General features: G+C 34.0%; 7 protein-coding genes and 4 pseudogenes across 7 annotated transcripts; all 11 read right to left on the reverse strand.

The window, feature by feature from the left end:
• Positions 1-3,941: 3,941 nt before the first annotated feature.
• Positions 3,942-4,997, reverse strand: LOC100932804 (trace amine-associated receptor 6-like). Its single transcript, XM_003769457.1, has one exon. It carries the CDS (start codon positions 4,995-4,997, stop codon positions 3,942-3,944), a length of 1,056 nt encoding a protein of 351 aa, XP_003769505.1.
• A 16,260-nt stretch (positions 4,998-21,257) lies between these two features.
• Positions 21,258-22,427, reverse strand: LOC100932541 (annotated as a pseudogene).
• A 9,344-nt stretch (positions 22,428-31,771) lies between these two features.
• Positions 31,772-32,815, reverse strand: LOC116423590 (trace amine-associated receptor 9-like). The gene has a single exon (XM_031968590.1). The coding sequence runs from the start codon at positions 32,813-32,815 to the stop codon at positions 31,772-31,774; it is 1,044 nt and encodes a 347-aa protein (XP_031824450.1).
• A 9,090-nt stretch (positions 32,816-41,905) lies between these two features.
• LOC116423591 lies at positions 41,906-46,084 on the reverse strand (annotated as a pseudogene).
• Positions 46,085-49,017: 2,933 nt separating this feature from the next.
• LOC100932283 lies at positions 49,018-50,082 on the reverse strand (annotated as a pseudogene).
• A 14,906-nt stretch (positions 50,083-64,988) lies between these two features.
• On the reverse strand, positions 64,989-66,041 carry LOC116423563 (trace amine-associated receptor 9-like). The gene has a single exon (XM_031968543.1). The coding sequence runs from the start codon at positions 66,039-66,041 to the stop codon at positions 64,989-64,991; it is 1,053 nt and encodes a 350-aa protein (XP_031824403.1).
• A 15,043-nt stretch (positions 66,042-81,084) lies between these two features.
• LOC116423592 (trace amine-associated receptor 7a-like) lies at positions 81,085-86,758 on the reverse strand. The gene is made up of 2 exons (XM_031968591.1): positions 86,708-86,758; positions 81,085-82,137 (listed from the first exon to the last, which is right to left on the reverse strand). Exon 2 carries the CDS (start codon positions 82,126-82,128, stop codon positions 81,085-81,087), a length of 1,044 nt encoding a protein of 347 aa, XP_031824451.1. The 5' UTR covers positions 82,129-82,137; positions 86,708-86,758.
• A 10,492-nt stretch (positions 86,759-97,250) lies between these two features.
• Positions 97,251-98,390, reverse strand: LOC116423593 (trace amine-associated receptor 6-like). The gene has a single exon (XM_031968592.1). The coding sequence runs from the start codon at positions 98,388-98,390 to the stop codon at positions 97,251-97,253; it is 1,140 nt and encodes a 379-aa protein (XP_031824452.1).
• Positions 98,391-106,153: 7,763 nt separating this feature from the next.
• LOC100931504 (trace amine-associated receptor 9-like) lies at positions 106,154-107,193 on the reverse strand. The gene is given in 2 exon segments (XM_003769453.2): positions 106,154-106,174; positions 106,177-107,193. Coding segments are annotated over 2 exon segments (1,038 nt in total).
• A 10,974-nt stretch (positions 107,194-118,167) lies between these two features.
• On the reverse strand, positions 118,168-119,608 carry LOC100931241 (annotated as a pseudogene).
• A 9,107-nt stretch (positions 119,609-128,715) lies between these two features.
• LOC100930974 (trace amine-associated receptor 6-like) lies at positions 128,716-129,759 on the reverse strand. Its single transcript, XM_003769452.1, has one exon. It carries the CDS (start codon positions 129,757-129,759, stop codon positions 128,716-128,718), a length of 1,044 nt encoding a protein of 347 aa, XP_003769500.1.
• Positions 129,760-144,179: the final 14,420 nt, after the last annotated feature.

Genomic DNA, 144,179 nt, shown 5'->3' on the forward strand with positions numbered 1-144,179 from the left:
GAGGTATGTTATTGAACCAGTTTTTATTGCCAATTTATGATTTCATTCTGTATAACTGACAGCTCAATACTTGGCATTAAAACTGAATAGAATTAAAGGTTATCAGGCAGCATTAGACTTGGAGTCAGGAATATCTGACTTCAGATCCTATCTCAGAAACATACTAGCTGTGTGACCTGGGAAAATCAGTTTAACCTTCCTTTCTATAGCCTCCTCATCTGTAAAATGGGGATAATAACAACATGTAAACTGCCAGGGTAGTTGTGAGGATCGAGTGACCTAATGTATATAAAGTGCTTTACAAATCTTAAAATACTATTTGAATGATAGCTATTATTCTAATTTTCTCTTCAAAATAGTTTTATTAAAAGCAAGATGTATGTATTGTATTCTGAGGTAGAGATTTGAGGTGGGGTGGGGATTATTCTGTAACAAAAAGGCCACCATATGAAAAAGGGATTCAATTTCTTCTGCTTGGATTCAGAGTTAAATATTAGAAACAATGGGTAAAAATTCAGAGACACGTTTTGTTTCAATACTAGGGTAAGATTAGGTGGTGCAATAGATAGAAAATTAGACTTGGAGCTAGAAAGACCTGAATTCAAATGTAGCCCTGGACAAATCACTTACCCTCAGTTTCCAAATCACTTAGCCTCAGTTTCCAAATCACTTAGCCTCAGTTTCCTTATCTATAAAATGACAATAAAAATAACAATTACACTCTAAGCATGTTGGGAAGGTAAAATGAAATAATCTATGTAAAGCACTTTATGAAGCTTAAAGTACTACATAAAAGCTAGCTAGAGTAGAGAAGAATACTAGTTCTGGAGCTAAGGAGACCTGAGTTCAAATCCAGATTCAGATACTTACTAGTTGTATGACCCTAGGCAAATCACTTACTTTCCTTTTCAGACTTTCCAAGTTTCCTCTTCTCTAAAAAATACTTTCTAAGGTTGCTATAAGTATTAAATAAGATAGTATTTGTAAAGAACTTTGCAAACTTTGAAGCAATACATGCTTTCTAACTATCAGAACTATCCAAAGTGAACTTGGTTACCTCCAGAAAATTTCTGGATGCAGAGGATGTAATATGGTGAAATAATTAATAACTTTGGCATTAGAAAATCTGGATTCATCCCTAGATCTACCATTTTCACCCATTTGGTTTTGGAGAAATTACTTGTTATTGCTACATCTTTAAGTTGTTTATTACTGTCTCTTGTGAGAGTCTTTGATCCTCAGAAGCTCTAAGCAGAGGCTGATGGAGGTATCAGATAGGATTTTAGTTGAAACTGAAATGAAAGTTGGGAAGGGAAAGGAAAAAAAAATATCCTAAACAAAAGAAAAGATTGAGTAAACCTGAAGATATAGAAATACATATGATGTTTCGGGAACATATTAGAAGTTTAGTTTGATGATAGAAGTTTATTTAGGGGAATAGTTGAAAATATGAAGATATAGGTAATGTCTAGATTGTGGAGGGACTTAAATGCCTATCTTATATACTAGTCATGTAATAATTTTTCTGTTAAATTTTTCACAAGTGCATTTTGCTCTTTTTAACAATGAGGCAATTTGAGGCAAATTCCAATATACTTGTGATAGAAAACCATCTGTATCCAGAAAGAGAATTATGGTAATTGTATGTGGATCAAAGTATAGCATTTTCACCTTTTAATTGTTTATTTGCTTGCTTGCTTTTTCTTTCTCATTCCCCTTTGATATGATTTTTCTCTCTTTTTTTTGGTAGGTTTCTTTTTCTTTTTTTTTTCTGAGGTAATTGGAGTTAAATGACTTGCCTAGGGTCACACATCAGGAAATGTTAAATGTTTGAAGCTAGATTTGAACTCAGGTCCTCCTTACTTCAGGGCTGGTACTCTATGCACTGAGCCATCTAGCTGCCCCCAATATAATTTTTCTTTATGCAGCATGACAAATATGGAAATATGTTTAGAAGAATTGCACATGTTTAAACTATATTGGATTGTTTGCTGTCTTGGAGACTGGGAAAGGGAGAGCATGGAAGAAAAATTTGGAACACAAGGTTTTGCAAAGGTGAATGTTAAAAACTATCTTTGCATATATTTGGAAAAATAAAATACTAGTAACAAAGGAAAAAAATCACAACATCATAGATTTAAAGTTGAAAGTGATCTTAGATGTCACCTAGCTCTATTCTGTATTTTACAGATGAAGGAAATGTGGCTCAGAAAAGGTTAAATGATTTATTCAAATTAATGAAGATAGCAAATCACAGAGCCAGGAATCACACTGAGGTCTGCTCTCTCTATGTTTAGGTCTCCTACTGTTCCTTGTTTCTTCCTTTTTATTGACATTTACTTTATACATTTTCTGAGAAGACAATTCCTTATAATTATATGTATCTTCTATTGTGCTATTATTTAACCCAGGAATGCCTACTATTTGTTACCTGAATTTTTTGAATGCTTTATAATTACTATTTAAAACAATAAAAATGATGTCAAATGTTAAATGAACAAACATCTCAGAATACAGTTGGATATTCTTTTTATTATATGAAAAGGGAAGACTATAGAAACATATTTAAAGGCAATTTTTACAAAATAAACTAGTAAAAAGGATCAAGGACTCATCAAAAACAGATATGTCAAATAATGGATAATTCACATTTAAATGCCAGGAGATAAGAAAATATTTACTTACTGGATGATTGAAATGACAAAACAAAGTGCATATCTTCAAAATGTCTCATAGTAATCCATACTTATCTCTGTCTCAGATTTATATATATTTTTTATTTTGCCCATCTCACCCAAATAGCTGTTATTACTTGTACTGAAGACAAATATTGAATCATTTTATTCTGAAAAGAGATGCTAAACAGATCACATAAGAAGGATGACAGACAATAGACTGATGTGACCAATAGCCAGGAGTCTGCGTGTAGTTGATATGAAGGCTAAAAATCTGGTTGGACTATGGTTCAATTGTTCTGATAGAAACTGACCCAGAGCAAGTGAAAGCTAACCCCCAAAAGACTGAGCCTGAGAGAGAGAAGACAATGCTAAAATAGTTCACAAAAACAGGGGATGAGAAAGAAAACTTAGAAGAAGAGTAAAGGATGCTAGGGTGGATAAAATGGAAAATAGCTTAGGGTTTCACTGTAGAAAAAGAATCATTTAATCAGTAGGTACCATCTACACACCAAGTATGTTAAGTATATAAGTACAAAATCAAAAAAATTTTGTCCTTTTGTTATTCTATTCTAGGGAGAGGTAAAGATGGTAGTGGTAATGATAGGATACAAAATATTCAAAGATAAATTAATATAAGATGTATGCACACATATATATGCATAGATATTATATATGAATATAATACAATTATGTATAGATGTGTGTGTGTGTATGTGTGTGTGTGTGTGTGTGTGTGTGTGTGTGATATAAAATAATGGGACTGGACTGGCATTTACAACTTGGAGATTCAATAAAGTTGTAGTGTGGTAGTTAAGCTGATGTTTTGAAGGGTGATGGTAAGGATTCCAAGGTACAGAGCTAAGAAGGAAAACCATTAAAGGCATAGATAGGCAGTGCATTCAAAGACACAAAAGGCAAGAGAAGGATTTTTGTGTAAGGGAAACAATAAGTAGTTCAGCTTGACTGGACAGACTATGAGAAACAAAATGTCAGTAGTCTGAGGGAAGAAAATGAGCAATCCTCAAGGTAAATTTCATAGAGAATATGAGGGTCTTAGTTAATCTTCTATAACATAAGTAGCAATGATCAGGAAATACACATATTCTTAGGCTCTAACTCTTATGATTTGGTCTAGTATAAAATGATTTCTTTTTTCCTCTTTTGAGTGATTATTTCTTTCTTATATCTTTCTCTCTGTAATTATATAGCAATTGTCCATACATTTGAGAATCAGGAACACATAAGAATATATTATAACATTCCTTATTCTAATCCTTTGCCTTGCTCAGAAAATAAATTTATGGTTGAAGAGCTATCTTGTAAGATTTTCCCAGTAACAATCAATTTTATTGCTTTTCTAAACCATGGGTAAAAGAAAGCATAAATCAAGGGGTTCATGGCTGAGTTATAATAAGCAAACCAACAAAGGATTTCATAAATATAGGCAGGGGTGATGAAGCCTAAGAATGCATCAATCAATGCATCAATAGAATAGGGTAACCATGAAATCAGAAATGCAATTACTGCAATACCCAGGGTTTTGGCTGCTTTTCTTTCCCTCTTAGACACTCTGGCTTTGTAACTCTCTGAGGATGAAGATTCTCTTTTGCTGCTTGTATTTTCAATCTTTCTAGCTTGGAATTTAGCTACAAGAAAAATCTTAGAGTAAAGTATGATTATAACTAGGGTAGGAATGAAGAACAACAAAAAATCTACCAGCACCCAATTTTGATTCACATAAACCTGACAAATCCCTACACAGGTGAGAGCACTTATTAATTCCTCCAATCCATCATCATTGGCACCTGTGTAGAAAACAGAACCACTATAAGTAATGGGGATGATCGAGGAGAGAACAATGCACAGCCCAGAAATGTTCACTGTGAACTTGGTTGGATAGATCAGAGGATCAGTGACAGCAAAATATCTATCAATGGAGATGAAACATAAATGAAAGAGGGAAGCATAGGAAAATGCTGTATCACCACAGCTATGAAATGTACAGAAAGTTTCTCCAAAATACCAGCAACTCTCCACTGACCTCACCATGCTGAAGGGCATCACAGTGGCTCCCACTAAAAAGTCAGCACAAGACAAGGAGGCAATGAGAAAATTGGCTGGAGAATGCAGTTGCTTGAAATGAAAGATAGAAATCATTACCAGGAGGTTTCCAAATACTGCAAGCACAACTCCAGCGCCAAACACAACATAGAGGATCATCCGAGGTCCTTGGGAATAGGGATTTTTAATACAGGACCCATTTACATTTTCAAAGCAGAGCTGTATAGCTGCTGGCTGAGACTCAGAGCTGCTATTCATGATTCTTCTTTTAGAAACCTGGAGAATCTATGTTCTTGATGACCATACAATTCTCATTTCTACAAAAAGACACATTACATTTAAGTTTAAATGAAATTTATCAGTTATTTATTAATTTTTTAAATTAAATTAAATTTTACCAGCTTTATTAAATTTAAATTAAATGTATAACCAAAACAATTTCCCCTATTACCTTACCCACATGCATTGTGATCTTTTTCTGTTCAACTCCAAATTTTTATATTTAATCACAAGAAGAACCTTTAATTATATTTTCTTTGTTTTCAGCAAATAAATGAGAATAAAATATATAGTTAACTTGAGCAAACCATTTTGGATGTGCATAAGTAGAAGAAATGCCATACCTGCTCCTATGATAGCATTTCTTCTTATCTTCTAGTTCTGTACCTTGAACAGCTTCTCTTTGTCAAAGAGCTAAGAGATATGACATGATCATGCTGCTGCTGAATCACCTTTTATCAGAGTTGCCTCTTTTATGTTGTCAGATTCTATTAATGCCCAAAGCACATTTTACTTTCACAAACTTTGTTAAAGACATCTCATCCACTGAAAACCCTTAAGATAGAATCCCTGTAGTGTAAGGTGTGAACTGAGAAGAAAAACTTTTTTTTTAGAAATCATTATCTAGAAAGTTTTCCTATAAAGTTATAGTTTATATTGCAGTAAATCATACACACATGCATATATAGATCTATACATTGATATACCTATATATGTCAATACAATTTACATATATTATGATACAAATGTGTCTATGTATGTACATGCATGTTTATATACATTATATACAAGTTACTACATAATATATACATTGCATACACATGTATCCATTTCATGGATAGTTTAAGCCAAAATAATAGTTACCAGGTTGCTGTGCACTTTATGGATCCCAACATATTAATAATTCTACAAATTTATGTATGTTATATAAATACATAAATAAATAAAATGTGTTAAACACATATTCTATAAGTACATGCAGTATAAACATGTATGTGTATATATGTTTGTATGCATATATGCCTAAGCACATCTGTTGCACAATATGTATATGCACATATGCATGCATATGTTTGTATGCATGTACATATCTGTGCATGCATATTATGTTCATATGTAGGAATAGTATTCTAGAGGATAGGAAACTAGACTCAGACTCAAGAAGATCAGAATTCATAGCTACTATATGACCCCTGTTGTCCCTTCATTTAGTACCCCAACAACTTTCTAAAATTCTAAGTTGTAGAGCAGGTACTGATCTACATTGGGAGATAGAAATTGCTAATGTTAAGGAAATCACAGGTCTGGTCAAAGAAAAAGACAGATAAAAAACCACACTACCAACAACCCATATATACCTGTATTAATAATTCTTATGTTAATATTTATGTATAACCACAAATCCAAGCAAAGATTTGCAAAGTTTCTGCCTAACATTTAGGACTTAGCATAGTGCCTGGAGTTTAATAAATGCTTATTGACTAACTGCCAACAATAGGGACTCAATAAATTGCTCGTTAGAAAGGAACCTAGCTGGAACTTGTCAGTGGTTCTCAATGATTCTCTCCTTATACTTCTTGCTCATTTACATTAACTAAATAAGACAAGATAATCTTTTCAGTTTTCTGGGCTTAAGCTTCTTAATCTCCAATGAAATGAAATCAGTAATATGAGTTAAAAATGTATCTTCAGTATGTAGCCTTAGTTTGAAAAATATAAAATGAAGGGGCAGCTAGTTGGTGCAGTGCATAGAGCACCAGCCCTGAAGTCAGGAGAACCTAAGTTTAAATCTGGTCTCAGACTTGTAACACTTCCTAGCTGCGTGACTCTGGGCAAGTCACTTAACCCCAATTACCTCAGGAAAAAAAATAGTAAAATAGGACTACCCCAAGGTGGTTGTGAGACTCAAATGAGATATTTGTAAAGCACTTAGAATAATTCCTAGAACATGGTAGAAGATTAATAAATACTAATTTCCTTCTTTTCTCCCCTTCCCTTTCTTTTTTTGTTCTTAATTGCTCATTGATAAGTTGAGACAATATAATAAAAATAACAATACTAATTTGCTTAAATTAATTTATATTGTGCCTTATCAAAGTACTAAGAAATTACTTTATGGAGCCAGAAAAATAATTTTAAAAATTCATTTAGAAGAACAAAAGTCAAAAATATCAAAGAAATCTTTTTTTAAAGAAAAGAAAGAATACCTAGCAATATTTCATATCAAGCAAAATGCCAGATCTACAAAGTTGTAATTGTCAAAACAATTTGGTACTGGCTAAGAAACAGAGAAGTCTATCAGTGGAATGGAATAGATACATATTATCATTTCATTCCACATTCCCCCTTATTTGTCATTCCTCTGGGATGATAATTTTGTTGGCATCTTATTTCAAATTTCATTTATATACCCAGTGAATATATTCCGATTATATAATGTGTTTATACATATGTATGTACATATATATATATATATATATATATATTTACATATTCATTTTGGTACCCAAATAAAACAATTAATTAATTCAATATTTCAAGTAGCCACTTGCCTTTATTTTATATTTTAGTCAAAAGGCATCAAGATTAAACCAAGTAATTTCATTTTTTCTTTTTCTTCTCCCTCAAGAATGTTTGAAAAATCAGTGACACTGGAACCTTCTCATATGGATGAAGAATTTTAAAGCCCCAGATATCCGGAAGGAAACTTTGTTTTTTTTTTTTTTTAATTAATTAATTTATTTTTTTTATTTAAATTTTTTATTTAATAGCCTTTTATTTACAGGATATATACATGGGTAACTTTACAGCATTAACAATTGCCAAACCTCTTGTTCCAATTTTTCACCTCTTACCCCCCCACCCCCTCCCCTAAATGGCAGGATGACCAGTAGATGTTAAATATATTAAAATATAACTTAGATACAACAATAAGTATACATGACCAAAACATTATTTTGCTGTACAAAAAGAATCAGACTCTGAATTATTGTACAATTAGCTTGTGAAGGAAATCAAAAATGCAGGTGTGCATAAATATAGGGATTGGGAATTCAATGTAATGGTTTTTAGTCATCTCCCAGAGTTCTTTTTCTGGGTATAGCTAGTTCAGTTCATTACTGCTCCATTAGAAATGATTTGGTTGATCTCGTTGCTGAGGATGGCCTGATCCATCAGAACTGGTCATCATCTAGTATTGTTGTTGAAGTATATAATGATCTCCTGGTCCTGCTCATTTCACTCAGCATCAGTTCGTGTAAGTCTCTCCAGGCCTTTCTGAAATCATCCTGTTGGTCATTTCTTACAGAACAGTAATATTCCATAATTTTCATATACCACAATTTATTCAGCCATTCTCCAACTGATGGACATCCATTCAGTTTCCAGTTTCTAGCCACTACAAAAAGGGCTGCCACAAACATTCGTGCACATACAGGTCCCTTTCCCTTCTTTATAATCTCTTTGGGATATAATCCCAGTAGTAACACTGCTGGATCAAAGGGTATGCACAGTTTGATAACTTTTTGAGCATAGTTCCAAACTACTCTCCAAAATGGTTGGATTCGTTCACAACTCCACCAACAATGCATCAATGTCCCAGTTTTCCCGCATCCCCTCCAACAATCATCATTATTTTTTCCTGTCATCTTAGCCAATCTGACAGGTGTGTAGTGGTATCTTAGAGTTGTCTTAATTTGCATTTCTCTGATTAATAATGACTTGGAGCATCTTTTCATATGACTAGAAATAGTTTCAATTTCTTCATCTGAGAATTGTCTGTTCATATCCTTTGACCATTTTTCAATTGGAGAATGGCTTGATTTTTTATAAATTAGAGTTAATTCTCTATATATTTTGGAAATGAGGCCTTTATCAGAACCTTTGACTGTAAAAATATTTTCCCAGTTTATTGCTTCCCTTCTAATCTTGTCTGCATTAGTTTTGTTTGTACAAAAACTTTTCAGTTTGGTATAATCGAAATTTTCTATTTTGTGATCAGTAATGATCTCTAGTTCTGCTTTGGTCATAAAGACCTTCCCCTTCCACAGGTCTGAGAGGTAAACTATCCTATGTTCCTCTAATTTATTAATAATTTCATTCTTTATGCCTAGGTCATGAACCCATTTTGACCTTATCTTGGTGTACGGCGTTAAGTATGGATCAATGCCTAGTTTCTGCCATATTAGTTTCCAATTTTCCCAGCAATTTTTATCAAACAGTAAGTTCTTATCCCAACAGCTGGGATCTTTGGGTTTGTCAAAGACTAGGTTGCTATATTTGTTGACTGTTTTATCCCTTGAACCTAATCTATTCCACTGATCAACTAATCTATTCCTTAGCCAATACCAAATAGTTTTGGTAACTGCTGCTCTATAATATAATTTTAGATCTGGTACAGCTAAGCCACCATCATTTGATTTTTTTTTCATTAATTCCCTTGAAATTCTTGACCTTTTGTTTTTCCATATGAACTTTGTTGTTATTTTTTCTAGGTCATTAAAATAGTTTTTTGGGAGTCTGATTGGTATAGCGCTAAATAAATAGATTAGTTTAGGTAATATTGTCATCTTTATTATATTCTCGCCCTATCCAAGAGCATTTAATATTTTTCCAATTGGTTAGATCAGACTTAATTTGTGTGAAAAGTGGTCTGTAATTTTGCTCATAAAGTTTCTGATTTTCCCTTGGCAGATAGATTCCTAAATATTTTATATTATCAGTAGTTACTTTAAATGGAATTTCTCTTTGTAACTCTGACTGTTGGATTTTGTTAGTGATATATAAGAATGCTGATGACTTATGTGGGTTTATTTTATAACCAGCAACTTTGCTAAAGTTGTGGATTATTTCTAATAACTTTTTAGCAGAATCTCTGGGGTTTTCTAAGTATACCATCATGTCATCGGCAAAGAGTGATAATTTGGCTGGGAAGGAAACTTTGTAGGGTACCAGATATTAAGTGCTTTGATCAGTTTTTCACCACTGTACCCTTCTAATGTAGATATCTGTCGGTGACTATTGTGGGCAGTTCCTCATCTGGAGTGGAAATTATGAAGTGAATAGTCCATCAGTCAAATATTAATTAAGCTTCCACTTTGTGGATGGTATTGTACTAAATCCTGAAACTATAAAGACATGACAGTCCTTGCCCTCAAAGAGATCACAGTTTAATAGAGGAGATAACACATAAATATTCATGTACAAATTAGCTATATATGACATAAATTTGAAATAATCCACAGAGGGAAGATATTAGAATTAAGGGGTCTGGGAAAGGCTTCCTGTAGTAGGTTAAATGTTTTTTGGAACTTAAAGCTAGGTAATCCAAAAATAGGAATGAGGAGAGAGAGAATTCCAGGCATGTTAAATTATCAATAAAAGTCACCAGAATGAGGAGAAATAGCAAAGAGATTATGGGATTGAAGAATTTATGAAGGTTTAGAAGGATAAAATATGAGAAGACTGAAAAAATAAGGGGAAGGAAAAAAAAAGTATGGGGAGGAAAGGTTATAAAGGGCATTGAATGCCTAAAAGCAGGTTTTGTATTTAATCCTGGAAAGAATTGGGAGTCTCTAGAATTTATTGAGTAGAGGAGGCAACATGGTTAGACTTTTGCTTTAGGACAATCACTGGCAAATGAGAAAATGATGGACTGAAGTGGAAAAATACCTTTGCAGGGAGACCAAACCATTGAGGATGATGTACATCTTGAAACCCTAAAGTGAATTGCTCTGAATAAGCAGCAATCACACATTTTAGATTGTAACATTATGACAATAACTCCTAATAATTAATAATCTTACAATTCTCATACATGATAGCCAAATTGTCTTAGTTATAACTTTCTCTAAACTTGCAAGGAAAGTCATTTCCTTAAGTATTCACTTCCCTAAATTTAATTAGCAAATTATCAGTTTATAACATTCAAGTTGCTGGATGATAAGCCAAATTTGGATTTTATCATCTCAGAAAGAACTTATAATTCATTAATATTTACTTATCATTCAGTAGTGGACCCAACTGGGGATTTTTTCCTTTTCTCTATTACTATATAGATCTGGTAGTACTCAAGAGGGCTTGAGCTTCCCTCTTCTGTTTTCTTAATTAACTTTCCCTTTTGTCTAGGAAGAAAACAAGACAATTAAGAAATTACAAACAATAAAAAAAAAATAGCATCTGTGTAATATTTCCCTTTGCTAATATGGCAAAATATTATTGAAATTGTCTAGATGTGAGGTAATGGGGATCTCTATCAGGCTGGTAGAAGTACCAGAGAGAAAGGGAGAGATGTTAAAATTATAAAATTGACAGACCTTAGCAAAGATTGAATATAGAAGGTGAGAGAGAATGAAGAGTGGAAGATAACACTTAAAGATTTTCAGTCCAGTTGACTGGGAGGAAGGTGGTACTTTTATAGTAACAAGAGATATTAGGAAGAGGGTAGAGTTTTTTGAGGAAAGATAATGAGTTTAGTTTTAGATGTGTAGAATTTAAGATTTTTATAGGACATCTAATTTGAGCTATTGGAAACATGAGGTTGGAGGTGAGTGGAGAGATTAGGGAAGGGTAAGCATATTTGAGAATATTCAGCATGAAGTTACAATTGAATTCATAGGTTCTGATAAGATTGAATTAAATGGTAGAAAGTGAGAAGAAGGTAGAACAGATATTCACAGATAACCTAGATGAAGATCTGGCAAAGAATAAGAAAGAGTAATTCTCTACTTAAAGAGAACCAGGAGAAAGCACAGAGAGAAAACAGAAAAGACTCAAAAAGAGGGTGATACTGTCAAATGCTGCAGAGATGTCTGTGAGATTTATTGTTCAAAGAGTTAGGAGTGTAAATATGACCAAAAAACATGTGTTGGTACTAAAGAAAATTATTCTAATGGAAAAAAGATAAAGGAATATTGCAAAGGGAGGGGAGGTATGAAAGGCTGAAGAGACTGCAGGAAGTTTTGTGGAAGTTTGATTTATAAGAGATCTTAAAAGAGAGCTAGAACAAAAATGGAGAAAGAAAAGAGACACTCTGCAAGAGAGTATGGAAAAGACATGTTATTCATTTAAAGAAAAATTTGATAAAGTGGAAAAAGAAAACAATTTCCTGAAATGTGAATTGGAAAAGGTAAAGAACTCCCAGGGATACAGAATTAGTGAATTGGAAAAGATAAAGAACTCAAAGGAAAGTAGGATTTGTGAATTGGAAAAAGAAAATAACTCAATTAAAAAAAAAAGAAATTAGTGAAATGGAAAAAAAATCATTTAAAAGCTCAATTGGACATATACAAAAAAAAGTAAACCAAAAAATTTTTTTTAAAAATGTTAAATATCTACTTGGAAAAACAACAGACCTGGAAAATAGATCTAGGAGAGATAATCTGAGGATTATTGAGTTCTTGAAAATTATAATAAAAAATGATCCTAGACACTATTATACAAGAAATCATCAAAGAAAACTGCTCAGATGTAATAGAATCAGAAGGTAAAATAGGCATTGAAAGAATTCATTGAACACCTTCTGAAAGAGACCCTAAAATAAAAACTCCAAGGAATATTGTGGCTGAATTTCAGAACTATGAGACTAAGGAAAAATATTATAAGCAGCCAGAAAAAAACAATTCAAATACCAAGGAGTCACAATAAGGAGCATTCAGGATCTAGCTGCTTCCACATTAAAAGATCAAAGAGCCTGGAATCTGATAATGCCAAAAGGCAAAAGAACTTGGAATGCAGCCAAGAATAAACTACCCAGCTAAGCTGAGCATTTTCTTCCAAGGAAACAGATGGACATTTAATGAAAAAAGTGAATTCTATTTGTTTCTAATTAAAAAAACCAGAGCTAAACAAAAAATTTTACCTTCAACTATAGAACTCAAAAGAAGCAGAAAAAGGTAAAAATGAACTCTTGAGAACTGTATTTCTGTTATGGACATACATAGAGTACAGATATAATTAGATTTTACTGATATAATATTAAAAAGAAGTAGAAATGGAAAGGGGATAGTAATCAGAAAAAGGGAAAAGGAGAGATAAAAGGAGGGAAACTACATCCCACGAAGAGGCAAAGGAAAGCTTTCATATCTGAGGGAATTTAGAGAGGGGGAGGAACACTGTGTGAATCTTACTCTCATCAGAGTTGGCTCAAAGAGAAAATAATTCACATATTTGGTTTACAGAGAAATTTCTCTCACCTCATTAAAAAGTGGGAGAGAAAAAGGGAAAAGGAAAACTATAATAAGGGAAAGGTATAAGAAAGGGGAAGGGATTCAAAGGGGGTAGGAGGGATTCTAAAGAGGGAGAGCTGCATGAGGCAAGTGGTGCCCATAAGTATAATAATAAATATAATAAGTGGTGTCCATAAGGGGGAGGGGAATAGGGGTGTAAGAAAAAGAAAAGCATAATCTGGGGATAATAAGATGGCAGGAAAAACAGAATTAGTAATTTTAACTGTAAATGTGAATGGGATGAACTCTCCCATAAAGCGGAGGCGGATAGCAGACTGGATCAAAAGCCAGAATCCCTACAATATGTTGTTTACAGGAAACACATTTAATATAGGAAGATACATACAGAGTAAAGATAAAAGGCTGGAGCAGAATCTATTATGCTTCAGGTGAAGTCAAAAAAGCAGGGATAGCCATCCTGATCTCAGATCAAGCAAAAGCAAAAGTTGATCTAATTAAAAGAGATATGGAAGGAAATTATATTTTGCTAAAGGATAACATAGACAATGAAGCAATAGCAATACTAAACATATATGCACCAATTGATATAGAATCTAACTTCCTAAAGGAGAAGTTAAGGGAGTTGCAAGAAGAAATAGACATCAAAACTATAATTGTGCGAGATTTCAACTTTGCACTCTCAGAATAATATAAATCAAACCACAAAACAAATAAGAAAGAAGTCAAAGAGGTAAATAGAATATTAGAAAAGTTAGGTATGGTAGATCTTTGGAGAAAACTGAATGGAGATAGAAAGAAGACACTTTCTTCTCAGAGTTCATGGAACATATACAAAAGATGACCATGCATTAGGACATAAAGACCTCAAAATTAAATGCAGAAAAGCAGAAATAGTAAATATTTTCTTTTCAGATCACGATGCAATAAAAACTACATTCAACAAAAAGCTAGTAGTAACTAGAACAAAAAGTAATTGGAAACTAATAATCTCATCCTAAAGAATGATTGGGTAAAACAGCAAATTATAGACACAACTAATAATTTCACCCAAAAGAATGACAGCAATGAGACAACATACCAAAATTTGTAGGATACAGCCAAAGTGGTAATAAGGGGAAATTTTATATCTTTAGAGACTTACTTGAATAAAATAGAGAAAGAGAAGACGAATGAATTGGGCTTGCAACTTAAAACGCTAGAAAAAGAACAAATTAAACAAATATCAATCAAATACTAAACTTGAAATTCTAAAATTAAAAGGACAAATTGATAAAATTGAAAGTAAAAAAACCTATTGAATTAATAAATAAAATTAAGAGTTGGTTTTATGAAAAAAAAACAAAAAATAGATAAACTTTTGGTAATTCTGATTAGAAAAAGGAAAGAGGAAAATAAAATTGTTAGGCTTAAAAATGAAAAGGGAGAACTTTCCCCCAATGAAAAGGAAATTAGAATAACAACTAGAAGTTACTTTGCCCAACTTCATGCCAATAAATTTGATAACCTAAGTGAAATGGATGACTACCTTCAAAAATTCCCAGATTAACAGAGGAGGAAGTAAATTGCTTAACTAGTCCCATTTTAGAAAAAGAAATAGAGCAAGCTATTAATCAGTTCCCTAAGAAAAATCCCAAGGACCAGATGTGAATTCTACCAAACATTTATCGAACAATTAACTCCAATGTTATATAAACTATTTGAAAAAATATAGAATGAAGGACTCCTACCAAATACCTTTTATGACATAGACATGGTACTGATACCTAAACCAGGTAGGTTGAAAACAGAGAAAGAAAAATATAGACCAATCTCCCTAATGAATATTAATACTAAAATCTTAAATAAAATATTAGCAAAAAAAGATTACAGAAAATAATCTCCAGGATAATACACCATGACCAAGTAGGATTTATACCAGGAATTCGGGGCTGGTTCAATATTAGGAAAACTATTAGCATAACTGACTATATCAATAATCAAATTAACAAAAACCATATGATCATCTCAATAAATGCAGAAAAAGCATTTGATAAAATCCAACACCTATTCCTTTTAAAAAACACTTGAGAGTATAGGAATAAATGCACTTTTCCTTAAAATAATCAGTAGTCTCTATTTAAAATCATCAGTAAGCATCATATATAATGGGGATAAACTGGAACCATTTCCAATAAAATAGACATGAAACAAGGTTGCCCACTATTACCATTACTATTCAATATTGTATTAAAAATGTTAGCTTTGGCAATAAGAGTTGAGAAAGAGATTAAAGGAATTAGAGTAGGTAATGAGGAAACCAAATTATCACTCTTTGCAGATGATATGATGGTATACTTACAGAACACCAGAGATTCTACTAAAAACCTATTAGAAATAATCCACACCTTTAGCAAAGGTGCAGGATACAAAATAAATCCACATAAGTCATCAGCATTCTTATATATCACTAACAAAATCCAGCAGTTAGAATTACAAAGAGAAATTCCATTTAAAGTAACTGCCAATAGTATAAAATATTTGGGAATCTATCTGCCAAGGGAAAGTTAGGAACTATTTGAGCAAAAGTATAAAACACTTTCCACATAAATAAAGTCAGATCTAACCAATTGGAAAAATATTAAGTGCTCTTGGATAGGGTGAGCAAATATAATAAAGATGACAATGCTATCCAAACTAACCTATTTATTTAGTGCTATACCAATCAGACTCCCAAGAAACTATTTTAATGGCCTGGAAAAATAACAAAATTCATCTGGAAGAACAAAAGGTCAAGACTTTCAAGGAACTAGTGAAAAAAAAATCAAATGAAGGTGCCTACCTGTACCAGATCTAAAACTGTATTATAAAGTAGCGGTTACCAAAATTATTTGTTATTGGTTAAGAAATAGATTAGTTGATCAGTGGAATAGGCTAGGTTCAAAGGACAAAATAGTCAATAACTTTAATAATCTAGTGTTTGACAAACTCAAAGACCCCAGCTTTTGGGATAAGAATTCACTGTTTGACAAAAACTGCTGGGAAAATTGGAAAGTAGTATGGCAGAAACTAGGCATTGACCCACACTTAACACCATATACCAAGATAAGGTCAAAATGGGTTCATGATCTAGGCATAAAGAATGAGATTATAAATACATTTGAAGAACATAGGATAATTTACCTCTCAGACCTGTGGAGGAGGAAAGAATTTGTGACCTAAGAAGAACTGGAGATCATTATTGATCACAAAATAGAAAATTTTAATTATATCAAATTGAAAACTTTTGTACAAATAAAACTAATGCAGACAAGATTAGAAGGGAAGCAATAGACTGGGAAAACATTTTTACAGTCAAAGGTTCTGATAAAGGCCTCATTTCCAAAACATTTAGATAATTAACTCTAATTTGTAAGAAATCAAGCCATTCTCCAATTGATAAATGGTCAAAGGATATGAACAGACAATTTTCACATGAAGAAATTAAAACTATTTCTAGACATATGAAAAGATGCTCCAAGTCATTATAAATCAGAGAAATGCAAATTAAGACAACTCTGAGATAACCCTACACACCTCTCATATTGGCTAGGATGACAGGAAAAGGTAATGCTGAATGTTGGAGGGGATGTGGGAAAACTGGGCTACTGATAAATTGTTGGTGGAATTGTGAATACATCCAGCCATTCTGGAGAGTGATTTGGAACTATGCTCAAAAATTTATCAAACTGTGTATACCCTTTGATCCAGCAGTGTTACTACTGGGCTTATATCCTAAAGACATCTTAAAGAAAGGAAAGGGACCTGTATGTGCAAAAATGTTTGTGGCAACCTTCTTTATAGTGGCCAGAAATTGGAAACTGAGTGGATGCCCATCAACTGGAGAATGGCTGAATAAATTGTGGTATATGAATGTTATGGACTATTACTGTTCTAATTACTGTACTAATATTACATTTTAGAAATGACCAGCAGGATGATTTCAGAAAGGCCTGAAGAGACTTTCATGAACTGATGTTGGGTGAAATGAGCTGGACCAGGAGATCATTATATATTTCAACAACAATACTATATGATGATCAATTCTGATGAACATGGCTCTCTTCAACAATGAGATGAACCAAATCAGTTCCATTTGTTCAATAATGAATAGAACCAGCTACACTGAGAGAAAGAACTCTGGGAAATGAGTGTGTACCACTATATAGCATTTCCAATCCCTCTGTTTTTGTCCACCTGCATTTTTGATTTCCTTCACAGGTTAACTGTACATTATTTCAAAACCCAACTCTTGTTGTGCAGCAAAATAACAGTGTGGATATGTATACATATAGTGTATTTAACATATATTTAACATATTTAACATGTATTAGTCTACCTGCCATCTGGGAGAGGGGGTGGAGGAAAGGAGGGGAAAAATTGGAACAAATGGTTTTGCAATTGTCAATGCTGAAAAATTACCCATGCATATATCTTGTAAATAAAAAGCTATAATAATAAAAAAAGTCTTAAAAAACAGAAATAAGAAGTTATCTAAGAGATGGAATGGCTAACAGTATGAAGAGCAGCAGAGAAGTAAAGTGCGTGATGACTGAAAAATGACCATTGGAGGTTGGCAAATGAAATTGGTAACCTTGGAATGAATAGTAAAAGTCTAATGACAAGATCAGAAGCCAAAATGTAAAGGATCTAAACTTGAGAAAAAGAAGAGGAAATGGAAATAAGGAATGTAGAAAGGCTTTTGAGGAGTTTTGCTATAGTGTATAGGGCAATAGCTTGAGAGAATAGCAGAGTAAAGTGATTTTTTTAAAGGATAGCAAAGTCTAATCATGTTTGTTAACATCAATGAATTACCCTAACAGAAAATCAAGATTAGAATTCATGCATTCACTTGAAGAGTAAATATCTCCAGGAGATAGTATGACAGAGTCCCCAAGAACAACCAAGAATGACAAGGGTGCAAGGGAGAAAGGATAACCAGATTTTAATAGTGAAAAGTGGTCAAAATAAGGACAGCAGATATGATCAGCCCTCATACTTTGGTACATATTTTAACTCCAGTAACAGGATACCATTTCTACTTTTGGTTGCTTCTTTCATAAATTAATATTTCTAAATTTGAGGCAAAGTCAAAAATAGATAAAATAAATTTCTAAAAGAGACACACATACAGAAACATAAAAATGTAATAGAGTAAGGAACCAAAATTTTAAATGTTAGAAGCACTTAAAAACATCATAGGATCATAAATAGTTGGAAGAGACCTAATCTAAGTCCCTTCATTTGCAGCTAAGAAAACTGAAGCCCAGGGAAGTTAAGCATCTTTTACAAGGTTACATAAGTAGTTAATTATGAGAAACTGGTTTTGAACCCATGACCTTTGATTGTAGAGCTTGTACTCTTTCCATTGGTTCTCTCTCTCTCTCTCTCTCTCTCTCTCTCTCTCTCTCTCTCTCTTTCTCTCTTTCTCTCCTTCCCTCCCTCCTTCCCTTTCTCTCTCTGTCTCTGTCTCTGTCTCTCTCTCTCCCCTCCCCATTCCCTTTGAGGGTAATATGGCCATTCCCATGACTCTCTTCTCTGTCTCTCTTTTTTCTCTGTTTCTCTATCTCTCTGTCTCTCTTTTTCTGTTTCTGTTTCTTTCTGTGTGTCTCTGTGTCTCTCTCTTCTTAACTTTATTACTGTAAATTGTGTCATTTTAATCTTATTTATCAGAGTCAACTACACACAAGGCAATGGAACAATGTCATATCTGAGGTTCATTACTTTTCAGAAATTTAATGTTATGCAGTAACTAAATGAGTAAACTTTAAGGAAGTTAAGCAATGCAAATCAAGAATGAGGGGAAGAAAAACAGAAAAGGGGAAAGGAAAGCCCAATTTAGTTTCAATTCAAATTAACCAGATAGTGTTCAGATAATCTCAACATCATTTAGAAATAACTTTCCTAACTTTTGCCATGTCAATTAGAATTAAATATCTACATTATTTATCTGTAAAGAGCCACAGACAGTGAGGGAACTCTGGATGAGGTATAAGACCCTTCAGCTCAGAGAACCTGCTAACAATGTCTGGTTCATCATCCCATCTCCCCTAAGGGCTCTTGGCCTTCCTCAGAAGTCAGGGGGGCGATGACAACCTGTATTGTGATTGAAGCAGAATGATACCCCAGGTGGAAGAGTGATACCAGGTGGCAAACTACATACAACAGCAAGTTGTTTATGCAGTCCCATATGTGCAGTATTTACTTAGTGCTTGCACAGTATTGCTTTGGTTATATAAGGGTATGAAGGTATATATAGGGGAAAGACCTTGGAATAAACAGACTCTATGTTTCCACTATCTTCAGGAGTCCTGCCTCATCACTTCTCCACTAAGATGTTATATTTTAACCACCCTAGCATGTGGGCTCTAGAAAGCATGGTATGTTTTGTCACCTCAACTTGAGAGCTCTAGAAAGTAGGACACAATATTTATCAATTTATTTATTCACTTATTCATTATTTTGTCTCTCTCTCTTTACCTACCTACCTCTCTATCTAGAAAATATTTTAAATTAAGGAATTTAATTCCCTATTAAGGACTAGGGGAGAAACTAGGCTGACATACATTTGTATCAAATTACAAGCAAGACAAAATTTATCTTACATGTTCACATACATATTCATTAGGTTCATTTCCACAAGTCACAGCCAAAAAGAATCAGGTTTCCTAAGATGACTATCATACTCAGAAATAAACAAAAAAGTAGGAAAATTTTTCAGTGTTTTAACATCTTTAATGGAGTCTTTCCTAAAAAGAAATCCACAACTTGTTTTCATTTAATTTTTACTTGGAAAAGTAGAATATCTTGAAATTTCCATAATATATGAGATAGTACAAAGCATATCATTCTCAGTGACTTGATAGCATGTTTTTTTGCACAGAAGCTTAATAATGTTTTATATCCTTATTGTCATAGTAAACAAATTATGTGCAGAATTTTTGTCTATTTTATTTTGAATTTAAGAAAATTTAAGAAATTTTTATAACATAATAGAATAGGAACAAAAAAAGATGGTAGTTCTGTGGTTGAAGAGGAAAAAGGAACACAAAAAGAAAAGAAGTTTTATGATATTAAAGCCATTATCTGTAAGAGTGATTTTTTAAAAACCAGTTTAGAAATGAATCAATAAAGATTTTATTATGTACCTACTATGTTCTAAGGACTGTGTTAAGGACTGGATATACAAATGCAAAAATGAGATAGTTCCTGAGGCCAAAGAGCTTGTCTTCTCTTGAGAGATGTAGCATGTCCTTATATAAATAATTACAAAATTTATACAAAATGAATATAAAGTAATATGGAGGTTGGAGGGTGGCTAACAACTGGAGGAATTGGGAGAGGACTGTGGAATGGGGTGGCACTTGAAGTGAGTTCTAAAATGATTTGGGGGTGATAGGAAAGAAAGGTAAAGAGAGAAAGATTAAAGGCACAGGAGACAGCCTTGCAAAGGTGACAATATGCTTTTATTATTCAGTCTTTAAAACAATAGGGAAAAAATATCAAGTGGAGCTGATATTGAATGGGCTGGAGAAAATGAAAGGGAGATGGAGACTGGCCACCAGGGAGAGAGAGTGAAGGAAAGGGAAAGGAAGGGGAGAAAGTCACAGAGACAGACAGAAATAGAGAGACAAAGAAAAAGACTAGTTAGATACATCACAGATAAATTTTTAAAAAACAAAGAATCTTGGGCAAGGTTTTTGAAAAAATGTGAATAGTGTGAATAAGTGATTTTTCTACTTCATTTCAAATATTAACCCAAGAAAGGATATAGAATGGAAAATGCTATGAAGTAAGAGGAAAAAAAGAACCAAGAGAACCCAGAACAAAAAAACAGAAGCAGATACCAAATGAGTAGAGACAGGAACTTATGGGAAGTTATGAAACCTTGTGATATTACTTAGCAAATGAATTTTGACCAAATGTTGTTTATTAGGACTGAAATTGGAGAGTTGTATCATATGTAGAGTAGCAAAATTTTTACATATTAATAATTCCTTAATCATAGGTTTTTCCACTCCTTGATAATAAGTTCCATTCAAATGAATTTTAATTTCTTCTGCCTTAAGCTTTTACTATATTTAGTAAACATATCTATTCTTGAACAGTGACCTCTGAAGACTTTCTCAGTGACAATCAGTTTAACTGCTGGAAACCAAAGGTAAAAGAAAACATAAATCAGTGGGTTCATGACTGAGTTATAATAAGCAAACCTAACTAAAATTACATAAATATATTTTGGGGTGATGAACCCTAAGAAAGAATCAATTATTGTTTCAATAAAAGAGGGAAGCCATCAAATTACAAATGCAATCACAACAAAACCCAGTGTTTTTTTTCTGCTTTTTTCTCCCTCTTGGAGAATCTGACTTTATAACTCTCTGAGGATAAAGATTCCGCTTTACTATTTATATTTTCAATCTTTCTAGCCTGTTTAGTTACTAGAAAAATCTCATAGTAAAAAATGACCATAACCATAGTGGGAGTGAAGAATAACAGAAAGTTTGTCAATATCTAAATTTGGCACTATCCAGGTTAGGACACTTATTAATTCCTCCAGTCCATCATCGTTGGCAGCAATACAAAAAAGTAAAAGGATGTAAGTAATGGTAATAGTAAGTAGCCATGAGTATGGTAATGAAGACCAAGCAAACATTTAGAGGGAACTTCATTAGGTAGACAAGAGAATTAGTGATAGCCATGTACCTCTCAATGGAGATGAAACACAAATGAAAAATAGAAGAATAATAAGATGATCTATCAAACTAAGAGTGTAATTTACAGTAACTCTTCCCAAAGTACCAACAACTCTTCAATAACCTTACCATGCTGAAGTGCATCACAGTTGCTCCCACCAAAAACCAGCCTAAGCCAAGGAGGCAATGATAAAATTGTTTGGATAGTGCAGATGCTTGAAGTGAAGGATTGAAATCATGATCAAAAGATTTCCCAAGATAGCTAGCCCAACTCCAGAGCCATGGATGGCAGCAATTAATCTAAAGGTTTTTTTGCTTCTTAATTCCTGCATTGCTAGGTAGTGGTTGACTCTGGGTCTTGGATAGTAGAGAATCTGAATGCAGGACCCATTGATGTTTTCATAGTACAGCTATACAGCTGTAGGCTGGGGCTCATTGCTGCTGCTGATAATCATTCTCTCTGAACATGGAAGAATTTTCATTAGCTTATGTATTTTTGGTGTTGTTGACATCTCTAATTTTCTCCTTAAAGTAAAAGATGCATTGAATTAATGCCTTAAGAAATCTATCAATTACTATCTTTAATTGATATTACATCTTTCCATTGATACTATGAACTACCAATTCTTTTATACATATTCAGAAGATACTCATCTAACTTGGAAACACTTTTGCAACTGATCTTCAAGGCAATTCAATAAACAGACTCAGAAAATCTACTAAAGATTTCTATGAACATGTATAAACACCTTAGCTACTTATCTAAGAAAATTTCCCTATGATCCTTTACTTCTTTACTTCTGAGAAAGTTCTCTTTGTCAAGCAGTGAGATGTGATGTGATTACCCAAATCAAAGTTCAGCTTTTATTACAGGGTCCTTTCCCACGGTATCAATTAACAGTTAATATCGAAGGCACTCTATAAGCATTAGGAAGTCAGCCAAAGAAATCCTATCCCCTCAGAACTGGCCAAGATTGATTCCCTACAGTATGAGGTGTGAACTGAGGAAAGAAACTTTTTTTCTCCAATCATTATCAGAGGAAAAAAAAACTGCTGCTTAATCAATAGGAAATCTCTTATCTATTCAATTTTGCAACATATTTACTTCTATTCACATGTATTTTGTTTCATGTATTTTGTTATTTGATGGGGAATGACATGTATATATATGTGTGTATATATATATTTATATATATGTGTGTGTGTGTACATTTAAATAATAATGATGAGCATTTACATGTCACTTTCAGGTTTGCTAAGAATTTTATACTTGCTATCTCAGTCCTCACAATACTATGAAATAGATGCTATACCTCTATTTTACAGATGGAGAAACTGAGACTGAGAGGTTAAATTACTTGCCCATGGTGACATACTTTGAAAGTGCATGAATGGCAGCAATTAATCTCAACTTTTTTTGCTTCTTAATTCCTGCATTGCTCACTGATCCACCTAGATGCTTTTTTATTAATTTTCCAAACAATAGAAAAATTCTATACAAATCTTTGGTCTCACAAAAATTTTCCACAAAGTCTATGGATTTATGAAGCATAAAATGAGCCCTGAAAATGAGAGAACCCTAACTCTTTTTTACTTAGGTCAGAGAGAAAAACTGTGGAATAGACACCTATATATATATATATATATGTGTATATATATATATATATTTACACCCACATACTCATATGTATATATCTATACACACATACATATGCTTACATGCATACATATATATAATACCCATCCATATTTATATATATACCCGTTTACATATACATAAATATGGATCTAAAACAATATTAATATGGCTGACATATAATGTAGATTTCTTTCTTGATTGAATCTCTAAGTTTGGTTTTGTCCAATATCAATGATTATGGTATTTGTATATAGCTCTTTCCTATGCCTACTAACTCTTCTACTTTAGTTCTATTCCTGAACTTGCCCTGCTATTATTTAGCTTCCACAGTAGAGAATAAAAGTTCTCTACAGTATGTATCAGACTGAATTTGAACTCGGGTCTTCCTGATTTAAAGTTTATGTCTTTTCTAATTTAGCAGCAAACATGAGAGTTGTGATCAGCACCATTCAGAAGCAACAGAAGGGAGTCTTACTTTCTTCTCTTATTTTTCCAGTTTAGTTTGTCTAAATCATGGAGTATATGCCCTTCCCCTATTTTTTTTCAAGGAATAGGACTATAGGTGATTGTATTTGTCTACAACTACGGGAAGATAAGGGGGAAAAATGATATGAATTCTAGGAGTTATCTAGTTGCCAATATCTTTGGTAATGATTGTTAGAGACTTTTCAGTTTAAGTCCCATAATGTACATAGATATGGCATGCTAAGTTCTGATTTGGCAAATAAAATTAAAAGTGATTTGATAGTGAAGAATCTAAACAGAGTGAAAGAACTGAGCTCGGTAGAGAACAGATTTAATATTTTAAGCATAGTGCATTTTCTCCTCTCAAATAATCTTATACCTGGGTAACAAGAGATTAATAAAAGCTGTTTAGGGAGATTTTCATTTGATCTTGGCAGAAGGGAAATGGGTATGGGCTACAAGTCTATTGATGGTCTGAGAGGATACTGTAGCTTTCTCATGACTATACCACAAATCAAAGTAGGTAATCTTTTGACTTATTTCTAGTTAGCCTTAATCACTGAATAGACATTGCCTCAGACAAATTGAGACTAGGAAAAGGCCTTAGCTTAAAAAGGCTAATGTCTCACATTGCATTCAGGGCCAACACCAGTGAACCTAATATATGTCTTGCCACAGGAATATTGTGACTCTAAAGGGACTTTGCACAGTCCTGTCTCACTTAAATCCAATTCACTTGCAAATCAAAATATTACTAAAAGCTTTAGGAATACACGTCCCATAATGCAGATATTACATTATTTTGCTATCTTACTATGAAGACAAGGGAGATAAAAACGCATGTTCAGAAGAAGAAAGCACAGTCAAAATTCTTTCCTCCAAAGCCTGAAAGAAAAATATGAACTGGTCTCAGACCATGGAAGACCTCAAAAAGTATTTTAAAAATCAAATAAGAGGGGTAGAGTAAAAATTGGGAAGACAAATGAGAGTGATGCAAGAAAATCATGAAAAACAAACAACAGCTCGGGAAAGGAGACATAAAAATACTGAAGAAAATAACATCTTAAAAAACAAATTAGACAAAATGTTAAAGGAATTACAAAAAAACCAACAAGGAGAATGCCTTATAAAGAATTGGCCAAATGGACAAAGAGGAACAAACATTTACTCAAGAAAAATTTCTTAAAAGGAGAACTAGTCAAAAACTATGTATGACTTGGCTATTCTAAGGTATAGAATGATCCAAGACAACTCTAGATGAGAAATGCTTTCTACACAGAGAAAGAGCTAATGGTATCTGAATACAGATTAAGCCTACATTTTTTTAAAGCTCAACTAGTTTTTCTTTTAGTAGAGATAATATTAATTATTGCCAACAAGCATCAAAGTCAGAAGGGCAAAGACAGCTTCCTTCAATCTCCATCTCAAAATATGAATGTTTTGATTAAATAGGAAAAGCTCTAATGAAGTATTAAAAAGACTATTTTATAGTCAGTTCTTTTCAGGAATAAAATGGATCTAGGATTAGGTTTTCTACATAAAATGTATTTATCATTTAAGGTTCATTAATTAGGGGCAGACCTAAATACCAACAGGTTCTAGAGAATTTCTTCTCTTGAGGACTTCTGTTGAAAGGAATAATGTTTTATGTGGAAAAGAGGGGTGCATTACTTTTAATACATGTTAAAATATATGTTAAATCCAATATGCATAAACATATTTATCAATTCTCTTGCTGCACAAGAAAAATCAGATAAAAAAGGAAAGAAAATGATTAAAAAAACAAAATGCAAGTGAAGAACATCAAATAGAGTGAGAATATTATGTTGTGATCCACATTCAGTTCCCACAGTCCTCTCTCTGGGTGTAGATGGCTCTCTTCATCACAAGATCACTGGAGCTGGCATCAATCATCTCATTGTTGGAAAGAGTCACATTCATCAGAATTGATCATTGTATAATATTGATGTTGCTGTGTACAATGATCTTCTGGTTCTGCTTATTTCACTTAGCATCAGTTCATGTAAGTCTCTTCAGGCCTCTCTAAAATCCTCCTCCTGATCGTTTCTTTTTGAACAATAATATTCCATAATATTCATATACCATAACTTATTCAGCCATTCTCCAACTGATGGGAATCCACTCAGTTTTCAGTTTCTTGCCACTATGAAACTTGCCACTACCACAAACATTTTAAGAATACTTATTTTTTTTTCTTGAGGGATTTTTAAAAAATTTATGTTTTCTTTTACAGCATGACTATTAGGAAAATGTTTTGCATGACTGTATATGTATAACCTACATCAAATTGCTTTCTTCTCAATGAGGATCTTGTGAAAAGGATCTTGTGAAAGATGGGATTTGAGATGAGTCTTGAAGGAATTAAAAAGTCTAATGTTGGAAAGAGAGTATTCCATATGTGAAAAACAGTCACAAGTAAAAAGGTCCAGCCAAGAGATGGAGTGTCATGGGTAAGAAATAACAAGAAAACCAGCATCATTAGATTATACAAGTGAGGACATGAAGGTAAAATATCTGGAGTAAAAAGGTATGAAAGTTCCAGATTACAAAAAGCTTAAAGCTCAAACAGAGGATTGTATACTTGATACTGGAGATAATAAAGAACCATTGCTTTGTATTACTGTGGTCAAATCTGTGGTTTAAAAATCACTTTAGCAGCATAGTGGAGAATAGATTGGAGTGGAGAGAGACTTGATATAGGGAAATCACTCAAACAATAGTAATAATCCAAAAGTGAAGTGAAGAAAACTTCATAAAAGTGACAGCTGTGTGTGTTGAGAAAGTGATATATATAAACACACACACACACATACACACATACACACACACACACACACACACACACACACATATATGAGGTTGTGAAGATACAAAGATAGAAAGCATACTGTCACATGAGTGAACAAACCAGCATCTCAGGCTGGGAGCTATGCTTATTAGAAAGATGGTAATGCCTTTTATAGTAACAGGAATATTTGGAGGTAGGGAGTGGTTGAAGGATAATAGGCACATATTTTTGGATACAGTGACTTTAAGATGCTTATAAGATACAATACTATTAGATGTAGAACTATATTCTATATATTCTATAGGAATAGAAAGTGTCTAGAGATGATTATTAAACTGAGGGGAACTGAAAAAAAAATCATTACATGAGATAATTCAAAAGTCTCCCTAGAGGACTTAATCTGCATTCTATGAACTATTTAATCTAACATATTTTGTTAAATATTTTCATAAAATTAGTTTTTATCTACAGGTAGCTAGGTGGCACAGTGGATATAGCACTAGGCTATATAGGATATTGTGAAGTCCAGATTAGCACCCTGGATGCCTTAGAATCAGCTGGAGTCAGGATAAGCAAAAGTCCTTGGTCTTTATTCTTGGTCTTTGGGGTAGAAGTGAAGGGAATGGACACAAGCTCTTCACAACCTCCCTTCTCCTTGTCCACTGCCAAAGTGACTCTGGCTTGTCTTACTCCACCCCCTAATCCCTCCTACAATTCTCTGTATACACCAAAAGATCGAGCCAACACAGAATAGTGGGAAGGGCCATTTTTCAAGCATATGGTAATAGAGTATTGTCCAATAAGTAATTAGCCTTAAGTGCTTGGTTATCTGATTCCAGTGCACCTACTCAGAGTTTCATCCCTTTGCAGGATATAGCACATGGAGTAAATTTATATTTATATCTAGTATTAGAGACACACAATTCCTGCCAAGTCACCTAATGATCTTCTAGTGTTTTTGTTGAGAAGATCTAATCAGTTAATATTTTTAAGGCACTTAATTCATTATCTGGCATATAGTAAACATTTAATAAGAATATCCTTCCTACTTCCTCTCTTCCTTTCTTCATCACTTCCTCCCTTCCTTCCCCCTTCTTTCCCTCCCTTCCTCTCTTCCTCCCTTCTCCATTTCTCCCTTCCTCCCTTCCTTCCTTCTTTATCTCTCTGCTTTATTCTCTCAAGCTACAATGTTGGAAGATGTTGGTAACTTCTTTCCCCCTTCCAATGAGATATTGCTATTTAGAGAGAGAACTTGTATTCTTCTCTCCTCTGGGGCCATGAAAGATCCAGTCTGTACACACAAAATATTCCCTAAATATTATTATAAATGTAATATAAAATATAGGGACAACTTGCTATTTTCTTACTGAATTAAAAATAAATTGTAAAATGTGATATATAACAATATAATCTATTTAATATCATGATTTTTTTGATTCCTCAAATAGAATGTAAGCTATTGAAGAGCAAAGGCTACTCTTCATTTCTCCAGTAACTAGCACTGTGTACTATCCTTGGGATATTATAAGTTTTAATGGGACAAAACTCTGGAGAAATATACTTGAGGCAAACATTCTTACAACAAGGTGTTTAACTCTGTGGAATTGATAAGACAATGATTATCTAGTTTAGCATGGGGATTAATAGTTCTCTAGTTCAGTATGATTGATCTAATCTTACAGCAAATAATAGTTCTCTATTGATATAATGATTGGCTTATACTTAGTATGATGAATGGATTTTATTGTAACAGGGTATTTAAGAAGTCAGAGTCAGACCTAGAAGAGAACTCAAGAGACTTGAGAGCCTCTCCTTCAGTTCTCCGCTGAGACCAAGGCCCATCTGAACGTCCTCTAGAAAGTTAGCCCAGCCCCAGGTGAAGGAGATAATAAAGACTTTGGACTTTATTCCTGACTATTTTTGTAGTGGTTATTCTGCTGAAACCAAGGCCCATTTGGAGGACCTCCAGAAAGCTAGCCCAGAATGTTTCAATAAGTAGACGTGTTTTAAACATAATTATTCATGAATTGATCTGTCATTATATAATTTCCCTCTGGTATCTGTTCATATAATGATTGCAGTGTGTATTATTACCAATATTCATTCATATTTTCCATGATTTCATGATTATATTTCTGAAGTCCAGGATGTTTGAATGAAAATCATGCTAACCCTATTGTTGGAGAGTACTTCGCTTGAAGAAATGTTTTCAAAGCAATACATGGTTGTTGCAAGAGATGAGTCCACTCTCCAGACATTGGAGCTGTCTGATGACAGCTAAGTGACAAAGTGTATAGAATTCTGGATGTGGAATTTGGAAGGCTTGAGTTCAAAACCTTCCTTAGCTGTGTGACTCTGGACCAGTCATTTAACCTCACTAAACCTCAGTTTTCTCATCTTTAGAATGAGGGACTTAGATTTGATGGCCTCAAAGTCTCTTCCAACACCAAATCTATCATCATCCATATCCTATTTTAATTTCATTGTTTTACTCCATTTCCCCTGTACCTGACTTTAGTGAGACTATATATAGTCTGCATAATTATATTGGGCTTTCTCTTTATCAAAAATATGGATTGTCTCAGGTTTCTCAATAGAAGCTGGAGAGAATAAGAAATAGCATACCTCACAGATGCACCCATTACTCATTATAACTTCATTGAACTAGATGATCTCTTTTAAGGCAAATAAATGTCAGTTAGAAATGTGTTGTGACAAATTAAAATGTAAAATCTTTCTCTATCCACTATCTATTCCAAATGGGGTATATAATGAATCTATACCTCTTTTATATAACCAAATAAGTACAAAGGAGACTGAAGCTATTTTCTGATAATTTACTAAACTATACTCATATATTGACAACAACAGGTGACAAACCTTCCAATTTACTAAACTATACTCATATATTGACCAACAACAAGTGACAAACCTAAACCACAGACAAGCCTTTTTATTAAAAAAAAAAAAAAATCTGTGCTCTAGTGGAAGCCCAGGTCTATAAGCCGTAGCATCTGGTTTCCACCAGGGAGACCCAAAAGTGATTCAAGACAAATTATTCAATTATAAAGAAGAAATAGTTTATTTAACATTTTAATATTCATTTTACAAAAACCATAACACAAAGAGAATTATTTTTCTAACAGGTTTGCTATGCATTGAAATACACAAAAATTATTAAAACATTTCATCATTTTTCCTTTACAGCTCTAATTTAGTTCCTAAAGATTTACAATTTGTTGTACTTTTTACTCCAAAAGAAAGGAAACTACATTCCATAAATTTGATGAGTATACATTAAATAGTAACAAAAAGTTATTATTATTTACATATTCTTGTACATATCTTGTTCATCAAGTGAGAGAAGAAGAGATGAGAGGAAAGAGAAGAAAGGAAATAAGCTGTATTGGACAACTGGCCAATACCAGTTTGGTCCTCACTGGGGTAGCTTCTTTTTCTACTAACAGATATTTTTGTTTGTCCTTCATTTTTAAAAAAGACCATGATATCATGAAGGAAATGCCATGACATGCAAATGAATTGGCTTTAAGTGAGGGAGGTCTATGCAATGTCATCATGTAATCCAAAAAGTATAACATATAGTTGCCCCATATTTGATAACATGTGGTGGGCAATAGCATTATATACCACCCCTATCCACAGGTCAAAATTGGAGGAATTCATCTGGGATGACTTTTTTCTTTGAAACTGGAAGCCATACTTGCTTTTTGGGGGAATAGAGTGGAGAGGGATAGTTACTGGAGGGATAATTACTCTGCCTTTTGCAACCAATTAACTAAGAATACCAATGTACAGATGGAGATAGAGACAGAGACAAACAGACAGACAGAAAGACAAGTGGGGAGGGAGAGAGAGAGAGAGAGAGAGAGAGAGAGAGAGAGAGAGAGAGAGAGAGAGAGAGACAGAGAAAGAGAGGGAGAAAGGGGCTAGGGAGGATAGAGAGAAATTAAAAAAAAAGAGTGACAATAATTACAAGCTAAAATGGGAGTAGCTAGATAGTACAGTGGATGGAATACTGGTTCCAAATTCAAAAATCTGGTCTCAGACACAACTATGTGTGTGACTCTGGGCAAGTCTTCTAACCTTGTAATAATAATAAATGTTCCCCTGGGTTGTTGTGAAAAACAAATGAGAAAAAATTTGTAAAGCACTTTGCATAATACCTGTTATGTAGAATATATAAATAGTTGATATTATTGATGAAGTAATTGCATAAAAATAATGATAAAGTGCACTGATACTTCTAAAAACATGTAAATTTGATTAGGTAGTTCTCTCGTTGATTAGGATATAAAGAAAGCCAAGGACTTTGAGGGCAGAAAACCATTGTGATTGTATGAATTCCTTTCACACAGAGAAAATTTGATTATTGGCTGCAGGAGAGATTGATCTCTCCCTTTCATTTCTTTAAAAAAATAAAAGAAAAAGATAAAATAAACCACAAAATTATATAATCCAGAATAGAAATGAAAACATCAGTGTTACTGATTCAAATGAATACAATTGTTAACTACAGAACAGAAAATTATTCCAATTTTTTACATGTGAAAAAAATTTTTAAATCTTTAAAAGGAAGAAAAGATAGAGATGTTCTTGGAAAAAAGCATGAGACAATATATGTGGCTTACCTATTATAAGTAAAAGGATAATAGAGGGAAGGCTTTAGATAAGATTATAAAATATTGATTATACTTTTTGGTACAAGGGAAGAATAATGAACAAAAGCAAATGTCAAATAAGAAAAGACAGGAGTGCAACTTTGAAGATAGCTTGAAGACAGGACTACTCACACGTAATTTGTCATGATAAAATTTTTTAAACACGAATCCTGAAATTGGAATTTAGATTGAGTGAAAAAACATACTTTCATCTCATAATATTTCACCTGTTCCATTTTTAACTTTGTTCTTGAATCGAAAACCTTAATTTTTTTCAGAAAACAAATTTACTGTTGAAGAGTGACCTCTGAAGACTTTCCCAGTGACAATCCATTTGATTGCTCTTCGAAACCAAGGATAAAAGAAAGCATAAATCAGAGGATTCATGGCTGAGTTATAATAGGTAAACCAAATGAAAATTTCATACATATATGCTGGAGTGATGAACCCTACAAATGCATCAATTATTGAATCAATAAAATATGGGAACCATGAAATCAGAAATGCAATCATTGCAATGCCCAAGGTTTTAGCTGCTTTTCTCTCCCTCTTGGACACTCTGGCTTTGTAACTCTCTGAGGATGACTCAGTTTGGTTGCTCATACTTTCAATCTTTCTAGCCTGTTGTTTAGCTACTAGAAAAATCTTACAATAAAGAATGACCATAACCAGAGTGGGAATAAAGAACAACAGAAAGTCTACCAGTACCCAGTCTTGATTCATAGCAATCTGACAACCTCCCACACAGGTGAGAGCACTTACTAATTCTTCTAGTCCATCATCATTGGCACCTGTGTAAAAAAGTGAAAAACTAAATGTAATAGCAAGGAACCAAGAGAACAGGATGCAGATGGCTGAAATTGACAGAGTGAATTTGGTTGGATAGACAAGAGGGTCAGTCACAGCAATGTATCTATCAATGGAGATGAAGCACAAGTGAAAAATAGAACAATAACAAAATGAACCATCAAAAGATGAGTGAAATTTACAGTAACTCTCCCCAAAGTACCAACAACTCTCCACAGACCTCACCATGCTGAAGGGCATCACAGTGGCTCCCACCAAAAAGTCAGCACAAGCCAAGGAGGCAATGAGAAAATTGGCTGGAGAGTGCAGCTGTTTGAAGTGAAGAATTGAAATCATGACCAGAAGATTTCCCAAGACAGCCAGCACAATCCCAGAGCCAAGAGCCAGGTAGAGGATAACTCGGAGTCCAGGGGAGTAAGAGACTTTAATGCAAGACCCATTGATGTTCTCATAGCAGAGGTGTAAAGCTGAAGTTTGGGAACCATTGCTACTGCTTATCATTCTTCTCTTTCAATGTATCTTTGACTTTCTTAGTAATCACAGAAAAAAATTATTATTGATATTTTCAATAATCCTAAAAAAAGATAAATGTATATATGTGCAAAGTTCAATACTATCTTTCATATATTATGGCCCATTTCACTGAGATAATATTTGTAAGACACTTAACACATTGCATGGCACAGTAGGCATTATATACATGTTTAATCCTTTCTCCCTCTCCTATAAACAATGAAGCCCTAATTCTCAGTCATACTCAGTATATATCCATTTAATTCAGTAGGATGCTTCCCCTAATCTAAAAACTTCTAGGTAAATACCTTTGAATAAGTCTCCTAAGGATCAGCATCAAAACAGTCACTGCTTATCTACTTGGCAATATTTTCCTGTCATTCTCTGATTCTTTACCTCTGTCAAACTCCTCTGAAAAGTTCAGTGACATACTAAAGGATTTCTCACTTCAAGGGTCACCTTTTATTTGTCCTTCTTAATGTTGTCAATTCTGAGTTAATGCCCAAAGTACTCCAACCTTTTGGGACCTCAACCAGAGAAGTGGCAGAAAACCTGTAAGATAACAATCCCTATGGCATTAGGTGTGAATTAGGGGAAGAAACTTTTTTTTCTAATAACCATTAGTAAGAAATTTATTCTTCTACACTACTGTTTACTCTCTTGGAACATAAATCTTCTATTTAATTTTGTCACATTTGCACATTTTCTATTTGTTTCTTGTTGTTCTATGTGTTTTGTTTGTGTTGTATGTTCTATGATTTATCTATGTTCTATATTTTTTGATGGTTGAAATAATTCAGAATGTACTGCTATCTTGTGTGTGTTCATGTGTGTATTTATATATGTATACATATGAAGTGCAGGTATATACATACTGCTATACACATATAGCTGTATGTGTGCATGTTTGTGCATATAATTATGAAAGCTGAAAATTTAACTGTCTCTTAAGAGACTGCCTATATTTATATATACACATATATGAATATACGTGTATACACATATGTACCTATATTTCAAAGTTTCTCCTGCTCATTAAATGATTTCTAGTTTTTTTAGGTATTAGCTCACACTTTAGAGAGCTTATCTCCTTAATAACATTTTAGATATTTTTTCATTGCTAGCTGCTCCACAGATTGCAAATGTACTAGTAATTTTTTCTTTCATAATTCAAGTCTTTTTAGCTTTCATATGCCTAAATAGATTTTGGATTCATTGAAAGAATCTTAGAGAACTGTTGGTCATTTCCATATGATAATAAAACATCAGAGAAGGATTTTATTGAAAACTCTGAATATATATTATATTTACATATATGGCATATATATACATATATTTCATCAATGTGAGAAACTTCCACTCAAGACATATCTTTATATAAAGTAAATTGGCAGCTACTATATAACTTGTAGTCTTAACAGAATTCCTGGGGGAAGAATTGGAGAAGATACTGAGAGGTTAAAAGACTTTTTTTCAGGAACCAGTATGTGGCAGAACTCAAGTCTTCATAATTGCAAAGCAAGCCTTCCTTTTACTATTCAATTCTGCCCATCCACATATAATTGTCACAAAAGTATTTGGGCAATTTTAAACTTTAATAGCTTAAGACAACACTAAGACTTTATTAGCTTAAAATTGCAATAAAACTATATATACAAATTATACATACACATGTCCATTTATACACACATAAAACATCTATATTGAATGTATGCATGCATATAATATGCACGTATAACTTGTACACATACACATATTTATACATATACTTGTGTGCATTATATAGATAATAGCAGAATAAGATGTTAGAATTAAGTAATACCTTGAAATCCAAATCAACAGTTGACCTTGGTGAGTTTCTGTGTGGCATAAAGAATTCCAGAACTTGTCTATAAAATGTGAAACAAACTCTAATAATATTTCACAGTGCTGTCTGCCTTTAAATTGTATTCTCTCATGATAGATCTATTCAATAACTGCAATTGGTTGAGGTTGGGGTGGATTGTACCTATTTATTCTTATTTGTCCTTCATTTTTGAAGAGAATCAATGACATCAAGGGATGATGTCTTGATTCATGGGTGAATTGGATTAAATGAATCATATTTGCAGAGTCAGCAGCCTTTATTCTCTCTTTCAGAGTTATCCAAGTCCGGTGGCAGGACAAAAGTCAGACTGGCAATTACCTGGAATATATCTTGATGCCTTCAGTACCTACCAAACTCTAAGCACTCCACAGCACCTGCTTCACTTGCCTTCATATCCATTGGAACAAGTTGTTTTCATGCTCCCATTGCATAGGGCTGGGGAGTAAGTATGGGGAGTCTTTACATGCTTGAGGTGGACATACTAACTTATCTAGGGGTTTGAGAACTATCAATAATCCTCAGTTTGATTAGTCTCTTTGCCAAGACAATTTCACCCAGATTTGGCTGCTGTGCATGCTACTGCTTCTTAGAACTACAGGTGAGAATTGAGTGGCAGGTGGAAATCGAAGGTGCATGAGAAGCCCTGAAAAGGGCTTGTTCCAGACATTCTATTCTTGTGACACCCCATATTGTACCTACCTGTCATTTCATCGCTGTGAGGAACTGATGGTATGGAAACTCCTTCCACTAATGACAGCTGATATCTCTTTTAGAATCCTTGCAAGCTGGCTGCAGACATTGAGCAGGCATGCAACTTGCCCTTTTTCAGAGAGGTGAGAGAATATCACAAGACCCCAAGTCAAGATTCTGACAAGACCAAACCTCTCTCTGTATTAATTATAAATAAGGAGATTGTGCTACTCTAGGTATGCAGTAACTTATTAGGAATAGGAAGATAGCCCCTGTTTGTGTGGATAAAATTCTGGGCCTGGAGTCAGGAAGATTAATTTTCCTGAATTCAAATCTGACCTCAGATATTTCCTAGCTATATGACTTTGGACAGGTCACTTAACCCTGTTTGCTTCAGTTCCTCACTTGTCAAATGAGCTGAAGAAATGAATGGCAAACCACTCCAGTATCTTTGCCAGGAAAGCTTCAAATGGAATTATAAAGAGTCAGATATGAGTGAAATGCCTGTAACAATAAGTCCTGATTAAAATGAGCAAGTTTCTAACAAATACAGATCTTTCTCAGATTCACTAGAAGGAAAGTCAACTGTTCTTCATAGCTGTATCACTGTGGGTGCATCTAGAATGGCATAGCCCAAACTGACTGGGAAGTTAGGAGTGCCTCTGAGGATATAATATTGAATTATATCTCATTTTCCTTTGTTCTAATGCCCAGTAGAAGCATGAATTGTCCTGTTCAGCCTATTTTTATTTCAAATACCAAGCAATGACATTGGAGTGGTGTATCCAGGCTACTGGAGCCACTCTGGACTTTTAGTCAGACCTTTTCAGGTCCCTCCCAGCCTCGGCAATATTCTAACCCTTATCATCTCTTGCCTGGATCATTGTAATAGGCTCCAAATTGCTCTTCCTGACTCAAGACTTTCCTTTCTCTAATTAATATTCCTTTTAGCTACTAAATTGATTTTCCTAAAGCACAGGGCTGACCATGTCATTTCCTAATTGCCATTGCTTCTGAAGATAAATAGCAACACTGAGTTTGTATTTTAAATCCTATTTACAACCTGACTCCAAGTTACCTTTCAAGCATAATATTCTGTGGTTTAACCAAAAGAGCTAGTTTGTTGTTCTGTTACACTGTTTATTATATATCTCCTGTCTCTTTGCCTTTGCATTAGCTGTCCTCCATGCTTAAAGGCAATCTTTCCTTACCTCTGTCTCTAAGAATGTCCTACTTTCCTTTCAAAGTTAAGTATCACTATCAACATAAAGATTTTCCTAATGGCCCTCAGCTGTGAAGATTCTCCCCTCCAAATTACCTTGTAGTTATTTGTCATTTGCTTTTTTATGTGCATGTTGTGTCTCTTGAGATAATATAACCTTCCTGAGTGCAAAGACTCTTTCATTTCATCTTTGTATCAATGGTACATTGAATTATTACCTAGAAAGTGGTTTTTAATAAATCCTTGTGGGTTGATGACAATCTTAGTCTTTATCATCATCATACTTCTAAAATCCTTTGGAAGGGGAAGGGGAAGATTATGGAATAGTATTGCTCAATTAAGACAGCAAAAAGCAGGGGAGGGAATAAATTTACAGAAAGTTTTACAAGTGGCTTAGCTTAGCCAGATCATTCTAAGAGTATTAACAAATGAACTGAGAAGGGTGCAAAAAAGAAACACAAGAAAAGAGATGTCAAGATTTAGACAGGCTTCTAAGTGCAGAGCCACCATATTTGTCTTTTAACATCACAATCTTTGATTGGATTTTTTTTGATAAGGATATTTTAAAAAGGCAATTAAAGAAATGAAAGATGGGAAGAGCATTCAGATTAAACTAGCTATTAAGCCAGGAAATTATTGCTGGGTGACCATAATGTCTAGGGTTTGGAAGACTTAAAATAAATCAGACCCCATTACTTAAAAATGAGATCCAGAAAAAATCAATAACTTCTGATTTTTTTTGGTTGGGTTTGTTTTCTTGGCATGATCAGTAGTATGAGGAAAAAACAAAAAGAAATGAAAAATAAATCCCTCTTTCCACATTATGCACTGTGAAGGGGAAATCGCCATTATGAAGGGGGGAAAAGAAAAAAATATCAGTGTATGAGGACAAAAGCTAGAAATCTCTCCATTCAGAAGGACCATATTTTAGATCTCAACAATCTGATTCATGTACATGTGAGATATTTTCAGTATATAGTGAATTTCCTTCTGCAAGGTGGTAATAATGAGCTGTAGCAGAACAATGAGTATCAGGACCACAGGAAAGATCATGACACTTCCTGGACTATCAACAATTTTTGATAATACAGAGGGATCTTAGCCACTTAGTACAGTGGCTAAGAAGAATTAGATTCTTGCATTTGGTCTGTCCAAGATAGCACTTGATACCAACACTTTCCCCATATAACTACTCACTCAGAATTCCCTCTCTAACCTACAAACACCAACCAGAGACCCTTGTCAGAAGAATAATACAAATATTTACCCACTTGGAGATCTCTAAGGAAAAGCTGCCCCATTCTTTCATGGGAGCTAAATAAGAACTTTCCCACACAGTTGTCCAGAGATGGGTTTCTTCCAACTAAGTATAAATCATTATAGTTATCTAGTAAAATTTCACTTTCCTCAATCTTCTCACAGGATTGCTCCTAGTTTACTCAAGCCCTTTTGGGGAAGAAGTTGTATAAATCATCCCCCAGAAAAGGAAATGGCCAAGCAGGACAGCCCTGAGCTATTTTTCTAAGTTGTATAGAGGTTGTGCAAGGACCTGGAGACCAAGGCAACCCTGCACTAGAGAAGAATAAGGAAAGAGTGGAGAAGGTGAGCTAGAACCGTGTCCAAAGAAGAGTCATTTTTAACGAGCAAGTTCTCCTAGAGAGTGGATCAGAGAATTCACTGTACCAGAGATCTCTTCTTATAGTGTGATTGATTTGTAACAGACATGGCTTCTGGGAGAAGGTACTTGATATTATAAGTCAGGAGATAATGTGATGCAGCTGTTGATTAGGAAGTATATTCTGAATTGAGAGAGTCCCATTTTTTCTAGTGAAGGACTGGTTTAGTCACGAAGTGGATGCTTCTACTGACACATAAAACTCACTTTGGCAGATACCTAGGGTTAAGTACTTTTATCTTTTTTACAAAAGAGATACAAGGGGAAAAGAAATCAACAAATGCAAGAAGATTTGATGGAAAAGAATTGATGATCATAATTATGAATGTGAATAAGATCAATTTGTCTATGAGAAGGAAAAGGAAAACAACTTACATAGAAATCAGAATCCAATATGTTGTTTGGAAGAAACATATTTGAAGCAGAAAGATTCATACAGAATTAAATTAATGAGTTAGAATAAAATTGTTTATGCTGCAGGTGAACTAAAAAAAAGTGTGAGGTAGTTATCTTTGATTTTCATGATCTTCATGCGCGCACACACACACATACACACACACAAACACACACACACACACACACATATATATATATATATACATGTGCATCTATATTTATTCATGTGTACACAAGTCTACCTCTATCTCTCTATCTGTCTTCACATGATTATTGTCCTTTGTTCTCAAAGAGGAACAACATTATATCACTACATTAGAATCAAGTTACATTGTGTCCCAGTGTAGCTGATCAGATCAGTAAGAGCTCAGAATGCACTACCCAGGCTGGGTACAAATAGTCCATGTGAACATTTGGGGTGGATTATTTCAATTTTCACATCTCACATTTCTTTTGAACTAATTCATTCTGTTTTGCCCACAGTGCATAACACCTTTTCTGATAAGAGCACATTATGCTGAGATGTCCTGTGCCGATGTCTCCCATATTACCTAAGTAATTCAAATATTCTTAAAGGAGATTTTGAGTATCTTTGTATTACTTTCTCTGACCACCATGTGAGTGCTTGCCCTTTGTGAGTTCTCTCTAAAATAGTCTTTTTGTCAAGAATATGTTTGGTATTCAAATAACAGAGTCAATCCAACAGAACTGTGTGTTCTCTATGGAAAAGTTAGAATTCTTGGCAGTTTAGTTCAAGAAAGGACTTGTGTCTGCTATCTAATTCTGCCAAGTGATCCCCAGAATCTTCCTTAAGATAATTCAAAAGACAGTAATTCAGTTTCCTGGACATGATGCTAGTATATTCTTCAGATTTCACAGGCAGACAAACATGTACTTTCTAGAAATATATACATTAATAATGTGGTTAACGCATGCATTGCCAGAACCAGTTCAATGTTTGGGAGGGTCTAAAGAAAATATTGGACTCATGGTCTACAGAGTCATTGTGCTGACCTCATTGTAAATCCAAAGATACCAAATGACAGAGCCCTTGTTATGAAAAGTTAAAAAGGATGAGTTTCTTCAAACTCTCTTCTATTCATTCTAATATAAAGCAAATTAAATAGTCAGGTATAAAATTCAAGGTACTTTGTTTTTGTTGTAACTGAATACTGCAGTTGAAAATCAAAAGGAATTTCCATTCTGACACCCTATCTTCCTATTCAGTCACTTATTTATAAAATGTTTATTTGTACCATGAGTCTTTATACCACAAGCATTTCAGGTAAGCCCAGACCTCTTCCCCTATGTATTCACATTTGAACTATTCCTATTAACAAAGAAAAACGGTTAAGTAACAACACAGCCAAAACAATATTTCATTTAATATATCTAGATTCACTGGATGCTAACATGAAGGATCCACTTCCAAAGAGGCATCAGAAAATGTCCAACATATCTAAACAAGATTTAGTTTTAATGTATCTTTGAGTTCATGCCATATAATTTTCATATTATATGTGGAAAAAAGCCCTGAGACTCATAAAGGTTAAATTTTGTCATATAGGTATTAAGTTGGGCTTCTGGACATTTGAATTAATGTGTGACATTTTAATGAAGGGAGAATGGAGTGAATGTTGTGCATATCAGTGTTATAGGAGGAGATAGACATGCTTCAGAATATGAAATAATGTATTACCAGGAAATGTTGTAATTTGAGTACATGGCTATTAGCCAGATATCAGTGGCCCCAATAAAGTGCTTTTTTTAAAAAATATTTTTTAAAATTTATTTACAAAGCATATGTATGAGTAATTTTTCCAGCACTGACCCTTGCAAAACCTTTTGTTCCAAATTTTCTCCACCTTCCCCCCACCTCCTCTCCTAGGTGGCAGGTAGTCCAATATATGTTACATATGTTGAAATACATGTTAACTCCAATATATATTTACATATTTATGCAGTTATCTTACTGTGCAAGGAAAATCAGACCAAGAAGCAAGGAAAAGAAAAACTGAGAAAGAAAACAAAATGCAAGCAAATAATAACAGAGTGAGAATGCTATGTTGTGTTCCATATTCTGTTCCCACGGTTCTCTCTCTAGGTATAGATGGCTCTCTTCATCATTGAACAGGTGTAACCGGTGTAAATCCTCTCCTAATAAAATGCTTCAAAAAAAATCTTAACTCTTTATATTACTTCTGGCCAAAGAAAGTCAAGATGCGGGAAGGACTGGGGAGCAACATAATGATTGAATGGCCCAGAAAATAAGCATTTTGGATTTTCTTTTCATGAAAAAGAGATATAAGCTAAGCACTTTACCTCCAATAAAAATGCAGTGGACTTCTCCACATTAGTGTTATCAGCCAGGAAATCAACCCAACAGAGTAGAGTATAATCAATTTGAAAGGTAGAAACATTATTTTGGAAATGACTTCTTAGTAATCTGGAACTGCTCTCCAGATAGTGGAGCCATTAGAAAGCTGGATGTGAACCATGGAAGACTTGATTTCAAACCCTGCCTTAGACTCTGGATACCTCACTTAATCTCTCTGATTAACAAATCATAACACAAAGAGACTCATATCTTCTAACATGTCTGATCGACATTGAAATACACAAAGCATGTTAAAACATATATTATTGTATGAATTCCTTTCACAAGAAGATAGTTTTATAACTGAATATAGATAAGATTGATAATACACTTTCCTAAAAAAAAAAGAAAGAGAAAGAAAAAACAATTAAATACTATGATCCAGAATAGAGCTAAAAACTTTTAATTTTTAATTTTTAAAATTTGCTGACTTTAAAAAATGTAATTGTTAACTACAGAATAGAAAATTATTCAGATTTATTATATGTGAAAAATTTAAAGGAACTTTTTTTAAAAAGAAGAAAAGATATCAGAGATATTCTTAGAAGGAGAGGCAAAATAGGTGCATTATCTACTAAAAATGAAAGGTTAACAGGAGAAATCAAATAAGAGTATAAGATATTCATTAGAGGGAGAAAATTCCCTTTACCCACTATTCTAAGAGGAATAATAATAAAAGAAAACAACTTTGAAGACAGCTTGTAAACACTGTTCCCATATAATTTGGCATGGAAAACAAATTTAATTAAACATGAGCCTGCGACTGGACTTGAATTAAATGGAGAGAGTATACTTTTATGTCATAATAATTTACCTATTCATTTTAAACTTTGTTCCATATTTTAAATTCTTCAATTTAAACCCTTAATTTGTTCAGAAAACAAATCTATTGTCGAAGAGAGACCTCTGAAGACTTCCTCACTGATAATCAGTTTAATTGCTCTTCAAAATCAATGGTAAAAGAAAGCATAAATCAGAAGGTTCATGGCTGAATTATAATAAGTAAACCAAGTTAAAATTTCATAAATATATACTGGGGTGATAAAGGCTACAAATAGATCAATTATTAAGTCAATAAAGTATGGGGACCATGAAATCAGAAATGCAATCACTGCAATGCCCAGAGTTTTATCTGCTTCTCTCTCTCTCTCTCTTTCTCTCTCTCTCTCTTTCTCTCTCTCTCATGCTCTAGCTTTGTAATCTTCTGTCTATTCATACTTTCAATCTTTCTAGCCTGTTGTTCAGCTACTAGAAAAATCTTACAATAAAGAATGACCATAACTAGAGTGGGAATAAAGAACAACAGAAAGTCTATCACATTACTCAGGTTTGATTCACAGCAAACTGACAATCTCCCACATAGGTGAGGGCACTTACTAATTTCTCCAGTCCATCATTATTGAAATCTATATATAGAATTGAAAAACTAAATGAAATGGCAAGGAACCAGGAGAATGGGATACAGATTCCTGAAACTGACAGAGTGAATTTGGTTTGATAGATCAGAAGATCAGTGACAGCAATATATCTATTAATAGAGATAAAGCACAAATAAAAAATGGAACAATAACACAATGATACATCAAAACTTGAGTGAAGTTTATAGTAACTTTCCCCAAAATACCAACAAATTTCCATAGACCTCATCATGCTGAAGGGCATTACAGTGGCTCCCACTAAAAAGTCAGCACAAGCCAATGCAGCAGCTTGAAGTGAAGGATTGAAATCATGACAATTTATTAAGCATTTATTGTTTCTCTAATTTTTTCTTTTACTCATCAGTCCTTTAAGGATGAAGTTATTTATCCTTCAACTAATTTTATACATTTTAGTGGCTTCTAAATGAACATAAATTTTATTTCATTGTCATAATTAAATGTGTTTAACTTTTCTGCATTTATTAATGAAGTTTATGCCCTAATACAATTTCATTTTTTTGTAAATAAACTATGGATGAATAGCTAATTAATATCTATATTCCTTTCCATTACTGTCCAATAATCACCAGACACCTATCATCTTTAGCTGTTATAAAAATTTCCTTCAAATTTCTAACTTGTTCCTGGTTTTTGTTTTTGTTTTCGTTTTTTGCTTTACAAGTCTAAAAGGGATACCTAAAAGAGATATGTTATAGTTTTACTATTTCTTCCTTTACCTCATTCAACATTTCTTTTAAATATTTAGGTGTTATTCATCCTACCAAATACTAATTTATTGTCTTTGGTGCCTTTCAGCATAATGAAGGTGCTTTGTTTATTTTAATCAAGCCTATTTTTTTCTATTATCATATAAAATCATAGTTGCTACTCCTACCTTTTTTTACTTCAACAAAATCCTAATAGATTTTGCTTTCATTCTTTAATTTTAACTATGTACTAATCTTTTTATTTCAACCACGTTCTTTTTAAACAACATATTGTTGGATTCTTTCTAATCCATTTTGTTATCCTCTACTACTTTATAGATCAGTTTTTATTCACATTTTGTGATCATTAATTGCATATTGCTTTCCATTCAATTTTCTTATTTTTCCTCCCCTATCTTCACAAAGAAGTTGGTGAGAAGTGGAAAATATACTAAGCACCAATCCTCTGTGTTAAATTAAATCTGTTGCTATTTCTCTGCCTCTCTTTTCCTCTTACTTTAATACGACATACAACTTCTTACATTTCTCTCTTTTCAAACCTCTTTTCATAATCATTGCTTCATGATTAGATTTATTTTTCTTATGATTCATATCTTCCTGAATATATTCCTGAACATACCTTCCCTCTAATACCCTTGTTTCTTCGCCCTATTTAATCTTAATTTCTGGTTGAGTAAAAATGCTTTCTGCACTAACCTTTGAGTTGGCATGAATTCCATGCTACTTTGAATATTTGAAATAAAAATGAGGTTCCAATGATACCTAGATGAAAAAAAAAACTATATGAAGGACAGATGAAACGAGGTAATGTCTCCAGGCAAGGTGAATACACAGGAAGCTTTTATTGGCGGGTTTAAGGTTTGTACTCTTATCTCAAAGAACCGGAGTTCAAAGAAACAATAAATAGTGGAGAATAGATAATTCCTTATTATTATGGGAGATTTCCTTTCCATTGCTGAAGTTACCTTGTTAAGTTGAGAAGCATTTAAATACCTACTATGTGTCAGATTTTGTGCTGGATGCTGGGGATTCAAAGAAAGGCAAAAAACAATTCCTTATCAGCTATCCACAATGAAAGGATATGCTCTTTGCTTTAAGGGTGTGCTTTCTATAGAAAAGAATTGAATAAAATGGTTTTGTTTTTAGTTCTAAGAACCTCAGAATGAGGATAGCCTAAATCTTCTAGAACATTTCCATTCTGAATGTCCAGCAGATAAATAAAAGTCAGATTTTCTGATTATTATTTTTCAGAAAGATCATATGGTCATAAATTTAGAACATGATTCAAAGCTAAAAGTGATCTTAGTAGTCATTGAATCCAACCCCCTCATTTTCTCATTTTACAGATGCAGAAAATGAAACTGATGAAGGTTAAATAATTTGCCTAATGTCACATAGTTAATATGTATTTTAGGTAGGATTTCAATTCAGGTCTTCCTAAATTTAAACAAACACTGTATCTACTAAGAAACCCAACTGTCTATGGTTCAACTTCACTTTTTATTAATCATGCAGAATTTTATCATTCACTGCAACTTGCAAAAAATCAAGAAAAAAAATCCATGTATCTATCAGTAATCTCAGTTACTTCAGTAGAAACTTCTAAAGATTTTAATTTTAGCTACTAAAACTTTGCCAGAGCTTTTAGTATTATTCCCCCAGCAGCAAATGTAAAATGTTTATACTCAGGCCCAGGTTTTTAATCCATTAAGTCACAATATTTGTACCTGAGAAGTCTCAGATGACCTTTTGTACCTGAAGGCTTGTATGTCTTCCCTAAGAGGCTGTCAGTAGGGATTCTATTTAAGACTTTATACCCAGCTGTTCATTACTTTCATGATCATGTTTTCAATGTAACTTCAAACAATGTATCTATTTAAGGGAAATAAATGAACAAGCCAAGGATTTAGTGGGGATGATGAGTATTCTTTTTTTTTAAATTTATTTAATAGCCTTTTATTTACAGGTTATATGCATGGGTAACTTTACAGCATTAACAATTGCCAAACCTCTTGTTCCAATTTTTCATCTCTTACCCCCCCCCACCCCCTCCCCCAGATGGCAGGATGACCAGTAGATGTTAAATATATTAAAATATAAATTAGATACACAATAAGTATACATGACCAAACCGTTATTTTGCTGTACAAAAAGAATCAGACTCTGAAATATTGTACAATTAGCTTGTGAAGGAAATAAAAAATGCAGGTGGGCATAAATATAGGGATTGGGAGTTCAATGTAATGGTTTTCAGTCATCACCCAGAGTTCTTTCTCTGGGTGTAGCTGGTTCAGTTCATAATAGGTCTATTTTTGACCTAGGTGGCAGAATCCTGCTGTTGTCTTGACCTCAGACACTTAATACTTCCTAGCTGTGTGACCTTAGGCAAGTCACTTAACCCCAATTGCCTCAGTGTAAAAAAAAAAAAAAAAAAGCCAAGGAGACAGTTAAAATTATAACCTTTTGTCTTCTACCCAGAAACTATTTGTGAAGAGCTTTACATGCCCAAAGAGATTATATTCAATCCTAGAAACAATGGAGAACTGTTGGAATATATTGCATTGGGAAAAGTTCCCTGACATAATCAGACCTGTTTTTTAAGGAATACAATATTTGAAGCTATGTGAAAGATAAACTGGAGTAGGGAGTGGTTTTAAACAAGAAGATCATGTGGGAAATGTTTGCAGTAATCTGGGTGATGATTTATGAGAGCCTGAATTGTAGTCATGGTAGTTTGAACGATAGGGAAACGTGAGATTTTTGGAAGCATCTTTCTCATGTCTCTCCTTCACTCAGTGGCTTCCCCTAGGTTACCATACAAATTCCAGAGTCTTATATTGAAGGGCCTCAACAGTCTGACACCAATAGACATTTCCATCCTCATCTCCTACCACTCCCCTTTTCACAGTTTATTCTAGGTAAACTTCAGTATTAAATATAAAATCAGAAATTTAAGGCTGGATAGGACTTTGGGTTTTATCAATTTCTAGTTGAGGAAAACAATAATTTATTCAAGGTCACCCAGCTCATGATGAAGGCAATGTTTGAATCTAGATCCTCTGAATCCTACTGCAAAATTCTTTATCAATGGAGCACACTGCTTCTAAACAATTATTGTCTCATCATCACTTCTGCTATTTTCATGTCTTTGCTCACCCTGTCCGGTTTTCTTGGAATGTACTTTCCTCTCTTCTCATTCAATTCTTTAGCCTTTCCTTCAAGACTCAACTCAAACACTATTTTATCCTTAAAGTAACTGCAGACTCTGGCTCCCCACTTTCCTGAGAGAGCAATCACCAGTAACTATTACCTCCTATGCTTGGCCAAACTAGAATGGTAGTCTATGGAGCATTGGATTTGAATTTAGGAAGATGAAAGTCCTAATCCTGCCTCAGTCCTTTTCTGTGTGAAGAACCTGGGTAATCACTGGACCTCTCCAAGCTTTAGTTTCTTCCTCCATAAAATAACCTATAGCCCTACAAAATCTAATTTGATGATCCTATTCTCATAGCTTTTTGTCTGGCTTGTTTACATTTATTTCATTCTTCTCTCTCTCTCTCTCTCTCTCTCTCTCTCTCTCTCTCCTTCCAGATAGATTTATATTACACATATAAATGTATGTGTATGTGTGTATGTGTATGTGTGTGTGTATTAATGCATGTGTATGTTTCTGTTATTTTTGTTATTCAGGTGTTTTCATCACTTCATGACCCATTTGGGGTTTTCTTGGCAAAGATAGTAGAGTGCTTTGCAATTTCCTTCTCCAGCTTATTTTACACATGAAAAACTTTAGGCAAACAGGATTGTGTTTGCCCAAAATCATAGAACTATTAAGTGTCTGAGGCTGGGTTTGAACTCAGGTATTCCCGACTCCAGGTTTAGTGCTCTTTCTAATATACCACTTAGCTGCTATATTAGTATAAATATTCATATATTCATCCATCCATCCATTTGTTCTATCTATCATCTATCTTTTATTTATATTTTATCTAATTTTTATATTTCCAGATTCTGATACAATGCTCATCAAGTAAATAGTTTTTAAGAGAAATTTTTGTTAAACTTGTAAGTGAGCCAATATGTTTTTATTATCATTAATAATAAAATTTTATTGAGACACAGTATCATTTCTATATGTGTTTCCTCCTAGGGGTTGTTGACTGAAGTCATAGGGACTAGCAGGGACATGACCTCCAGTCTCCATTTAGGAGAACTACCAGCCTAGTCAGATTTACCCAAATACTAACTTTTCTACATGCCAACCAACAACTACAAAAGGAACTTATGTACTTTGCAAAGCTTGGGATCTTTTATTTTAAGTTTTGGTAAAATATTATAATATTAGTGAACTTAATCCGCTGATAGAGTACAACATGTAATTAAAGGAGGGCATTTTTTTTTTTTTGGTGCAAGTATTCAACAATGCCCTTCCAAGAGAGAGGCTTGTAGTCAATAGGATAGATATATCCTCAATTTAAAAATCACCTGATATTTTCTTTTGAAAAGGGGCATTCATATACCACAAAAGAGGAAGTAGTCATAGGGAGAGTTGACAAATTAATACTTTTTTTACTGTGTAATTATTGAAATTGCATATGTATCTTATGTCCTCTCCTTTTAATTGTAGGGAAAAACCATTACTTACATATATGTGTATCACTCAGGTTGCTAAATGGTATTATGCCCATATTAGATGCTTTGTATTTGTTGAGTGAAATTTCTAAGATGTATAATTGCCAAAGCAATCAAGAAAAACATTTTAATAATTTAAGCTCATCTAAACAAACAAAAACATAAATAATCAGTTGCAGTTTAGTTCCATCATATGAAAAGGAAAGAAAATAAAGACATATAATCAACCAAGATGTTTTGTGAATGAGTTAATGAAAAAACTACAGGGCTACATCAGCAAAGCACATGAATTTTAGACAAAAGGGAAAAATGATCTCAGGGAAATTCCTAACCCCTATGATAACCAAGGAGGAGAGTTGGATATTGGTATACCAGTTAGAGAGAATATATAGTATGAGTAAGAGATAACCTCTATTAGAAAACTATCCCTATCTTCCCCCCTGCTCCCATCATACACAGGAACTTAGTCTAACAACATTCAAAGTGTTCTAGCCATGGTATAACTTGACTAATATTATAGGGAAATATTAAATGATGCCCTTTCCTTAGGCAGGAAGAGAAAGAGAAATAAGCTTTTCCCAGAAGCTGCCACTTTTTGTGGGAAGTCAGGAATAGGTGGACACATGCACACAAATAAAAATTGAACAAATAGGGAGGGACAGGAATGTGAGAACTGAGATATTTCACAGGACTTTGGGAAATTTTGGATACAAAATGAAGTAAAGAAAAAGAATAATTTAAGAATGCACATTAGGGAAAGAACAATAGTGGCACCAAAGAAGTAAATGAGAAAAAACCCCAAAGCAAAGGAATTATTTAGAGCAGAGACACTAATATTAATCCTTTGAAATATCTGTCAGGAATTTTTTTTTTTATAGTAAAGTAAGAGGAATATACAACTGCCCAAACTCTGAAAACCATTTTGACCTTGCTACTAGTTAAAGTCCCAAATTTCAAAACATAAAACTCTTCCAAACTTCCTGTAATTGCCAGAATCTTGGAGTTTGTTCTGTCAAATAAGAAGAAACAGGAAGAGGAGTGAAATTTTGAAAACAACTGGTAAGCACTACTTATATACAATTTGGCATGGTAAATAAATGTCATTGAGCATGAACCCTGAAATTGGAATTGGGACTGAATATAGAGAGGATACTATTATCTCATAATAATTCACCTGTTCCATTGTTAACTTTGTTCCATATTTTTAACTTCTTAATTTTTTTCAGAAACCAAATCTATTGTTGAAGAGTGACCTCTGAAGATTTCCCCAGTGACAATCAACTTAATTGCTCTTTGAAACCAAGGGTAAAAGAAAGCATAAATTAGAGGGTTCATAGCTGAGTTATAATAAGCAAACCAAACTAAAATTTCATAAATATATGTTGGGGTGATGAACCCTAGGAATGCATCAATTATTGATTCAATAAAGTATGGTAACCATGAAATCAGAAATGCAATCACTGCAATGCCTAATGTTTTGGCTGCTTTTCTCTCCCTCTTAGCCACTCTGGCTTTATAACTTTCTGAGGATGACTCAGTTTGGCTATTAATACTTTCAATCTTTCTAGCCTGTTCTTTAGCAACTAGAAAAATCTTACAGTAAAGAATGACCATAATCAGAGTGGGAATGAAGAATAACAGAAAGTCTATCATTACCCAGTTTTGATTCACAGCCATCTGACAACTTCCCACACAGGTGAGAGCACTTACTAATTCCTCCAGTCCATCATCATTGGCACCTGTGTAAAAAAGTGAAAAACTAAATGTAGTGGCAAGGACCCAGGACAAGAAGATGCAGATTCCTGAAACTGACATGGTGAATTTGGTGGGATAGACAAGAGGGTCAGTAACAGCAATGTATCTATCAATAGAGATGAAGCACAAGTGGAAAATGGAACAATAACAAAATGATCCATCAAAAGTAGTGTGAAATTTACAGTATCTCTCTCCAAAATACCAACAACTTTCTACAGACCTCACCATACTGAAGGGCATTACAGTAATTCCCACCAAAAAGTCAGCACAAGCCAAGGAGGCAATAAGATAATTAGCTGGAGAATGTAGCTGCTTGAAATGAAGAATTGAAATCATGACCATAAGGTTTCCCAAAATAGCCAGCAGAGCTCCTGAGCCAAAGACCAAGTAGAGGATTATTTGGGATCCAGGGGAGTAGGAAGTTTTAATGCAGGACCCATTGACGTTCTCATAGCAAAGCTGTGAAGGTTGGGACCCATTACTGTTGCTTATCATTCTTCTCTCTGTTTATAAATATCTTTTGCTTTTCTTGGTAATCACAGAAAAGTTATCACTGATATTTCCAATATTCCTGAGGGAAAAAAGACAAATGCATGTCTGGACAAAGTCAAATACTATCCTTCAAGAATTATGATCTATTTCATTGAAATAGTTCTAAAACACTTCACATATTGCTAGGCACAATAGGTGGTTTATAAATACTTAATCCCTTTCCCCTTTCCTATAATTGTCTCTCTCCTCTGTTATACTCAGTATATGTCATTTTCACAATAGAACTGCTTCCCCTAATCTAAAAACCACTTTGGTAAATAGCTTTGCATAAATCTCCTAAGCATCTTCATTAAGACAGTGAATGTTTATCTACTTGCTAGCTTTTCCTTCTGACATTCTCAATGTGTACCTTTGACAAGCTTCTCTGCAAAGTTCAGTGAGATAGTGAACGATTCCTCAGTTCATGAGTCATCTTTTATTTGCCCTTCTTCAAATTGTCAGCTCTCAATTAATGCCCCTCTACCTCTTGGGAGCTCAGCCAGAGAAGTGTCAGAATACCCCTAAGATACAATCCCTATGGGTTGGATGTGAACTAAGAGAAGAAATTTTTTTCTCCCTGTAACCATTAATAAAGAATTTATTCCACTCCACAAGTGTTTATTCTATTGAAATATAAATTGTCCATTTTGTTTTGTAAGTTTTGCACTTTCTGTATCTTTGTTTTGTAAATTTTTTTTTTGATGTTGGAATTCATGGAGAATATAATGTTATCTGTGTGTGTGTGTGTGTGTGTGTGTGTGTGTGTATGTGTGTGACAATGTATGAGATACAGGTGTATACATACTTGTATAAACACAAATGGCTACATATATGTTTGAATAGCTACTAAAGCTTAAAATTAGACTTTTTAGACATCCTGCCTACATTTGCATAAAACATAAACACACATATGAATAAATATATATATATATACATATATGTAGGTAAATATTAAATTTTTTGTGCTCATTAAACAATAAACTGTACTTTCTTAGATGTTGGCTGCCCATATTAGAGCATAACTCCTCAATAATATTTTTAGAAGTTTTTCCATTGTTAAATGTTCCACAGACCACAAATATGTTTGCTTTTTTACATTTAAGTCTTTTTAAATTTTGATTTACCTGAATATGTCTTAATTAGAACCCTTAGTCATTTCCATATTATATTAAGACATCAGAGGAGAATGTTATTGGAAACTGAATCCATATTATACATATTTATTTATACACACATATATGTGTACATAATTTCATCAATGTAAGAAACTTCCACTGTGGATGTGTCTTTGCACAAAGGAAATTGGCAATTAGTGTATAACTTGCAGTCCGATAGATTTCTGGGGGAGGGATTAGGGAAGATACTGAGAGGTTAAAAGATTTTTTCAGAAACCCTCATGTGTCAGAACTCAGGTCTTCATAATTACAAAGCAAGCTTTGCTTCTATTATTTAATGCTGCCCCTCCATATAGAGGGTGTCACAAAAGTATTAATGCAATTTTATACTTTAATAGCTTAAGACTACACTAAGATCTTAATAGTTGAAGACTATAGTCTTGACTATATTCATATATTATACACACATACCTTTACACATGTAAATTAAATGTATAAGCATGTATAGATATAATATGCACATAGAACACCTATACATATATGACACCTGTTTTCAGGAAATAGAACAAGATGTTTGAATCAAGTAATATCTGGAAGTCAAAATCAATATTTGACCTTAATGACTTTCTGTGTGGCATAAAGAATCCCACAACTTGTCTATAAGATGTGAAACAAACTTGAAATAAGACTTCACAATGGTGCCTGTTTCCAAACTGTATTCTTTTCTAATAGATCTATTCAACAATTGCAATTGGTTGGGGCTGGGGTGGAGTGTATCTCTTTTTGTTTGTCCTTCACTTTGGAAGAGGACCAATGATCTCAAGAAGTGATGTCTGGAGGCAAAAGGAGGCAATATGGAGGGGTTAGAGCTTTGTCAGATATAGAAGATGTCACCGTCCACTATATTCTAAGATATCACATGTTGACATGACTTTTGTTTTGCTATTGGACTTTGAAAATTCTGAAAGAGTGAAGCCGTAGACTGAGCAACTCTGTCTCACTTAAATCTCACCAATCACCTTATGATATAACTGATCCTTTTCAAAAAGGAAGAATGAAAAACAGTAATGGCAACAATAGTGGAAGGACAAACTCTTTGGAATCAAAGGTCCTAAATCTGTTCCTTTTTCTACCACTTAATATTTGGGGGCCTCAGGCAAGTTTTTAATTGTCTCTGCCAACTTTGTCAACACCTCTCCTAGGAAAGGGTCTGTTTCATTTTTTCTTTCATATTCCCAGAAAGTATCAGTGTCCATGGTGATCTCCCTAGATCACAATGCTTTTTTATTACTTTCAATAAGCCATCCACTGGGGCTTAGTTACCTTCTGAGTCAAGATTATATGATATCTAAGTTCTTAAACTTTTCAGTTTAATGAGAATCGGCTGGCAGGTGGAAACTCAAAGGGGATAAGGAACCCTGAAAAGGTCCTATTAAGCCTTCACACAAGAGGTTTTAGGCCTCCTGAAAATATTATTGGTATTAATTTTATAATATACATATTTATATGTATTTTATAATATACATATTATAATATAAAGACTTCACAATAGTCTTATTCCAAGTTTGTTTCACATCTTATAGACAAGTTGTGGGATTCTTTATGCCACACAGAAACTCATTAAGGTCAAATATTGATTTAGGCCTCCTGAACTATACCTACCTGTTATTTCATTGCTGTGAAGAACTGATGGTATGGAAATTCCTTCACTAATGATAGCTGCAACTTGTCTCTCATTTATAATATCTGGGAATTGGCTGTGGGTACCCAAGGGGTATGTGACTTGTCCTTGGTCACAAATATATTAAGTGTCAGAAGTGGGAGAAGATTCCAAGACTCTAAGTCAAGATTCTGACTCCAAAACCAAGCCCCAATCCACTAGGTAATTTTGTTTCTCTTTGCATTAATCATAAATAAGGAGATTACGCTACTCTATGTGTACAGTAACTTAATAACTATAAAATACACATTAGGAATAGGAAGATTTTTAGCTCTTATTTTTGTAGTTAGGTGTGCAGTGGACAGAATGCTGGAGTCAAATCAGTCTAGAGAATGACAGCAGGCATAGCAAGTGAACTTTTAATTTTTCTTCATTTTTCAGTAAGAACATTTCTTATGGATGTAAACTAATTTCCCTTATTTCCAAGGCAGCTATGTACATGTTCAATGAATACAGTATTACAAATTACATGTATTAATAATGAACATTCTTAGTCATGGTAACTCATGATTAGTTGAGGGGATTGGGCATTAAGATTATGAGACCTTGGTGAAAATCACCCTCATTGATATACATGATCAAAAAAATAGTCTTAGCTACTTTAATGCCATGAAACACATTTATTTCATGATATTGTAGCAAAGGTCTGGAGTTATATCCTCCTAACTCTTTAATCATTCTTCTAATACTATAGGACCCTGATAACCTTTTTTATCCTCTTAGTGCACTCACTTAACTCTCCACCTGGGATAGTATCACTGCTGGGCTAGTTTCCTAAGGTTTACTCCTATACACAGCTCTACTTTCAATTTCCAGGGCTACTTTTCCTTTGAATCCATGATTATCTCTCTTCTCTGATGAGGTTAAACTCAAAACTTCTTCCCTCAACATTGCCTTTCTGTGTATATATCTGACTAGAGTATGTGTATGTCTCAACTCCTTCAATTGTAATTGGAAGTTCATTGAATCAACTAAGTTGCAAACTCAATTTATGTGTCTCCGCTGAAAAAGTAGCACCTACACTAATAGATGCATGCATGGTCTGTGCAGGGTTTCTTAAGCTTTTTCTGCTTGCAAGCCCTTTTCACCTGTTAAATTTTTATGTGATTCCAGGTATATCAGCATATAAAAAAACATATACAAATAAAATATTTACTGATAATAAATGATAACTTCTCAACTCCACATGCAGTTCAACCCCAGACATGACCCACAGTTTAAGAAAATGGGGTGTATGGGATGGAAAAGGGAGAAAATCCTAATACCACTTCCACTTCCTCAACCCTGACCTCTGGCATAAACAAGGGATCATGTTCCATAGAACTGCTCTAATTTGTGACTTCCTAACTGATTGGAACTACTCAAATGTCATTGAGGGAGACCCAGAGGTATAAATTTCTCTGTGGATAGTTAAGTTCCCGTTCTAATATGTTAATATTTCATAAAGGAATCACCACACATTTTTTTACAATCTCTACTTCCTCTAATTAGATACTAGGCTTTCTGGTTTGAAGGGCTTGATCAAAGACCAATTTCCCCACAAAAGCATGAAGACAAAGTTACACAAAGGCATTAAGGGCTCTCAAGCTCAGTTCCTTCATATGTAAACTGGTGATAAGACACTATCTACATTATCAAACTACTGTAATTAAAAATTCTTTATAAGCCCAAAAGTGCTATATAAATTTGGGTTACTAATATAACTTTTGGGTAGATTTGAGGCTCAGCTTGCTTGGGGTGAGCGGAGTTAAATTCTCAAAGTATCCTCCCTCAGTTTCCATATTTTCTCATCTGGAATTGATTAAAGACTGCTTCCTTAAAGTCTTCAGGATTCTTTTTTTGCCAAGTCTTTCTATTTTTATTTTTTAACTCAGAATAAAAGTGCCAGATTAGGAGTCCTTGGACCCTTGACTGGTACATCAACAAATCCTATTAGATATATGAGGGTGATTTTGACTTTAATATGATGACCTTTTTGGATTATCTTTGATAAAAAGGAATTTAATGTGATTATTCATGCTTCTTGCTAAGAATGGCTAAATGGTGGATAAATGCATTATTTGCAGATTTAAGTTCTTCCCATGGGACTCTTCTATTATTTGATTGTTCTTTTCCCATATCAAAAACCTTGTTGCTAGTATAAAGCCAATTAGAATTCTAATTACACTCTTGCATAGAATCTCATTTTTCATTTATCTACTAGGTAGCAGTTATCACTAGTTCATGAATGATAAAATGTGGATCAAGGCTATTGTTTTGCCATCAATGCAAACGCAACTCATCAGCAAATTAAGAGTTTTATAAAGGTTAAGTGACTTGCGAACAGTTAAAGAACTAACGTGTCAAAGATAGAACTTAATCTGATTCTATGGCTGAGGAGGAATTATTTAAATAGTTTTTTATTTGTCCAAATACATGCAAATATAGTTTTTAACATTCAGCTTTGCTGTATCTTGTGTTTCAAATTTTTCTCCTTTCCTCCATCCTCCTCTCTTCAATAGACAGTAAGCAATCCAATACAGTGCAATTTTTTGAAACACATTTCCATGTTCATCATGCTACACAGAAAAGGTGAAAGAAAAAATAAACACCAGAGGAAAAAAACCCAAGCAAATAAACAACAACAATAACACAAAAGTGAAATTTCTATGTTCTGATCCTATTTCCATAGTTCTCTCTCTGGATGTGAATGGCTTTTTCCATCACTAGTCTATTAAAATTGTATGGCTTTCTTAGATTATTAAATTCATATTAATGGAATGAGCAAATAGTTGCAAAAGGAAATTATTGTTATTTGCAATAATTGCTAATTAGGTAATATTATTAGTGTTATGTAAGTATATTATTGATTACGAGGCAATTAGATGGTGTATTAGATATATACTGTTGGCCTAGAGTGAGGAAAACTTGGGGAAATCTTTCTGCCTTACTTTCTTTAATTGGCAAATGGGGATAATAATAATAAGGTTGGCATAAGGAATATTGAGATTATATTTGTAAAGTTAATGGAATGAAAGAAGTGAGAGAGACCTAGTAACATAATGAGTTGTTTAGAGCTGACACAAGTAAACATTGTTACTTTGCAACATCTGTCAGCAATTTTTTAATATTAAAGCCAGAGAGACATAAAACTGCCAATACTCTATAAAGCAATATGACCTGATCTACTAGAAAGAATGACTCTTTTTTATCTTCTCTAAAAGGTGGTGATAATTAGTTACATATAGCATAAGTCATTTTGTAATTCTTAATCAATGAAAATTTAATTTAAAATTTAAAAAATTCAAATTTAAAATTTAAATTAAAAAATTAGACTTAATAGTCTATTTAAAATTTAAAAAGAATATTTAAAATTTTAAATTTAAATTAAAATATATTGCTGATACGATACTGTAAACAATAGTCTTTTGCTTATGTTCATTTCACTTTTCACTATTTCATGCAATTCTTTCCATGCTTTTTTCTTTTTTTAATTATAACTTTTTATTTTCAAAATACATATGAAGATAATTTTCAGCATTCACTCTTGCACAACCTTGTATTCCAAATTTTTTCCATCCTTTCCTCCACTCACTCCTCTAGACAGAAAGAAATCCAATATATGTTAAACATGCTCAATTCTTCTATATGTATTTCCACATTTATCATGCTGTACAAGAAAAATCAGATAAAAAAGGGAAAAATTATATAAAAAAAAAGCAAGCAATCCATGTTCTTTTTAAAAATCACTGAGCTCATTATTATTATTATCTTTTGCTGAGGGTCACATGTCCAGGAAGTGTTAAGCATCTGAAGCTAGATTTGAACTTAGGTCCTCCTGATTTCAGGGCTGGCGCTCTATCCAACACACCAACTAATGCCCCAAACTCATTATTATTTTCAAACTCATTACAATTATATACCACAACTTCTTCAGCCATTCCCCATCTAAGGGGCAGACTTGAAATTTCTAGTTGTTTGCTACCACAAAAGAATTGCTATAAACATTCTGGAACACATTTTTTTCCCTTTTTTCCTAATCGTCTTTGGACATAAACTAGGTAGTGGTTTTGCTGGATCTGAGGATATAAGTAGTTTAATAACCCTTTGGTTATAATTCCACATTGCACTCCAAGATGATTGGATAAATTCACAATTCTACCAACAATGAACTAGTGTCTCTATTGTTCAACCGTCCCTCCAACATTTATCACTTTCCTTTTCTATCATTTTGGCCAATCTGATACATGTAAAATGATATTTAAAGGTTTTTTATGTACATTGCTCTAATCAATAATGCTTTAGAACAATTTTTCATATGAATACAAGTTATTTTGATTTCTTCATCAGAAAACATCCTGTTCATTATTGCTGATATGTTCAGTGTATTTTGTGCCTATAACATTTGAAATTAAAATTTTTATACCATTTAAAAAAATCACCCTCTTCTCTCTTCTCGCCTCTCAAAAAACCATCTCATGTAACAAATGATATTGTAAAGACCAAAAGAGTTAAAAAATAGAACAGATCATTTCATCAAAAAACTTTGAAAATATATTCACTTATCACATTTGGATCTACCATCTCTGTAAAAGGGTAGAAGTATCTTCACATAGCTCTTCTTTCAAGACATTCTTGTTGTTATTGTTATTGCGTCATGCCCATTTGGATCTTCTTGGCAAAGATTGTAGAATGATTTGCAATTTCCTTCTCCAAATAATTTTATAGAAGAGGACAATGAGCTAAACATAACTAAGGAACTTGCTCAGGGTCATACAGCTAATAAGTGTCTGAGGCTCAGATTTGAGCTCAGATCTTCCAGATACTAGGAGTGTCACTGCCAACTGTGCCACTGTGCCAATATTTAAGAACTAAATATTGAAGACTATTAAAAGGAGAGAATCTCAAATGGTTTGAGAAAATTAAAATATCATTAATAATTGACCCATATGGAAATATCTCTATAATATTCTCATGAAAATGAGCTATACTCATCAAAGGCATTCTTAATGAAGGCATGACAGGGGGAAAGTTAAGTTTTTGCAAATGATATTTTCTCACACATCACCTCTTTATGGATAACCCTGAAAAGATTCTGAGAATCTAAGAACTCACTGTATTTACTGTGATCTTTTTCCTTCTACCTGCCCAAGCTAAAGTTGAGAGTAAGTTCTGTCCATGTTTGTGGCCTTCATAGGATCCAGTAAGACACTGGCAGCCAAACTGGTTCCCAGTTTCCTGCATAGTTACTTTGATAATCACTAGGCATTGAGTTGACTTTATTCCTCTTTGCAGTTTCCAAAGCTTTAAGAAGTGTGTAACCTCACTGTTTTGTCTGTCTCAGCAGTAATCCATAAAATAAGTTCTATACCCACATTCAGTTCTATCAGGCCACAGCTAGAATCTCACTTAAGGTGTTTGTTTGTTTTGCCTGACATTGACTTATGATGTCCCTGTTCAAAACTTGGCTGCTTTTTGGTACATTTGTCAGAGTTCATGCTGGCTCTCCTTACTCTCCTAATCTATCCTAGTTTCTTACCTAGTTGCCAGAACTATCATTTTTATTGCTTCTATGATTACCTAAAGCTGATGGCTTCCCTCATTTCTATTCCCTTATCCCACATTCACTCCCAATTCTCTCAGTCTTCGTGGTTTCTTGTTATACAGTTCTAGATTGGATAGAGGATCTTTGCTTTATTTTTCCACTTTTTAGTCATAGACCTTTTAGATATTCTTTTCAGAAACTTGTCAGGTTTTCCATTGGAGATTTGGACTTCTCTATGATCTTTCATCTCCCCATCTTAATTAATATTCTACTGTTGAAATTTAAAAGCTGTTGATGTGTTTGTTTGTTTGACTTTTATACCCTAGACCTAATGTACCTTTCAATTCTTTTTCTACATTCTTGCCACATCTTATGATCTGCCAAAGTGTCCTCCTTGTCCTTTCTTATACATAATAAACTGTTTCTCATTTCTGTACTCTTGAACTGACTGGACACCATCATATTCTGTAGTGTCATCCTTTCTTATCTCCATCTCATTGAATTCTATATGTTCTTTAATACTAAACAAAAATCTTATTTCTTATTTTTCATTTTCACTTTTCCTCTCCTTCTCTAAACTCACTTGTACATATTAAATATATTTTATTATATATTAAATATAATGTGTAGAATATATAACATCTATAAAATATTATAAACAATCTATTGTCTCCACAGATGGAATGAGTGCTACTGGAAAGCAAGGACTACTTTTCACATCTCCAACAACTAGCACTACGCATTGTCTCTGTGACATTGACAGTACTACTTAGTTTTTTTTTTTTTAATAGATCTCTTTCCTTTTTATATGACCTTCACACAAATACATGTATATGTCTCCATAGCCATATGGAAATATAGACATATGTATATATGTATATATATATTTATGTATGTTTCTTTCCTTTTTATATGACCTTCACACAAATACATGTATATGTCTCCATAGCCATATGGAAATATAGACATATGTATATATATATTTATGTATGTTTTCATATATGTATGTTGTGCTTCCTTTTTGAAGAGGACCAAAATGTATTAGAGTCAAGTTACATTATATCCAAATGTGACTGATCAGTTCAAAATGCTGTTGTACTATAAGTTGTGCATAGATAGTCCATGTTCATATTTGGGACAGATTCTCTAAATTTGTACATCTTGTTTTTTTTTTTTTTGAACTACTTCTATTTGTTTGCTCATGGTGCACAGTACCTTTTCTGATGAGTGTACGCAGGGCTCAGTGATCCTATGTCAGTGTCTCTCATTACTTTGAGAGTGTCCTTATATTGCTTTTTCTGATCATCATGTGAATATTAGTGTGTGTGTTCTCCATAAAAGAGAATATTATGGGCATATATTTGGCAATCAAACAATGTGTCTATCCCAATAGGGTTGTAATCTCTGCAATAGTTTGAATGCTTGGCAGTTTAGTTCAAGAAAGGACCTCACTGACTAGTGTCTTATCCTGCCAGATGATCTTCAGAATTTTCCTAAGACAATTCAAATGGAAGCAATTCAACTTCCCAGCATGGTGCTCATATACACTCTAGGTTCCACAGAAAAACAACAATGAAGTCAGTAAAGTGAATCTATAGATCTTCATTTGGGAGTCAGCCCAATACTTTTTTTCCTTTGGAACCTTCCAGACACTTGGCTAGCTCTGGCAATGCATGTAATAAGTTGATTATCAATGCACACATCCCTATAAAGTATACTGCCAAGCTAAGTAAACTTATTCACAGCATTCAAAATCTCTCCACTTGCTGAAACCAATGATTCCACATATGGATAGTGTGGTGCTAGCTCATGGAGCATCTTTATTTTCTTGGAATTAATTTTAAGATCAAACTTAGCATGAAAAGCAAAGATTGAATAATACTTTGTTACATCTCAGATTCAGGGACTGCACTGACTAAATAATCATCTGCAAAAAAAAAAAAAAAAAATCATGCATCAAGACTCCCTACACTCTAGTCTTTGCTTGTAGACTTTTCAAGTTGAATTTACCATCAGTGTGGTATCTGACCTTGATGTCACAGGTTCAGTGAAGGTGCTAGACTAGATAAGTGAAAACATCATGCTAAAAAGCAATGGAGCAAGCATACACTCTTGTTTCACTCCATTAGTGACTGGGAAACCATGATAGCATTGTCCATTATATGTATGTATATGTGTATGGAGGTATATGTGTATTAATATTATATTAATAGCTAATGATTATTGCATATACTAATTTTACTGAGATCTTAGAATTTAGAAAATTGGGGAATAAAAAGAACTGGAATTCTATGATACAACTTTTGGGTGAAATAAAGTAAAGTTATTTGAAGGGTGGATATATAAGACCATCATACAGAACTGTGAAGAACCCTAGATATGGATAAGGCATGAATAATTCCCCATGAAGACAGGATGTTGATCCAATAAATATTTCTAAATAACTATATAAATTTAACCAAATAACCTGATTACTTTTATCTTTAAAATTGCAGGATTGAAGTATATGGTCCTTGATCTTCAAAGTAGTAGGGTAAAGCACTTTTTACATGAAGAAATTATTTTTTATGTGCTGGAAATGAAAGATTACTGAGCTTAGAGGCTATCTCTACAGAATTTCCTTAGCTATAAAATTAGGGTATTGGACCAAGAGCTCATTAAGATCCCTCAATTTCTAAATACTATAAATGTTTGTTCCCATTTATCTAAGTGAACCTTCTAAGTCCAAAGCTACCAAATGACATCATTATGCATTGTAAAAAGGCAAAAAGGAACAAGGGCTACAAAATAATTTTCTATTCATTCTTATACAATAATCAAACTAAATAGGCATAGAATCTAATATAATTTATTTTTGGTATGATTGATCTACCCAGCATGTTTAATATAAACATTTGCAGTTGACAATCAAAAGGAATTTCCATTCTGACATTCTCTCTTCCTATTCAGTCATTCATTTATAAAAAATTTATTTATGCCATGAGTCTTTGTGCCACAGTCATTTTCAGATAAACCCACTCCTCTTCCCCCCCAATTACACATTTGAACTATCCCTTTTAACAAAAATCAGTTAAGTAAAAGCACAACTAATACAATAACTACTTCATTTAATATATATGACATTCCTACAGAGAGAGGCAGAACTTCAGAACAGTTATTGGCTTTTTACTTATTCAGAGTTCAGTTTCACTTTAATAATATTTTCTATTATATTAAATATTACAAAATTATTCTTCTGGGTTTATCAAGTCTTATGATCACATCTTCAGAGGCTCTATTTTGTCTCATAGACAAAATACAAACTCCTTTGTGATAGCTGAAGAAATCCAAGAGGGGGAAGGACTCAGAAGGAGCACAGTGATTTTTTTTGGTCCCCAAAATAAACACTTTTTTTATGGAAAAAAAGTATAAACCACACCCTTTATCTCCAATAAAAATGCCAAAGACCCCTCTGCATCAGTGTTATCAGCAAGTGAATCAGTCCAATAGAGTAGAATGTAATGAGTTTAGATGGAAGCTTTAGAAACTGAAATTTTAAAAATCTGATCCTACTCTCCAAATATTGGTGCCATTAGATAGCTAAGTGACACAATGTATAGAATTTTGGATATAGAGCTTAAAAGAGTTGAGTTAAAATACTCCCTTTGACATTTATTAGACTTTAAACAACTCACTTAATGTCTCCAATTTTGTTTTCTGATGTAAATGAGGGGTTTAAATTTGATAACCTTTAAATCTATGGTCCTCATATTTCATTTTAATATCTTTGCTTTACTTTCCTTCTTTGGGGAAAGGACTATCTTTGTAGTAGATGGGGTTTTCTATCAAAAATGGGGATTGTCTCTGGTTTCTCAATAGAAGCTAAAGACTATAGGGAATGACACCTCACAGATAGGTTCTTTGTCCACTCTAATAGCCTTGAACTAGATTATCTCCTTTAAGGCAAATAAATGCCATTCAGAAATGTGATAAATCTAAGGTGTTGTGAAAAATCAAAGGTAAATCCTTCTCTACCCACTGTATATTCCAAATGGAGTAGACAACCAGCCCATATCCCTTTTATGTGAACAAAAAGTACAAAGAAGACTGGAGGCATCCTCTGACCACTTATCAACCTGTGCCCAAATGTTGAACCAAAAATGATGAGAAACCTTCCAATTTCCCCTGAACCATACAAAAGCCCCTCTACTGAAAAAAAAAAAAACCCAAACCAAAGTGGTTTAGTGGAAGCCCAAGCCTGTAAGCTATAGGATCTGGTTCCCATGAAGGGGATCCAAGATTGATATGAGGCAAATAATCAAGTTATAAGGAAGACATAGTTTTTCTAACATTTTAATACTCAATTCACAAATCACAACACAAAGAGAATTACGTTTTCTAACAAGTCTGTTCTGCATTGAAATACACAAAAATTATTAATACTTTTCTGCATTTTTCATATACACATCTTATTTAGTTGGTAAAGTTTTAAAATAAATACATCCACAATCTCTTTTTTAAATTTACTGTATTTGTAACTTAAAGAAAAAAGAAATTACACTTCATGGAATTCATGACTATACAGGAAATAGTAACAAAAAGTTGTTGTCTATTCTTGAAGAAGACTATGATATCAGGGAGGAGATGCAATGACATGTAAGTGAATGAGATTTGAAAAAATCCCCTTTGTGTCACCATTTGATAGCAGGTGGTGGAAAAGAGCATTATATATACATATATAGATATACACATGTATACATTGTATTTATTATATAAATTGTGTATATATATATATATATATATATATATATACATGCATGCATTGTACCTCTCTCCTCCTCTACTTTTAAAGTCCTTGAATTTGATATTTGACACATTTTGACCAAAAAAAATTCTACAGGTAAGCTTCTATGCTCAGCATGGGGAGAAACAGAACTAGCAGTAGCAGTTACTGGTGGGAACACAGATGGAGACAGCAGTAAGGACCAAGAACTGCTATATGAGCAGAGGACTCTGGACTATTGGTTCTACCTCCATATTCAGATCCACCCATTCTCCATCCTCAAGACAAGAAAGGAGGAGTGAGGCTGACTTGTTTCTTCAAAGCTTGAAGCTTTTGGGGAATTGAGTGGGGAGAGATAGTTAAATTGCCTTTGTACCAATTTCAGGATAGATAAAAAGAGAAAGAAACACAAAGAAAAAGAGTAATTATAAGCTAAAATGGGAGTACAGGGTGCCTGAATCAGGAATCTGACCTGACATTTAATTAGTTGTGTGACATTGGGCAAATCACTTCACCCTGTTTGCCTTAATGCCTCCTGTGTAAAATGAACCGGAGAAGAAAATGGCCAACCACTCCAGCATCATTGTCAAGAAAACCTTAAATGAATCAAGAAGAGTTGGACACAACTGAACAATAACATAAACCCATGCTATCCTTATTAATTTTATGACTTTTTTAGATTATTAAAGTAGGTTCTAATATTAATTAAGTGAGCACATAGTTGTAAAAGCAAATTAGATTCTGCTGTTACCTGCTTGTTTGGTAATGCTATATTAATGAATAATATTGTTGCTACTGAGGCATCAATTTAGTGAAATGAATATAATTAGGGGTCTTAAATTAGAGTGACTTAGTCTAGCCTCAATTACTTTTAATCCTGGACAACTCACTTCACCTCTGTCTCAGATCTGTCAATTGTAAAATGGGGATATAATTGTGAAATACATATAAGAAAACATTTGTAAAGCACTTACCACAGTGCCTGGTTCATAGACTATATAAATGCTTATGATTATTATTAATGAAGGAGTGGCATAAGAAACAATAATAAAATGTACTTTCAATCCACAAAACACCTTTATAGGGCTAAGTTAAATTTAGGTAGTTCTCTCATTGACTAGAATATAAAGAAAGCCAAGGACTTTAGGGGCAGAAAACCATTGTGATTAAATGAGCTCCTTCTACAGAGAGACAGCTTCATTAGTTGGAAGTGGAACTGACCTCTCATTTCACTTTTTTTTTTAAAGAAAGAAAAAACAAAATTATGTAATTTAGAATAGAGCTGAAACATCTCGAGGCTATTGATTCAAAAAAATTAAATTGTTACCTACACAGTAGAAAATTATCCAGATTTTTTATGTACAATTTAAAAAAAAAAACTTTTAAAAGGAAGAAAAGATATCAGAGATGTTCTTGCAAGGAAGCAGAATAGGCAAAATAGGTACCTTATCTACTACATTAAAACATTAATGGAGGGAAAAGATTAGACAAAATTATACAATATTAATTAGAGAAGAATTGGTCCAAGAGAAGAAGTATGAACAAATATACAGGCCAAATAAAACAGGAACAGAAGTGCAACCTTTAAATCATGTGGTAAACACTGTTAACATGTAATTTGGCATGCTAAATAAATTTTATTAACCATGAACCTTGAAAGGAGGATTTAGACTATGTGAAGAAAGCATAGTTTCCTCTCATAATAATTTACCTGATCCATTGTTGACTTTGTTTCATATTTTTACTTCTTCAATCTAAAAGCTTTTTTTCAGAAAACAAATCTATTGTTGAAGAGTGGCCTCTGAAGACTTTCCCAGTGATAATAAATTTAATTGCTCTTCGAAACCAAGGGTAAAAGAAAGCATAAATCAGAGGATTCATGGCTGAGTTATAATAGGTAAGCCAAATGAAAATCTCATAAATATAAGTTGGGGTGATGAACCCAAGGTAAGCATCAACTAGTGTCTCAATGAAATAAGGGAACCATGAAATCACAAATGCAATCACAGCAATACCCAGAGTTTTTGCTGCTTTTCTCTCCCTCTTGGACACTCTGGCTTTGTAACTCTCTGAGGATGATTCAGTTTGGTTGCTCATACTTTCAATCTTTCTAGCCTGTTGTTTAGCTACTAGAAAAATCTTACAATAAAGAATGACCATAACCAGAGTGGGAATAAAGAACAATAGAAAATCTACCAGTACCCAGTTTTGATTCATTGCAATTTGACAACCTCCCACACAGGTAAGAGCACTTACTAATTCTTCCAGTCCATCATCATTAGCACCTGTGTAAAAAAGTGAAAAACTGTATGTAGTGGCAAGGAACCAGGACAACAAGATGCATATTCCTGAAACTGACAGAGTGAATTTGGTTGGATAAACAAGAGGGTCAGTAACAGCAATGTATCTATCAATGGAGATGAAGCACAAGTGAAAAATAGATGAATAACAAAATGATCCATCAAAAGATGAGTGAAATTTACAATAACTCTCCCCAAAGTACCAACAACTCTCCACCAACCTCACCATACTGAAGGGCATCACAGTGACTCCCACCAAAAAATCAGCACAAGACAAGGAGGCAATGAGAAAATTGGCTGGAGAGTGCAGCTGTTTGAAGTGAAGGATTGAAATCATGACCAGAAGGTTTCCAAAGACAGCCAGCACAATTCCAAAACCAAATACCAGGTAGAGGAAGACTCGGGGTCCAAGGGAGTAGGAAGTTTTAATGCAGGACCCATTGATGTTCTCATAGCATAGCTCTATAGCTACAAGCTGGTTCCCATTGCTACTATTTATCATTCTTCTTTCTCAACTTATAAACTTCTTTTTTGTCTTTGCATTCACAAAAAAGTTATCATTAACATTTCCAATATTCCTGGGGGAAAAAATAAGGTAACTGCATGTCTGTACAAAGTCAAATACTATGCTTTATGAATCCATTTCACTGAGATAATATTTCAAAAGCTCTTAACACTTTGCCAGGCACAGTAAACACTATAAATGCTTAATCTCTTCCCCGTTTCCTACAAACTATGAAGCCCCTATCCTGTATATTCAGTATAATACTCAGTAAAACTGATTCCTCTAATCTAAAAACCATTAAAGCTTTAGCAAAGTCTACTAAAGATCTGCACCAAGACAGTCAATGTGTATGTGCCTGCTAACATTTCCCTCTAATCCTCTCATTCTGCACTTCTGATAAGGTTCTCTGTAAAGTTAAGTGAGATACTAAAGGATTCCTCAGTTCAAGGATCACCTTTTATTTGCCCTACTTCATGTTGTCAACTCTGAGTTAATGCCCAAAGTACTTCAACCTTTTGAGACCTCAGCCAGAGAAGTGCCAGAAAACTCCTAAGATACAATCCCTACAGGGTTATGTGTGAACTTAGAGAAGAAACTTTTTTCCAACAACCATTAGTAAAGAATTTCTTCTGTCATGCTACTATGTACTTTCTAGGAATACAAATAATCCATTTTATTTTGTAAGATTTGCACATTTAGGTTTGTTGGGATTTTTTGGTGATTATTTTATGGATTTTGTTTTTGATGATTGAATTCATGGAGAATGTATTGCCATCTCGTATGTATGCATGCATGCATCTATCTATCTATATGTGTGTGTGTATATATATATACTCATATATAAGATGCAGTTATATATGTACTTTTATACACACACAAGTAGCTATGTATGTTTGCATATGTTTGTAAGTGTGGTTATACCCTCTACATTTATATAAAAGCATACCTATATGTGAAAATATATGTGTATACACACACATATGTACTTATATTTTAAAAGTTTCTCCTAATCATTAAACAGTAATCTTTACTTAGGTATTGATTTCCCATGTTAGAGTTTAACTCGTCAATAGCATTTTAGATATTTTTCCATTGTTAGCTGATCCCCAAATCACAAGCATATCAGTAATTGTTTCTTCTATTCTTCAAGTCTTTTCAGCTTTGACCTGCCTGAATATACTTGAATTCATTTTCAGAATTTTAGAAAACCCTTGATCATTTCCTTGTTAAATTAAGGCATCAGATAAGGATTGTATTGGAACTCTGAATACATATTATACTTAGATATATCATATATATATATATATATGTGTGTATGTATTTGTATATAAAGATACATACATATAGGCATATATTTCATCAATGTGAGAAATCTCCAATATAGACATAACTTTCTACAAAGCAAATTGGCAACTACCATATAATTTACAATCCTATAGAATTCTGGGAGAGGGGTAAGGGAAGGAGAAGGGGGAAAAGAGGGATAAGGTTTTTGAGAGGCTAAAAAACTTTCTCAGAAACCAGCATGCATCAGAACTCAGGTCTTCATAATTATAAAGGAAGTTCTTCTTTTATTCGATGCTGCTTCTAAATATAGAGAGCATCACAAAAGTAGTAGTCCAGTTTTAAACTTTATTAAGTACACTAAGACTTTAGTAGCTTAAGATTAGAATAAGATATAAGCACATATGCCTTTATACACACATAAAATATATGTACACAGAACATGTATATATAATATGCAAATAGAATTATAAACACATATGTGTATATATGTGTATGTGTGTATATTTTATACATATATATATATATATATATCCCCTCTTCTATTCATATGAGAGCCATGTTTGCATTGTATAGGAAATAAAACAAGATGTCAGAATTAAGTAATATCTTGAAATTCAAATCAACATTTGGCCTCTTTCTGTGTAGCATAAAGAATTCCACAACTTGTAGGTAAGATGTGAATCCAAACTGGAGTAAGACTTCACACCAATGCCTTTCTCCAAGCTGAATTCTTTCCTGATAGATCTATTCAACAATTGCAATTGATTGGAGCTGTTTGTCCTTCATTTTTGAAAAGGATCAATGCTCACAAGGGGTGATGTCTTGATTTATGGATGAATGAGATTTGAGTCATATTTGGATAGTCATTAGCCTCATTTTCTCTATCAGAGTCAACAATGTCTAGTGGCAGGAAAAAGACTGCCAATGGCCTGCGATGCAACTTAATGGCTTTAATGTCTAACAAATTTTTAAGCACTGTGCAACAACTACTTCACCTGCCTTCATGTCTGTTGTTACAAATTGTTTTTATCTGCCTATTGCACAAGGATTCGCATCTTTGAGATAGACAAATCCCTAATTCACTGATGGGTTTGAAAATTGTCAGTTCTCCTCAATTGATTAGCCTTTCCACCAATACAGTCTCACTCAGGTTTGGCTTCTGCAGGCTTCAGCTTCTTATAGCTACAGGTAAGAATCGGCTGGTTGGTGGACACCAAAGTGGATGAGCAACCATGAAAATGGCTTCACACCAGAGGTTCTAGTCCTCCTGGAACACTGCATATTCCTTTGGACTGTACCTGTTATTTTATTGCTATAAGAAACTGTTGGTATGGAAACTCACCTCTGCATAATGACAGTTGTCAACATCTGTCATTTCTAATGCCTGAGAATTGGCTGCAGGCACCAAGAGGTATATGAGTTGCCCTTGATCACAAGTATATCACATGTCAGAGAAGATATGTTACTTGCCCTTGGCCAAAAGTATATTAAGTGTCAGACCCCAAGTCAAGATTCTGACTCCAAGACCAAGCCTCAATTCACTAGATCATGTTGCTTTTCTTTGCATTAATTATAAATAAGGAGATGTCCTAATCTAGGTATGTAATAATTTAATTGCTATAATATACACATAAAAAGATAGTAAGCCCTTATTGTGTCCTGCTTTCTAGAGCCCCCACACTGGGATGATTACAATATCCTGTCCTAGTGGAGAAGTGATGAGGCAGGACTCCTATGGATAGTGGAAATATGGAATCCATTTATTCCCAGATCTTTCCCCTTTTTATACCCTCATACCCTTATGTAACAAAAACAACACTGGGCATGCAGCAAATATATACTCTGCACGTGGGACAACATAAATAACTTGCTATTGTATGTAGTTTGCCACCTGGCATCACTCTTCCACCTGGTTTCACTCTGCTTCAATCACAACACAGGTTGTCATCACCCCCTGACTTCTCAGGAAGGGCAAGAGCCCTTAAGGGAGATGGGGAGTCAAACCAGACATTATTAGCAGTCCCTCTGGGATGAAGGGTCTTATACCTCATCCAGAGTTCCCCCACTGTCTGTGATTCTCTACAAGACATTATTTGGAAAGCTAGATGTTCATTGTATAAAATGCTAAATCTGGAGTCAGAAAGAGTTATCTTCCTGAGTTCAAATCTGGTCTCAGACACTTCTTAGCTCTGTGATCCTGGGCAAGTCACTTAATACTGTTTGCCTCAGTTTCCTCCTCTGTTAAATGAGCTGGAGAAAGAAATAGCATATTTTCCCCATATCTTTACCAAAAAAACCAAATGAGGTTATGAAGAGTCAGTGCAACTTTTGTCTCACTTAAATCCAATTAATGGGTATATCAAAATATCATCCCATGATATCACTGGCATGTTCAAAAATAAAGGATGAACAACAGGAAGGAGAGAGACTGAAAAAGCCAAGATGGAGGAAGGATTTGGTAGCACTTCAGTGACTTTATAACCCAGAAAAGAAACACTTTGGATTTTTTCATGAAGAAATATGAACCAAACTCTTCACCTTCAGTGAGATGCAGAGGATTTCTCAGCATCTGTTTTGCCAGCAAGGAAACAGTCCAACAGAAAAGAGTATAATCTATTTGAATGGAGAAGCTTCAGAAACATCCAGTTGATAATGAAGCTTTCATAATGTGAGCTTAAGAGGCACAATGTAGAGAGTGTTGGATGTGGAGTTGGAAAGACCTGAGTTCAAATCATCTCTAAGACATTTGTTACCTGTGTGAGCCTGAACAAGTCACTTAAATTCTCTGACATTTATTTCCTTATCTGTAAAATGAAAGGCTCAGACTTGACTTCTTGGTTCCATTTCACCTCTAGATTTATGCCCTTATTAATGATTTTGGTATCTTCATTTTATCTCATTTCAACTTGATCTCTCTTAGAGAGAGAACATTTTGTAAAAGCATATTGAGATGTCTAGCTGATAAGAATATGATCTGTTTCAGGGTTTTTCAATAGCACTATAGGAATGACCCTCCTCACAGATGAGCCCTTTGTCCACTATAATTATACTGAATTAGATTCTTTTTTAAGGCAAATGTCAGCACAACCAGCAGAGATCCCTTCTAGAAAGTGCAAAGAAGATTGAGTACATTCTTTGATCACTTACTACACTATGCTCATGTGTTGAACAACAAAAGATGAAAAACTTTCAATTTTTTCTGCACCATAGGCAAGTTTCTCTTTAAAGAATCTGTGCTCTAGTGGAAGTCTAGGCCTATAAACTGGAGGATTTGGTTCCTACCAAGGACATCCAAGACTGATATGATACCTTGTATTAAATTATGAGGAAGACAGAGTCTGTCTGACATTTTAATATTTCGTCCACAATCATAGCACAAGGGATATCATGTTTTCCAACAAGCCTGATGATCATTGAAATGCACAAATATTATTAAAACATTATAACATTTTACACCTCTAATTTATTTCTTGAATATATAAAATAAATATATTCACCATCTCTTTGTAAATTTCTTGTACTTTTTACTTAAAAAGAAAAGAAACTAAATTCTATGGAGTTATGACCATGCAGCAAAATATGTATTGGTTACAACCATTTTTGATAGCATGTGGTAGGCAACAGCATAATAATATGTATATGTTTGTGTATATGTATGTGTGTGTGTCTAAAATGGCAATTGACACCTAAAATCAGTGCTTTCTAACATGAATTCTATGGCTCTCTAGGTTATTAATTTCAAGTTAGAATAATGAGCAAATAATACAAAAGTAAATTTTAATTATTTGCTATAATTGCTAGTTTGATTAAGTTACTAGTGTTGTGGAAGTATGTTATTGCTAATGGGGCAGTTAAATGAGAACTACCGACCTGGAATCAGGAAAACCTGATTTCAAATTTAGTATTTTTCACTTACAAACAATTCTGGCAATTCTCATAACCTCTCTGCCTCACTTTCCTCAACTCACCTATCTCCTAAGGCTCAAATGAGATAATATTTATAAAGTTATTGGAATAAAAGAAGGGAAAGAATCCCAAGAAATCAAAGAATTTTTTTTTAAATAGCTGAGACATTATGTAAATATTAATCATTTACAGTATTTTTCAGCAATTTTTAAAAATAGGTTAGAGAGACATATAACTGCCCAAACTCTGAAAGACAATATGATGTGGCTTAGAGGAAAAAATGATTGTTTTTCATCTCCTCTAACAGGTTTTACTAAGTTATTAGATTTAGCATTATCAATTCTAAATTAAGAATTAGGAATAGATCAGAAACTTATACTGAGAAAAATGCAAACTGAACTTCCATTGGACACCACAAGAACTTCTTTTATTTGAAGTAGCTCATAGTTTCATTTAATATTAGATTTCTTTATATTTCTTTGCTTTTGGTTGTTTTTCTTTTCTTTTACTTTCAATTATACTAATAACTTCGTGAACTATTTTGTTGTCATATCTTCATAAAACTGAGTTTTGGGAAGTAGGAGTAAAAACTCAGTGTAGAACATGAAATGAGGATGATAGTGTCTAATCTGATTTCAAGTTTAGAAAAATCAGTATCCATTGGACATACACATCCCATTAACAATTGTATTTTTCATTAAAATTTTATTTTTAAATTTATGAAATAGAATAAGCTTTCCCACAATGGAACACAATAAAAAAGGTGATTGCACATGAAACTGTAAATCCTCCATGGACAACACCTGTGTTGTGCTGATTTGTTTCTCCAAAGCTGGACTCCCCACTTGCCCTTTTGGAAATTGGTTGGGTAAGGAGGGATAGTTAAGTTACCTTTTGTTGCTAATTTAAGCAGAGTATTAGCATAGCATACCATTGTGGGTGGCAGAGGGAAGAAGGAAGGGGAGAGAGAGGAGGGAGGAAGAAAAGGGAAAAGGGAGAGAAGGGGGAAGAGTGAGGCAGAGAGGAAGAGAGAGAGAGAAATTGCAAGCTAAAATGAGGGAAGCTAGGTCTTATAGTAGATAGAGGACTGGACTTGCATTCAGGAATCTAGCCTCAGATGCTTAATTAACTCTATGACCTTGGGCAAGTCATTTAATTCTGTTTGCCCTAACACCTCCTCTGTAAAATGAGCTGCAGAAGGAATTGCCAAGAAAACCCCAAATGGAACAAAAAGAGTTCGACACTACTGGAAAGTAATCTAAAATCAATGCTGGCCCATATTAATTTTTATGACTTTTTTATATTATTAAAATAGATTCTTATATCAATAGAACAAGCAAATAGTTGTATTGAGGTTCATAGGGGATTCCAAAATGTTGGGGTTCCAGACTAGTATCATGAAGTATTTCAAAAAAATTTGTAGGCTCAGACCCATCTCCAAGTCAATGGTCAAAGTTTATTATAATTATAACACCAGCTAAAGCAAGCTAAGTTCCAAAAGAAGTTAGCAAAAAACTAGGGGCATCGGGGAAGTGTCTTTTTAGTCTTGAAATATCGCTAAGTCAAATGGCAGACAACCAATTTTGTTCCATATTTGTATCTCATTACTATTGTTCATTAGTCTCAGAAACCCCGAAGACTTAGCAAACTGGTCATATAGGGTAAACTGTGGTAGGATACCTTAAGGGAAGAATCACATTACTTCCATCTATATCACTTCCAAAACCAGATGTTTTTAGGGTCATTGCTACATCCTTCCTAAGGGCTAGCCCATATCAGTTATAAAAGCAAATTAGATTCTGTTGTAACTTCTGGTTTGGTAATGTTATATTATTGTGTTATATTGTTGCTAATGAGACAACTATTTGGTGTAGTGAATACAATTATGGGTCTAAATCTGAAAGACCTGAAACAGCTGCTTATGATTTTACAGAGTACTGGGGAAAGGATTAGGGGAAAGGATAAGATACTTTTTCAGATACCAGCATGTCAGAACTCATGTCTTTAATAAACAAAGCAATTCTTCCTTCTACTATTCAATGCTATAGCACCATATAGAGTGTGTCACAAAAGTAAATGCAAAAATTGCAATTTTTAATTTTAATTGCTTAAGACTACACTAACAATACCTTAAGACTACAATAAGACTACATATACAAATTAGACACACATATGTTTGCAAATATATATACATATAAAACATGCACAGATATTATATGGATACAGAACATATACACATATATACATATGTCAATACCTTTAAGACACGTGTGCATTGCATAGGAAATTGCAGAACAGGGTGTTAAAATTAAGTAATATGTTGAAATCCAAATCAATATTTGATTTATTTCATGACTTTCATGACTGGCACATAGAATTCCACAACTTGTTTGTAAGATGTGAAACCAAACTGGAATAAGACTTCACAGTGGTGGCTGCCTCCAAACTGTATTCTATCCTGATAGATCTACTCAAAAAACTGCAATTGGTTGGGCCTGGGATGCACTGTACCTGTTCTTTTTCCTACTTTTTGGAAGACTACACATAACTTCAAAGGGTGATGACTTGATTCATGAATGAATTGGAATTGAGTAACAGTTACACAGTTGTCGGCCTAACTCTTTCAGAGTCATGAAAGTCCAGAGGCAGAACAAAAGTGAGAGTGGCAATGGCCTGGGATGCATCTTGATGTCCTTAATGTCTGACAAAGCTCTGAAAACTCCACAGCAATTGTTTCAGCTGCTTTCACATTCATTGTAACAAAAGGTTTTCATCTGCCCATTTTGTAAGGTTGGATTGAGGTATTAGGGAGTCTTCACATGCTTGAGGTAGACATACCCCTGACTCACTAAGGGCTTGGGACTATTATTCATCTCCAATTTGCTTAGCCTCTCTGCCAAGACAACCGTACCCCGCTTTGGACTGCTTTGCAAGCTATAACTTCTTAGAACTACAGATGAAAACTGAATGACAGGTGAAAACTCAGAGAGCATAAAGGTGTAATGGGCTGAGGCTTGAGTTGATGCACTGAGGTCCCAAGTACGCGAGGCTAACTAGTAATTGGGCTATACTCTATTAATATACATGATTGGATAAAGAATGGTCCCTGCCCACTCTCCGTGCAAGTCCTGATGTGTTGTAGAGGAAATGACGATTTTGGTGGGTGGAGGCAGAGAGAGACAGGAAGAGAAGCTGGGAGAGATTGGTCCTGTCACTGACCCTCCCCCCCCCCCCCCACTGCCTCTCCTCCCCCCTCCATCCCGGAGGGTGGAGTTGGTGGAGGAGGGTCAATCACTTGCTCCTGGGGTGGGGCTGAAGCCGCCTCCTGAGGGGAAAGGTCACCACACCCTTGCTCACTTAAGTCTCCATGCCCTGTGGGGATATGGTCATTAATCTCTTCATTGTCTTCCTCCTTAATATCATGGCTAATTTGAGGAGGAGTGGAAGGAGCCACAGGGTTTTTTCTTTCTTCTAGGGATTCTTAGTGCTAACTGAAATACATTGTATAAATAAAATGCCTCGATGGAAATTGAATGAGGACCATATTCTCTGAAATGTATGGACATCTCTTGTCCAACCCGGGACCAGTTATCTCGAGAGATCTGCTCCTCCTCTACGATCCAAGGGGAGATGCAGTTTAATATACCCACAAATCTCGCTATCTGTTCCCAAGTTATAAGTAACCCATGTATTTCTGTCAGCTTAATCATGCTTTCTATAGCACCACTCTTGGGTGGGGTTGGGGGCGGGGATGGAGAGTCTTTAGCTAGCATTTGTCCCATTTTAGCCAAAAAAAAAAAAGATTACTGGTTTAGTTTTTAAGAAAATAAGTTCCTTATTTGTCTATTAACAATACTCACCTAAGTTCCTGGTCACCGGAGACTTCTTCAGTCCTTGGTAATCGCCAGGTGATGTGGAGAGACCCAGAAAGTGGTGAATGGAAAGGACCAGATAGGCTAACTGCTTTGGGGAGAGGGTTTGCTTGTATCTCTACAGGTGGAGAAGGAATCAGATGGGTGCCAACGAGACATATTCGCCTTGTCCATCGCAGTGAGACGGAGCAGACCTTTGAAACAAAGGAGAAGACCCAAGAAATATCGGGTGGTGCTGTTGCTGATTGTGCTCACCATTGAAAGAGCGTGGCAGTTATGGCGTTTGACTCATGGACATCAAAGATTGTTGGACTTCAAAACCCTCAGGAATCATTGGATTCTCTGAGCCATAGGACTTGAAAACTCTCAGGAATCATTGGATTCTCTGAGAAATGATAAGACTGTTACAACACTTCAAAATCTGCTGGAATCATTGGATTCCCTAACACATAAAAAGACTTTTGCAGGACTTCAAAAACTCAGGGGGATCATTGGATTCCCTGACATGTGAAACAATGGACAATAGATTGGTTTTGGACTATCTCTTGGCTGCTGAAGAAGGTGTATGTGTGACTGTTGTTTACATACCCTCCGTCTAGGACTTCTGGTGATCTTTTCCAACACCATGTTGATTTATATTGTTTGCTATTCCGCTACTTGCGTGTACAATTCATGTTTGTTACACCACATCGAGCCTGCACTGATTGAGGGGAGGGTCATCCGTAATAGCCTCTGCGTTATTGCTGTGTGCTTGTGTAATACCTCCCATGCTGATGGGTTTGTGCATAATAAGACCCTTCAGCCCAGAAACCCGCGAGCAACCCCCATTTCCCTTTGGTGCTTTTCATCTCCCTTCCTGAGATGTCAGGTAGGGCGTGATCATCTCCTTTTTAGTGCTTTCACCGCCTTTTCTGAGAAGTCAGGGAGGCTGTGATCACCTCCTTTTCGGTGCTTTCACCTCCTTCTCTGAGAAGTTAGGAAGGCTGTGATCACCTCCCCTTGGGGGCTCTGACCTCCCTGAGGAATCAGGGATGGCATGACCACCTGTGTTCTAAAATAAAAGAAAACGGGAGATGTAATGGGCTGAGGCTTGAGTTGATGCACTGAGGTCCCAAGTACATGAGGCTAACTAGTAATTGGGCTATACTCTATTAATATACATGATTGGATAAAGAATGGTCCCTGCCCACTCTCTGTGCAAGTCCTGATGTGCTGTATAGGAAATGACGATTTTGGTGGGTGGAGGCAGAGAGAGAGACAGGAAGAGAAGCTGGGAGAGATTGGGCCTGGGTTCGAGACTCCTAGCTTCTGGTTGTGTGGCTGCTGGTCGAGCTAGCTTCTTGACTCAGCTGCACACATTGCTATCGCCAATTCTCTTCCACCTCCGATCTTTCTTCATTGAGAATAAAGACTGACGATTTTCCCCTAACCTGAATTCCTGTCTCGTGCTGATTTTAAAATACACGATCTTCACATAAAGGGCCCTGAAAATGTCTTTTAACCCTTCACATGAGAAGTTTTAGTTCTCTTGAAGCATTCTATACAGCTCTGGATAATACCTACCTGTTATTTCACTGCTGTGAGGAACTGAAAGTATGGAAACTCCCTCCACTAATGATGGCTGACAACTTGTCATTTCTTTTTTGTTGTTGTTTTGTTTTGTTTTTTTGCTGAGGCAATTGGGGTTAAGTGACTTGCCCAGAGTCACACAGCTAGGAAGTATTAAGTGTCTGAGGCCGGATTTGAACTCAGGTCCTCCTGACTTTAGGGCTGGTGCTCTATCCACTGTGCCATCTAGCTATCCCCTTGTCTGTCATTTCTAATGGATAACATTTGGCTGCAGGCATTGAGTGGGCATGTAACTTGCTTGGGTCAAAAGTGTATTAAGTGTTAGAAGTAGGAGAAGATCCCAAGACTCCACATGAAGATTCTGACTCCAATACCAAGTCTCAATCTACTGTTATGCTGCTTCTTTCTGCATTAATTAAAAATAAGAAGAGTATCCTACTCTGTACACAGTAACTTAATGGCTATAAAATACACATTAGGAATAGGATGATAACCCCTATTTAGGTAGGTAGTTAGGCAGAAGATAGCATGTTGGACCTGGAATCATGAAGACTCATTTTCCTAATTTCAATTCTGTCTACAGGCATTTCCTAACTGTATGACCCTGGGCAAATCACTTAACCCTGTTTGCCTCAGTTTCCTCCTCTTTAAAATGACCTGAAGAAAGAAATGGTAAACTACTCCAGTATCTTTGCCAAGAAAATTCAAAATGGGGTCACACAGAGTAAGACATGACTGAAACAACCAAATAAAAAAGCCCCTGATTAAAATGATCACCATTTCTAGTGAGTACAGATCTTTCTCTGATCTAGTAGAGGGAAAATCAATGTTTTTCAAGGTCATGTCACATCTAAATGTGGATGCATTTAGAATAACATAGTCCAAGTTGAGTAGTACCTCTGAGCATATAACACTGATAGCTTCATCTCATTTTGCCTTGTTCTTCTTATACCTAACAGGGGCATGAACTTGTCCTGTTAGTCTATTTTTATTTCAAATACTAACACTGAAGCAATGACACTGAAAGGGCTTATCCAGGTTCTTGGGGATGTTCTAGAACTTAATGAGTACTTCTTAGATCCATTCTATCCTTGGTAATATCATCACCCTCATCATCTCTTGCCTGAATTATTGGAATTTGCTCCAAATAACTCTCCCTGACTCAAGACTTTTCTTTCTCTCATTTTCCACTACTAAAGTATTTCATTAAATCATTAATAATTAAATTCAATCATTAAAGAAAATTGGCTTGATATACAAAAATCAGAGGATAAAAGTTATTGAAAGAATCCAATGATCATCTTCTGAAAGAAACCCCAAAACGAAAACTTCAAGGAATAATATAGCTAAATTCCAGAACTATCAAATCAAGGAGAAAATACTGGAAGCAGCCAGAAACAATTCAAGTATCCTGATAAATTAGGATTACCTGGTAGAGGATTCTTAGGGAGTTAATTGATGATTTGTTCAATTTCTTTTTCCAAAATGCACTATTTAAGTATTTTATTTTCTCTTCTGTAATTAGTATAGTCTATATTTTTGTCAAGACATCACTCCATGATATCACTGGTCCTCCTCAAAAATGAACAATGAACAACAGGAAGTGGAGCCATGTGGTATAGTGGAAGGATAGGTATTTTGATATCAAAGATCTTAGTTCTTTTACTTTTTCTACCACTTATTTTGGGGGAACTTAAGGCGAGTTGTCAACTCTCTCTAAAACTCAATTTTTTTTTTTTTATTTTCAAAATGAAGGTGATTGGAGTACGTGACCATTAAAGATCTTTAGAAGTTTCTACATCTAAAATCTTATATAGTTCCCTTGATAAACTATAACATCTTTGAGGATCAGATCTGTTTCATTATTTGCTTTGTGTTGCCAGAAATTTGCAGTGTCAATAATGATTTTTGCCTTGCCTTGATCACATTTCCCTTTTATTCATTTCAATAAACAACACACTGGGGCTCAATGAATTCTAATTTAAAGTTGCTTTCCTAAGAATCAATATCATATGAAGTCTAAGTTCTTAAATTTTTCCAGTTTAAGTAGCAAAAAAACTTAGTCAAGTAAAGAGAAATGCTTTATAGTACACAGCTCAATTCCTTTGAAAGTATTTAGAAAATGTTGCAATACTATTCAGAAATAGTCTCTAGTGAAAGAAATAGTACTCTAGTGAAAGCTCAAGCATAACAATTGTAGGATTTGGTTTCCACCAAGGGTACCCAAGAGTGATATAAGGTAAAGTCCTCAGTTATAAGGAAGACACACTTTGTTCAACATTTTAATATTCAACTTACAAATCACATCAAAAATAAAATCATGTTTTCTAACAAGTGGGTTCTGCATTGACATACACAAAATTATTAAAATATTTCATATCTATCTATCTACATATATGATTTAATTCCTAAAGATTTAAAATAAATACAATCACAATCTATTTTTTAAATTTACTGTATTTTTTACTGGATGAAAAAGGAAACTACATCCCATGGAATTGAGTACTATACAGCAAAAAGTAAGAAAAAGTTTCTGTAGGTTTTCCATTCTCAAAGAGGTCCATGACATCAGGAAGGTGATGCCATGACATGTAAGTAAGGGGTGGGGTGTGCAAAGTCATCAATCTCATCTTTTCTTCCAGTCATGTAGGTCCAGTAGCAAGACGTAGATCAGGAAAGCTGAAGAGGACATGGAAGTAATGGGAAAGTCTGGTCCAATGCCCAATCATTTATTAAGGCTAGGTATCCAGAGATTGTTTTTTGTCCTTAAAGAGAATCATGACATGAGAGGTATGATGACAGGAATTGAAAATAAATTGCATTTTAATAAGGGACAGTTGTGTAAACTCACATGAGTCTATTATGAACATCATAGGAGTTTATATGAAAAGTATAACATAAGTAGTTGCAACATATTTGATAACATGTCCTAGACAATAGCTTTACATTTATACATCTGTATACACATACATGCATATATATTGCAAGTATAACCTAAAATTGGGCCAGCTAGATGAGGTACTGTGAAGAGTGCTGGGCTTGGATTAAGGAAGACTCATCTTTGTGAGTTTGAATCTGACCTCAGGCACTTAGGCACTGTGTAAACTTGGGCAAATCACTTACACTGTTTGTTTTAGTTCCTTCTTTGTAAAATGGAGAAGAAAATGGCAAACCACTCCAGCATCTTTCCTAGGAAAACCTCAAATGCATCAAGAAGAGTTGGACACAACTGATTGACAACCTAAAACCACTCCTGTCCCATATTAATTTTATGACTTTTTAAAGATTATTAAAGTAGTCTCATATTAATTAGGTTTAAGGAAATAGTTTAAAAAGCAAATTAAATTCTGCTGTTACTGCTGCATTGGTAATATATTATTGAATCATATTATTATTAATGAGGTGTGCTTGATATAGTGGATGTAATTATGGGTTTTAAGTCAGTAAGACCTGAATACAGATCCAGCCTCAGACATTTGTAATCTTAGACAAATCACTTCAATTCTTTTTCTCTGTTTCCTCAGCAGTAAAGTGGGGGTAATATAGCACCCAATCTCTAGGTTTCATGTGGAAAATCACTTTAAAAAATATTTGTGAAACATTTAGCACAGTGCCTGGTAAGGAAAATATGTAAATGGTTGTGATTTTTATTAATGAAGAAGTAGCATAAGAAACAACGATAAAATGCATTTACATTACAAAAAGCACCTGTGTAGCATAAGGTAACTTAGATAGTTCCACCATTAATTGGAATATAAAGAAAGACAAGAACTTTTAAGGCAGAAAACCATTGCTACTGAATGAATTCCTTTCCTAGGAAGACAGCATCATTATAAGTTGTAAGTGGGATTGATCCTTCCCATCACCTTGTTTTTTTTTTTTTTTTTTTTAAAAAAAGGAAAAAAGAAAAACAGAAAAAATAACAACAAAAATTTAGAACAGAATAGACCTGAAATACAATTATTAACTGTACAATGAAACATTTAAATTTATTATATGTGAAAAAATATTTAAAAACTTAAAGGAAGAAAAGATATTATAGATGTTCTTAGAAGGAAACAGAACAGGAAATATAGGTGCCTTATCTATTAGAAATGAAAGGCTAAAGGAGGGAGGATATGAGACATTATAATATGTTCATTAGAGAAGAAAAAAAATGTTACCTCAGTCTAAGAAAGGAAAAATGAACAAAATTAAATGTAGAATGAGAAAAGACAGGAACAGGATTACAGCATTGAAGACAGCTGGAAAATACATTCCCATATAACTTATGGTAAATAAATTTCATTAAACATGAACCTGAAATTGGAATTGGGACTAAATGGGAAGAGGATACTTTTATTTCATAATAATTCACCTATTCCGTTATTAACTTTGTTCCACATTTTTAACTTCTATCTAAAACCTTATTTTTTTTGAGAAAACAAATCTATTGTTGAAGAGTGACCTCTGAAGACTTCCCCAGTGACAATCAGTTTAATTGCTCTTCTAAACCAAGGGTAAAAGAAAGCATATATCAGAGGGTTCATGGCTGAGTTATAATAAGCAAACCAAAGTAAAATTTCATAAATATATGCTGGGGTGATAAACCCTACAAATGCATCAATTATTGAGTCTATAAAGTATGGCAACCATGAAATCAGAAATGCAATCACTGCAATGCCCAGGGTTTTGGCTGCTTTTTTCTCCCTCTTAAACACTCTGGCTTTGTAACCCTCTGAGGATGACTCAGTTTTGCTACTCAAGCTTTCAATCTTTCTAGCCTGTTGTTTAGCTACTAGAAAAATCTTACAATAAAGAATGACCATAACTAGAGTGGGAATGAAAAACAACAGAAAGTCTATCAATACCCAGGTTTGATTCACAGCAATCTGACAACCTCCCACACAGGTGAGAGCACTTACTAATTCCTCCAGTCCTGCATCATTGGCACCTGTGTAAAGAAGTGAAAAGCTAAATGCAATAGCAAGGAACCAGGACAGGAGAATGCATTGTCCTGAAACTGACAGAGTGAATTTGGTTGGATATACCAGAGGATCAGTGATAGCAATGTATCTATCAATGGAAATGAAGCATAAGTGAAAAATAGAAGAATAACAAAATGATCCTTCAAAACAAGAGTGAAATTTACAGTAACTCTCCCCAAAGTACCAGCAACTCTCCACAGACCTCACCATGCTGAAGGGCATCACAGTGGCTCCCACCAAAAAGTCAGCACAAGCCAAGGAGGCAATGAGAAAATTGGCAGGAGAATGCAGTTGCTTGAAGTGAATGATTGAAACCATGACCAGAAGGTTTCCTAAGACAGCTAGCAGAGTTCCTGAGCCAAATGCCAGGTAGAGGATGACTCGGGGTCCAGAGGAATAGGAAGTTTTAATGCAGGACCCATTGATGCTCTCATAGCAGAGTTCTAGAGCTGCAGAATGGGACCCATTGTTGTTGATTGCCATTCTTTTCTGCTAGCTTCTAAATATCTTTTCCTGGTAATCATACAAAAGTTATCATTAACATTTCCAATATACCTGAAAAAAAGATAAATGCATATCTGTACAAAATCAAATACTATCCTTCATGAATTATGATCCACTTTTCTGGGTTAATATTTGAAAAGTACTTAACACTTTGCCGGACACAGTAGGAACTATAAAAATAGTTAATCTCTTCTCCCTTTCCTATAAAAACTGATGCCTCCCTTCCCCCTTATATTCAATGTGTCCATTTTACTCAGAACTGCTTCCTCTAATCTAAAAACCATTAAATATATAGTTTAGAATAAGTATACTAAAGACCATCAAAGCTTATCTTCCTGGTAACATTTATCATTCTGCTATACCTGTGACAAGCTTCTCTGCAAAGTTCAGTGAGATACCAGAAAATTCCTCAGTTCAAGGGTCACCTTTTATTACTTTGTCCTTTTTCATATTGTCAACTCTGAGTTAATGCCCAAAGTACCCCAACCTTTCTGGAGCTCAGCCAAAGAAGTACCAGAAAACTCCTAAGATAAGATCCCTATAGGCTTAGGTGTGAACTAGGAGAAGAAACTTTTTCCCAGTAACTTTTGGTTAGGAATTTACTTTGACTTTGTTTTGTTGTTGTTTACTCTCTAATTACATAAATCATCCACTTTGTTTTGTAAGATTTGTATATGTATGTATTTTTAATTGTTCTATGGATTTTTTATATTCTAATTTATGGTGAATTTACTGGCATTAAATATACATACACAATTCTCCCACATACATATTTGTATATGTGTTTATTTATACACATGTATGAAATGCTGGTATATACATGGTTGTATACACAAAAGTAGCTATATGTTTGTGTGAGTATATTATATACATAGCTTCTAAAGCTTAAATTTCAGAGTATCTTTTAGAATACTCTGATCACATTTGTATAAAAAGATATATATCTTTTTATACACACATACATATATACACACATATATAGATAGATGGATATAAGTATGCACACATTCACACAAATGTGTGTATATTTTAATAGTTTCTCCTAATCATTAAACAAAATCTGTAGTTTCTTACGTATAAATAGGTTGACCATGTTAAGGCATAACTCCCCAATAACATTTTAGAAGTTTTTTCCTTGATAGCTGAAATCCAAATGTAAATATAGTAGCAATTATAATTTACATATCTGAAGCCTTTTTAGTTCTGATCTGTCTGAATATAATTAGTTTTATTGACAGAATCTTAAAGAACAACTAATTATTTCCATATTACATTGAGGCAAGAGAGGAAGATTTTATTGAAAATTCTGAATATATAGTTCATACATAAACATATAAATATACATATATACACACATGTATACTTCATCAATATGAGAAACTTCCACCGTGAACACATCTTTCTATAAAACAAATCGACAAATATTGTATAATTTACAATGTTGTATAATTCTAGGTAAGGTACTTAAAGGCTAAAATATTCTATTTCAAAAAACAGAATGTGTCAGAATTCAGAGCTTTATGATTACAAAGCAAGTCTTTTTTCTACAATTCAGTGCTGCCCCTCTATACTTATGTTGTCACAAAACTATTAATGCCATTTTAAACTTTAAGAGCTTAAGAATACAATAAGAATTTTGGGATATCCTGTATACATAATTATACACAATATATATTATATATGTTTATATGTATATACAACACATATACACATCCATACTATTTGAGTATACTCAAATATAAATTTATACTATTTGAGTAGCTAGATGTGTAATGGCTACAATGCTGACCTGGAGTCAAGAAAATTTATTTTCCTCATACTTTCTAGCTGTGTGACCCTGAACAAGTCACTTAACTCTGTTTGCTTGAGTTCCTCAATAAGAAATAAGCTTCAAATAAGCTGTCAAATAAATTGGGAAAAAAGAAATGACAAATCACTAGTATCTCTAACAAGAAAATTCCAAAAAGAATCAAGAAGAGTCATACATGACTGCAGCTGCTGAATAAAAAGAACCTGTTAAAATGAGCACAGTTTCTAAGGAGTACAGACTTTTCTCAAACACAGGACAGGGAAAAAACCAATGTCTCAAGGCAATGCCACTCTGGATACATCTAGACTGTCTACCCCAAGCTGACTAGAAAGGGAATAATGCCTCTAAGCACATAGTATTTATAGCTCCAGGTCATTTTCTTTTGTTCTTCTAATAGCCAATGGAAGCATCAACTTGTCCTATCAGCCTGTTTTTATTTCAAATGCTAATGTTGAAGCAATGGCCCTTTAGAGCTTTATCCAAGTTCCTGGAGATGCTGGACCTTTAGTGAAACCTACTCAACTTCCTACCACCACTGGCAATATCATAACTGACAGCTGTCACCATTTTCAAGGGAAAGAGCCACTTCTTCTTCCTGACCCCTAACTCTATTGAAACGATTGTGGAGGCTAGCTGGAAGGGAAAAAGTCAGAAATAAAATCATGAGTAAAAGTTCCAGAAAACTTCTCTAAAGTAGATTCTTGATAAATGCTTATTGACTGATTAATTTATTGACTGAAGCTAAATCTTCTTCCAGTCAAATCAGGTCAATGTGCTTGGTCAAGCATCCCATTTCTGGGATGCAAGGTAGGTCTTCAGCGCCTACCTTCCAAAGGTAAGACAGAAGCTAAGTGAATGTAACTGAAGGATAACTGGACCTGGACTCAGAAAGACCTGTATTCAAATACTGCCACTTATTAGCTGTATAACTCCAGGCATGTCATTTAACCATTCCTTGGCTCAGTTTCTTCATCTGTAAAATGGACCTAATAATAGGATCTATCTCCCTGTGTTGTTGTGAGGTTAAATACTATTTGGAACTCACTCTATAAATGCTAGTATTTTGATATCGTTATTATTATTATTATTGTATCTCTACTTTCATTGGAATTTTTAGTTAGCGTGGTAAATTTTTAATTTAGGGTGATAAATTTGGTAGGATGCTTTCTGCTGATAAAGGGGGCTATGCCTCCCCTGAAACAGAGATGACTTGGAAGAAAGTTTGTATGTAAATAAGATATTGTGGTTCATAAGACAAATAGCAATAGCTAACATTTACATAGTATTTTAAAGTTTTTCAAGCATTTCTCCAGGGTCACACAGCTATTAAGTATCTGTTGTAGCATTGAAATTGGGGTCTTTCTCTCCAAGTCTGTTTTTCTACCACTTACACCAATCAGTTGCATCCCTCTGCCAGGCAAGAACTGGGCCATGGGCTTGGATCCTACCAAGGGGATACATGACTAAGGACCAATACATAATCTAGATGTTACCTGTGCATCTCCAATTGAACGTATCTAAAGCAAACTTCACTCTCCTTCCTCTCTGGTATATAATCCTCTCAACTTTCCTATGTCCATCAAAAGCATTCTTTTGTCACCTAGGTTCACAACCTCAATTCATCATTGAATATTTATTCTACCTAGTCTGTTTCAGGAACTGGGGCCCTAAGAATTACTTTCAATTCTTAGTTCTTAACCATCCCACATATTCAAAGAGTTGAACTAATATCTTGCTATTTCTACTACTTCAAGTTGTCTCTGTCTATCTGTTCACACAGTTATAACCCTAGTTTATTTGGATGGGTATGTCTTAGTTTCTGGGGCCACTATGGACTTGTAAGAAAATATCATCATCCCTTTTGCAGCCCCTACACCCTTGGCAATATAATCACCTTTAACATCTCTTGCTTGGATTACTATAATAAACTCCAAGTTGCTCTCCCTGACTCAAAATTTTGCTTTCTCTTATTCATTTTCCACATAGCTACTGAAGTGATTTTCATAAAGCACAGGTCTTGAACATATCACTTCCTACTCAGCATGGCCTCTATGGGCAAATAGAAATTCCAAATTTATTTTAAACTTTCTATACAAACTCATTCCTTACCACCCTTCTAGCTTTCTCTCTTGCTTCTCAGTTCTTTATAATTTAACCAAAAGAACTATTTTATTCACTTACACTATGTCTTCCGTCTCTTTGCCTTTGCATTAGCTGTCTTCTACACTGAAAGGTAGTCATTACCTGTCTCTAAGAAGACCTTTGTTTCCTTTCAAATTCAGGTCAAGTGAAACTTTCTACATAAAGTTTTTCCTAATCCCCATCAACTTCAAATGTCCTTCCCTCTAAATTACCTTATAGTTATTTGTGATATGTTTATTTATACATACGTTGTATCCTGAGGGCAATGGCTGTTTTATGTCCATCTTTATGTCTATGACACATTGAGGTAATTCCTGGCACATGGTTTTTAGAAAGTGCTTATAGATTGATGATCATCATAGTTTTTAATGTTTTTTCCCCCTTAAATCCTTGGAAGAGGAAGGGGAAGATAATGAAATAGCATTGCTTAATTAAGACAATAAGAAGCAAGTAGGAAATAAATTTACAGAAAACTTTGCAAGTGATCTAATTTGGCTAGATCATCTTAAGAGTATTACCAATGAAACGAAGTGGGGGACAAAAAAAAAAAAAAAAGAAAAAATGGAAAAGAAATGTTAATGTTTCCACAGGCTCATAATTGAGTACAGAGCCATCTTATTTGATCTCTACTGTCACAATCTTTGATTTATTTTTTTTAATAATGATTTTTTCTAAAAGGATATTAAAGTCCAGGAAGATGGGAAGAACATCCTGATTAGACCAAATATACATGTACAAAATTATTGATTAGGGACATATAATGTCTAAGGTTGGGACAGTTAAAAAAATCAGACCCTGTTACTCAAATTACTCAATTTTAAGTATTATTCAAATTATTTACTCATTACTATTACTCAAAAATGAGATCAATAAAATACCACTAACTACTATAATATACATCCTTTCTACTCTCTATAAAATCTCAAATCTGTGACTGAACCATGTTCCAGGCAAGTTGTCAAGTTGTCAAGTATGTGACTGTGCATATGTGTGCATATGCATGCACTCTCTCTGTCTCTCTGTCTCTCTGTCTCTCTTTCACACACACACATACACACACACACACACACACACACACACATATACTTCAGTTCAACATTTTGGCTACTCATCTACATAAAACGACCTGGTCAATAGCTATTCTTTATCTACTTTTTATTGTTATGCTGAATTGTTTCTACATAATTATAAATTCATTGACTGGGTTTATATGTACATATACATATTCACAGTATAATCACTAGTAGACAAAAGATTTATCCTATGATTAAAAATAAATAAAATGTACAAGATTACCTGTGAGAAATTGTTTGGTATTTTCTGAAACAAAAGCTAATCTCTTTTTCATAAATAAGTCTTTTTCTGGCAAAATAATCTATTCACACATTATTAAGCACCTGTCTTGTGCCAGGCCTCCACTAGGTTTTGAGCATAAATGAATAAAAATGAAAATATTCACTACCCTAAAGAAGTATACATTCTATGTGGGAAAACAATAGGTGTACATGTATACATATAAGAATATTAAAGTTCATAAAAATAAAAACAATATCCTTTTGAGAAATGAAGAAGTCATAAAAATGTTGATTCTACTGTCAGAGAACCTAGATTCAAATCTATTATTTAGAACCTCTGTGATTCTGATGTTCAATCTCTGGGCTTTAATTTCTTCATTTCTTAAAAAAGCAAAAGAGATTTGAAATAGGTGGTATCTGAGATCATTGTTTTGGCTCTAGTTTTGGGATCATTTGAATCATTTGAAGCGTAATAATAACTACTCTCTATAAGATTATATTAGAGTTGAACTTTAAAAGATGTTAGGGACTCTAAAAGGCAGAAGTGACAAGGAAATGCATTCCAGGCTTGGGGGCAGTCTGCACAAAAGCATTGTGTAGATAGAATTTTGTGGTTAAAGCAGAGAAGAGACAGCTTGGCTGATGTTAGAATACATGACGGTAAGTCATATATAGTATTACCTACAAAGGAGACTGGAGCCAACATGGAAAGAACATTAAATAACAAACAGAAGAATTTGTATTTGATTTTCAGAGAAAATAAGGAATAAATAGATTATTGAATTGTGAACTGATGTCATTTTTTAGGAATGTCAGCATGGCAGACTTTGACAGTGCTATGGAGGATGAATTTGAAATAGAAGAAATGTGAGGAAAGATGCTCAATTTGAATGGTATGGAAATAGTTCAGGTTGATAGTGATAACAGGCTAAACACAATGGGGGCTTCATGATTTGAGAGTGATGGATGGAAGATATGTTGGGATAGTAAATCGAACAGATTTGCCAACAGATTAGATTTGTATAATGAGGTAGAATGAGGAGTTAGGGATGATTTCAGTTTTGCAACCCTGTTTAATAGTTTTCTTGACAGAAATAACTAAGTTCAGAATAAGAATAGTTCTTCTTCTTCTTCTTTTTCTTTCTTTCTTTCTTTTTTTTTTTTTTTTAAGGAAAAAACATTTTCACATTAGTCATGTTGTGAAAGAATCAAAACAGAAGGGAACAACCATGAGAAAGAAAAACACAAAAACAAAAAAAATATATTATTATATGCTTCAATCTGCATGCAAGTTCCATAATTCTTTCTCTGGATGTGGATAACATTTTCTATTATGAGTCTTTTGGAATTGTTTTAGATTATTGTATTGCTGAGAAGAGTAATGTCTATCAAAGTTAATCATTCATACAATGTTGCTATTACTGTGTACAGTGTTCTCTTGGTTCTGCTCATTTTACTTAGTATCAGTTCATGTAAGTTTTCCCAGGTTTTTCTGAAATTATCCTGCTTATCATTTCTTATAGAATAAAAATATCCCACTGCATTCATATTCACAATTTATTCAGCCATTCCTCAATGGATAGTCATCCCCTTGATTTCCATTTATTTGCCTAACAAGGAGAGCAGCTAGAAATATTTTTGTACATATGGGTCCTTTGCCATTTTTAATGATCTCTTTGGGATACAGCATAGTTTGATAGCCCTTTGGGCATAGTTCCAAATTGCTCTCCAGAATGGCTGGATCAGTTCACAACTCCATCAACAATGCATTAGTGTTCCAGTGTTTCCACATCCTTTTTTAACATACATACATACATACAAATATACATACATACATATATATATATACATATATATAATTATTTTCTTCTTTCTTTAATCTCTTTGGGGGCATTAGTAGGTTATAAGGTACCAACAGTTTCATAAATGTGGAGCCAGAGTTCCCTACTGTTTTGCAGAATGGTTAAATCAGTTATAGCTCCATCAAAAATACATCAATATATTTAATTTCCCATATTACTTAGCACCATATGTAATTTTCCATTGTTTTTCAATTTTGTCAGCCTGATAGATGTGAGTTGAAATCTCATGAATTACATTTTTCATTTGTATAATCATTAGTGACAGTACATTTAAAAAATTTACCAATTGATACCTTGAATTTCTTCCTTTGAGAACTGTATGCATATGCTTTGCTTGTTAACAGTTGGAAAATGATTCATTCTTATTCATTCTAAATAATTCTTTCTTATTATATTCATTCATTCTTATTTATAATATAATTAATTCCTTCTCATGAAAGTCTTATCAGAAAATTTTCGTACAAAAATTGCCCTCTGTTGTCAGTTTTCCTAATAATTTTAGTTGCATTTTAACTAATTTTATGTAATTATGATTATCTATTTGACTTCTGTGTTCTTCTTAACCTATTGTTTGAGAGTAATGGATGGAAGATATGTTGGGATAGTAAATCAAATAGATTTAGGATTCTTCTTTTATATAATGATCTAAAAGGTATTCCTTCTAATTTGCTTATAATATCATCTTTTATATCTAACTAATGTATTCATTCATTGTTTCATATTAAAATCCGTGTTGCGTGTATTGACATATTGTCAGTAATTAGCTTCCAGTTTCCCCCATTACTTTTTGGCCCTGTAACAGGGATTTTTGCTTTTACTAAACACTTGGCTAATGTATATTGCTTCTGTATATTGTAGGCCTAATCTTTTTATATTTGTTCATAGTGTTCCTTCTTAATTTTGATTCTCTATATTTAGATATCAAAACCATAACTGTACATAAAAGGAATTTATTAGAATTCCTTATTATATTTGTTTAAATAGTGTATACAACATTGGAAGTAATTGATTTTTGAATGTTTGATTGAATTAACTTGTAAATCCATACATTTCTATTTTCTTTGGAAAGCTAGTTGTGGCTTGTTCAATCTTTTTTTTTTTCTAAGTTTGGATTATTTCTCTACTTTTTGTTCTATAAATCTGGGCAGCTTATAAATATTCACACAATTTAGGTGAGCAGTTTTATTAACATACAATAGGGAAATGTTATTTAATTTTTTTCATTTCTTATTAATTATGTACTTCATTTTAATACTGATAATCATCTTTGGCTACATCATAGAAATTTTGGTTTGATGGCTATTCTATCATATTAAATGAAAGTATTTATTGTTTTTCTAGTTTTTCTTTGACTCATCAGTTTTTTAATTTTAAGTTATTTAACTTCAATTAATTTTATTCACTTCTTTAGTGGCTTTTAGGTGAACATACATTTTATTGTTCTGTGGTAATTAAAGAATGTGATTTTCTGTATTTGTTAGTAAAGTTTATACCTGGTCACGAAGTCAATTCTTGTAAACATGTCATGAACAGCCAAGAAATGTCTATAAACCTTTCTATTCATATTTTGTAATTACTGGAGGCCCATCATCTTGAACATTTCTAAAAATTTATTTAAATCTTTAACTTTTTTCTAGTTTGAGAATTTTTTTTGCTTATAAAGGGAAAGATTATTATAGTTTTACTGCCTATTTCTCCCTATAACTTATTCAGCATTTCTTTTAATATTTGGATGCTACTCATTCTATTAGGTATTATTATTAACTTATTGTTTTGGGTATCTTTCAGCATAATGAAGTTTCTTTTAAAAATTTCTTTTAATCAAGCAGATTTTTGCTGTTGCCTTATATAAAACTATGACTGCTATTCCTACCTATTTATATTTCAGCTTGAGATTTTACTCCCACACTTTAATTTTAACTATGTGTGAATCTATTATTTCATTTGTGTTTTTAAAACAACATTTTGTTGGATTTTGTTTTCTAATCTATTCTGTTATCATCTTCTGTTTTATGGGTAACTTCATCACATTCATATTTTATGATCATTAATTAGATGGTTCTTTCTATCCAAGATTCTTATTTTTTATCTTTACATCAGCCTCTTCTTTACAAAGAAGAAATGAGAAATGGAAAATATACTCAGAACCATTCTTCTGTGCTAAATTAAATCTGTTTCTATTCCTTTCCCTTTATTTTCTTCTACTTATAATTTTAAAACACAGATTCTTACATTTTGTCTCCTTAGAAGCTTCTTTTCATAATCAGCATTTCATCATTAGATTATTTTCCTTAGGATTCATAAATTCCTGAATATATTAGTGAACATACCTTCCCTTTAACACCCTCATCCTTTCTTCCAGCACACCATTAATTCCTTGTTGAGTAAAATGCATTTCTATACTAAAAAATATGTTGGTGTGTATTCCATTTGACTTTGACTATTGAAAATAAAAGTTTCCAGTGAGACCTAGACAGAAAAGGATACATGAAGGATAAATGAACATACGTAGTGTCTCCAGGCAAGGTAATTATGTAGGAATTTTGTGATGAAGAAGGGAAGCTTCAGGGTCTATCTCAAAGAATGTGGGTTCATTGTAGAGAATGGGTAATTCATCATTATTATTTTCATGGAGACATCATTTTACAGGTCAATCTCCCTTCATTGCTGAGCCTCCAATGTTAACTCAATAAATATTTATTAAACACCTATTTTGTGTAAGGCATTGGTTTAGGTGCAGGGAAGACAAAGAAAGGCAAAAATAGGCCCTGCTTTAAAGGAACTTGCCTTTGATTGGGTATGTTCTTTGCTTATAAATTACCAGATATGGAAAAGATTTATATAAACTAACCCAAAATCCACCCAAATCACCATCATCTTCTTTTTGTATTTTGCATTTTGAGGGGAGGCAATTGGGGTTATGCGATTTACCCAGGATCACACAGCTAGTTAGCTAATCTGAGGGCACATTTGAATTCAGGCCCTTCTCATTTCAAGGCTGGTGCTCTATCCACTGTGCCACCTAGCTGCTCCTGAGTATCTCCATTCCAAATAACTACTAGATAAATCAAGTACAGTTTTTCAGAACATTCCAAAAAGATCATATGGTTATAGATTTAAATCATGATTCAATGCTGGAAGTGACCTTAGAGATATATTGAGTCCTCCTCATTTTCTTAATTTACAGATGAAGAAAATGTGGCTGATGAAGAAGTTTAAATGACTTAGCTAAATAGCTAATAAATAAATCAGGCAAGATTTAGATCCATCTTAAATTTAAATAATAAAAAAAAAAGCAATCAATCCATTATGCAACCTAGCTGTCTAAGGTTAACTTTTTTATTATTCACTTTAATTATTTTAGTAATTAAAGTAATTACTTTAATACTTCAGAAAACACTTCTAAAGATTATAAACTTTTTAACTACTATCTTATCTACATCACTTTATATTAATTCCCCTGGCAGCAAGGGTGAGAGGCTCATGTTCAAGTCCAGCTATTAACCCTTTAGCAAGCACAAAATTTGTGCCTGAGGAAAGATTGGTCTCAGATGGTCTTCTATTCCTGCACTCACATCTTTCTGTCTGGGGAAAGCTTGAAGGACAGTATTCTGACTCTACCCCTAGATCCTGTCAGTAGAAAATCTATTTAAGATTTTAGACAGTATTTCATTACTTTCATGACCATATTTGCCATGTGACTTCAAGCATTATATCTATTCAGGGAAAATAAATCAAGCCTAGGATTTAGTGGGGGTGACTAGTAAACTTGTAATGCTAATGTTTTCCTTCAGTGTTCATTTTATAACTTCTGTGCTAGGTAGCAGAATCCTGCTGTTATCTTGGTTGTATGGTGTGAAGTCCGAGTTAGCTCCCTGTTGACCTCAGGATTCACTTGAGTCAGGATCAGCAAAAGTCCTTGATCTTTAGGGGGAGAAGTAAAGGAGATGGAAGAAACTGCCACAAGCTCTCCACCTACCGACCTCCCTTCTCCTCGTTCTCCTCCAAAGCTAATGGCTTGTTTTACTCCACCCCCTAATCCCTCCTACGATTATTTGTATACACCAAAAGATCGAGCCAGCACAGACTAGTGGGAAAGGCCATTTTACCAAGCATATGCTAATAGAGTATTATCCAATAGGCAATTAGCTTTAAGTGCTCGGTTGTCTGATTCCAGTGCACCTATTCAGACTTTCAGCCCTTTACAGTATGGGGTATACTAAGTTGGCTCATTTCTGCTTCTGTGATGGAATTCTTCCTATAACCAAGACATCTACCATCTTTTGAAGGAAGATTTCTGGTTTTTTTTCTCTTATCTCTGATTAGTCATCTATTTATCTCCTACTTCTGGCTACCATTCACTTTTATTGAAACAATGATTCACCTTTATTTGATCTATCACCAAACAATCTGATGATCAGCGAGAGCACACAAATTAAAACCACACTTGCTACCATCAGACTGGCTACATCACCTACTGAGTACTATATATATATATATATATATATATATATATATATGACCTGGTGCATCCAACCAGAACTTTTTAGATGAACAGTTGTTTTTATATATTGTATCTTTTCTATATTTACCCCCTTGCAATATAATTGCCAAGTCAACGACTATCTGGTGGTTCTGAAGGCCACTGATTCAGACTTGAAGCACACTCTACTGAAAGCCAAAGTTGATTATAAGCAAGGAGATAGTTAAAACTATAACCTTGGGTCTTTGAACCCAGAAACTAGTTATGAGAGTTTTTACATGCCAAAAAAAGATTACATTTGATCCTAGAAAGAATAGGGAACTACAGGGATATATTGCATGGGGAAGGGTTCTCCGACATAGTCAGATCTGTTTCTTAAGAGAAATAACTTTTGAAGCCATGTGAAAGATAGTTTGGAATAGGGAACGGTTTCAAACAAGGAGATCACATAGGAAATGTTTTCAGTAATCTAGGTGATAGTTTATCTTGAAATACAATCATGATAGTATGAATGATGAGACTTTTCTAAGAAATGTGGAGATATCCTTCTTAGGTCTCTCCTTCACTCAGATACCCTCACTGGCTCCTGCCATACAAATTCCACAGATAGATATTGAAAGGCCTCAATAATCTGACATCAATAGACATTCCCATCCTTATCATGCTTTTCCAGAAAGTGTCCTAGATAAATTTCAGCATATTTAATCATAGAATCAAACATTTTGGGCTAGAGAGGAACTTGTGTGTTGTCAATTTATAGTTCAGGAAAATAAGACCTAGAAAACTCTAATGATTTATTCAGGATCACAGAGACCATGAGAGACACAAAAATTTAAATCTAGATGCTCTGAATCCCAGTGCAGAGTGCAGAGCTCTTTATAACTGGAGGACACTGCTTCTAACCAATTTTTGTCTTATCCTTACTTCTCCTGTTTTCCTGTTTTCATGTCTTTGCTCATCCTACCCCCCCCCTTTTTTTTTTTTTGCAAAATACATTCCCTCCTCAAACTATTGAGTACTTTCCTTTAAGGCAAAACTCAAGTGTCATTTTATCCTTCAAGTAATTCCAGACTCTGACTCCCCACCTTCTTGAGAGCAATCTCTATGACCTCCTATCCTTGACCAAATCAGAATGGTAGCATAGTATTCTGCTAGGCATTGGATTTGGACTTAAGATATGAACCCTAATTCTTCCTCAGATCTTTACTAACTGTGTGAAGACACTGGGCAATCAGTGGAACTCTCAAGACCTTAGTTTCTTCCTCCACAAAATAAAAGTGTTGGACATCATGATTTATAAGGTCTAAATTGATGCTTTTATTCTTAGAGCATTTTACCTTGCTACCTTGTTTATGCTTAATTTCTTTTCTTTGTATTTCAGTTATTGCTATCTATAACTTCCTGATAGATTATAACACAGTCTAGTTATGATTATTTATGTATGTGTATGTTTCTATTATTGTTGTTCAGTCACTTTGATCTTTTCATGACCCCATTTGGGGTTTTCCTGGCATCTCATTTTGTAAATGAGGAAACTGAGGCAAAAAGGGTTATGTTTGCCTAAGATCATATAACTAGCAAGTGTCTGATTTCCAATTTGAACTGAGTTCTTCCTGACTTCAGATCCAAGGTCTTTCCACTATACCACCTAGCTACCCTTTGGATATAAAAATCCATTAATCTATTTTTCTATCTATCATCTATTTTTTTTAATCTCGAGATTCTGACATTATGCTTAGCAAATAGTTTTTAAATTTTTGTTAAATTTACAAATGAACTGACATGTTTTCATTGTCTTTCATTACAAAAATTTATTGAGCTACAGTACCACATATATGGCCTTCCTGCTAGGAGCTGTTGAATGAAGTCATAACTAGCAGGGAAATGGGTCCACCAGTCTGGATTTATGGGAGCTAATAGTGCATTCAGATTTATACAAACATTAAGTTTTCTACATACCAACCAACAATTACAAAAGAAACTTATATGGTATGAAAAACTTGGGAACTTTCACTTTAAGTTTTGATACAGCATTCTAATATTTGTGAACTCAATGTCTCAATGCAGTACCTTTTTTTTTTTCCTTTGCAGTAAGTATGCATTAATGTCCTTGCCAAAGAGAGCTTGTAATCTATGGATATATACATAACTAAAACATCATATGGTATTTTCTTCTGCAGAAGCGAATTCACATGCTACAAAGGAGAAAGTAGTCATAGGGAGAGTTGATATTTTTGATGTGTGGTTATGTAATTTATCTCATGTACATATGCTGTCTTCTACTTTTAATTGTAGGGAAAGGACCATTTATTATATATCTGTATATCACTCATGTTGTATACTATTGTATTGTGTATTTGTTGAGTGAAAATATTTATTGAATTATAAACTTATAAATATTTATATATATTTATATATATAATATATAATAAATATATATAATATATAAATATATTTATATAAATATAATTTATATAATATTTATTATATTATATATATATTAATATATAAATATTATAAAATATTTATTGAATTATAAACTTTGCCAAAACAAACCCAGAAAAACACTTAAATAGTTTACACTTATCTAAGCAAAACAAAACCTAAAAGAGCATCAATGATCAGTTGCAGTTTGGTTCTATTATGTGAAAAGGAAAGAGTCTAATGAAATATAATATGCCAAGATATTTTGTAAATGTGATTAAAATGATTTAAGGCAGCATTATCAGAGCCTACAATTTGTAGGGAAAGGTAATATCAGATAATTCCCAAAGCCTGTCTCAGCAGCAAGGAGAAAGAGAGTATTGCTATACTAGCAAGCAATCAGAAATAAGCAAGACAATCACTATTAGAAAATGATACCTCACACATCATAAATTAGAACTTAGTCTAACTTTATACCCAATGAAAACATCTCTGGTCAAAGTGTTACTTGATTAATATTACAAGGAAATATTTATTAAATAATGCTTTTTCCTTAGGCAGGAAGAAAAAGAGGATTAGGCTTTTCTTGGAGGTTGTCAACCTGTGTGGGCAGTCAGGAATAGGTAGGAACCAGTGCACACAAATGAAAATTGAATAAATAGAGGAGGGGCACGATTGTGATAGCTGAGATATTTCACAGGTTCTTGGGAAATTTTGGAGATACAAAATGAAGTCAAGAAGAAAAGTTTAAGAATACATATCAGGGAAAAGAGTAGTGGAATTAAAAAAGTAAGTGAGCCAAAAAGCCAGGGTGTTTATTGGAGCAGAGGCATTAATATTATTCCTTTGTAATATCTGCCAGGAATTTTGTTTTTGTCTAATTTTAGAGAGACATACAACTGCCAAAACTCTGAAAAGCAGAGCCAAAAAGACCTGGACAAAAAAAAAAAGAATTATTCCTTTTTCACCTTCTCTAAGAGATTTGTTAATTACATTTAGTTTAGTCATTTAGTAATAATAAAGTGAATAATTTAGAAAATCAAAAATATCGGGAGAAACAAAAGTGAAATTTCTCATTCTAACTTTTATTCTTGTTCAGAAAACAAATTCATTGTTGAAGAGCCATTCTGTAAGATTTTTCCAGTCACAATGAGTTTTATAGCTTTCCGAAACCAAGGGTAAAAAAAAGCATAAATCAGGGGATTCACAGCTGAGTTATAATAAGCAAACCAACAGCAAATTTCATACACGTAGGCAGGGGTTACAAAGCCAAGAAAAGCATCAATTAATGAGTCAAGTGAGTAGGGTAACCATGAAATTAGAAAAGCAATCACAGCAATACCCAGTGTTTTTGCTGCTTTTCTCTCCCTCTTGGCTACTCTGGCTTTGTAACTATCTGAAGAGGAAGATTCCCCTTTACTACTTGTGTTTTCAATCTTCCTAGCCTGAAATTTCGCTACAAGAAAAATCTTAGAATAAAGAATAATCATAATTAGACTGGGTATGAAAAACAACAAAAAATCTATTATGATCCAGTTTTGATTCACAGCAATCTGACAACCTCCCACACAGGTGAGAGCACTTACTAATTCCTCCAGTCCATCATCATTGATACCTGTGTAAAAAACAGAACCACTGTAAGACATAGTGATGGTCCAGGAAAGAGTAATGCATAATCCAGAGACAGAGATGGTGAACTTGGTTGGATAGACTAGAGGGTCTGTAACAGCAATATATCTATCAATAGAGATGAAGCACAAGTGGAGGAGAGAAGTATAACAAAATGCAACATCAAAAGTGGTATGCAGTTTACAGTAACTCTCTCCAAAATACCAGCAGCTCTCTATTGACCTCACCATGCTGAAGGGCATCACAGAGACTCCCACCAAAAAGTCAGCACAAGACAAGGAGGCAATGAGAAAATTGGCTGGAGAATGCAGCTGCTTGAAGTGTAAGATTGAAATCATGACCAAAAGATTTCCCAAGACAGCCAACAGAACTCCAGAACCAAAGGCCAGGTAGAGAATGACTCGAGATGCAGGAGAATAGGGAATCTGAATGCAGGACCCATTGATGTTCTCATAGCAGAACTGTATAGCTGCAGTCAGGGACACATTGCTGTAGTTCATGATTCTTCTGAACCTTTCAATATTTATATTTCTTGTGATCACACAGAGCTTTACAATGGTAAGAAAATAAGCTGGTGTCCATACAAAAGATACCATTTATACTTCCAAAATAGCAGGAAGTTTTTCCAGGTTAAATATCTGATCAGAGGCACAATTATCTCATACAATTAGAAGTTGTTGATATTGATGAGTTGCATTAATAACTGAGAAAAAAGCAAGCAAGTCATGAGTTTTGACTCTTGATATTCTACACAAGAGATCTGAACCTCTAAGAAACTTTCTTAAGTAAACAGCAAAAATATTGCGGTACTTCCCCCAATAAAGGGGCACCTTTTATTAATATTCCTTTTTATCTGATCCAAGTTTTTCCCCAAACCTGCTGTGCTCTCAGAAAGTCAGCAAATGAAACCTCATCCCTGAAAGGCCATTAGAGGGAATCCCAATAGCATATGGTCCCAGTAGTTTAAGCTGTGAACTGTGAGAATACTCTATTTTTTCCTCCTCCAGTAATCATTACTTAAATATTCTAGGGACAAAAGGATTTATGAATTCAACCTATGTTCTCTCCCTCAGTGATGTGATCTGATTAACTATAGAGATTTGTATCAGCTATGATAATATGATAATATGCAATCAGCTATAACAATGTAATTATTGACAGTCTCCAAAGACTTTATCTACCAATATCAGCCTCTTTCTATTAACTGCAAAAAAACAAAAAACAAACAAAAAAAAAAAAAAACCAGAAAACATGGACTTCAAAAGTTATAGTATCAACAAAAATTCATACTTTAATATACAGGACTTTAATATAATGGGTGCTTGCAGTATAGACTTTAGCCAATCCACACTTTCTCTGTGAAATTCTTTTCCAGGCTTTTTCATAAACTTGCAAATTTAGGGTATAGAATGAGACATAGGCATTTGTGTAAATAGGTCTATGTATTGATGTTTGTGATTGAATTGTTTTCAGTCCAATGCTTTGTGACCTCATTTGAGAGTTTCTTGATAAAGATACTGCAATGGTTTGCCTTTTTTTTTTTCCACTTCATTTTTACAGGTAAGGAACTGAAGCAAACAGGGTTAAGTGACTTGTCATGAGTCACACAACTAATCAATACCTGAGGCCAATTTGAACTCCACACACACATGCACAATACACACACAAGAATGTAATTACATTTATATATTTACATATATCCATCTATTGAATGAATTTGTTTTACATGATTCTACTTGACTATTTTTTAAAGGAACCAAGAACACATGCTGATGATTGTTAAGAAAACAGGGAATACTATATCTTCTCAAAGATTGATTCATTGACAGTTTTCCTTATTTCTCTTAGAAATGAAAAGTTCTCAGGAAGATTTATTTTCTTACATTTGCTGGCTTTCCTATCAGGTTTTGATTTGCCTTAAAATAAATTAAAATTTTTAATGATAGTCATCAGAATAACTTAGCAATAAGAACTGATTTCAGGATTTGACTTTCATTATCAACATCATTGGCTATTTTCATGTGTTGAATTTAAAATTTCAGTGTCAAAATAAGGTTTTCTATTTATTTATGGCTACATTAAAGCATTTATGATAAAACTTGGCTTTTGGGAAAGACAACTAAAAATTGTTATTTGACTTCCATCAATTATCAAGAGTCATTTGGCCCTTGATGTTTGAGTGAGTATGTCTCAAAATATTCAATAATTAGTATTTGAATTTGAAAAGTTATTTGGAGTATTCAAAGGAAGTGAAAACAAGATTTTTACTCTTCAGGATTTCATTTTCTTTTGATGTTAAAAGCAAAAAAAAAAAGTTCAAACAATGCAGGAAGACTAAAAAAAAGAACAATAGAATTATAATAGGCCCAAATAGAACTTGGACAATTCTTAGTTCATTGGATTAGTTTATACAGAGAAAGTCAAGATGGAAAAAAGGACTTAGGAGCACCATAGCCACTTTATGACCCAGGAAAGACACATTTTGCCATTTTTTATGAGGAAGAGATATGAACCAAATCCTTCACCTCCAGTAAGATGCAAGGGATTTCTCAGCATATGCTTTACCAGCCAAGAAACAGCTAACAGAATAGAAAATGATTAACTTGGAAGAGGAAGCTTTAGAAGCATCTGATTGGTAATGGAGTCTTCATAATGTGAGCCTGGAGCTATTAGACAACTAGTGGCACAATGCATGGCGTGGTGCATGTGGAATTGGAAAGACCTGAGTCCAAATCCTCTCTTAGACATTTATTGTTTGTGTGACACTGGACAAGCCACACAAACTCTCTGGCATTCAGTTTCCTTATTTGTAAGATATATATTTATTTAGAACACACACACATATATGTATATGTAGAATAAGGCTTCTTAACCTGTAAGTTGTGATCCCATTTGGGATGTGTAACTGAATGAGGAATCATAAAATTATGATTTTTTTAATCAGCAAATGTTTGATTTGTATATCTATTTTATATATCTATATATCTGGGGTCTCATAAAAATTTCTCACATGAAAAGGAATCATGAGTGGAAAAAGTTTAAGAAGCCCTGATTTAGAAGAACTGGCACTTAAACTCAGATCTATGGACTTTGTATGCATTATATTTCTTGATGCAAATGCATTCCATGATTTCTCAATAAAGTATAAATTGTGAGAAAACTTTCCAGTGGTTCTCAAACTTTTGTTTTCAGTATCTTTATCCTATTAAAAATTATTGAGGATCTCTCCAAAATGTTTTTGTTTATCTGGGTTATATTTATAGACATTTACCATATTGGAAATAAAAACTATTTTTGAATTTGCAGACCCTCTAAAAGGGTTTCAGAGATCCTCAGGATTCTCTAGACCATACTTTGAGAAACACTGGTAGACTTTCTGAGAAAAACAGAAGGATGTAAGAGGTCATGAGAATGAAGTGGGAAGGGAAATATAAATTAGGTACCTATTTTTCCCATGATATTTATCCACTATTACGGAAATGGTAGATGCCAACCTTTAAGTTGTATGCAGAATTTTGCATGAACTTGGAATAAAGACTGTACTGGGATACAACATAAAAGACTGAGCCACGGAAGAAGGAAAGCTTTGTAGCAGACAGCTCAATTACCTTGAAAGTATTTAGAAATTTTTGTAATATTATTTGGAAATTGTCTTGCCAACTAGAGTTTTATTATCTAACATTGTTCAAACTTTTTTTCAGTGATATGTGACTCTTCATTACTCTATTTGTGATTTTCTTGGCAAAGATACTAGCATGATTTGCTATTTCTTTCTCCAGTTCATTTTACAAATGAGGAAACTGGGGGAGACAGAGTTAAGGACTTGTCTAGAATCACACAGCTAGTAAGTATCTGAGACCAGATTTGAACTCAGAAAGAAGGATCTTCCTGACTTTAGAGCTTGTACTCTCTCTTCTGCACCATCGAGCTATCCTCATTAGTGTCTTCCTACATTATTTGCATATATATTTTTTCTCAGGGAATTAAAGAGAAAATGGATCAGATCTTGAAATAGAAACTCAATTGGATTCAATGGATAGCAGCATGAAGTTCTGCCTCTAAAGGAGCAATATCCAACCTATCTAAATAATATTTAGTTTTAAGGTATTTTTGAATTCATGTACAATTTTCTTATTTAATATGAAAACAAACCAAGGCCTATGAAGGTTAAATCCGAAGTCATATAGGTAGTAAGTTTGGATTCTGTTCATCTGGACTGACATGATGATTAATGTAAAAGAGAATGGAGTGAATTTTGTGAACATCAGTTACGGAAAAAGAGAGATGTGGTTCCTTGTATGAAATCCTGTATCACCAGGGAATGTTGGAATTTGAGCACCTGGCTACAAGTGATAGATTAGTGGCCCAAAATTTAAAAACAAATGCTGGTTTCTTATATTTCTTCTGGCATTAGAAAACCAAGTGGGGGTAAAGCCTGGGCAGCAACACAATGATTGTATGGCCCAGAAAATATGAATTTTTTTCCATGAAAAACAGTTACAAACTAAACTCTCCAGTAAAATTGGTGGGCACCAGCCCCACAGAGAATAGTGTAATCAACTTAAATGGAAAGCTTTAGAAACATGATTTGGGAAGTGAAGTCTTTGTAATCTAATCCTGTTTTCAAGACACCAGAACCATTAGACAGCTTAAGTGGAAAAGTGTATCAAGTTGTGAATATAGAGCTTGAAAGATGAGTTCAAATCTTCCCTTAGACATTTATTATCTGTGTGACTCTGGACAAGTCATTTAACTTTCTTTTTTTTTTAATTTAAGCTTTTTAATTTTTACAAAATCTGCATGGATAATCTTTCAACATTAACTCTTTCTCCACCTTCCTCCTACTTCCTCCTCTAGATGGCAAGTAATCCAATATATGTTAAGCATGTAAAAAATATATATGTTAAATCCAATATATGCATATATATTTATATAATTATCTTGCTGTACAAGAAAAATCAAATCAAAAAAGGAAAAAAAAGAAAAATAAAATAAAATGTAAGCAAACAACAACAAAAAGAGTGAAAATGCTATGTTGTGATCCACACTCACTTCCCACAGTCCTTTCTCTGGGTGTAGATGGCTCTCTTCATTACAAGGTCATTGAAACCTACCTGGATCATCTCATTGTTGAAAAGAGACATGTCCATCAGAATGGATCATTGTATAATTTTGTTGTTGCCAAGTCATTAGATTTTTTATTCCTTAGTTTCCACATATATAAAATGAGGGGCTTAAATTTGATGGCCCCTAAGGTCCCTTCCAGCACTAAATCTTACCATTTTAATGTATTTTGCTCCATTTCCCCTACACCATCCTGAAGGAGAGAACATTCTGTATAAATATATTGGTTTTTCTCTCTCTATATATGTGTATTGCCTCCAGTTTTTCCATAAGATCCATTCATTATGAAATAACATACCTCATGATATCCAATATAATGGCACTGAACTAAATTATTTCTTTAAAATCAAATGCCAGCTAGAAATATGTCATGAGCAATCGAAGAAGTAAGATTCTTCTATATTCATTGTAAATTCTAACTGCTAATACAACTATCCCTCATACCTTTTATATGACCAAAAAGTCTAATAGGCATCGTCTGATCACTTACTAAACTATTCCTAAATGTTGAATAGTAAAAAGTGAGAAATGTTTCAATTTCCCATGGACTATAGATATGCCCCTCTATAAAATACTTATGCTCTAGTGGAAGCACAAACCTATAAGCTGTGTCATCTGATTTCCATAAAGGGCATTCAACAGTGATATAAAGCAAATCATTAAGTTATAAGAAAGACACAGCTTGTTTGACATTTTAATATTCAATTTAGAAATCACAACACAAAGAGAATCATGTTTTCTAACAGTTTTGATGTTCATTGAAATATATACAACTTATTAAAAGATTTCATGATTTTACCTTATATATCTATAATGTAGTTTCTAAAGAATTAAAACATTTCACAATCTCTTTTCAAAATTTGCTAACTTTTTATTTGAAGAGGAAGAAATTACATTTCATGGAATTAATGACTATGCAGCAAGTAGTAACAAAAAGTTATTGTTGCTTTTCTGTTCTCAAAGAAGTCCATGACATCAGGGAGGTGATGCTATGACACACAAGTGAATTGGATTGAAGTGAGGGAGGGCTGTACAAGGTCACCAGCCTTACCTTCCCCTCTAGAATTATCTGGGTCTAGTGACAAGATATAGATCAGGACAATTGGAGATGGCCTTTGGAGCAGTGGGAACCTTAGCTTATTGTTCAGTAGGTGATTAAGAGTAGTTAAGAAATGAGGTCAAAAATGGCCTCTTTTACCTAGTCAAGAAAAAAAAACAATCAGGGAGGGACAAACCCTCAATGTTTCTGGCAAAAACAGAACCAATTGCTTTAATCAGGGCCCAAGTATTGTCCAAATGAGGCTTGGTCTGGGACCTAATGTTGTTGAATCAATAAGAGCCAGATAGATTTGGATTTAAGGCATAATCCTAACTCAAAAACTCCAAGAAATCTTGTGAGGTTTAAGTTATAAAAATTTACATTCCTTTGGGAAGAGAACCTGCAAATAAGGGTATGGATACCTATGTGGGCAGAGGGAAGAGAAGGGAAAGGAAAAAAAAAGGGTAGATAAAGAGAAGGTATAATAGAAGCAGAAAACTGTGTTGCCTAACTCCAATTCTAGTCCCCAGTAAGGCAGCTCATATTGCTATTCTTACTCAGAGAGGTTGTTTGTTTTTTCTCGAAGGGGACCCTGACACCAAGGAAATGATGCCATGATATTTAAGTTAACTGGATTTAAATGAGGAACCCCTGGGAAAAGTCACATGTTATACCAAAAGTAGAATTTTCATAGTTGCAACATATTTGATAGTATGTGGTGGGCAATAGTTCTTTCTGTCTAGATACACTCTCACATACACATTTACATGTATATATATATATATATATATATATATATATATATATATATATATATTCATATCCACCTATACATATAATTATCTATTTATCTATCTCTCTAGTACAATTGCAACCTAAAATTGTGGCAGTTAGGTGGGGTATTGTGGATAGAGTGCTGGGCTTGGATTCTGGAAGATTTATCTTCATGAGTTGGAATATGATTTCAGACACTTAACTAGCTGGAAAATCCTGAGGAAGTCACTTAAGTCTGTTTGTCTGATTTCCTCATGAGAAAGAAATAGCACAAGTATCTTTGCCAGGAAAACCTAAATGGATCAAGAAGTGTTGAACACAACTGAACAAGAACCTAAAACCAATCATGTCCCATATTAATTTTCTGACTTTTTAGATGATGAAAATAGTCTCCCATATCAATGCTGTAACTGCTGGTTTGGTTATGTTATATTGTTGCTAATAAGAAAACTATTAGGTGTAGTAGATACAATTATGAGATTTAAATCAGAAAGATATGAATTCAAATGTAATCTCATATTTATAATCAAGTCACTTCAATTCTGTTTGCCTCAGTTTCCTCAACTGTAAAATGGGTATAATAATACCTACTCCATAGAGTTGTTGTGCAAAACAAATAAGATAACATTTGTGAAGCACTCGCCTTGTATATATACTATAATAGTTGTAGTTATTATTAATGAAGGAATGGCATAAGAAAGAATGATAGCATGCACTTAGGCACACACATACGCACAAAACTCCTCTGTAGGCCTAAAGTAACTTTAAATAGTTTTGTCAATATTAAGAAAGCAAAGGATTTTGGGGGCAGAAAACCTACTGTAATCATGTAAACTCCTTTCACTTGAAGACAGCTTCATTATTTACTATGGGTAGAATTGATACCTCACTTCCATTCCTTTTAGAAAAAAAGAAAGAAAGAAGGGGGAAAAGGTAATAAAGTAACTATATGATCAAGAATAGAGCTGAAAACTTTTCTAGGCTATTGATTCAAATAAATACAGTAGTTAACCACAGAAGATTAAATTGATCAGACTCATAAAAATTTTAAAAATAAACTTTTGAAAGGAAGAAAATGTCAGAGATGTTCTTGAAAGAAGCAGAATAGGCAAAATAGGCAATTTATCTACTACAAATGAAAAGCTAATGGAGTGGGATTAGATAACATTATAAAATGTTGATTAGAGAAGAAAAAACCTCTTTTGCCCTTTGGTCCAAAAGGGAAATAAAGACCAAAAGCAAAGATGAAATAAGAAAAGATAGGAAAAGGAATGCATTTTGAAGCCAGAGGGAAAACAGTATCCACATGTAATTTGGCATGAAACATGAATATTAGAATTGGGACTGAATGGAGAGAGGATACTTTTATCTCATAATAATTCATCTGTTCCATTTTAAACTTTGTACTCTGTTTTAAATTCTTCAATCTAAAATCTTAATTTTTTTTCAGAAAATAAATCTATTGTTGAAGAGTGACCTCTGAAGACTTTCCCAGAAACAATTAATTTAATTGCTCTTCGAAACCAAGGATAAAAGAAAGCATAAATCAGAGGGTTCATAGCTGAATTATAATAGGCAAACCAAGTTAAAATTTCATAAATATATGTTGGGGTGATGAACCCTACAAATGCATCAATTATTGAGTCAATAAAGTATGGCAACCATGAAATCAGAAATGCAATCACTGCAATGCCCAGGGTTTTGGCTGCTTTTCTCTCCCTCTTGGACACTCTGGCTTTGTAACTCTCTGAAGAAGACTGAGTTTTGTTGTTCATACTTTCGATCTTTCTAGCCTGCTGTTTAGCTACTAGAAAAATCTTACAGTAAAGAATGATCATAACCAGAGTGGGAATGAAGAACAAAAGAAAATTTATCAGTACCCAGTTTTGATTCACAGCAACCTGACAACCTCCCACACAGGTGAGGGCACTTACTAATTCTTCCAGCCCATCAGCACTGACACCCATGTAAAGAACTGAAAAACTAAATGTAACAGCAAAAAACCAGGAGGACAGGATGCATATTCCTGAAACCATCCGAGTGAATTTAGTTGGATAGCCCAGTGGGTCAGTGACAGCAATGTATCTATCTATGGAGATGAAGCACAAGTGAAAAATGGAAGAAAAACAAAAAGATACATCAAAACAAGAGTGAAGTTTACAGTAATTTTCCCCAAAGTACCAGCAACTCTCTATCGACCTCACCATGCTGAAGGGCATCACAATGACTCCCATCAAAAAGTCAGCACAAGCCAAGGAGGCTGTGAGAAAATTGGCTGGAGAGTGCAGCTGCTTGAAGTGAAGGATTGCAATCATGACTAGAAGATTTCCCAAGACAGCCAGAAGAGCCCCTGAGCCAAAAGTCAGGTAGAGGATGACTCGGGGTCCAGGGGAGTAGGAGGTTTTAATGCAGGACCCATTGGTGTTTTCATAACACAGCTCTACAGGTATAAGTTGGGACATTATTGCTGCTGCTTATCATCCTCTCTGTCAGCTTATCAGTAGTTTTGTTTTTCTAGGAAATCATAGAAAAGATCTCTTTGACATTTCCGATATTCCTGGAAAAAAAAGGAAAAATGCCTTTTTGTATAAAGTAAAAGATTATCCTTCATGAATTGTGATCTATTTCACTGAGATAATATTTTAATTATTAAAGTAATTTTACACATTTAATGGCATAGGGGGCACTAATAAATATCTGCTCTCTTCCCCCTTTCTTATAAACAATGAAACCCCTATTTTCAATTATACTCGAAATATCCTATTTCTCTCAGTACAACTCCTTCTCCTATTCTAAAAATCAATAAATAAATAGCTTTGAAGAAGTGTACTAAGGATATGCATCAAAACAGTCAATGCTCATCTGCTTGCTAGCATTTTCCTTTAATACTGTCATTCTGTACCTTTTACAAGCTCTTCTGCAAAGTTCAATAATACTAAAGGATTCTTCAATTAAAGGGTCACCTTTTATTTACCCTTTTTTCAAGTTATTGACTCTGAGTAAATGCCCCAAGTACCCCTTTTGGGAGCTCAGCCACACAAGTGCCAAAAAACCTCTAGGATACAATCCCTACGGGGATAAGTGTGAACTATGAAAACAAACTTTTTTTCCAATAAGCATTAATAAAGAATTTTTTCTGCTATACCAGTTTATAGGAATATAAATTATTCATTTTGTATTATAAGATTTGCACTCATATGTTTATACATGTAGTTTAATAGCTAAAAACTGCACTGTATTTTAGAACACCTTTTTTATTTGTACAAAAACACATATATATGTATGAATAAATGTAAATATATATACATACACATATGTAGATTCATTAAAAATAATATTCAGGTTTTTTAGCTCTTGGCTTCCCCTGTGGAACTTAATTCCTCAATAATATTTTAGAAGTTTTTCCAAAGCTAATTCATTCTCAGACCACAATCATATAAGTAATTGTTGCTTCCATAATTAATTCTTTTTAGTTTTGTGCTGCTTGAAAATACTTGGATTAATTGGCAGAATCTTAGAAAAGAACTGGTCATTTCCATATTACACTGAGGCAATACACACATGAAAATAATTTGTTCCAAAAGACATGAAGGCAGGTGAAACAGTTGCTATGGAATTCTGGGTTTGGTCAACATTGAAAACATCAAGGTCTCCGGTCATTGCCATTCTGAATTTTTGTTTTTGTTATTATATATTATATACAATATTATAAAAGGAGGATTTTATTAGAAGCTCTGAATACTTAACATATACATTATATATGTACACATTTCATTAATGTAAGAAACTTCTTACTATGGACATGTCTTTGTACAAAGGTAGTTATCATTTACTATATAGTTTATGGCATTATAGAGTTCTGGGGAAGGGATTGAGGAAGGTATTGAGAAGCTAAAGACTTTCTCAGGAACAAACATTGAGTCAGATCTCGGAGCTTCACAATTACCAAGCAATCCTTCCTTCCACTATTTAATGTGGCCTCCCTTATAGAGGGAGTCACAAAAGTATTAGTGCAGTTTTAAACCCTTATTGCTTAACCACACTAAGACTTTAATAGTTTAAGCTTAAAAAAAGAATATATATATACATTTACACACATGTAATATATGTACATATATACAAATGTAAACATATATAATGTGCACACAAAACAGGTATACACACATACAACTCTCTAACATACATGTGTGTGTATATACACACTGTGCATTGCATAGAAAATAGAACAAGATGTTAAAATTAAATAGTAAATGGAAATCCAATTCAAATTTTAGCCTCATTAATGAAGTCATAAATTCATAAAGAATTCTACAGTTTATTTGTAAGATATGAAACCAACCTAGAATAAGACTTCACAATGGTGCCTGCCTCCAAACTACATTCTCTCCTGATAGATCTCAACAACTGCAATTGGTTGGGGTTGGAAAGGACTGCACTATACCTGTTCTTGTTTGTCCTTCATTTTGGAAGATAACAAATGACTTCAAAGGGCAATGTCTTAATTCATAGGTGAATTGGATTTAAGTGAGTCAGACATACACAGTTATCAGCCTCACTTTCTCTTCCAGAGTCATCAAAATCCAGTGGCAGGAAAAAATTCAGAATGGCAATGACCTGAGACCTTGATGTTTTCAATACTGACTAAGTTCAGAACTCCACAGCAACTGTTTCACCTCCCTTCATTTCTGTTGGAACAAATTATATTCATCTGTCTATTGCTCAGGGCTGGGGGCAGGGTAGAGGTGGGGAGTCTTTACATACTTGACATAGATAAAACTCTAACTCACTGAAGGGCTTGACAATTGTCAATTATCCTAAACTTGGTTAGGCTCTCTGACAGACAATTATATTGACATTTGGGTGCTGTACATGCTACAGCTTCTTAGAGCTATAGGTGAGAACTGGATGTCAGGTGTAAACCCAAAGGAGGAAGAGAGCCCTGAAAAGGCCTTGTTAAGCTTTTATATAAGAGATTTTAGTCTTCCTAAAATATCCCATACAGGCCTGAATCATATCTATGTGTTATTTCATTACTGTGTAGGATCTGATAGTACAGAACCTTCCTTCACTAATGCCTGACAATTAGCTGTGGGCTCTGAGTAGGTATGTAATTTGCCCTTGGTCAAAACTACACTGTCAGAGGTGGGAGAGGATCCCAAGAGTCTAAATCAAGATTCTGATTCCAAGACCAAGAGTCAATTTACTGTCACATTGATTCTTTATGCATTAATTATAAATAAGGAGAGTGTCCTATTATATGTAGTCAGTAACTTAAACTATATAATATATATATATATGTATATATATACTATTATATACTATATAATACTATAAGTACACACGTTATATATACTATAAAATGCACATTAAGAATAGGAAGATAGTAAGTCCCTTTTTGGGTAGGCAATTGTGCAGGGGATAGAATACTGGACCTTGAGTCAGAAAGACTCATTTTCCTGAGTACAAATTTGACCCAACTCTTCCTAGCTATATGATCTTGGGCAAATCACTTAAACTTTTTGCTTCAGTTCCTCATCTGTCAAATGTTCATAACAAAGACATAGCAAACTACTCCAGTATCTTTACCAAGAAAACCCCAAATGGGGTCACAAAGTCAGACATGACTGAAACTTCTGAATAAAAAAAGTCCCTGATTAAAATGAGCACAGTTTCTAAGGAGTACACATCTTTCTTAGATCTAGTAAGAGGAAAATCAATGTTCTAGGTCCTGTCACTGGTATAACCCAAAGTGACTGGGAAGTTAGGAATGCCTATGAAAATACAATATTGATAGCCCTATCTCATTTTTCTTTGTTCTTCTAATACCTAACATGGGCATGCTGTCCTGTCAGTCTATTTTATTTCAAATACCAACACTGAAGCAATGAAGCAACACTGGAGGGGTAGATCCAGGCTTCTGGGGACACTCTGGAACTTTAGTGAGGCCTTCTCAGGTCTACTCCATCCTTGGCAATATTATCACTCATTATCTCTTGCCTTGATTATTGAAATTGAATTATTGAAAATTTGTTCCTAATTGCTCTCCATGACTCAAAACTTTCCTTTCTAATGCATTTTCCACATAGCTACTAAACTGATTTTCCTACAGCACAAGTCTGACCATATCTCTTCCTACTCTTGGATCTTTCTATAGGAAAATAGAAACTCTGAGTTTGTGGTTTAAACTTTTTCTACAATGTGACTCCACATATAGTTCTCTATAATTGATGGTTTAACCCAAAAGGATTGTTTTGTTTCCTCACATTTAAAACTTTATGTCCCATCTCTTTCCTTTTCATTTGTTCTCCATGCTTAAAGTCAGTTCTTCCTCACCTCTGTCTCTAAGAATGCTATTATTTCCTTTAAAATTCATTTCAAGCGCCACTTTCTATAAAAAGTCTTTCTCAATGCCCATCAGTTACCAGGGCTCTTCCTTTAAGTTACCTTGTAATTGTTTGCTACATGCTTATTTAGGCACACATTGTGTACCTTGATAAAATATAACTTTCTTGAGGGCAAATATTGTTTCATTTTATCTATGTTTCTATGGCTCATTGAAATAGTACCTGGAATATAGTTTTTAATAAATTCTTTTAAATTCATAACACTCATAGTTTTTATCATCATAATCTTTCTAAAGTCCTTTCGAAGGGGAAGTAGAAGATAATAGAAAACTATTCCTTAATTAAGACAGCAAGAAAACTATTCCTTAATTAAGACAGCAAGGTAGGGAATAAATTTATAGAAAGTGGACAAGTGACCTAGCTTTCCAAATTATTCTGAGAATTTACAAATGAAACCAAGAAGGGGACAAAAAAAAGAAGTTTAAAAAAAGGAGGAAAGAGCTGTCAATATTCCTACAGGCTCTTAACTGAGTGTTCTGCCATTATATTTGTCTTCTAATATCACAATCTTTGATTTGATTTGATTTTTTTGCATAAGGACATTTTTAAAAAGCAATTAAAGAAAAGAAAGATAGAAAGAGACTCTAATATAGACTAAATATACAGTTAGGAAATTGTTGAGGGATATATAATGTCTAGAGCTTAGGAGATGTCAAAAAAATCAGACAATATTAAAAACAAGATTAAGAAAATATCAATATAAATGTTGGAGAGTATGCTGGAAAATTGGGACACTAATCCATTGTTGGTGGACTTGGAAACTGATCTGGCAATTCTAGAGGATAATTTGGAATTATGCCAAAGAGCTATAAAACTGCATACTTTTTATCTCTGTGTCACTACTGGGTCTGTATCCTAAAAAAAAGGTCATAAAAGAGGGGAAAGCACCCAGATATACAGATTTTTGTAGCAGCTTTTTGCATTGACAAGGAATTAGAAATTGAGTGAATTCCTGTACATTGGGAACTGGTTGAATAAGTTATACTATATGAATGTAATGGAATATTATTGTTCTTTAAGAAATGATGAGCAGGCAGATTTCAGAAAAGCCTAATGTCTAAGTTCTTTAATTTCTTAAGTAGCAAAAGATGGAGTCAAGGAGAAAAACATTGTAACAAACAGGTCAATTTCCTTGAATGTATTTAGAAATTATTACAATATTATTTTAAAATAGTCTTCCTACCTGCTGCCTTATCATCTAGCATTGTCAGCCACTTTTTTCAGTGATATATGGCTTTTTATTTCTCTATTTGGGATTTTCTTGCAAAAGATGTTAGAATGGTTTGCTATTTCTTTCTCCAGCTCATTTTACAAATGAAGAAAATGCAATGTACTGAGGGAAATGCAGCTAGTAAGTGTCTGAGGCCAGATTTGAATTTAAGAAGACATGTCTTTCTAAATCTAGGTTACTCTGTTCACTGCACCATCTAGATGCCCCTATCAGTGTAGTGATATATTATTTGATATGCATTTTATTTCAGGAAATTCAAGAGAAAATGAATCAGATCTTGAAATGGAAGCACAATTGAATTCCTTGGACAGCAGCACTGTATATTACCTTCTAAGAGGCTCCAGGAATATCTCTATTAACGCACATGCCAGTTAAAAATATTTTATGAAAAATCTAAAGGTAAAATTCTTCTATACTCACTGTATATTCCAACTGACTATGCAAATATCTACCACACCTTCTATATGAACAAAAAGTTCACTTAATTAAATCATGCCCAAATGTTGAACAATAAAAGGCATGAACTTTTCAAATTTTCCCTAAATGAACCCCTCATTAAAAAAAAAAAATCTGTGCTCTAGTGAAAGTCCAAGTTTATAAGTTGTAGGAACTGGTTCCTAACAAAGGGATCCAAGAGTGATATAAGGCAAATTATTCACTTATAAGGAAGACACAATTTGTTAAAAATTTCATATTCAATTTACAAAGCACAACACAGAATCATGTTTTCTAACAAGTGGGTTCTGCATTGAAATGCACAAATTTTTTTTACATATTTATATTTTTATATACATATAAATATAATTTAATTCCTGAAGATTTAAAATAAATACACCCACAATCTATTTTTAAAACATTGTACTTCTTACTTAATGAGAAAGGAAGTTATATCCCACGGGATTGATTACTATACAGTAAGTAGCAAAAAAAAGTTTTTGTTGATTTTCCTTTTTCAAAGAGGTGCGTGACATCAGGGAAGTGATGCCATGACATGTAAGTGAATTGAATGTAAGTAAGGGAGGGCTGTGCAAAGTCAGCAGCCTCATCATCTCTTTCGGAGTCATATGGATCCAATGGCAAGATATAGATCAGGAAAACTGAAGATGGCCTAGAAACAATGGGAAACTTTGGCCCAATGCCTAATAAATTATTAAGACTAGACAAATAATGAGGTAAAAACTGGACTCTTATCTAGTGAGGGAAAAATCCATTTGGGATGGGAAGACTGAGTTTCTGACCAAATACAAACAATTGCTATTTACATTCACTCTGTACCAATCAGGGCCTAAATAATATTCAAGTAGAGTTCAACTGGGACATATTGCTCAATAAAAGAGCTAGAGTTATTTGGGTTCAAGGCATAGTCCTAATCCATAAAAGCCAAGACATCTTGTGATGTTATAGTTATCATTTTTTTTTCAGTTTTCCCATCTTTATTTATTTATTTTTTATTATAGTAACTTTTTATTGACAGAATCCATGCCAGGGTAATTTTTTTTACACCATTATCCCTTGCACTCACTTCTGTTCCGATTTTCCCCTCCCACCCTCCACCCCCTCCCCTAGATGGCAAGCAGTCCTATATATGTTGAATATGTCCTAGTATATCCTAGATACAATGTATGTGTGCAGATCCAGTTTTCTTGTTGCACAGGGAGAATTGGATTCAGAAGGTAGAAATAACCCGGGAAGAAAAACAAAAATGCAAACAGTTTACATTCATTTCCCAGTGTTTTTTTCTTTGGGTGTAGCTGCTTCTGTCCATCATTGATCAATTGAAACTGAATTAGGTCTCTTTGTCAAAGAAATCCACTTCCATCAGATTACATCTTCATACAGTATCGTTGTTGACGTATATAATGATCTCTTGGTTCTGCTCATTTCACTTAGCATCAGTTCATGTAATTCTCTCCAAGCTTCTCTGTATTCATCTTGCTGGTCATTTCTTACAGAACAATAATATTCCATAACATTCATATACCACAATTTACCCAACCATTCTCCAATTGATGGGCATCCACTCAGTTTCCAGCTTCTAGCCACTACAAACAGGGCTGCCACAAACATTTTGGCACATACTGGTCCCTTTCCCTTCTTTAGTATCTCCTTGGGGTATAAGCCCAGTAGAAACACTGCTGGATCAAAGGGTATGCACAGTTTGATAACTTTTTGGGCATAATTCCAGATTGCTCTCCAGAATGGTTGGATTCGTTCACAGCTCCACCAACAATGTATCAGTGTCCCAGTTTTCCCGCATCCCCTCCAACAATCATCATTATTTTTTCCTGTCATCTTAGCCAATCTGACAGGTGTGTAGTGGTATCTCAGAGTTGTCTTAATTTGCATTTCTCTGATTAATAATGATTTGGAACACTCTTTCATATGAGTGGTAATGATTTCAATTTCATCATCTGAAAATTGTCTGTTCATATCCTTTGACCATTTATCAATTGGAGAATGGCTTGGTTTCTTATAAATTAGAGTCAGTTCTCTATATATTTTGGAAATGAGGCCTTTATCAGAACCTTTAACTGTGAAGATGTTTTCCCAGTTTGTTGCTTCCCTTCTAATCTTGTTTACATTTGTTTTATTTGTACAGAAGCTTTTTAATTTGATGTAATCAAAATTTTCTATTTTGTGATCAATAATGGTCTTTAGTCACAAATTTCTTCCTCTTCCACAAGTCTGAGAGATAAACTATCCTATGTTCCTCCAATTTGTTTATAATCTCGTTCTTTATGTCTAAATCATAGACCCATTTTGTTCTTATCTTGGTGTATGGTGTTAAGTGTGGGTCCATGCCTAATTTCTGCCATACTAATTTCCAGTTATCCCAGCAGTTTTTGTCAAATAATTAATTCTTATCCCAAAAGTGATGATCTTTGGGTTTGTCAAACACTAAATTGCTATAGTTGACTATTCTGTCTTGTGAACCTAACCTGTTCCACTGATCAACTAATCTATTTCTTAGCCAATACCAAATGGTTTTGGTGACTGCTGCTTTATAATATAGTTTTAGATCAGGTACAGCTAGGCCACCTTCATTTGATTTTTTTTCCCAATAATTCTTTTGAGATTCTTGACCTTTTATTATTCCATATGAATTTTGTTGTTATTTTTTCTAGATCATTAAAATATTTTCTTGCAAGTCTGATTGGTATAGCACTGAATAAATAGATTAGTTTAGGGAGTATTGTCATCTTTATTATATTTGCTCGACCTATCCAGGAGCACTTGATATTTTTCCAGTTGTTTAAGTCTGACTTTATTTGTGTGGAAAGTTTTTTGTAATTTAGCTCATATAATTCCTGACTTTCCTTTGGTAGATAGATTCCCAAATATTTTATGCTGTCGACAGTTATTCTGAATGGAATTTCTCTTTGTATGTTATAGTTATCAAAATTTACATTACTTTGGGCAGGAGAGCTGTAAATAAGGGTATGACATCTTATGTGAAATGAGAGAAGAGAAGGAAAGGGAAAGGGGAGGGAAGAACTATGTTGCTCAACTGGCCAGTTCCAATTGGGTCCCCCAGCTAGGCAACTCCTGTTTTACTCACAAAGGTTGTTTTTTGTCCTCTTTTCTTAAAAAGGACAATGACATCAGGGCTGTGATGCCATGAATTGCAAGTGAATTGGATTTAAGTAAGGAAGACCTTGTAAACTCATCATGTTGTTATGCCACAATTTTCTTTAGTTGTTCTGCCTCAGTTTCCCTGAATTATCCTACCTCGGTTCCCCTAAATTATTTTGCCTCAGTCCCCCTGGTTAAACCCCTTCCCATTCCTGACCATTAGAACTGATATAAATTAGGGGTGGGAGCTCTGACCATTAGCATTCTATAAGAGCAAACTTCTTATCTCAGATACCTAGCTGGCACCCTTTATCTTTCCTTCCAGATTTTCTGTCACTAGCTTGACTACCTACTTCACTCCCAATTTATAGGGATTTATGATCCTTCCTGTCAGAACCAGATTTATGGTTCATTCTTGGAAATTCCCACTCACCAGTGTTCTAATCCTCCTCACCACCACCAACATTGTTTTCCTGATAGTTGGAACTTATAAGAATCTTTGGAATTCTTCATTTGTTGCTAGGTTCTTTGAGACATGAGTCCAATCCAGCCAATTAATCTAAGTTCTCCAATAAAATATTAAAACTCTCTAATCTCTATCTTGCCTCCATTTCTCCAGCATTACAATGTTATATGAAAAGTATAACATACATAGTTGCAACATATTTGATAGCATGTGTTGGAAAATAGCTATACACACATTAATATATACATGAGCACACACATACACACACACATATTGTAATAGAGTGCTGGGCCTGGAATAAGGAAAACTCATCTTTGTGAATTTGAATTGGACCTCAGATACTTAACCCTGTTTGTTTGTCTTATTTGCTTCTCTGTAAAATGGAGAAGGAAATGGCAAACCACTCCAGCATCTTTGCCAAAACCCCAAATGTATCAAAAAGAGTTGGATATAACTGAAGAACAACCTAAAATCAATATTGTCCCAGATTAATTTTATGGCTTTTTTAGATGATTAAAGTAGCTTCATATTAATGGAATAAGGAAATACTTGTAAAAGCAAATTAGATTCTGCTGTAACTCCCACATTAGTAATATTATATTATTGAATTATATTGTTACTAATGAGGCAGCTACTTGATATAGTAAATATAATTATGGATTCTGAATCAGGAAGGGATGAATACAAATCTAGCCTCAGACATTTTTATTCCTGAGCAAATCACTTCAACTCTTTTGCCTCAGTTTCTTCAACTGTAAAGTAGGGATGATAATAGCACCTACATCTTAGGGTTCACTTTGAAAATATTTATGAAGCATTTATCAGAATGCCTTAGGGTGGAGAACAAATAAATGCTTGTGAAAATTATTAATGAAGTAATATCATAAGAAACAATAATAAAATGTATTTACACTAGAAAGAACACCTGTCGAATACCCTGGAGGATAAAGTAACCTTAGATAGTTCTCTCAATGACTGGAATATAGAGAAAGGCTAGAACTTCTAAGGCAGAAGACAATTGCTATTGAATGAATTCCTTTCACAGGGAGACAGTTTCCTTATTGGCTGTAAATGAGATTGATCCCTCACTTTATGATCTTAAGAAAAAAAGAAACAAAGGAACACAGAAATAAAGAAAGGAAGGAGGGAGGGAAGAAAGAAAGGAAGAAAAATAAGAAAAAGAAAGGGAGAAAGAGAGAAAAAGAGAAACAAAGAAAGAAAAAGAAAAAAAACAGCAGCAGCAAAATTCTATAACCCACAATTGAGTCAAAAACTTTTTAGGCCTTATGATTTCAAATAAATACGATTCTTAACTATATAATAGAAACTTATTTAAATTTATTATATGTGAAAATTTAAAAAAAAACTTTTAAAAGGGAGAAAGATATTGGAGATATTCTTGGAAAGAAGCAGAATAGACAAAATAAGGGTCTTATCTATTAGAAATGAAAGGCTAAGGGAAGAAGGGCATTAGATAGAATTGTAAGATATTTATTAGAGAAGAAAAAATTACCCATTGGTCCAAGAGAAGAAAAATGAACAAAAATACATATAGAATGAGAAAAGACAGGAACAGGAGTGCAACTTTGAAGATTGCTGGTAAATATTATTCCCATATAATTTGTCATGGTAAATAAATTTCATCAAACATGAAACCTGAAATTGGACTTAGGATTGAATGGAGAGAGGATAATAATTCACCTGTTTTATTGTACATTTTTCCCCAATTTTAAATCCTTCGATCTAAAACTTTAATTTTTTTTCAGAAAAAAAAATATATTGCCAAAGAGTAACCTCTGAAAACTTTCCCAGTGACAATCAGTTTAATTACTCTTTGAAACCAAGGGTAAAAGAAAGCATAAATCAGAGGGTTCATGGTTGAGTTGTAATAGGCAAACTAAAGTAAAATTTCATAACTATATGTTGGGGTGATAAATCCTAGGTAAGGATAAAATATTGATTCATTAAAGTATGGGAATCATGAAATCAGAAATGCATTCACTACAATGCCCAGGGTTTGGGCTGCTTTTCTCTCTCTCCTAGACATTCTGGTTTGTAACCCTCTGAGGATGACTCAGTTTTGCTGTTCATACTCAATCTTTCCAGCCTGTTGTTTAGCTACTAGAAAAATCTTACAAGAAAGAATGATCATAACAAGAGTGAGAATGAAAAACAACAGGAAGTCTATCAGTACCCAGGTTTGAGTCACAGCAGTCTGACAACCTCCCAAACAGGAGAGGCAATGACTAATTCCTCCAGTCCTTCATCATTGGTACCTGTGGAAAGAAGAGAAAAGCTAAATGTGATAGCAAGGAACCAGGAAAAGAAAATGCATAGTCCTGAAACCTACATAATGAATTTGGTTAGGTAAGTCAAAGGATCAGTGACAGCAATGTATCTATCAGTAGAGATAAAGCACACATGAAAAATAGAATAACAAGATGACCTTTCAAAACAAGAATGAAATTTATAGTAACTTTTCCCAAATTATCAGCAATTCTCCACTGACCTCACCATGCTGAAGGGCATCACAATGGTTCCCACCAAAAAGTCAGCACAAGCCAAGGAGGAAATGAAAAAATTGATTGAAGAATGCAGTTGCCTACGAGATCAACCAAATCATTTCTAATGGAGCAGTAATGAACTGAACTAGCTATACCCAGAAAAAGAACTCTGTGAGATGACTAAAAACCATTACATTGAATTCCCAATCCCCTATATTTATGCACACCTGCATCTTTGATTTCCTTCACAAGCTAATTGTACAATAATTCAGAGTCTGATTCTTTTTGTACAGCAAAATAATGTTTTGGTCATGTATACTTATTGTGTATCTAAGTTATATTTTAATATATTTAACATCTACTGGTCATCCTGCCATTTAGGGGAGGGGGTGGGGGGGGTAAGAGGTGAAAAATTGGAACAAGAGGTTTGGCAATTGTTAATGCTGTAAAGTTACCCATGTATATATCCTGTAAATAAAAGGCTATTAAATTAAAAAAAAAAAAAAAAAAAAAAAAAGAAGAATGCAGTTGCTTGAAGTGAAGGGGGTTTCTCAAGAGCAGTAGAGCCCCTGAGCCAAAAGCTAGGTAGAAGATGACCCGGGGTCCAGGTGAGTAGAAGGTTTTAATGCAAGATCCATAGATATTCTCATAACAGAGTTCTTGAAGTTCAAGATGGGACCCATTGCAGTTGCTTATCATTCTTCTTTCTCAGCTTCTAAGTATATATTTCCTGGTAATCACACAAAAGTCATTAACATTTCCAATATTCCTGAAAAGAAGATAAATGCATATTTATACAAGTCAATCACCATCCTTCATGAATTATGACCCATTTCATTAAGATATTTGAAAAGCACTTACCACTTTGCCTGGAACAATAGGCATTATATAAATGTTAATCTCTTCCCTCTTTCCTATAAACACTGAAGCCCCCCTCCCCTGTTATACTCAATATGTGTAAGTTCCAGGTAGCTCCCTGGAGGCCTCAGAATCAGCCAGAGTCAGGATAAGCAAAAGTCCTCCGTCTTTAGGGGAAAAAGTGAAGGGGATGGACAAAACTGCCACAAGCTCTCCACCAACTTCCCTTCTCCTTGTCCTCCTCCAAAGTGATTCTGCCTTGTCTCACTCCACCCTCTAATCCCTCCTAAATTATCTGTATATACCAAAAGATCAAGCCAGCACTGAACAGTGAGAAGAGCCATTGTATATATGTTTGTACATATGTGTTTATGTGTATATATGTTTATACACACATGAGATGCTAGTATATACATGTTTGTATACACATCAGTAGCTATATGTATAGTATATATTTTTATATGTAGCTGAAATTTCAAAACTTAAATTTACAGTGTTCTTTAGGACACTGACTATATCAATGTGAGAAACTTCCACTATGGACACATCTTTCTACAAAACAAATCAATAGCTTTTGTACAATTTACAGTGTTATAGATGACAGGTTGGGAAAGGTACTGAGAGACTAAAAGACTATTTCATAAACCAACATGTGTTAGAACTCAGGGTTTTAATTACAAAGCGAACCTTCTAAATTCAGTGCTGCTCCTTCATATTTATGGTCACATAAAACTATTAATGTAGTTTTAAACTTTATGAGTATAAGTCTACAATAAGAATTTTGCAATATCATATATACATAATTATATATAATGTACATTATGTATTCTATATATTTATACACATTTATATGTATATACATATAACATTTCTCTCTGTGCATGTATATATGTATGTGTGTGTGTGTGTGTATGATGTGTCTGCATTGTATAGGAAATATCAGAACAAGATGCTAGAGTTAAAGCTCAAGGGTGGGGAATCCTCACATGTTTGAGGTAGATATAACCCTCACTTACTGATGGATTTAAGGACTGTCTCTTACTCTCAACTTGGTTAGCTTCTCTTCCAAGATAATCTTAGCCAGGTTTGGTTGTTATGCATGCTATAGCTTCTGAGAGCTACAGATGAGATTTGGGTGGCAGCTAGAAATCAAAGGTGCATTAGGAGCACTTAAAAAGACAAAACAAATCAGCATACCAGAGGTTCTAGTCTTCCTGGAACACCCCAAACATCCCTGGACTAGACTTATCTGTCATTTCATTGCTGTGAGGAATGGATGGTGTGGAAACTCCATCTGACAGCTGATGACTTGCTTATCACTTATAATAATTGAGAGCTGGCTGTGGGCACTGAAAGTATATGTGACTGGCCCTTGATCACAAGTGTATTAAATGTCAAAGGTGGGAAAAGATCCCAAGACCCCAAGTCAAGATTCTGACTCCAAAACCAAGCCTCAATCCACTATACCATGTTGCTTCTCTCCAAATTAATTTTAAATAAGGAGATAGTCCTGTTCTAAGTATATAGTAACTTAACTGCAACAAAATACACATAAGTAATAGAAAGACAGTTAGTCCCTGTTTGGGTAGATAGGTGTGTAGTGGGTAGAGAGCTGATCTGGAACCAGGAAGACTCATTTTTCTGAGTCCAAGTCTGGCCTCAGATACTTTCTAGCTATGTGACCCTGGGCAAGTCACTTAATCCTATTTGCCTCAGTTCCTCACCAGTAAAATAAGCTGAAAAAAAAAAAGAAATGGCAAACCACTAGTATTTTTGCTAAGAAAATTCCAAAAGGGGTCAAGAAGAGTGAGACATGACTGAAATTGCTGAATAAAAAAGCCCTGTTAAAATAAGCAGTTTCATGAATGGATTCAACCATTCTGGAGAACAGTTTGGAACTATGCTCAAAAAGGCATCAAATTGTGCAGTGTTTCTACTGGGATTATATCCCAAAGAGATCTTAAAGGATAGAAAGGGACCCACATATGCAAAAATGTTTGTGGCAGCCCTCTTTGTAGTGGCAAGAAACTGGAAACTGAATCAATGCCCATCAGTTGGAGAATGGCTGAATAAGTTATGGTATATCAATGTTATGGAATATTATTGTTCTGTAAGAAATGACCAGCAAGATGATTTCAGAGAAACTTGGAGAGACCTACATGAACTGATGCTAAGTGAAAATAACAGAACAGGTAATCATTATACCCAGAAACTACAAGACTATACAACTATCAGTTCTGATGGACATGACTCTCTTCAACATTGAAATGATTCAAATCAGTTCCACTTGTGCAGTGATGAAGAGAGAACTATGGAAACAGAGTGTGGAACACAACATAGCATTCTCACTCTCTGTTGTTATTTCCTTGCATTTTGTTTTTTTTTTCTCAGATTTTCTTTTTCTTCCTTCTTGATCTCTTGTGCAACAAGATAACTGAACAAACATTTAACATGTATTGGACTACCTGCCAGTTAGGGGAGGGGGTGAGGAGGAGGGGAAAATTTAGAACAAAAGGTTTTGCAAGGGTCAATAGTGGAAAAATTACCCATGCATATGCTTTGTAAATAACAAGCTTTAAAAAAACATGAGCACAGTTTCTAAGTATCACAGACCTTTCTCAGACACAAAAGAGGAGAAAAATCAATGTCTCAAAACAATGCCAATGTGGATACATCTAGACTGTCTCTGAGCATATAGTATTTATACTTCTAGGTCATTTTCCTTTGTTCTTCTAATAAGTAATGGGGGCATAAACTTGTATTTTCAGCCTATTTTTATTTCAAAAGTTAACATCGAAGCAATGGCCCTTTAGAACTTTATCCAGGTTCCTGGAGATGCTGGACCTTTAGTGAAACCTCCCTACCACCATTGGCAATATCATAACTGACAACTGTCACCTTTCCCAAAGGAAAGAGCCACTTCTTGTTCCTGACCCCTAACTCTATTGAAACAATTGTGGAAGCTAGCTGGAAGGGAAAAAGTCAGAAATAAAATCATGAGTAAATGCTCCAGAAAGCCTCTCTAAAGTAGGTAATATATATATATATATATATATATATATATATATATATATATATATATATATATATAATATGTAATAAGTAATAATAATTTATGCATAAAAGCTTATTGACTGATTGATTTATTGACTGAAGCTAAATCTACTTCTTTCAGTCACATCGGGTCAATGTGCTTGGTCAAGCATCCCATTTCTGGGATGCAAGGTAGGTCTTCAGCTCCTACCTTCCAAAGGTAAGACAGAAGCTAAATGAATGTAACTGAAGGATAACTGGACCTGGACTCAGAAAGACCTGTGTTCAAATGCTGCCACTTATTAGCTGTGTAACTCCAGGCATGTCATTTAACCATTCCTTGGCTCAGTTTCTTCATCTGTAAAATGGACCTAATAATAGATCTATCTCTCTGTATTGTTGTGAAATTAAATACTATTTGGAACTCACTCTATAAATGCTAGTATTTTAATATCATTATTGTTATTGTTGTACCTCTACTTTCATTGGAATTTTTAGTTAGGATGGTAAATTTTAAATTTAGGATGATAAATTTGGTAGGATGCTTTCTGCTGATAAATGGGGCTATGCCTCCCCTGAATCAGAGATGACTTGGAAGAAAGCTTGTATGTAAATAAGATATTGTGTTTCATAAGACAAATAACAATAGCTAACATTTACATAGTATTTTAAAGTTTTTCAAGCATTTCTCCAGGGTCACACAGGTATTAAGTGTCTGTTGTAGCATTGAAATTGGGGTCTTTCTCTCTCCAAGTCTGCTTTTCTACCAGTGACACCAATCAGTTGCCTCCCTCTGCCAGGAAAGAGCTGGGCCATGGGCTTGGATCCTAGCAAGAGGATACATGACCAAGGACCAACAAATAATCTAGTTGTTACTTATGCATTTCCAATTGAACATATCAAAAGCAAATTTCATTCTCCTTCCTCTCCAATCCACAATCCTCTAAACTTTTCTATGACTATCAAAAGCATCCTCCTCCTTCTTGTCATTTAGGCTTACAACCTCAATTTATCAATAAGCATTAAGTGCCCACTGTGTCAAGAATTGTGAATCTCAGAATTACTTTCAACTCTTAGTTGTTAATCACCCCACATATTCATCTATTAGTCACTCCCACTAAGTCCTTGACTTGATCATCTATTTCCCATGACTGAATATACTTGTTAAAATCAGAGTTTAGTGCAGAAATGCATTTTAATTGATAGAGAAGTGAGAACAGGTAGAAAGGATGAAGTTAGAGAGGGAAGGTATGTTCAGGAATATATTCAAGAAGATACGAATCATAAGGAAAACATCTAATGGTGAACTAAATCCTTGGTTTGATCATTTATTTCCCATTACCTAATATACTGATTTAAATCAAATTTTGAATATGGCCATGAGAGTAAGGAACAATTATGTTTAAAGTCTTAAATAGGTTCCTTATTGACAGTATCTTGGAGCAGAACTAGAATGTTGTCCTTCAAGCCTTCCCAAGAGGGAAAGAGGTAAGTGGAAGTACAAAAGTCAATCTGAGACCCAATTTTTTTCTCAGGTACACATATTGTGACTGCTAATAGTCCTGAATATATATCTTTCATGCTTATTGATGGGGAACTAATAAAAAGAGATATAGCTAAGCTAAGGCTTAGCAGATAAAAATTTGATAATCTTTAGAAGTGTTTTCTGAATTAACTGAAGTAATTGATATATCAATTTAGTGTCTTGATTTTTTACACATTAATTGCAGTGAATAATAAAAAAAAGTGAAATTGAATATTAAATAGTCTGAAGGAATAATGGATAGGTTGCTTTTTTAAATTCAGGAAGACCTTGTAAAGGACTGAAAGTCTGAATAGGTGTACTTGAATCAGACAACAGAGTACTTAAGGCTAATTGCCTATTTGATATGAGAAAATTACTTTATTAGCATTATATTTAGATAAATGGCTCTTCTCACAGTTGAAGCTGACTGAATGTTTGGTGTTAAGAGAATGGTAGGCAAGGATTTGAGGGAGGGGCGAGAGGGTCACTTTGTGGCAGGAAAAGGAGGAGAGAAGTTGGTAACTTTTGACTCAAGACAAAAATAGAAGGATTGGGAATTCTATGTAGTGGTTCACAGTCATCTCCCAGAGTTCTTTCTCTCAGTGTAGCTGGTTCTATTCATTATTGAACAAATGGAACTGATTTGGTTCATCTCAATGTTGAAGAGAGCCATGTCCATCCGAATTGATCATCATATAGTATTGTTGTTGAAGTATATAATGATCTTCTGGTCTTGCTCATTTCACTCAGCATCAGTTCACATAAGTCTCTCCAGGCCTTTCTGAAATCATCCTGCTGGTCATTTCTTACAGAACAATAATATTCCATAACATTCATATACCACAATTTATTCAGCTATTCTACAATTGATGGACATCCACCCAGTTTCCAGTTTCTGGCCACTACAAAAAGAACTGCCACAAACATTCTTGCACATGCAGTTCCCTTTCCCTTCTTTAAAATCTCTTTGGGGTATAAGCCCAGTAGTAACACTGCTGGATCAAAGAGTATGCACAGTTTGATAACTTTTTGAGCATAGTTTGAAATTGCTCTCCAGAATGGCTGGATGTATTCACAATTCTACCAACAATGTATCAGTGTCCCAGTTTTCCCACAACCCCTCCAACATTCCGCATTATCTTTCCCTGTCATTCTAGCCAGTCTGACAGGTGTGTAGTGGTATCTCAGAGTTGTCTTAATTTGCATTTCTCTGATTAATAATGACTTGGAGCATCTTTTCATATAGCTAGAAATAGTTTAAATTTCTTCATCTGAGAATTGTCTGTTCATATCCTTTGACCATTTATCAATTGGAGAATGGCTTGATTTCTTATAAATTAGAGTCATGGCGGCCTTTTTGTTACAAAATATTCCCTACCCCACCCCCAAATCTCTATCTCAGAATACAATACATACATCTTGCTTTTAATAAAACTATTCCGTGTTATCTTTCCCTGACAGAAATATTTTCAAGAGAAATTAAAGTTATGTGAAAGATAGATTGGAGTAGGGAATGATTTCAAACTAGGAGATTATGTAGGAAATGTTTCATGTGATCTTGGTGATTTTATATTCTGAACCATATTCATGGTAGTATAAATGATGAGACTTTTATAAGAGATGTGGAAATATCCTTCTTAGGTCCTTCCTTCACTTAAATACCTAAACTGGCTCCCCCTAGCTTGGCAGACAAATTCTAGAGCTAGATATTAAAGACCCTCAATAGTCTGACACCAATGGACATTCCCATCCTTAGAATACTTCTCAGAAAGTGTTCTAGGTAAACCTCAGTATATTTAATCATAGGATCAAACATTTAGGACTGGATAGGTCCTTAATTCTTATCAATTTATACTTGAGGAAAATAAGACCTAGAAAATCTAGTGATTTATTCAGAGATTATGACAGAGGCAAAATTTGAATCTTAATCCTTAGAATCCCAATGTAGGGTTCTTTTTCATTGGAGCACACTACTTCTGACCAATTTTTGTCTCATCCTCACTTCTCCTGTTTTCGTATCTTTGCTCGTCCTATCCAGTTTTTTTTCTTGGAATGTACTTTCCTCCCTTCTCAATCTATTGAAGTACTTTCCTCAAGCACCATTTTATCCTTCAAGTAATTTCAGACTCTGAATTCCCTACCTTCTTGAGTGAGAGCAATCTCTATGACCTCCTATCCTTGACCAAACTAGAACGGTAGCCCATATAGTGAATAGAGCATTAGATTTGAACTTAAGAAGACATGAATCCTAATTCTGCCTCAGACTTTTACTAACTGTGTGACGATACTGGGCAATCATTGCACCTCTCAAGGCTCTAATTTGTTCACAAAATAAGAACATTGGATGCCATGACTTCTAAGTCTAAATTGATGCTTCTATCCTTAGAACTTTTAACTTGACTCCCTTGTTTGGGCTTATTTTATTTTTCTTTGTATTTCACTTATTGGTGTGTATAGCTTTCAGTTAGACTATAAAACATATCGTGTGTGTGTATATATATATATATATATGTATGTGTGTGTGTGTGTATGATTCTGTTATTGTTGTTCAGCTTTTTTGATCTCTTCATGATCCCAGTTGAGGTTTTACTAGCAATTCATTTTATAGGTGAGGAAATTGAGGCAAAAAGAGTTATGTTTGTCCAAGGTCACACAAGTAATTAGTATCTGAATCAGGTTTTAAACTCAAGTCTTCCTGATTCTAGCTTCAGTGCTCTCTCCCCTATACCATCTACATATCTTATGTATGTAAATATCCAAATATCATTTATGTAATCTTTGTATCTCCAGATTGTGACACAATGACTATCAAATAAGTAGGGTTTAAAGAAATTTTTGTTAAATTTACAAGTGAACTAATAATGTTGTAATATCATTAACAACAAAAATTTAATGAACTTCAGCATCACTTGTATGTGGGCTTCCTGCTAGGGATTACTGAATGAAGTCATAGAGTAACTAGCAGGACAGTGGGCCCACCAGTCTGGATTTATGGGAACTAATAGCCCATTCACATGTACCCAAACATGAAATTTTCTACCTGCCAACCAACACCGAAAGAAGGATGTATACAGTGTGCTAAGCTTGGGAACTTCCATGTTAAGTTTTAGTATAATGAACTCAATGACACAATATAAAACAACATGAATTTTTTTTCCTTTGTGGAAGGAATTAAAAAATGTCATTGCCAGAGAGAAACTTGTAATCTATGACATACATATATACTTAAGTAAAAAGTCATATGGCATTTTCTTCTGAAAAAGAGAAAGTTGAAAAATGATTTCTTCTCATGTACATATTCTATGTTCTCTAATTTAATTGTAGGGAAAGGATGATTTATTGTATGTTTATGTATCACTCAGGTTGTTGGATTATAGTATTATGTATTTGTCCAGTAAAAATATTTGTTGAATTGTAAACTTTGCCAAAACAAAATCAAGAAAAACACTGTAATAGTTTACATTCCTCTAAGCAAAACAAAAATAAAAAAGCATCAATAATCAATTGCAGTTTAGTTTCCTCATATGAAAAGAAAAAAGTCTAGAGACATATACTCAGCCAAAATACTTTGTAAATGAATTGAATAAAATGGTTCAAAGTAGCATCAGCAGAGCACAAAATTTTCAGAGTGTAAGGAAAAAGTGGTATCAGGGAATTTTCAAGCCCTGTGTCAGCCAGGAAAGAGATGGGGGGGGGGGATGTGGTATTGCTATACCAGCTAGGGAACAGAGATAGTATCAATAAGACAACCATTTTTAGAAAATGATCTCCCACATATCACACTCTAGAACTTAATGTAATTTAGTACCCAATAAAAATTGCTCTGGTCAGGGTGTTACTTGATTAATATTACAAGGAAATATTCAATTGTACTTTTTCCTTAGGCAGGAAGAGAAAGAAAATCAGGCTTTTTCCAGAGGCTACCAAGCTGTGCGGGCAATCAGGAACAGGTAGGAACTAGTACACACAAATGAAAATTGAACAAATAGGGAGAGGCAGAATTGTGAGAGTTGAGACATTTCTCATGATCTTGGGAAATTTTGGAGACAAAAAAATGAAAAAAAAGAAGAAGCATGATTTAAAAACACACATGAGAAAAAAAAGAGTAGTGGAATCAAAGAAATAAGTGAGCCAATAAGTCAAGGTGTTGTTTAGAGCAAAAGGAATAATGTTAATCTTTGTATTATCTGTTAGGAATTTTTTTTGATACTATAAGAAGCACATAACTTCCAAAATTCCGAAAAGCATTATGACCTGGCTAAAAGGGAAAAATGATTCCTTTTTCATCTTTTCTAAGAGGTTTGCTAATTTATTTTAGTCATTTAGTAATTCTCAATTAATAAAAGAGAATAGTTTAGAAAATTGTAAATATCAGGAGAAATTCAAGTTTCTATTCTTGTTCAGAAAACAAATTCATGACTGAAGAGTCATTCTGTAAGATTTTGCCAGTGATAATGAGTTTTATAGCTTTCCGAAACCACGGGTAAGAGAAAGCATAAATCAGGGGATTCACAGATGAGTTATAATAAGTAAACCAACAGCAAATCTCATAGACATATGTAGGGGTAATGAAACCAAGAAATGCATCAATTAATGAGTCAAGTGAGTAGGGTAACCATGAAATTAGAAAAGCAATTACAGCAATGCCCAGTGTTTTTGCTGCTTTTCTCTCCCTCTTGGCTACTCTGGCTTTGTAACTATCTGAGGATGAAGATTCCCCTTTGCTACTTGTGTTTTCTATCTTCCTAGCCTGAAATTTAACTATGAGAAAAATCTTAGAATAAAGAATAATCATAACTATACTGGGTATGAAAAACAACAGAAAATCTATTATGATCCAGTTTTGATTCACAGCAATCTGACATCCTCCCACACAGGTGAGAGCACTTACTAATTCCTCCAGTCCATCATCATTGATACCTGTGTAAAAAACAGAACCACTGTAAGACATGGTGATGGTCCAGGAAAGAGCAATGCATAGTCCAGAGAGAGAGTTGGTGAACTTGGTTGGATAGACAAGAGGGTCTGTAACAGCAATATATCTATCAATAGAGATGAAACACAAGTGAAAGACAGAAATATAACAAAATGCCACATCCAAAGTGCTATGCAGTTTACAGTAACTCTCCCCAAAATACCAGCAACTCTCCACTGACCTGACCATGCTGAAGGGCATAACAAAGACTCCCACAAAAAAATCAGCACAAGACAAGGAGGCAATGAGAAAATTGGCTGGAGAGTGCAGCTGCTTGAAGTGAAGAATGGAAATCATGACCAAAAGGTTTCCAAACACAGCCAGCAAAATTCCAGAACCAAAAGCCAGGTAGATCAGGAGTCGGGATCCCAGGGAGTAGGGAGTCTGAATGCAGGACCCATTGATGTTCTCATAACAGAACTGTTCAGCTGCAGACTGGGAACTATTGCTGCTTCTCATGATTCTTCTTTTGAACCTTGCAAAGTTTGTGACCCCTTATGATCACACAGAGTTTGCCATTGAAATGTTCTATGGTTTTGTAAGAAAATACTCTGTTAAGCTGATATCCATACAGGAGATACCAGTTCTACCTTCAAAGCAGTAGGGACTTTTTCCAGTTTAATTATTTTATTAGAGGCAGAATTATCTTATAGAACCAGAAGTTTTGATACAGTTCAGATAGTAACATTAATAACTTAGAAAAAAGCAAAAAAGTAATTGTTTTGACTGGTATATTGGAGAAATTTGCCTTTTGATCTTCTAGAATAGAGGTCTATACCTCTGAGGAACTGTCTTAAGTAAACAGCAATAAATTGTGGTGCTACTCATATTAAGGGGTATCTTTTATTAATATTCCCTCTTCTCTCCTCTAAGCTTTTTCTCAAATTCCCTGAGCTCTGAGAAAATCAGCCAATGAAACCTCATCCCTGAAAGGCCATTAGAGTGAATCCCAATAGTAAAAGGTCCCGATAGACTACTTTTTCCTCCTTCAGTAATCATTATTTAGACACTTATTCTGAGAAAAAAAAAAGCTGTGGGCTTATCACTTGAACTTATGTCCTCACTCTCCATGATGTGATCTGTAATCCATAGAGATTTGTATCAGTTATGATAGTTTATGCATATAACTATGCAATTCCTGACAGTCTTCAAAGATTCTGTTTGCCAATATCAGTCTCTTTAGCTTCTCTATTAACTGCAAACGAAGCAGAAAACAGTTCAGAAGTCACAATACTAACAAAAATTCATACTTTAATATCTAGCACTTTAATGCTACGAGTGTTACCAGTATAGATCTTAGCCAATCCATAGCTCCCCTGTGAAATTCTTTTCCAGGTTTTTCCATAAATTTGAAAAATTAGGGTGCAGAATGAGACATGGCCATATATGTAAATAGGTCTATATAATGTTGTTGAATTATTTTCAATCATGTCAAATTCTTTATGACCCCATTTGAGATTTTCTTGGTAAAGATACTGCAGTGAATTGTCATTTCTTTTTCCAGTTCATTTTTTACAGATGAAGCACTGAGGCAAACAGGGTTAAGTGACTTGTTCTGGGTCATGCAGCTAGTAAATGTCTAAGGCCAGATTTGACCACTACCAGATGTGCCACCTACCTGTCCCATATAAAGACGCACACACACACACACATAAACCATTACATTGTTATATTTACATTCATTCATCTATAGATGAAATCCATGCTGAAAATTGTTTAAAAAGTGGAATACTCTTATCTTCTCAAAGATTGATTCATTAAATTTTTTTTTATTTCTCTTTGAAATGGAAAGTTAGGAAGATTTATTTCATACAGACATTTACTGGCTTTTCTGTCATGAGGTTTTGAAGTAATTTTGGCAGCTTTGCCTTGAAATCAAACAGATTAAAAAAAAAAAAGAGAGAGAGAGAGAGTCATCAGAACAACATAGTAATAAGAATTAGTTTCAGGATTTGATTTTCATTATCAGTATCAGTGGCTATTCTCATGAGTTGAAGTTAAAATTTCAGGATCGAAATTAGGTTTTAACATTTATGTATACCTGCATTAAAGCATTTATGATAATACGGCTTTTGGGAAAGAACTGAAATTGTTATTTGATTTATGTTTCTACATGTATCTAGTATCAAGAGTCATTTGCTTCTTGATGTTTCAGTAAGTGTGTCTCAAAATAGTCAGTAATTAATATTTTAGTCTGAAAAGTGATTTGTAGTATTCAAAATATGTGAAAACAAGATTTTTACTCTTTGGCATTCCATTTTATTTTGATGTTGAGGGCAAAAGTGATCATGTTCAAACTCAGTGTAGCAGGGCTAAGAAAAAAAGTATGATAAAATTATTGTAGGATCAATATTGTACTTAAAAAAAATTCTTTATTTACTGAGTTAGTTTGGACTGAGAAAGCCAAGATGGAAGAAGAACTTGGGGGCACCAAAGCCACCTTATGACACAGGAAAGATACATTTTGGGGTTTTTCATGAAGAAGAAGTATGAACCAAACTCTTTACGTCCAGTAAGATGCAGGGGACTTCTCAGCATCTGCTTTACCAGCAAGGAAACAGTCCAACAGAATAGAGTATAATCAGTTTGGATGGGGAAGATTTAGAAACATCCAATTGGTAATGGAATCTTCATAATGTGAGCCTGGAACTATTTGACAATTAAGTGCCACAATGTATGGAGTAATGGATTTGGAGTTGGAAAGACCTGAGACCAAATTGTCTTCAGCATTCGTGGGCTGTGTAACCCTAGGCAAGTTAGGCAAACTCTCTGATGTTCAGTTTCCTTATGTGTAAAATATTTATTTATTTAGAACATGTATAAAGAACAAAGTTTCTTAACCTGTGATTTCCTTTGGGATGTGCAATTGAATGGGGATTTGTACATTTGATTTGCATGCCTATTTTAAATACCTATATATCTGCAATCTCATAAAGACTTCTCACATAAAAAGGAGTCATAAGTAGAAAAAAAAGTTTAAGAAGCCCTGATTTAAAAGATCACAGGTCTGTGAAAAGCTTTAAAAATCATTTCATTCAGCTTCCTCATTTTATGTGTGAAGAAACAGATCAAGAGCAACAATGTAAATTTTCCAGAATGAGAAAAAATGTTAGCGTTAGAACTGACATTTCAACTCAGGTCTGTGGACTTTGTATGGATTACATTCTGTGAGGATAAATGTATTCCTTGATTTCTCTTAATAAGGCATAAATTTCTATTGATTAAATAACAATTTGAGGGCAGCTTCTGGTTCATTTTTTTTGCTTTATATACCCAGAACCTAACAATGTCTATGAAGATTTTTGCCTTGGTGGGATATTTCCTTTTATTATTAATTTCAATAACCAAGGCACTGTGGCTCAGTCACCTATTAGATAAGTTGCTGTTCTAAGAGTCAATATCATATAATATCTAAATGTACAAACTTTTCCAGTTTAAGTAGCAAAAGATAGAGTCAAATAAAGAGGAAAGCTTTATAGTAGACAACTCAAATACCTTGAAAGCATTTAGAAATTATTGCAATATTATTTAGAAATAAGGCTGCAGCCTTATCATCTAGCATTGATCAACCTTATTTTTCAGTGCTTCATTACTCTATTGGAAATTATTTTGGCAAAGATACTAGAATGAAGGTTAAGGATTTGCCCAGGGTCACACAGGGAGCAAAAATCTGAGGTCAGATTTGAACTCAGGAATATTCCTACATTATTTTTATATGACTTTTTCCTCAGGGAATGCAAGAGAAAATGGCAAATCAGCAGGATTTAGTGGATATCAACATCTCCAAAGAAGTATCAGAAATGTCCAATCTATCTAAACAAGATTTAATTGAAAGGTATCTTTGAGTTCACATTGTAAAAAGTTCTTATTTAATATGAAAAAAATCTGACATTATATAGGTTAAATTTATGGTTATTGAGATAGTATGTTTGGACTTATAGAAAGCTGGATTGACATGATGATTAAAGTAGAAGAGAATGGAGTGGATTTTGTGAGCATCAGAGTTATGGGAGGAGAGAGAGACATGTTTCAGAATATGAAATTCTGTATTTCTAGGGAGTGTTGGGATTTGAGCACCTGATTACAAGTCAGATATTGGTAGCCCCAATAAAGTACTTTTATAAAAAAAATTCCTGATTTCTTATATTTCTTCTGGCCCTACTAAGTAAAGTGGGAGTAAAGACTGGGGAGCAAGTCAATGATTTTGGGCCCAGAAAAAATAAATTTTAGATTTATTTCACGAAAATAGTCATAAACCAAACCCTTCACTTCCAGTAAAAATTCAGGGGATTTCTCAGTATTACCCTTATAAGCAACAGAACCAACCCAGCAGAGTATAGGGTAATCAACTTAAATGGTAAGGCTCTAGAAGCATGATATGGTGAGTGAATCCCTAATAATTTAAGGCTACTTTCCAGACACTGGAGCCATAGTATAAGTATAAAAGTGTATCAATTTCTGTTTGTGAATTTTGGAAGACTTGAGTTCAAAACCTCCCTTAGATATTTATTAGCTGTATGATTTTGGACAAGAAACTTAATCTAACTTTCAGTTTCCTCATCTGCAAAATGAGGGGCTTAGATTTTATTTCCTCTCAGTTCCCTTCTAACACTAAATATCTTCCATATGCCATTCTTTTGTCTTTGTTTTACTCCATTTGTCCTAAACCTGTCTTAGAAAGAGAACAATCTATGTAAGTATATTGAGTTTTCTATAAAAAATGTGGCTTGTCTAAGGCTTCTTGGTAGAAGCTGGAGACTATAGAGAATAACTCACCTCATGATGTGGCCTCTTTGCCAATATAATAGCACTGAATTATATTATTTCTCTAAATGCAAGTGACAGAAATATATTATGAATCATCTAAGAGGTAAAATTCTTCTATACTCATTGTATGTTCCAACTGGTTTTACAACCATCCCTTATACCTTTTACATGACTAAGAAGTCCAGTGAAGATTGAAGGCATCCTCTGATCACTTTCTAAACTGTGCCCAAATGTAGAATAGAAAAGGGCGAGAAGCATTACAATTTTCTCTGAACCATAAACACAACACTTTACAAAGAATTTATGCTCTAGTGGAAGCCCAAACCTATAAGCTGGACCATCTGATTCCAATAAAGGGGACAGAAGAGTGATATAAGGCAAAGCATTAAATTATAAGCAGGAAACAGTTCGACACTTTAATATTCAATTTACAAATCACAACACAAATAGAATCATGTTTTCTCCCAGTATTGTTCTTCAATGAAATACACACAAACTTATTAAATTATTTCTACAGTTTTATCATATATCTCTCTAATTTAATTTCTAAAGAGTTAAAACAAATACTTCCCGATGTTTTTTTTTTTAATTTGCTGTACTTTTTAAAGTGAAAGAAAACAACATTCCATGGAATTGATGACTACAAAGCCAATAATAACAAAAAGTTGTTGTTTATCCATTCTCAAAGAGGTCTATGATATTACGGAGGCAATGCCATGACATAAAAGTGAATTGGATTTAAGTGAGGGAGGGCTGTGCAAGGTCCCCTGCCTTATCTTCTTCTCCAGAATCATCTGAGTCCAATGGCAAGATATAGATCAGGACAATTGGAGATGACCCTGCAAGCAGTGGGAAACCCTAGGCTAATGCTCAATAGATGCTTAAGGCTAAATAAGAAATGAGTCAGAGATTGTCCTCTTTTTCCTAATTTAAAAAAAAAAAACAATCAGGGAGACAGACCCTCAATGTTTCTGGAAAAAAGCAGAAATAATTGCTATTTAGATTCACTCTGCACCAATCAGGGCTCAAAGAATGTCCAAGTGGGGCTTGGTCTGGGACCTAATGTTGTTCAATCAATAAGAGCCAGATAGATTTGGATTAAAGACATGGTCCTAAATCTTAAACCCCTCAAAATCTTGTGAGGTTTAAGCTATAAAAATTTACATTCCTTTGGGCAGAGCATCTGCAGATAAGGGTATGATAACATATATAGGCAAAGGAAAGAGAAGGGAAGGGAAAAGAAAAGGGTAGGAAAAGGGAATGGAAAGTAGAAAGGAAGAATTATGTTGCCCATCTGGACAATACCAGTTGTGTACCCAGTAAGTTAGCTGCTACTCCTATTCCTACTTAGAGAGGTTGTTGTTTGTCCTTTCTTGAAGGGGACCATGATGCCAATGTGGTGATACCATGACATTTAAGTGAACTGGATTTAAGTGACAAACCTCTGGGCAAAGTCACCATGTTATACCAAAAGTAGAACTCTCATAGTTGCAACATATCTGATAGCATGTGGTAGACAACAGCTCTATCTGTCTATATATACACACATAAACACTTATATGTATATGTATATTCATATCCATCTACATATTCATTATATATAGTACAATTGAAACCTAAAATTGTGGCAGCTAGGTGGGATATTATGGATAGAATGCTGGGCCTGGATTCTGGAAAATTTATCTTTATGAATTAGAATCTGATCTCAAACATTTAATTAATTGTATAACCCTGAGGAAATCATTTAATCCTTTTTTGCCTTAGTTCCTTATCTGTAAATTGGAGAAAGAAATGGCAAAGCACTACAGCATTTTTGCCAGGAAAACCTCAAATGGACCTAATGGAAAAAACAACCTTAAAACCATAATGTCCCATATAAATTTTATGACTTTTAAATGACTAAAGTAGCCTCCCATATCAATGCTGGTTTGGTTATGTTATGTCATTGAATTATATTGTCACAACTACTAGGAGTAATGGATACAATTATGAGACTTAAGTCAGGAAGACTGAATTCAAACCTAGCCTTAGACACTTATAATCTTAGACAAGTCACATTAGTTCTTTTGCCTCAGTTTTCTCAATTGTAAAATAGGGATAATAATAGCACCCACACCCTAAAAGTAGTTGTGAAAAATAAATGAGATAACATTTGTGAAGCATTTAGCACAGTGCCTGGTATATTTACTACATAAATAATTGATATTACTAATGAAGGAATGGCATAAGAAACAATGATAAAATCCACTTAGACACCAAGAAATAAAAAATAAAAAACCTATATAGGCCTAAGATAACTTTGAGTAGACCTGTTATTAACTTGAATATAAAAAGAAGCCAAAGACTGTTGGGATAGAAAACCATTGTTATTGTATGAACTGCTTTCAAAGGAAGACAGCTTCATTACTGACCACAGGTGGAACTAATCTCTAACTTCAAATTCTTTTAGGAAAAGAAAAAAAAATAAACCAACAAAAAAGCGACAATGTAAATATGTGATATAAAATAGAACTGAAAACTTTTTAAGGCTATTGATTCAGATAAATACAACAGTTAACTACAGAAAATTAAATTGGTCAGACTCATTATATGTAAAAAATTAAAAAAATAAACTTTTCGACAGGAAGAAAATATCAGACATGTTCTTGGAAGAAAGAAAAATAGGAAAATAGGTAAGTTTTCTACTATAAATGAAAGGCTAATGGAATCAGGAGATTATAAAATGTTAATTTGGGAAGAAAAAAATGCCTTTTACCCTTTGGTCCAAGAGTGGATTAATGAATAAAATCAAAGATGAAATAAGATAAGACAAGAAAAGGAGTGCAACTTTAAAACCAGCTTGTAAACCCTATTCACATGTAATTTCCCATAGTACATTTATTTTATGAAAACTGACATCTGAAACTGGAATTGTGAATGAATGGAGAGAGGATACTTTTATCTCATAATAATTCACTTGTTTCATTTTAAACTTTGTACTACATTGTAAATTCTTTAACCAAAAAAAATTTTTTTTCATAAATCTAATCTATTGCTGAAGAGTGACCACTGAGGACTTCCCCAGTAATAATCAAGTTAATTACTCTTTGAAACCAAGGGTAAAATAAACATTAATCAGAGGGTCCATGGCTGAGTTACAATAGGCAAACCAAAGTAAAATTTTATAAATATATGTTGGGGTGATAAGCACTAGGTGAGCATTAATTATTGATTCAATAAAGTATGAAATCAGACCATGAAATCAGAAATGCAATCACTGCAATGCCCATGGTTTTATCTGCTTTTCTCTCCCTCTTGGACACTCTGGCTTTGTAACCTTCTGAGGACAACTCAGTTTTGCTGTTCATACTTTCAATATTTCTAGCTTGTTGTTCATCTAGTAAAAAAAAATCTTACAATAAAGAATGATTATAACCAGCATGGGAGTGAAAAACAACAGAAAGTATATCAATACTTAGTTTTGATTTCCAGCAATCTGAAAACTTATCACAGTAAGTGATAAGAATCACGGAAAGAATTCCACAACTTGTTTAGACAATGTGAAATCAAACTGGTATAATCTTTCACAGTGGTACCTGTTTCCAAACTGTATTCTCTCCTAATAGATCTCACCAATAACTGCAATTGGTTGGGGTGGAATGGACCACATCTGTTCTTGTTTGTCCTTCATTTTGGAAGACAATAAATGATTTCAAAAGGCAATGTCTTGATTCATGTATGCATTGGATTTAAGTGAGTCAGACATATAAATTTATCAGCCTCATTTTCTCTTCTAGAGTCACCAAAGTCTGGGGGAGGAGGTGGAGGGTAAGAGGGGAAAAATTGGAACAAGAGGTTTGGCAATTGTCAATGCTGTAAAGTTACTCATACATATAACCTGTAAATAAAAGGCTATTAAATAAAAATTTAAAAAAAAAGAGTCACCAAAGTCTGGGGGCAAGACAAAATTTATACTGACAATGACCAGTGACACATCTTGATGTATTAAATGTATTAAATGAAACTCAGAACACTCCACAGCACCTGCTTTATCTGCCTTCATGTCTGTTGGTCCATTGCTTGGGGCTGTGGGGAAGAAGTGGGGAGTCTTCACATTCTTAATTAGATTTAACCTTAACTCACTGAGGGGCTTGAAGACTATCAGTTATCCTCAACTTGGTTAGTTTCTCTGCCAAGACAATTGTACCCTGCTGTGCATGCTACTGCTTCTTAGAATTACAGGTGAGAATTGAGTGGCAGGTGAAAACCCAAAGGTGATGGAAAGCCCTGAAAAAAACTTAGTAAGTCTTTACACCAGAGATTCTAGTCCTCCTGAAATATCCCTTACAGCCTTGGACCATATTTACCTGTTATTTCATTGCTATGAGAAGCAACACTGGAGGAGTAGATCCAGATTTCTGGGGACACTGGAACTTTAGTGAGGCTTTCTCAAGTCCACTCTACTCTTATCATCTTTTGGCTGGATTATTGATATGGGCTCCAAATTGTTCTTTCTGACTCAAAACTTTCCTTTCTTCAACTCACTTTCCACATAGCTACTAAACTGATTTTTGTGAAGCACAGATCTGACCATATCAGTTCCTATTCAGCATTGTTTCAATGGACAAATAGAAACTCAAATAAGAAGGAGATTTCTCAAGGTGAAAGCAAAAAGGAACTTTATTAAGATCTCTTGAGAAAGGGTGTTTCCCTCTCAACATGCAGTCTAGCAAAGAGAGGTAAGTTACAAAAGGAGAGAACCAAACTATAATACCTCTAAGGCAAAAATTCCCCATCCATTGTTGGCCTCATTCCCAGTGACCAAGAGGCAGGTTCATAATCTAAGACAAAGGATAAGAAAGCAAAATTCAACCAATACAAACTTATAAACTTATTTACCACAACTTTTGCTGATGTGGGAAAGTCTTGCAAAAACACTCGGGGGACCAGGACTCCCTAGAGTTCCTATTTCTTGTAAGTCAGAAGATTTTTAGAAAGTGAAACTGAGGCATAGGATATGAACAAATTTATGCTAGTGACTCTGAGAAGCCTTCACTTATCACATTCACTTCTCTATTAAAAATCATTGGTTTAACCAAAAGGATTGTTTTGTTTCCTCACACTCAACACTATATGTCCCATCTCTTTGTTTTTGCATTAGCTGTTCTCCATGCTTGAAGTCAGTCCTTCCTCACCTCTGTCTCTAAGAATGCTATTATTTCCTTAAAATTCATTTCAAGTGTCACTTTCTATATAAAGTTTTCCCCAATGCTCATCAGCTTGCAGGGTCTTCCCTTCTAAAATACTTTATAGTTATTTGCTATATGTTTCTTTATGCATATGCTATATCCCTTCTTGAGAGCAAAGACTGTTTCATTTTTTCTTTGTTTCTCTGGCACATTGAAGTAGCACCTATAATATAGTTTTTAATAAATTCTTGTAGATTCATGACACACAGTTTTTATAATCATAATCCTAAAATTCTTTGGAAGGAGAAGTAGAAGATAATAGAAAACTATTTCTTAATTAAGACAGCAAAACTTAGGTAGGGAATAAATTTACAGAAAGTGGACAAGTGACTTAGTGTACCAAATTATCCTAAGAATATTTACAAATGAAACTGAGAAGGGGACAAAAAAAGAAGCAAAAAAAAAAAAAAAAAAAAAAAAAAAAAAAAAAAAAAAAAAAAAAAAAAAGGAAAAAGAGCTGTCAATATTCCTAAAGGTTCTTTCTTAACTGAGTGTTGAGCCCTTATATTTGTCCTCTAATATCAAAATCTTTGATTTGTTTTTTTTTTAACATAAGGATATTTTTAAAAGTCAATTAAAGAAAAGAAAGATAGGAAGAGAATCCAGTTTAGACCAAATATACAGTTAGGAAATTTTGTTGGTGAAAATATTATGTCTAAAGTTTGGGAGACATTTAAAAAATCTGACAATATTATGTAAAGACAACATTAAGAAAAAAACTGATATAAATATTGGAGGAGATGTATGAAAATTGGGATGAAATAATGTATTGTTTGAGGAGGCGGGAACTGATCCAGCAATTCCAGAGAGTAGTTTGCAATTATGACAAAGAGCTATAAAACTGCATATCTTTTATCTATCAGTATCACTACTGGGTTTGTATTGTAAAGAGATGATGATTAAAGAGGGGGAAAGGTTCACATAAACAAAAAATGTTTTTAGCAGCTTTTTGCATTAGCAAGGAATTGGAAATTGAGTGAATTCCTATAAATTGGGAAGTGTTTGAGTAAGTTATAGTATATGAATATAATGAAATATTATTGTTCTATAAGAAATGATGAGCAGGCAGATTTCAGAAAAGCCTAAAAAGATTTATATGAATTGATGCTGGCAGAACACTGTACATGGTAACAGTAAGGCTATGTGATTATCACTATGATAGAGACTTAAATCTTCTTAGCAATGTGATGATCCAACATATTTCTGATAAACTTGGGATGGAAAATGCCATCGACATCCTAAAGGAGAAATGTGGATTCTGAATGAGAATGAAAGCATACTATTTTCATCTTTTTATTTTTTTCCCTTGTCCTGGCTTTTTCCTTTTACTGATTTTTTTCCTCTTTTGCTCTGATTTTACTTTCACAACATGATATATATATGGAAATATCTTTAAATTGATTGTATATGTATAGCTGATATCAGATTGCTTGCTATTTGGGGAAGGGAGGGAAAAGGGGAGAGGGACAAAAAATTGGACATTAGAAATCAAATAAAATTTTTAAAAATGAAAAAAAATAGAAGAAATATATCTAATTGGAAAAACAATCAACCCGGAAAATAGATCCAGGAGAAATAATCTAAGAATTATTGGACTATCAACCAGATCAAAAAAAAAAAGAGCCTAAACAACATCTTTCAAGAAATAATTAAAGAAAACTGATCCAATATCCAACAACCAGAAGATTAAAGAGCCATCAAAAGAATCCACTGACCACTTCCTGAAAGAGATATCAAAATGAAAACTCCAAGGAATAATTTAACTAAATTCCAGAATTATCAAATCAAGGATAAAATACTGCAAGCAGCAAGAAAAAAGCAATTCAAATATTCTTATAAATCAGGATTATTTAAATGGAATTTCTTAGGGTGTTCATTGAAGGTTTCTTCAATTCTTCTTTCTAAAACTGGGTTATTTAATTTTTTTTAATTTTCTCTTCTGTTAATCAATGTAATCTATATTTTTGTCAGGACATCACCCCATGATATCACTGGTCATCTTCAAAAATGAATGATAACAACTGAAAAGGGAGTCATGTGGCACAGTGCAAAGACAGAGCTTTGGGCATCAAAGGTCCTAGGAACAAATTTTTCTTTTTCTACCATCTATTATTTGGGGGCCTTGAGGAAAGTTTTCAACTCTCTCTGAAACTCAATTTTCTTATTTTCTTTATTTTCAAAATGAAGGAGTTTGGGGACCACTCAAGGTCTTTGGGAAGTTCTACATCTAAAATCCTATATTGTTCCCTTGATAAACTATAATACTTTTAAGGGTCAGGTCTGTTTCACTTTTTGTCCCCAGAACCTTGCAGTGTCCATGGTGATTTTTGTATTAGCTTGGATCATATTTCCTTTTTATTCATTCCTATAAAACAAGGCACTGGGGCTCAACGACCACTAAGTTAAATTGTCCTTTTGAGAGTCAATATCATATGATATATAAACAAGTAGAAATGCTTTGTAGTAGACAGCTCAATTGCTTTGAAAATATTTAGAAATTATTGCAATATTATTTAGAAATAATCTTGCTAGCTGCTGTCTTATCATCTATCATTATTCAGGCTTTTTTTTTCCAGTCATATGTGATTTTTCATGATTCTCTTTGGAATTTTCTTGGCAAAGATACTAAAACAGTTTGATACTTCATTCTTCAGCTCATTTTACTGAACTGAGAGAAACAGTGACTTGCACGGGGTGCATGGCTAGTAAGAGTCATGGGCAAATTTGAACTCAGGAACACGGATCTTCCTGACTTCAGACCTAGTAATCTGTCTACTGCACCATCAAGTTGCTCCCAGTAGTGTAGTGCTACATTATTTTAATGTACATTTTATCTCAGGAAATTCAAGAGAAAATGGATCAGATGTTGAAATGGAAATACTGCTGGTTTCACTAGGAATGTCCAACCTATCTAAACAGGATTTAATTTTAAGGTATCTTTGAATTCATGTGGTACAATTTTCTTAATATGAAAAAATTACAACTGATGTATGTTTAAACTGCAGTCATCTAAAATGATATGGCTTGGCCTGGAATCTATTGTTGTTTAATGGAGAGTGAGAATGATTTGGGTTTAAAGTATTGTCCTAATCCATAAAACCCAAGAAATCATGTAATATTTTAGCCATCAAAATTTACATTCCTTTGGGCTGAGCACTTGCAGCTAAGGAATGTAAATTGATTGAAGAGAAAGAAAAAGAAAGAAAAATGAAAAGGAGAGTTTAGAGAAAAGGGAGAGAAAAACTATGTAGCTGAACTGGCCAGCTCCAGTTGGGTCCCCAGTAGGGCAGCTTCTATTCCTACTCAGAGAAGTTGTTTTTTGTCCTTTTTGAAAGAGGATCATGACATGAGGACTATGATGCTATGACTTGCAAGCCAATTGTATTTTAGTAAGGGACAGCTATGTAAACTCACTGTGTTATGTGAAAAGTATAATATATGTAGTTGCATGTATGCCAAAAACTTTTCAGGCCTAGTGATTCAAATCAAGATAGTTGTTAACTATACAATAGAAAATTATTCATATTTATTACACATGAAAAAATTTTAAAAACTTTCAAAAGGTAGAAAAGATATTAGAGATGTTCTGAGAAGGAAGCAGAACAGGCAAAATACGTGCCTTATTTATTAGAAATAAAAGGGTAAGGGAAAGAGGCTATTAGAAATGATTATAAGATATCCATTACAAATAAATCATTTTACCCCTTGATCTGAGAAGAAAAATAAACATAAATAAATTTAGAATGAAAAAAAGACAGAAAGAAGGAGTTCAACTTTAAAAACAGCTGATAAACACTATTCATATATAATTTGGCATGATAAATAAATTTTATTAAACATGAACCCTGAAAATAGAATTGGAACTAATGGAGAGAAGCTCTTTCACCTGTTTCATTGTTAACTTTATTTCATATTTTTAACTTCTTCTATCTAAAACTTTCTGCCTAAGTCACTAGGCTATTGTGGTTTTGCTTTTGTATGTTGTATGCCTAATCTTCATTCATAATGTATTTTGTTTTGACTCTCTGTATTTTAGGTATCACACCTGTAACTGTATCATAGAAAGAATTTATTAGACCTCCTTATCATATTTGCTTAAATAGAGTATGCAACATTGGAAGTTTGAAGGATCTTTCAATGTTTGATAGAATTCACTTGTAAATCCCTAGGATTCTGTTTTCTTTGGGTTGCTATTTTTAGCTTGTTCAGTCACTTTTTCTGAGTTTGGGTTAAGTTCTCTATTTTTTGTTCTGTTAACCTGGACATTTTTGTAAATATTTACAATTTAGGTGAACAGTTTTATTGGTATATAATAGGACAATACATTTTAAATTAAAAAATATTTTTGTTATCTACTTCCTTTCAGCTTCAACTACAGCATATACATTTTTGTTTAGTGTCTCAGTGCCATCATTATATTTCATGGAAGTATTGTTTCTCTATTTTTTTCTTTGATCCAGCAATACTTTAGGATTAAGTTATTGAGCTTTCAATTAATTTTATTCATTTCTTTAGTGGCTTTTAATTAAATATAATTTTTTAAAACTTTGTAGTAATTAAGGAATGTGGTTTTCTACATGTGTTAATGAAGTTTATGTACCTACAGAAGATCAATTCTTGTAAGTGTATCATGAATAGCCAAGAAATATCTATAATCCTTTGTATTCTTATTCAATAGTTGTCAGAAGTCTATCATGTCTAACTTTTCTAAAATTTTCTTTAAATCTTTAACTTCTTTCTAGGTTTCTTTTTTGGGGGGGATTATATAAGGCTAAGCCTAAAAGGGATAAATTATTGTCTATTTTTAACTGCCTGTTTCTTCCTACATTTCTTTTAAATATTTGGATGCTATTCATTCTATTAAATATTATTATTATTAGCTTA

This window comes from Sarcophilus harrisii, chromosome 4 (assembly GCF_902635505.1).
Source record: "Sarcophilus harrisii chromosome 4, mSarHar1.11, whole genome shotgun sequence".
Classification (NCBI taxonomy): domain Eukaryota; kingdom Metazoa; phylum Chordata; class Mammalia; order Dasyuromorphia; family Dasyuridae; genus Sarcophilus; species Sarcophilus harrisii.

Excerpts from the sequence above, each read along its gene's own strand:
- LOC116423592 (XM_031968591.1), bottom strand. The coding sequence starts at position 82,128 with ATGGCAATCAACAACAATGGGTCCCATTCTGCAGCTCTAGAACTCTGC.
- LOC116423563 (XM_031968543.1), bottom strand. The coding sequence starts at position 66,041 with ATGATAAATAGTAGCAATGGGAACCAGCTTGTAGCTATAGAGCTATGC.
- LOC100932804 (XM_003769457.1), bottom strand. The coding sequence starts at position 4,997 with ATGAATAGCAGCTCTGAGTCTCAGCCAGCAGCTATACAGCTCTGCTTT.
- LOC116423593 (XM_031968592.1), bottom strand. The coding sequence starts at position 98,390 with ATGGTATCTTTTGTATGGACACCAGCTTATTTTCTTACCATTGTAAAG.
- LOC116423590 (XM_031968590.1), bottom strand. The coding sequence starts at position 32,815 with ATGATAAGCAGTAGCAATGGTTCCCAAACTTCAGCTTTACACCTCTGC.
- LOC100930974 (XM_003769452.1), bottom strand. The coding sequence starts at position 129,759 with ATGAGAAGCAGCAATAGTTCCCAGTCTGCAGCTGAACAGTTCTGTTAT.